This window comes from Neomonachus schauinslandi, chromosome 4 (assembly GCF_002201575.2).
Source record: "Neomonachus schauinslandi chromosome 4, ASM220157v2, whole genome shotgun sequence".
NCBI lineage: Eukaryota > Metazoa > Chordata > Mammalia > Carnivora > Phocidae > Neomonachus > Neomonachus schauinslandi.
The window spans coordinates 69,741,174-69,845,607 of record NC_058406.1 but is presented as its reverse complement, the minus strand read 5'-3'; the positions used below and the strand labels follow the sequence as shown (position 1 = coordinate 69,845,607).

Sequence of the window (104,434 nt, the reverse complement as noted above, 5' to 3'; positions counted from 1 at the left end):
TAGGGGCTGAGGACCCTAGGAGTCATTATGCCTTTTTTTTTTTTTTTTTTGCCTGCGTCAGTATGCCTGGGAGGAAGAGAGTGGCAGGGAAGGAAGGGTCCTTGCTTGAACCCTAAACTGCTGGGATTCGACATGTTCAAAAAGTGCTTGAGAAAACTATCACAACCTATTGCATGAGGAACTGAGGAGCACCCTAGTAGAATACTCAGCTTCCAAAATGAGAAAACAAAACAATCTGACCTGGAGACAAAGCTTTAGCTTTTGGAGGAGAGGACCAATTGTGGCAATTTTCAAAAAAATGAGCTAAAACTTCAATAAGAAATTGGAATATATGCAACCCTAAAATGAGGAGATAAGCATTTCTGATGACTTCTACACAGAATAGCTTGAGTCTAACGGGGACTGAAGAGGATTACCACCCCCTCCCCCCGCCACCGCCCCCATCAGAATTGCTGGTAGGCTCTGGGCAGCAGATATTCCTGGAAGAACCAATGCAGGAGCTGAGAAGGAAAATATGGGGCCATGTGGTAACAGAGTGGTCTTATTTGTAGGTATAGATGCGACTCCATTCTCTACACCCAGAAAGAGTTGGTGGTGGGGTAGTCTTTGGTGGTGATAGTCCTACAATATCAACGGGTATCAAGAGCCAGTGAAATATCAGCTCTAGATGTGTAATGATTATTATTATTAAGCACTTTAAACATTTTAAAAAGTAGAATCATTCAAATAATACTGTCTTTAAAGTTAGAAAATTATGTTGGAGACTAAATTTGGCACTTTCTGGATGAGTGACATCAGACAAGCTATTAAACTCTATATCTCAGTTGGTACCTCTGCAAAATCTGGCATGACAATGCTTTCTTCAGAGCCAAGCCAGATAAGGTTGAGAGCAACTACATTGCTGCCATAGTGGGGCATTTCTCAAGAGATGAAACTTCACAGTAGTGAATTAGAAATAGGTTGTCAGTTAGTTCAGCTTCCCACAAGGGACTTCTTCCCTACCAGGAGAGGGAGAAAATTGTTTCTTCCGTCCGCCAAGAAGACAGCTTTAGATTTGAAATAAAATCTGTGTGGAATGTTTTTGTCACTTGGTACAAATCACAAGGTTTGACCAAAAGGTAATATTCCCATCTCTGAGTTCAGCCGGTTTGAATGTTTAAAATTTGAACAGTATAATATGCTCTCCAGAAGTTGTTTAGCTTGGAAAATTGTGTTTAGTAAGTTATTTCTAATGTAAAGAAAAAGTATATATGTTTGTTAACAGAAATCAGTTTTTTCCTATTTCCATTAGATATACGGTGAATAAATTTTTAAAGAATATTATTAGTATGAAGGGATGCCTGTCCAGATTGCCCACAGATCTTAATCTGTCCCTTCCCTTTGTCACTGCCATAAAAAGGCCAGCATAGTGACTCAAATGTGGTGCATCCTCAATGAATAGTTGTTGAATCTGAATTAATCTTAAATTCCATTCAATTTATAGACATTGCCTCTGCCCTTTGGTGATGATTAAAGGTAGATTTGAATATTCAGTGATCTGCTAGACATTTCTACTTGAATGTCTAATACAGGGTTATCTAAAGTGTGGCCCCTCAGATTACAGCTGGCCAGGAAATACTTGTTGCTAGTCCACTAGTTCATGAAAAATTTTCACCAACAAAAATTTTCTGCAATAAAAGTACAGAAATTAAAAGCACTTAAAAACTTTAGAGCAATTTGATGGAGTAACTACTTATGTTACATACGAACAAAATTGAAGTTTATATTTTAAATGTCTTTATTTCATTTTCTAGCAACTTATTTGTGCTGTGTATTCTGGAAGTATCAGCCTGTGAGAGAAATGGAAACAAAAGCAAATTAAGTAGCCTCCAGCAGACTGAGAAGCACTGAGTAGATATCTCAAACACACATTCGAAACCAACTCCTGATTCCCCCCCCCCAACGTGCTGGTCCTGCAGTTGGCTTCCCCTCCACGGATGGCTGCTCAGGCCACCATCTGTGAATCATCCTTGACTCCTTTGCTTTCATCTTTCACCCTTTTAGGACATATTTTTAACACTGCAGCCAGAGGGATACACTTTTAAAACATAAGACAAATCATGCCAGTCCTCTGCTTAAAACCCTCCAGTGGCTCCCACTTCATGCTACGTGAAAGCCAAAGTCCTCACAATGGCCTACAAATGTGGTCCAGCATAACCTGGTCCCTATGGTTAACCTTGTTTCCTACTAGTCATCTCTGGGGCTCCCACTGCTGCAGACACACTGGCCTCCTTGGGGTTGCTCAAGCAGACTGGGCCCACTCCCACTGCTGGAATACTTAAAGCAGATAGCTTTCAAGTTTTTGCTAAAATGTTAACTTCTCAGTGAGGTCTATCTCCATGCTATTTAAAATGGCATCTTCTCAACATTCCTCATTCTCCTTTCTCTGATCTGTTTTTATTTTTATTTTTTTAAAGATTTTATTTATTTATTTGAGAGAGTGTGTGTGCAAGTGAGGGGAGGGGCAGAGGGAGAGGGAGAGAATCTCAAGCAGACTCCTGCACTGAGTGTGGAGACCATGGTGGGGGGTATGGGGGAGCTATATCTCATGGCCCTGAGATCAAGACCTAAGCTGAAACCAAGAGTCAAGGGCTTAACGGACGTGCTCCTGACTTATTTTTTTCCCCACAGCATTGATCACCTTCTAACATACTCTATAATTTACTTATTATGGTCATTGACTTTTTGTCCACTAAAATATAACTCTGCAAGGGCAGAAATTTTTGTCTTTTTTTTTACTGCTGCATCCCCAATGCCCAAATCTCTGCCTGGCATATAGATGATACACCCTATAATATTCAATAATGATTTGGAACAACCGCTTTGGACAGTAATTTGGAAGTACCTATTAAAACTGAAAATGTACATATCCTACAATCCAGCAATTCTACTCCTGGATATATACCTTAGAGGAACTCTTACATACGTGTATGAGGGAATGCTTCATAGCTGTTTACAGCAGAATTTCTTTGTAATGGCAAAAGATAGAAATAACCTAAATATCCCTCAGTAGGAAAATGGATAGTGTTTTGCTTTAGTCAATAAATTACCATAAAGCTTCCAAAATAAACAAACTTGTGTGGATATAGCTCAGAACCAAAACGGTGAGGTAAACAGAGCAATGCCATCATTGTGAACAAAAACATGCACAAATTATTTCTACTTATTATGGGTACATATGTGAGAAAATATCACAAATGAACTACTGCAATGATTTATACCAATTTATGACAGAAGGTTACTTTTGGGGATGGATGGTTAACTTTATAAAGTTTTATTTGTTTGTAAAATAAAAAGACTGGAAATAAATCAAATGATGTGTAAAATTTGTTGAATTTAGGGACCGTGAGTATTTTTGTGATTTTTTTGTGCTTTTTGGTATTTGAAATTTTCATAAAATTAAAAAAATTGTCTTCTAGACTATAAAACCTTTAAAAGCAAGAGCTATGTTTTATTCATATTTCTATCCATAGGACCTAATATTCTTACTAGAATATAGAAGATTGTTGAATATGTATGTGTTGATAAGTAAACATTTTGAAGATTCATTTATTTATTTTAGAGAGAGAGCGAGCATGAGCTGGAGGGGCAGAGAGAGGAACAGAGGGACAAGGAGAGAGAATCCCAAGCAGTCTCCATGCTGAGCACAGAGCCCAACATGGGGCTTGATCTCACAACCCTAAGATCATGACCTGAGCCGAAACCAGGAGTCAGATGCTCAACCAAATGTGCCACCCAGGTGCCCTATAAGTAAGCATTTTAATTTAAAGAAAGAGAGAGAAGGAATTAAGGGGGAAAGAAGATAAGTGGTATAGATATAAAGAGAAAGGTGAAAAATATTTGGGGTTGACATATGTGTGACTTAACACTCATGCTACCTGAGACTTTCAGCTTGGCTATGTTACTCTGAAACAGGATTTCTAAGAGAGTAAGAAGATAAAGATGAGAAAAAGTTCTCTTTTATCCATCAGATACAAAGAATGCTATTAGGATTCATTGGTTATTGTGGTAATGTTTCCCAATTCCCAACAGATATTAACCTTTGGGATTCAGGAGCAATGATTTCTGGAATTTTGATTGAGATTGGGTTGAAACTGTAAATGAATTTGGTGAGAATTGATATATTAACAATATTGAGTCTTATAATCTGTGAACATGGTTGCTCTTTTCATTAATTTAGATCTGCCAAAAATAAAAAATTTTTAAAAAGACCAATATTGGGGCGCCTGGGTGGCTCAGTTGGTTAAGCGACTGCCTTCGGCTCAGGTCATGATCCTGGAGTCCCGGGATCGAGTCCCACATCGGGCTCCCTGCTCAGCAGGGAGTCTGCTTCTCCCTCTGACCCTCCTCCCTCTCATGCTCTCTGTCTCTCATTCTCTCTGTCTCAAATAAATAAATAAAATCTTTAAAAAATAAATAAATAAAAAATAAAAATAAAAAGACCAATATTTACAAGCACATAAAGTATTCCAGGCACAGTATTGGGTGCTTTACATGTATACTATTAATTAAAATTTGTCATTCCTTTCATTAGACAGATTAAACACAGAAAGAAATAGGGAGGCGGAAAGGCTCAGTAATTCTGCAGTCAGTAAATGCAATTAAAGGGAATGTAGGCCCCATTTGTCAGACTCAATTTTGTATTCTTCAGTTTACTTAACTCGGTTCCAACGAGGGTTAAGTGTGGGCCATCAATTATGCCTGTGAACCTCTTCAAAGCTCAGATTGTTCCCCACAGTCAAGCATTTCAAACTCCCACTGTCGTGAGGACTTCACTGTTATGGTCAGGAAATAGTGTTAAATCATTGGCGGCATACAGGCATTAGAGATTAAATTATATTTTCCAAATTACACGAGAATCAAGTGTGCCAATTGCATGCTTTTTAATATCTACTATGTTCACAGCACCTGGGATTCATTTCTTGCCCCAATGCAAGAAAATATATTTCTATTTATAAATTATCCATGCAAACTGGTTTAGGCTTTTATCTCTTTTTTTTTTTTTAAAGATTTTTATTTCTTTATTTGACAGAGAGATAGCGAGAGCAGGAACACAAGCAGGGGGAGTGGGAGAGGGAGAAGCAGGCTTCCCGCCGAGCAGGGAGCCCGATGCGGGGCTCGATGCGGGGCTCGATCCCAGGACCCTGGGATCATGACCTGAGCCACCCAGGCGCCCCTGGTTTAGGATTTTAAAAAGTTTTTATAAAAGATCTGACAGCTCTGATGTAATTTGGGGGAATTACCTTTCATGGATATTTGGTGACCTTTACAAACATCCATGGCCCCCAAAATAATAAAAAAATCAATTAAAACAAACCCAAAGTGGTTGTAATTAAAATTAATCAAAGTTCCTGACCTATTCCTGATAAGAAGTAAGCTTAGGTTTAATTTTTAAAAAGAATTCATGAAGAGAAAGGTTATAATTGAAGAGCTACTCTTAAGGGAAAAAAAAGAGTGGATGACATGATTAAGATGGTAAGGCAGAAAAAAAAAAAAAAAGATGGTAAGGCAGAGTTTATTTAGGACAATCCAGATAGTTATAGGAACGCCTGCAATGGGATTTTACCGTGGGGGAGAGAGATGAGGCTCAACTCATAATACAGCATGGGCAAGTGGAAATAGATAGCCCAGGAGCAGTGTAGGGGTCAGTGAATGGAAAATTACTAAGAGCAAAGAACAAGGTTGTTTTGACTAAACCCACCTAACAGGATTCTTGCTGAAAAGAGCCCAGGGTGATCAGACTTCACCCCGGGGGTGGTGGAGGATAGGAACCTAAATACATATTGAAGATGATCAGATATTGAGGGGTGTATGGGGGGGAGTGTTTTGGTCAAACTGACTTAGGGTTCTTGCTAAAACTGGATTTTACAAGAAAATGCAGAGATGATCCTAGGAGGTTTAGCAGCATGGCTAATGTTTGGTCAAGCAAAGAATCTTTGTCACTACCTCAAGTATATCCAGTCACATTTCTCCTAAGAGCTTTCCAGGGCTTTCTGTCCCCAGCACCCGGTCTAGAGGAGTCTAGTTAACGGTCTACAGGCAATTCTGCAAAGCCTGAAGGCCTAGAGGAGGTACAAGGCTCGGGCCTGCAAAGTCTTACACTTGATGATTTCCCCTGTAGGCAGACATCAGAACGCACTGCCGCTGGAGAGGACTGAGCACCCCCCGCAGCCAGGCTCCTTCCAGGCTCCATCCTCGTGTCCACCCCCCACAAGCAAGGGAGAGGCCTGGGCCGCGAGGGTTGCCCCTTTGCGGTCGGAAGCGCACAGCCCACGCACTTGCACCGCACAGCGCGTCACCTCGGAGCACCGGAGAAACGCGAGTAGGGCTATGCGGGTTGTTTATGGGAACAGGGAGGGGCGTGAAGGGATGTCCAGAGACGCGGACAGCGCCGGGCTCAGTCGGAGGCCTCCTTTGCCCCACCTGGCCGGCTGAAAGACTACCCAGAAAGGGCGTGGAAAGGAGTGGGAGGAAAGGGGAAGCGGGTCACGGGTCAAAGCGGCCGAAGTGGGGAGGATGCCACCGGCGGCAACTCGCGGCCGCCGGGCTCCGGTTGGACGGGGTTGAGCGGAGTCTCAGGCTTCCTGAGCGGCGCGCTGACCTGCCGCGCCCCCTGCAGCTGCGAAGACCTGGCGCCCCCGCCCCGCTGACGCTGCCCCCGAGCCGCAGGTGAGTCGAGCCCGGCGCCGCCCCGAGCATCATGTGTCGTGGGAGCGGCGCCGGCGGCGTGCGGGGAGGGACGGCGATGGGGCGAGCCGTCGTTGACACAAGCGGGAGGATCAGGCCCCCGGACGTCGGCGCCATGGAAGGGACACAGGTGGGAGCCGGGTGCGAGCTGCAGCGGTTCGGCACGGCGCGCGCTCCGCCGCCCGCGCAAGGTCAGTGGCGGCTGGTGGCGGCCGGGGCTCGGGCGGGGGCCCCGCGGGGTGGGTGGGCGCTCGGGCTGGGGTAGCCCGCACCTCTGCCGCGCAACCCCGCCCGGACCGTCGCCCACCCGGAAGCCTGGGGCAGGGACCCCGAGAGCAGAGAGCCACCTGCGGCAGAGTCTCGCCCTGGAAGACCCGGGCGGGGGCTCAGAGACGGTCCTGAAGTTGCTCAGCCAGCCTCTCTGGACGCGAGTGGCCTTTATTAGAGGCGTGGTGGGGGGGGGGGCGATGGAAATGGGGGCCAAAGCCAGGGTCCCTGGACTGGGCGAAGGCGGCCTCCAGCCAGGCCCCGCGGTGGAAGTTGCCCGCGGCGCGGAGGCCGGGGAGGGGGCGCGCTGCGGCCGGCGGCGCTCTCGGGAGAGCTGCTGCACCTCCTCCCCGCCCCGGACCGCAGCGCTTCGCGCGGTCGGTCCCGACGCCGGTGAAACGAAGAGGGAGGGAGGGAAGGAAGGAAAGAAAGGAGTTTCGTGTCTGGTGAAGTGAGAAAGCGCTTCTGAAGAAATTAGGTTGTGTTACTTTATCAACTGTGAGGTTTTTCTAAATATACATATTCCCTGGTTTTCTCTAACTTTCTGCAGCTCAGTCCAATAAAGCCTCTCGTCGTCGTGAATAAATAACCTGTGTGTGTCAGTCTGTAGATTCTAAGAGCGCGCCTAGTCCCTCGGATGGACTCTCCTGACCCGCGTCTCCGCCTACCGTGCATCCCGCGCGCAGCTCCGGGGCTGTGTGAAGGGTGGTTGGCACTCCCTCAGCGGCTAGGGGTCCGGATACTTTGCTGTTTTTAAAGTGCACCCCCCGGACGCCTGGGTGGCTAGTCGGTTAAGCGTCTGCCTTCGGCTGAGGTCATGATCCCCGCGTCCTAAGATCGAGTCCCGCATCGGACTCCCTGCTCCGCGGGAAGCCTGCTTCTCCCTCTGCCTCTGCAGCTCCCCCTGCTCGTGCTCTCTCTCTCTCTCTCTCTGACAAATAAATAAATAAAATCTTTAAAAAAAAAATACGGTGCACCCCTCCAAGGGCCTCTGTGACTTGGTAAAGCTAAACGCTTGCAGCGTAGTGGTCAGTCCTTGTGAATGAAATGCCTTGCTTCGGGGACAACTTGATGCCATGTGCTGAATAAATTAATTGTGGTTGGCTCACTTTCTCTTTGTTCCTGTGGGTTACTGTTACACGGCGTGTGTTGTTTGTTTAAAGTTTACTTTTCCCTGTATCAAAATAGAAAGGGCTTAATGTGTCCTCAAATCTGTAATTCACCAACATGTTTTGTTATTACCAGCTTCATTACTGTTGTTGGTATTCATGTGCCAGTTTTGATTAACATAAAATCACCTTCATTTTACATCCCATAGATAATGTCTCTTTAAATGCTCGTTTTTGAAGAAGGAAATAAAATGTTCTTGAATGAAAATCCTAAGGGATTAATTTTTTTTCTCTCCCTTATGTCTTTACCTGAGAGTTTCTGTACTCATACTTTGACAGGGATTTTAAGACATAAGAACCATACCTGAATGAGTTCTATCATAATTATTTCACTTTGAAGATACTGCATATGCTATTTTTATGCCATTGCAAATATGTTTCATGCTTTACTGACTCAGCACTATCCTTGTTAATCTTTTCATTAATCAATATTGTAAAAACTTTCCCCATAGCTAGTTTTTATAGCCAATATCTATTACTTGGAGATGTCGGATTTGCTAAGAATGTTTGAATCAGAACCAAATGTGGGATTCTATACTTGAAAAGCAGGGTGATACCTAAACAGCGACTTGCTAGATGTTGTATTACTATAGTTTGATTCCCTCCTACCCCCACCTTGACTTCTGAGTAGAGAAGTCACTGTAAAAATATCACTACAGAGCCAGCCTTTCTAGCCAGCACTCTACTCTCCCATGTGGTTTGGGGTTTCCATAGCATTAATTAATCTGAGTGAAAATCCAAGAGAAGTCCCCACTTCTGGAGTGACATCTTAGTCAGTTTGGAAAAGCTGACTACAAAGACAATAAAACTAGCCCCATCCTTTTCAAAGAGACAAAAGAAATAATAGATCCGATGTACTTTGAAAAGCAAAATGTACTACATAAATATAAGGCCTCCAATAAAAATCAAATACAAGTGATGTGGCTGATTGGGATTTGGACTTAAATTGAGCTTCTGCGTTCCCCTTGGTAGAACAGTTAAGTTTCCTGAGCTGCCACTGCCCCTTAAGAATCTTGGTGCCTGTTTAGGAAGCTGCCCTGGCTGCTGGGGCTGCAGGGAGAGTGAAGCTGTTTGCTCAGTGTTGAACCCTATGCAAGGGCTTTATTTGCATTTTTATTTAATCAGAATCATATGAGGATCGGTATTGTTATTACCAATTTGTGGAAGAAAAAACTGAGGCTCAGAGAGGCTGAGTGACTTGCCTAGGGTTACAGAGGTGTCAAGTCATAGAACCAGGATTAGACACCAAACCCGGCCTTAGTTCTCTACATTACACCTTGATACCTTTAACTCAGTGGTTTTAAACTTATTTTGATAATCTGATAAAACTTTATCACTGCAGGGAAAGTGGCCATATTTTCATGTATATAAAATTTTGCTTCTAATTCCAGGGTCCACCTACCTTCTAAAACCCTTCCATAAGCTTTCAGGTCACCCTGCTCTAAGTATATCTGTTACTGAATGAGGCAGAGAGTGTATACATTACTGTCTATATGTGCATATAATCCTTACTAATAGAAGCAGCCCATGAATTCAGTAACTTTCAACTGGGTGAAAATTTACTTAGTAACTGAAACAAAAAGAAACATGACATGTTACATTCTAGTTGATTCTGTAAACACCTAAAGTGCAGTTTAGAACAATGGTGCTTACTTGAAACCAGAGCTTTTGTTTGGGCTTCTTCAACTATCCTACTCTCTCGAAGAATATGGATTTGTGCCTTTAGTTACAGAATGGAAACAGTCTTTTTTTCCCCTCTCCCCAGAGATGGCAAATCCTGTGGTTGTTATAAGTAGCTGCAGCTCTCAGGAAGAGGAAAATCGCGGCACTTTTAACCAGCATACCTCGCCCTCTGAGGAGCTTCTGTTAGAAGACCAGATGAGGCGAAAACTCAAATTTTTTTTCATGAATCCCTGTGAGAAGTTCTGGGCTCGAGGCAGAAAACCATGGAAGCTTGCCATACAAATTCTAAAAATTGCAATGGTGACTGTACAGGTAAGCATCTCAAATCATGAGTTTAATGAGGCCTCTTTTAGTAACAGGAGGAGTAAGGACAGTGGTTTTTTTCTAACTTTGAACTGTATGTATGATGGAGGACGATAAATAAGGAAACACACAATCTTAAACTCCTCTCTCTTCAATATTTGTGAAAGAAGACTTTGGGGTTTTTTTTTCCCCTTACTTTTTTCCCTTCTCATCTTTCATTAAATTACAATTTTAGTCACATAATGGAATCAGTTTTTAGGAAAAGAAAATTTTAATATTGGGTTTGTAATAGAGAAGCTGAAGGTTTCTAAATCAGCTGTGAAAACTAGCTGTTGCCCTACCAGAGGATTATTTTCCTTCCTAGTTTCCTAGGAATTTCTCTCTCTTCAGAAACTTCAAGGGTTTTCTGTTAAGGCAAGTGCTTGGATTCTCATAGCCCTGCAGTGGAAAAATGTGGAGGTAACTAAAAAGGAGTGGCATAGGTAGTGAAATACGGGACTTCATTTTAGGAGAGTTTGAATCTCATGTCCTTGACTTTGTTGACATTTCTTGGGGAAATCATATTTTGCAATTCTTTATATATAGTGATTATGATTTACTCTTGTGAAGATACATTTTGCTACTGGTGAGAGTAATTATCCCCATTTCATAGATGAGAATATTGAGGCTTAGTGAGGTAAAATAATCTGTCATAGTCAGGAAACTAGAAGAGTGGAGCTGAGATTCAACTCAGATTTTATTCTAAGACCTGTGTTCTTAATTACTCCTAAATGTTTTAGGGAGCTCATTTAACCATCCTCTGTTTCCTAGGGTGGTTAAGAGGAAAAGTGCCCAATGATTTAAGATGTTAAGCCTGTTAGTAATAAGCATATAAAAGGCATTCTTAAAAGGAACTGAGGGGTTGTTTTGTTTAAGATTTTATTTTTAAGTAATCTCTGTACTCAATGTGGGATGAGAACTCACAACCCTCAGCTCTTTGGCTGAGCCAGCCAGTCTCCATCTGAGGATTTTTCTTTTCTTCTTCTTCTTTTTTAGATTGATTGATTGATTGATTGATTGATTGATTTAAGAGAGATTGGGGTGGGGGGTGAAGAGGAGCAGAAAGAGAGAGAGAGAATCTTAAGCAGACTCACCGCCAAGCACAGAGCCCAACAGAGGGCTCGATCCCACGACCCTAAGATCATGACCTGAGCTGAAACCAAGAGTCTATCGCTCAACCAAGTGAGCCACCCAGGTCTCCCAGAGGGTTTTTCTTAATTGTGATGTTTCCTTAACCTGTATTAGAGCAACCAAGCAAATATTACATAAAGATTCTATAACCAAGCAAAACAGGGTGACTGGGTGACAGATGCCCTCTTCTCAGGGGAAAGAAGTTCATTTGGAGATTTTGTGTCTGCAGCAGCAAAAGAAAGACAGGTCTGATGATAGGCACCCTACTAAGTGTTCCCTTTCCCCAAGGCCTGGTACAGTCTCTGAGTTACAGGGATTTTCTCTCTGTCATGGGTACACCCTTGAGGGCAGGGACTGTTGTTTCTGCATTGCATCCTTGGGACCCAGCTCGGTGCTGGCATGTGGGGGGTACTCATTTGTAATTGGTCTTTAGGAATTCTCTGGAGGCTTTTCAGTCATCTGCTTCATTATATGTAAAATCCCTGGAATATCAAGCTGTCTTCTTCTTGGGATTTAAATAGGACACTTGGCTTAAAGAGGCTCTTTGGAAATAAAAGTCCAGTTAGATGGAGCGTACTGGCATGTATGGGGTGCAGGGCATACATCACAAGGAGAGGTGAGAAAAGAAAAGATTTGTATGCTCAATTTTTCCCCAGTAAGACCCTGTACTACTTTGTGTAGCTTGATAGGGTGGCTAGAGCTTGGATTATTTCTGTTAGACCTGGGTTCAGATTTTGACTATACACTTGGTAGTGATGTGTTGAAAAAATTATTTAACTTCTCTGGGCCTTTATGTACCCATCTCTAAAATGGGTATGTTAGGAACTGTACTGTGGGATTAGTATGCAGGAAGTTCCTGGTATGGCACATAGGTGCTCAGTGTTGTTTCCCTTTTCCATATAAAATACACCCTGTTTCACTCTGAGATCCAAGTCAGAGTGTATGTTCTAAACTTACAGTGTGTGTGTGCGTCTATGTGTGTGTGTGAGAGAGAGTGAGGGCAAGAGAGAAAGAGAGAGAGAAGGTGAGAGCAAGGGAGAAAGAGAAAGAGCAAGAGAGCAAGAGATTGAGATGGTTTCAGAGGGAAGAGAAGGTGAAAGAGACACCTGGAGTAAAGTTTCAGGTATGATTGAAAGAGCCTACGTTAAAATGACAGCAGTACAGTTAAACAACTTTTTGTGCGTGAATAACTGAGTTTCATGTAAAACTCTGGGGTCAGTCCTGCATGAATAGTAAGGATATATTATGTTAATATTCTTTAATTTAGAGATCAGTTGAAAGGATGTTTTTTATTTTTGGTCTTATTGTCACAGTTTTGATAATTAAACTGACAATTAACTATAGTCATTTGATTGGAGGCTTAGACTTATTTAAGGAACTTCTTATATTGCCTTGTACACCTGCTTCAAAGCCTTCTTGATGTCCTGCACAATTCATTTTAAAATCTACTTGCCATTTAAGCCCCTGCACCATCTGCCTCCAGTTTTTCTGCCGACTTTTTTTTCTTGCTGTTCCTTCAGTTGGATTGTGCTGGGATCCTCAGTGTCCCCCCCTCCCCCCACCAAGTACTAAGTTCCACTCTACCTTCTAAGCCTTTTTCCTGTGCTCCTCAAATGTCCCCACCCAAGTTATGCACATGCTTCTAGGGTTTTCTATCATTATTTCATTCTTAAGGAAACCTTCCCATTTCTTTAGCCAGCGTGACCTTGCTTCTCTAAACTCCTAAAGGAGGACTTCTCTGAAAGTGGTGGTGGGGGCAACGATGTAAGTAAGATCATACATGAAAATGTGCAAAGCCACTTTCTTTCATTTTAAAACTAGAAGCTCACTTTATCTTTAAGGCCAGATTAATTTACAGCTACCAAAAGTTTAATATATATTGAATATATTCAGGACAAATTAGACTTGAATAGATAAATTGATTGTTATATGGAGACCTTTTATTCCCTTGCTTTTTCAACCCCTTTTTTTTTTCTTCTTTTAAGCTGGTCTTTTTTGGGCTAAGTAACCAGATGGTTGTAGCTTTCAAGGAAGAGAACACTATAGCATTCAAACACCTCTTCTTAAAAGGATATATGGACCGAATGGATGACACATACGCAGTGTACACACAAAGTGATGTATACGATCAGATCACCTTTGCAGTGAACCAGGTAAATCCAAGTATGTGCGTTCTTACTTGGGAGAAAGAACAGACTGGGAAATTGTTAGCAATGTACATAATAGAAGCTGACATTCCACTGTAGAAGGGTGAACATTTTTGTGATATGTATAAATGATACGTATAAAACCATTTTAAAATTATTTTTTAAAAAAATCACCATCGAACTTCCATGAAACAAGAAATTGAGAAAAGCTTTGGTTTAGTAACAAAGAGACAGAAACTTTAAAGAATTAATTAAAAGAATCAGAGCTAGGGGTTGGCATGAGTACCTCAGAGATTTAAAATTATTAACCATGGCCCTGGTTGTAAGTAGTCATTAAGTCTTCAGAGTTTATACGTTCAGGGGCCCTTAACAAATAATGAGAATATTAACTTTGCAGAGCATATATAGCAACTAAGACCTGAAAGCTCATTTAAAAAATAAGTAAGGCCTTTATGTCATACATGACAATGCTTTTATTGTAACATTGATTAACTGCCCCCCGAAAGTAAAAATTACTATAGTGCAATTATGGTTCTTAATTATCTAGAGACAATCTATGTACAGTGAGATAGTAAAGTGCTAGGATGACATATGTGTTTATGGCATCAAGGCTTTCTGTTAACCCTTGGACTGTGTAAATTGGTCAGAAATCTACAGTGATGGAAGTAAGCTGCGTAAGTTACTAAACAGAATTATGGATCTGTGTGAAAAATTCCTCTGTCAAAGCAGAGCTGCAGAGGCAAGTGAGGACAGATGCCCAGTCTGATTAAAGCCCTCAGAGGCCACAGCCACTTGGGGGCCCCATCGGTCAGTCCCATAGGTCACCTGCCTTCCAGCCCTAGTCCCACACACCCCATTCCTGTCCTAGAGTCCTCTGACTCAAGCTCCAGGGCTTCCCTTAGTTGGACACAGTCCTACCACTTGCCCCTGACCATCTAGCTCTTGCACAGACCTCCACGACGAGTCTTATTAGGACAGCAAGGAAGTTTGGCCAGAGCCTATCTTATAATGTTAGCAGGTTACCTGCAGCCCTGCACCTAGGATCTTCTATGTTTCAAAATCTTACAGAGTTCAAGACACACAAGTTTCTGTGGTCAGGAGGCTCAGATCTTTAGGTAATTCCTGGGAGGATGGCTTCACAAATAGTGGGCGCTCAGAGGGCTACAGGACCCCATACTTGTATGACTCCAGCTCATGGCCCCTGCATGTCTTTCCAGCTCTACTTCCCATCACACACCATTGCAGGCACACTGGTCTGTTTGGGACCTCACCACACTCAAGATCTTTTACCTTTGTTTTCATTTAAGGGACTGTTTACCTCTTACACCCTCCCACCCCCAATATAAAACTACCAGTTTGGCTCAGAGTAGCTTTAGCAAGGCTTAATCCACTTATTTCCTTGAATAGAGAACAAAAACCTCAAAACCGAGTATCTCCACTGTTATACTATTTGCTCCCTACACGTAGGACATAATGCTACTTAACAACTTATGCGGCTTCTTTTTTTTTTTTTAAAGATTTTATTTATTTATTTGACAGAGAGAGACAGCAAGAGAGGGAACACAAGCAGGGGGAGTGGGAGAGGGAGAAGCAGGCTTCCCGCGGAGCAGGGAGCCCGATTCGGGGCTGGATCCCAGGACCCTGGGATCATGACCTGAGCCCAAGGCAGACGCTTAATGACCAGCCACCCAGGCGCCCCTGCAGCTTCTTTTTATTACCGTAGATTTCCAGCCCCTTTCCCCAGTCCCGGTGCTAACAGAGTTTAGTGCTGTAATTACATACCCTGTCCTAGCGGTTTACCATCTCACTGTGAATAGATCAGCTCTAGTAATGAAGAGCAACTATTGCATTTTAATAATTTTTTGACCTTATCATAAATTTGACAAATATCTGAGTACCTACTCTATGCCTACTACTGTTTTAAGTGCTGGGGTTAGAGCAGTGGCCTTGATAAATTCCTTGCCCTGTGGAATTTATATTCTAATGGAGGAGATGGATTTTAACAAGTTTAACCAGAATCATTTGGTTTCAGATAGTGATGAGTGCTAAGAAGTTAACACTTAAGTTAACATAAGAGCATTAACAGTTGCCTCAGGGTGGTCAAAAAAGGCCTCTCTGAGGACTTGCAGTCTAAGGAAGAATATTCCAGGCTGAAGGAGTAGCAACACAGCGAAGGCTCTCAAAGCCAGAAAACATTTAGTATATTTGAGGAATGAAGGAGGTGGGTATGGCTGGGCTAGGTCCGGTCTCTCAGGCCTTTATAGGCCCTGGAAAGAAGCTTTGAAACTTATTCTGAGAGAGACTGGAATCCATCGGAGGGCTTTCAGTAGGGGAGAGACTGTAATATACATTAGCAAAGGTTAATATTTATTCCCTCAAATATTTAGTATCTGTTGTGTATCAGATACTGTTTTTTTTTTAAAGATTTATTTATTTATTTGAGAGAGAGAGAGAGTGTGGGGGGGGGAGGGGCAGAGGGAGAGGTAGACACAGACTCCCCACTGAACAGGGAGCCCGACGCAGGGCTCAATCCCAGGACCCCTAGATCATGATCTGAGCCAAAATTAAGAGTCAGATACTCAACCAACTGAGTCACACAGGTACCCCTCAGATATTGTTTTTGGTGCTGGATACTACAGTGAACAAATAGACAAAGTCGAGGAAGTCATATTCTAAAAGGGAGAGATAAGCATTAAGTAAATAAATAAGGATATCATTTGTCAGTTGGTTATAAGTATACAAAAGTATACAAAACAACAACAACAACAACAGGCAGAGTGAATGAATGGAATGAATGGAGGTGGTCAGGAGAGGCCTCTCTGATAAATGACAGGTGGGCAGGGCAGACCAGAGTATGGGGAGGCAGTCTGTAGCTGGTTCAGGGAGGAGCCCTTCAGGGAGAAGGGAGGACATGAACAGAGCATAGAATAGATTTGTGTTTTGGGTATCACTGTCCTAAGGGCATTACATGCATTAATTCACTTATTCCTGTAACAGTCCCCTTAGTTCTATATGGGGACTGGGCTGTGGTGAGAGGCAGATGGCCAGCAGGAAGACCACTGAAGAGATTCAGTTTGGCAGGGGGAGAGATGAGGTGGTATGGACAAGGGTGAGAGCATTGAAGGCAATGAGAGGCAGCAGATTTGGGATATAATCTGATAGTAATGCATGGCTTTCTGAGGGACCAGAAGTGAAGTATGAGAGAAAGAGGCTAAAGGACCATTTCTAAGTTGTGGCTTCTACGCGAAGCTGAGTGGCTTATGGAGTCACTGATTGAGAAGGGCATTTTCATGGAAGGAGTTGGTTTTTCTATTTGCACATTTATGTTTGAGATACGTCTTAGACACCAGAGGTGTCATGCGGGCAGACTGCTACCCATGTATGGAATTCAGTGGAGAGGTCAGGAGATATAAATTTGGAAGTCATCAGCATATAGATAGTGTTTCAGCATGGGACTGGTTGAGATCACTTATGGAGAGAATGCAGCTGAAGAAATCAAGGACTGAATCCAAGGATACTCTGAGACGCAGAGGTTGGCAAGAGCAGAATTCAGCAAAGGAGACTCAGGTGGAGAGCCTGTGTCTCAGAAGTCAAGTGAAGGAAGTATTCTGTGAAAGGGAAAGCACTCAGCTGCATCAAACACCGTCGGCAGACTAAGTTAAATGAGAACTGAGCACCATGTATCAGATCTGGTAAAATGCTGCTCTTGGTGGCCTGGACGAGGCCCAGTTCAGCATTCATCCCATAGGCTCAGATTATAAATGATTTATTTCATTTAATTTAGGCATGTTTCACACGCACTGTTTAGTAGGATTATTTAGCTCTATGTCCATCCCCCTAAATTGTTAATTCCAGGGGACAGACACCATATCACTCTCTTTGTATCACTAATTGTGCCAAACAGCATTGTTCATAGTAAGCTCTGAAGCACATTTTTTTCTTCTACAGAAATCCATTCAGAGTTTATTTATTTATTTTTTTAAGATTTTATTTATTTGACAGAGAGAGACACAGCGAGAGAGGGAACACAGCAGGGGGAGTGGGAGAGGGAGAAGCCAGCTTCCTGCTGAGCAGGGAGCCCGATGCGGGGCTCGATCCCAGGACCCTGGGATCATGACCTGAGCCGAAGGCAGCGCTTAACGACTGAGCCACCCAGGCGCCCTCATTCAGAGTTTAAATTGATGATTATTCCAAAGTACCATGAGATCCTCATTTGTAAAATTACATTTTATTTTATTTTATTTATAGGACTCCCTAGGATGAGGGAATATTGCCGTGAAAGTGACTAACCTGTATTCTTGCAGTGATAAAGAGGCAACAGTTTTGTTTGTTTGTTTTTTGAAAAAGTTTTGCAAGTTAGCTTGGAACAATTGTATCCCCCTTCCTATATTACAACAGCAAAGCAGAACTCTGACCTTAATAAGAAATGGTTCAGAGATAAAGTTTGTATTCACACTGAATGCGAAAAATCAATTCCTGCGCTTAGTTCTTTAAAGAAGGAAGAATCACAGAGTTGATGTGCTGTAAGCCTTTAATTTTGTAGACAAGGAACCAGAGGCTCAGAAAATTTGTGACTTGCCCACACTCACAGAAATGAGACTGGAGCCCAGAACTCTAATTTGGGAGTGCTTTCTGAAGGCTACTGTCCTGGCGCACAGTAGCATGTCATGTGCTCTGCATATCGACGTGAACGTGAACGTCAGCGTCTCCACCCAGAAAGCAGGTTGGAACCTGCCCGTTTCATAGGCAGGGTGGGTAGGCAATCATATCTTCATTTTTGTCTGGCTGGTGTTCCCATTCTGTTTCTCTTTTCGGGTTGAAGTACTTGCAGCTCCGCAACACGTCGGTTGGGAATCATGCTTACGAGAACAAGGGCATGGAGCAGTCTGCTCTGGCCATCTGTCAGCACTTCTACAGGCAAGGAAACATCTGTCCTGGAAATGATACCTTTGACATTGATCCAGAAATCGAAACTGGTGAGGTCTTCAAGAAACTGGAGCTTCCATTTTTTTTTTAACTCCTTGATTTATCCTTAAAATCAGTAATTTCATCTCTGAAAATGTTCATTTGGTCTGTGCTATTAGGTCATAGTAAGAATATTTGTAGGAGTTATTATGTGTCAGGTACTGTCCCAAGCCCTTTACTGTAACTCATGATTTTTAAAAACAACAGCTAGAACAAACCAATAAGGCAAGATATATTATTTTTTTTTAAAGATTTTATTTATTTATTTGAGAGAGAGAGAATGAGAGACAGAGAGCATGAGAGGGAGGAGGGTCAGAGGGAGAAGCAGACTCCCTGCTGAGCAGGGAGCCCGATGCGGGACTCGATCCCGGGACTCCAGGATCATGACCTGAGCCGAAGGCAGTGGCTTAACCAACTGAGCCACCCAGGCGCCCCAAGGCAAGATATATTATTATCCTCAATTTAGAGAAGACTAAAGTATGGCTCAGAGAGTTCAGTGATATGGTCCAGATGGAGCTGGTAAGAGGTAGTGCTGAAATTTGATCCAGGCTATCTGTGCTCTGAGCCACTACATTCTTAGCCTCTATATTCCAATTCCTCTTGCACTGGATAAGCCAGTTATATAAACTTATACTATCCTTATAAAACATTGTACTTGCAAAGTCATCATGTATATAAAACTCCCTCCCCTCAACTGCACTTCTCTACTTAGTATCTTTGATGGTGGGTTTTAGGGAGGAACCAGAACCAGGAATTAGAATAGAATGGCTTATTATTATTATTATTTTATTTTTATTTATTTATTTTTTTAAGTAGGCTCCATGCCCAGAGTGGAGCCCAGTGCAGGGCTTGAACTCACAACCCTGGGATCAAGATCTGAGCTGAAATCAAGGGTTGGTCACTTAACCAACTAAACCACCCAGGTGCCCTTGAGTGGCTTATTCTTATTAGCAAAGTTCTATTTACAATGTGTACCTAAAATACTAACTTAAGTCTTTGAGTTAAAAATTAAGTATCCGGATACTTTTAACAATAGTCACTGGGACGGTTTTTGGAGAGGGATAGTCAAGGATTACAGTACAGATTAGTGAAATCTCCTAAAATGCTGTCTTCCTTTTTTTTTTTAATTTTAAAATAAAATAGTATTTTAAAAAATAGATCCTTTAAATTTAGAAAATTTTATCTTAGGTACTGTAAGTGCTTCACACTTATGCTTAGGATACAAAAAAGGGAGAAGGGATGCAAAGTTTAGGCTCACAAAGGCAGGAAGGAAGAGAGCATTCTATAGGAGACTAATGAGACAGAGTTCAGGTTCAGGTCTCCTACCCTTCACTCACTCCAGAAATGTAGCCACTTGCATCTTAAAAACAAATGACTCATTGTAACCAAGCAATATTGACCTTTAGCTTTTAAATCTTAATTCAGAAGAACGGTAGAATCTGAATATCTAGTCTTAAATATATTATCCTTCCAAGATGCAGTTCACTTATTTATTTTAGGCAATATACATAATGTTTTGTTCCTTTCTATGGCAGAATGTTTCTTTGTAGAGCCAGACGAACCTTTTCACATCGGAACAGTGGAAGGAAATAAACTCAACTTAACGCTGGACTTTCATAGGTGAGGGAAGCAGTTGGGAGTGTACCTTGTGTGTCTGGGTGTGTATGTTTTCACTGCACTAAAGCCTCCTCTGTTTCCTAGACTCCTAACTGTGGAGCTGCAGTTTAAACTGAAGGCCATTAATCTGCAGACCATTCGTCATCACGAGCTCCCTGACTGTTACGACTTTACTCTGACTGTAAGCGTGGGCTGGGCTGAATTTGGTCACTGGCTGAAGAAAAATTGTTTGATTTCGTTACATGTTTCATCTACCCCTATTAAAGCGTGGTCAGATATATAGGATGTTTCCACTTGAATGTGCCCAGGGGAAACATTGGTACAGCTGGCTCTGTTTTGTTACGGTAACTTGTTTACTTGTTAATTATCTATCCTCTGTACCTCAGTGGAAGTCCTGTGAGGGCGGGGACCTTGCCTCCAGTACTCGGACCAGTGCCTGGCACAGGGGAGGTGTTCAATACAAAAGTGGCAGAGAGCTTGTAGGTCCTCTGTAGTTGGCTCATACCAGTCTGTGGCTCTCTGCTTACAGTCATTGCCAGGGGTTCTGGCTGCTGAGGCTCCTCACTGTAGATGTGTGCAGCCTTTGGGTTATTGCTCACAGTGCCTTCCTTGGGCCACCTCCGGATGCTCTGGTTCCTCCCCCTTCAGCCCACCCTGCCACATCTCTGTTCTCTACATTCCAGTTGCAAAAGGAGCTATTAATGCTCTCTAGAGAGCACAAGGTGCCTCCCATGTGAGCTCATCAGCCCGTGAGGCTCAGGGTCAGTAATCCAATGCTGTGTGGGGCATACGTGGAACAGCATTTGATACAACTCGCCTTCACACAGTCCAGATTGCTGTTACTTCAGCAGCAGTTTGTACCAGAGCTCTGTCCTTGATATTCAACTAATTGGCTATGAGAAATCAAGTTTTCAGAGGTTGAGGTTAAAAAAATTTCCAAATATAGTGTAATTAAGAATTATGCATATTGGGCGCCTGGGTGGCTCAGTCGTTAAGCGTCTGCCTTCGGCTCAGGTCATGATCCCGGAGTCCCGGGATCGAGTCCCACATCGGGCTCCCTGCTCGGCAGGAAGCCTGCTTCTCCCTCTCCCACTCCCCCTGCTTGTGTTCCTGCTCTCGCTCTCTCTCTCTGTCAAATAAATAAAATGTTTAAAAAAATAATAAAAAAAAAAGAATTATGCATATTATTTAACAGGAAAAAGCACTAATACTGTAAGACTATTTTGTGTTAGGCTACAAATTTTGATCCTAATATTAACTGGGAAGTTACGAATTTTCAATATTACTTGACTTTTTTAAAAAAATTGAGCTATTAGGGGCACCTGGGTGACTCAGTCGTTAAGCGTCTGCCTTTGGCTCAGGTCATGATCCCAGGGTCCTGGGATCGAGCCCCGCATCGGGCTCCCTGCTCGGCGGGAAGCCTGCTTCTCTCTCTCCCACTCCCCCTGCTTGTGTTCCCTCTCTCACTGTGTCTCTCTCTGTCAAATAAATAATTAAAATCTTAAAAAAAAAATTAAAAATTGAGCTATTATCCAGTCTTGTCTCTTCTCCCTCCTCTCCCTTACCACCCCCTGCACCACTCTCGAACTGAGAAATGGCACTTTTCAGAAGTTTTATAATCCTCAAGGCTCAGCTCAACTGACACCGTCTTCCTGGACCCTCTTTGTGATGCTTCAGTTAGGAACGCATTCTGTGCTCTGAACTCCAGGGTTTTATTTTTGGTTTTGTTTTTATATTTTAATGGGCTTACCCACCTTCTCTTTTGTTTTAGGATTTTCTAGGCTTTTGTCATCAACTCTGCTAGACTGAAAGCTGCTTGAAGGCAGGGATCATTTTATTAATCTTTGCATCCCTCAAAGAACATAGTAGGTGACTCAAATATTTGTGGAATGAATAAATGAAACATTTGTAAACTGCAGACCCTTTCCCATGACTCAGTACAGTGGTGAGAGCAACCTGGCCCGTTAGCCACAGGTGGATGTTCTGTTTTTCCTGTTACTGCAGATTTGACCCAACTATGCCTGTGCCTTGTGGATTTAGCGGTGTGTCTCACAGAACTGTAGTGGAACTGATGCCCTACAGGGTAGTTTATTTTTTTATTTTTTATTTTTTTAAAATATTTTATTTATTTCTTTGACAGAGAGAGAGAGAGCCCAAGCAGAGGGAGTAACAGGCAGAGGGAAAGAGAGAAGCAGGCTCCCTGCAGAGCAGGGAGCCTAATGCAGGGCTCGATCCCAGGACCCTGGGATCATGACCTGAGCCGAAGGCAGACGCCCAACCAACTGAGCCACCCAGGTGCCCCAATAGGCTAGTTAAATAATAAACACAATTAGTGCAACTTTATGGTTATAAGTAAACATGAACTGGGGCCATATATGCCTGACTTAAAATGCAAGGGTTTTGGAATCAGGCAAGCCTAGATTTGAATTCCAGCTCACCAGTTAGTAGCTTGTAACTTTAGGTAAAATACTTAATTGGTTTGAATTCCAGTTTTCTCATTTATAAAACAGAATTAATGCCCATCTACCTAACAAAGTTGTTGTCAAGACATCTGTCTATCTAATATACTTCATGTATATGATATATATAGCAGATATTTGATTCATGCAACAACTGTTTATGAAACCTTCCTGTGTGTGCCTATCATTTGGATTTATAATGTAAAAGTAGTACATTAACATTCATCCATAGCAACTTAATATATTCTTGCATCATGTATTTTGAAGCTCTTTATTAAGTGTACAAACATCTAGGATTCTTGTGTTCACTTGAGGAACTGACTCTTACATCATTAAGAAATGGCACTTTTTACCCCAATATATATTCTTTGCTCTAAAATCTACTTTGTTTGATCTTAATATAACCACTCCAGCTTTATTTTATTTATTTATTTATTTTTAAGATTTTATTTATTTATTTGACACAGAGAGAGAGAGAGAGACAATGAGAGAGGGAACACACGCAGGGGGAGTGGGAGAGGGAGAAGATCCCAGGGACCCTGGGATCAGGACCTGAGCCGAAGTCAAATGCTTAACGACTGAGCCACCCAGGCGCCTCTCCAGCTTTCTTTTAATTAGTGTTAGTATGGTATATCTTTTTCCATCCTTTTGATATTAACCTATTTGTATCTCATGTTTAAAGTAGGTTTCTTATTAGGCAGCATAGAGTTAAGTCTTGTTTTTTTACCCAACCTCATAATCTGTACCTTTTAATTGGGGTGCTTAGACCATTTAAATGACATGTGATTATTAATATAGTTTCTCTCTTTTTCTGCCTGAATCGAGTATTTTTTGGATACTATTTTAGCTCATTTGTTAGCTTATTAGCTATAACTTTTTATTGTATTATTTTTAGGGTTTACAGTACACATATTTAAATTATTATCACCTGCCTTCAAGTGATATTACACCGCTGCATGTAGAGCACAGGAATCTGTAACAATCTATTTCTGTGTCTCCTATCTTGGCTTTTATGTTGTTGTTGTCACAGAGTTTACTTCCAGATGTGTTACAAACTATATAATGCACTGTTAGCAGTTTTTATTTAAACAATTATCTTTTAAAGCAATTTAAATAATAAGAAAAAAAGTATATTGGCCCATGAAGTGCTTTATCCAGCATGCTTCCTTCTTTAGTATAGCTCTAGGCTTTCATCTGGGATCATTTTCCTTTCGTCTGAAGGGCTTCCTTTAACATTTTTTATAGTGCGGGTCTGCTGAGAGACTTTTATATGCCTAAAAAAGTATTTATTCCTTCTTCATTTTTATTTTATTTTATTTTATTTTATTTTTAGATTTTTATTTATTTATTGAGAGAGAGAGTGATAGAGAGAGAGCATGAGAGGGGGAGAGTCAGAGGGAGAGGCAGACTCCCCGCTGAGCAGGGAGCCCGATGCGGGACTCGATCCCGGGACTCCAGGATCATGACCTGAGCCGAAGGCAGTGGCTTAACCAACTGAGCCACCCAGGCGCCCCTATTTTATTTTTTAAGTAAAGATTTTATTTATCCATTTGAGAGACAGAGCACAAGCAGGGGGAGTGGCAGGCAGAGGGAGAGGGAGAAGCAGGCTCCCCACGGAGCAAGGAGCCCGACGCAGTGCTCAATCCCAGGATCCTGGGATCATGACCCAAGCTGGAGGCAGATGCCCAACCGACTGAGCCACCCAGGCGCCCCTCCATCTTCATTTTTAAAGATGGTTTCACTGGGTATAGAGTTCTCGGTTGACTGTTTCTCCCCCAGGACTTTAAAGATGTTGTTGCTCTTCTAGCTTGCATTGCTCTGATGAGAAATGTGCTGTGGTCTTCATCTTTGTTCCTCTGCAGGGGATGTATTCCCTCCTCCCTCTTGCTGCTTTTCAATTGTTGTCTTTATCTCTTTGATTATGATATGCCTTAGTGTAATTTTCTTCAAGTTTCTTGTGTTTAAGGTTTATTAAGCATTGATTCTGTGGGTTTATAATTTCCATTATATTTGACATTTATTAAACGTCACTTCTTCAAATAGTTTTGTCTATTCTCCTTCCTCCCCCTTCAGGATTCTAATTCCATGTATATTTGGTCCCTTGAAGTTGTCTCATAGCTCGCTAATGTTTTGTGTTTTTGTTTCATTTTCCAATCTTTCTTCTCTGTGTTTCATTTTGGAAGTTTCTAGCTCTACCTTCAAATTCACTAATCTTTTTTCTGTGCTATCTAATCTGTTCTTAATCCTATCCATTATTTTTTCTTCTTTGTTTAAAGAATTCAACTTCTTCAAGCCCGACTGAGATGTGATTGACATTGAGCCAAAGTATATTTACTCAGCAGATATTTAGTGAGCACCTACTATTTATAAGGCCCGGACACTGTGTGGGAAAAGCATGGGTTCTCCTCGGCAAAGATTTCTGACTCATTCAAATAATATGAAGCATCTTTCCTTTGTGAGGCCATGGACTGGGTCCTCCAGTGGATGTGGAGATGTGCAGACACTGACAACACTTTTAGCTGCTTGTCAAGGAAAGAAGCTTACAGTCCAACATGAGGAGAAACAAAGTGACCAGACTCACTAAATTTCTTTGAAATCTTATATCTGCAGGGATGTCTAGTTACCCCTCATGAAGAAGCTTCAATAAAATTCATTTAAATGGCAGACTTTTTTTTCTTTTTGAGAGAGAGAGAGAGAGAAAGAGCACAAGCAGAGGGAGCAGCTGAGGGAGAGGGAGAAGCAGACTCCCTGCTGAGTGGGGAGCCCGATGTGAGTCTTGATCCCAGGACCCTAGGATCATGACCTGAGCTGAAGGCAGACACCTTGACTGATGGAGCCACCCAGGCACCCCTAAAGAGCAGACTTTTGAAAGAATGTTTTCTCTTTAAGACTTGAGCGAGGAGGCACTAAAAGCAAACCAAACAAAACCACGGCTGATTTCCGTGCTTTCCCCGTCCCTGCATGGGGCAAGTGGAGAGAGCTAGAAAGGGAAGACAGTAGGATTATGGAAGGTGTTCTGGTGTGGCTTTGTCCTGCTTGGTGCCTGGTGTCTGAAATGGTGATCCTTGAAGCAAAACATGGCTGTCGACTCCCTGTTACCACATCCTTTTTTATACATATGGTACTAGAGTGACTAAGAAATCTAGGCCCAGAATGAAAATCAGAAAAGCTCCACCTGAAGTGTTTCAAGCCTGAGATAATTAACCTCTGTGTTAGTAAGAACTGCTGCAGCATTAACAAACTATCCCCAGCTGAGTCCCGGGGAGGGGGGAAGGCACACTTGTACCAGCTCTTGTTCATATCAAGAGGGCATCTAGAGATACTTAGAGTGGGAAGGAGAGAGATCTCTTGTTTTATAAATTGTCCAGGGCTGGAATACTGTCCTAGAAATATAGGGTTTTAGAGACTAAAAGGTCTCGACAGAAGATCTTGTCCAACTTTCTCATTTCACATAGAAATAAAGGGCGCTTCCCAAAGTTAAACAGAGCTAGCATCAACTCGGGGAGGAGAGTCTAGAATGAGAATCTGGGTGGATATCCTGTTACCTTGGAAGATCTGTTTCCTAATTAATGCCTAGAGACATCTTGGCTTCAAGAACTATCAGTGTGTTTTGACCCTTTTCCTGTTCTTCACAGATAACACTTGACAATAAGGCCCATAGTGGAAGAATTAAGATAAGTTTAGATAATGACATTTCCATCAGAGAATGTAAAGACTGGCATGTATCTGGATCAAGTAAGTGGTGAATTTTACTAGTTTTCAAAATGGTTATTAAATAAAATAAAAGGGTTATTAAATTACTGGGATGTGTGGAGCATCAAATGAAAGAATCAGAGCATTCCCAAGTTCCTAATTCTCTGCAAATAGATCAACTCATTGTGGGTGTCTGATGTTCCAGGCAACGCATAAGTTATTAGTAATTGAAATGACTTTTGCTGACCTCTACATGTGCCCTCACTAGCCCAGTTCCTACCCAAAAATGCACATGATCCCCCAGGAAAAATAATCACATATGCCCAAACTAATATTTTTTGAGTGTTTACTGCATAAGGACTTCCACCTACAATTTAGTAGTTTTAAAATATCCTTGAGATAGGCAGCATCCCTATTTACATAAAGAAACTAAGGCTTGGAAGTGAATCTTGGTGCCTGTGATCATACAGCCATGGAGAGGTCAGGTAGGATTGGACCCTGAAGCATCCCGCATGTTATATTTATATTCAGGAATGAAGAAAGGGTACATTCTTAGAAATATGGACATAAATTCAGGTATAGACTAAGTATGATTGAGAATTTGGGGGCTGAACTAGAGAAAATTGACTGGAAAAGAATTGATCTTTCTCATTTTTTAGGCCCTTTGGTATGCTGTGCTGGATTAGGTCAGGGGTTCTTAGATTCTGGTGAGCCTAAGAATCACCCCAGGTCCCTGCTTAGATGCAGGTTCCCCAGCTCCCTGCAAGGCAGTCAGCAGGTCTGGGGTGAGGCCTAGGAACGTGCAGGTCATCCTTGTTCATGCCATACTTGGAAAATCATTGCTTTAGGGCTTCCTACTGGTTGATTCACACAGTTCAGAAGTGGTAATGAGATATTAAGGATAAATGAAATTTCTTCATTCTAGCATTCTTTTCATTATGAGGTAACTTCAAATATTTAAGGCTTGTGAATCACAAATTTTATTTGTCATCTGTAAACACTACTTCTCCACACACTTTGGAATAGAGAAAATGAGAGCATATGAAAGTACCTGGCACGCAGGCTTTCTCTCAAATGTTTATTTCTTAGTTTTTAGGTTTTTCTAAAGTAGATGCAGACATTTTGGTAACAATTAGATGTCCCTTGGCTAATATTAATAGGATGCTTCATTACAGAACTTTGAACTACAGAACTATAGTGTTAAGTGCTTGTCTTTTTATCAGTGGGGAGCAGTCTACCTTGTCAAATAAAGACAGGCTCTGTAGCACAGCATATGAGGGCTGAGACCTCTGCTCACCTCTCTTCACCTGACTCCACTCATGCTGGCTGACTCTGTGCTTGCAGTTCTCCAGAATCTCTGCGTGGGTGGCTCTGTCTTATCACCCAGGTCTCACCTGAGACCTGCTGCCCCTTACTGTGCCGCATAAACGAGCCTCTTCTCCCCATGCCCCCACACCAGTCTCTCTCATTTCGAACAGTGGTTCTCGAACTTCTCTGCCAGCTGAGAGAGCTTGTGAAAATGCCGTTTCTGATTCAGTGGGTCTAGGGTAGGGCTGGAAGGTGTGCATGTCCACCAGTTCCCAAGGGATGCCAAGAACCACTCATACGCAGTGACAGATGCCGGACACAGACTGCAAAGGTTTGAATCCTGACTCTGCCATGGACTGGCTATGTAGCCTTGGGCAAGTTTCTGTGACCTCCTTGTGCTGCATTTTCTCACCTGCCAAGTGGGGATAATCACAGCCCCCTGGTTGGGGTTGCTGTGAGGATCAAATGAGTTAATACGTATAAAGTGCTCAGGACTGTGTGTGGCATAGCAATACCTGTTAGCTATTATGCTCATTTTCTTCATATCACTTACTCCTGTCTGCAAGTATTTTGTTCATTTACTTGTTTACTTCCCTGTGTGTCACACTGAGTAGAATAGAAATTCCCCAAGTCGGGGGCCCATCTTGGTCACCACTTGTATGCTCAGCATCTAGAGAAACACCTGACACATAGTGGGTTCTTAACAAGTGTTGTACATCCAGATAGTATATTTTAATAGGATGTGCAGGAAGGCTAACTGTATTAAGAACAAAAGACCACAGGCTGATAATTAAAGATCTGTTATTGATGGCTGTAGTAATTTTTAAAAGAAGGACTTTTAACTTTTTTAAATACTCATGTGAAAGACACTTACCAGGGCCTTTTCTCTCTGTTGTCTTTGCAGAAAGAATGTCTGAATGCTCTAAATTATCCTAAAAAGCAGTGTAATGCGTTCAGATAAAATTTGAAAATGCTTCTGAAGGATGCAAAAAGACCTGAATCAGTGGAAAGGCACATCATATTCTTTTGGATTCTACATTACATATATTCCAATTCTCCCTAAATTAATTTATACATTTAATTTATAAATTTTAATTTAAATTATAACCCCCCCCCAAAATTACCAGTAGGATTTTTACTGGAATTTAACAGTCTGACTCTAAAGAATATATGGAAAAATAAACAAGCAAGAATAGCCAACAAAAGTTCCAAAAAAGAGTAATGAGAAGTGTTTGCCTTAGGCATTAAAATACACTCAAACATCAAAAGGGTAAGAGATGGTTCTTGAATCCATACAGTTAATTTGGCAACTGATAAAGATGGCATTTCAAATCACTGAGAATAAGATTTGCTCTTTTGATTGGCAAAAACAAAAGATTATTAATTTCCAATGGTGGACAAGATGTGGAGGTATGTGTAGGTATGTAAACTGGCGTGATCTTTTTGGAGGGCAATTTCTTAGGATTTCTTTTTAGAACTATGTATATACCTTACCCCAACAATTCCATCTCTAGATATTCATTTGCCTAAAGAATCACTTGCACCTGTGCACAGAGAGGACAGATTACAATCGGAGTGTCCTCATAAATCTTATACATCTATCCTGTGGTATGCAATGCAGCAGTTAAGCAGGTAACACTTTTTCCTTCCAGTTCAGAAGAACACTCACTACATGATGATCTTTGATGCCTTTGTTATTCTGACAAGCTTGGCCTCACTAATCCTGTGCCTTCGATCTGTGATTAGAGGACTTCAGCTTCAGCAGGTAGGGCTTGCTGCTTTCTAGAAATGCTACGGACACTGTGATCGACAGAGAAATTCATGGTGCCTCCCCTCTTTTCCCTAAAGGAATTTGTTGGTTTTTTCCTCCTCCATTATAAGAAGGAAGTTTCTGTTTCTGATCGAATGGAATTCGTCAACGGATGGTACATTATGATTATTATTAGTGACGTATTGACAGTTATTGGATCAATTCTGAAAATGGAAATTCAAGCGAAGGTAACTTTTTTCCTATTTATGCCATCATCAGTATCAGATTTGCACTAATATTTTTCCAGAATGTGAACATTGGCAGAGTAAACGATTTCTTTCAAACATTGTGTTGAGTAAACTTAAAATCAATAGCAGTAAGTTTCTTAAATCTCGTCAGGAAATCTCTCAGGCAGAGCTCTCCAAAGGTGATACACAAGCCTCTGTGTCAGAATCATTTGGGGATGTCATCTTGACCTATCAGCAGATTTTAACACTGCAAGCACTCCCTCTTTGTTGATGCACTTCTTCACTGGGCTATCACTTACCTGGTTTCCATCCTAAATCACAAGCTGGTCTTCTGACATCCTTTGCTGGATCCTTCTTATCTCTCTAACTGACTAAAGTGACAATGCCTGAAGGTGCAGTGCTTGGACATGTGCTCTTTTCTGCCATTGTCTTGGTGATCTCACCCTGTCCCGTGGCTTTAAATAGTAACTCTCTGCCAATGATTTCAAAGTCTGTATCTCCAGCTTGGAACTCTTCTCTGAACTCTAGTCTCAAATATCCAACTGTCGATTTCACATTTTCATTTGGATGTCTACTTGGTCTCTCAAACTTAACATACCTAAAACAGAACTCCCCAGTCCAAACCTGCTTCTCCTTTCTGACTTCAGTTAATGGCAACTCTTCTCAGTTGCTCAAGACGAAAGCCATAGATACATCCTTGACTCTTCTCTTTCACTAATCCTCTCTCCCCTCCATCTAATCCAAGAGGAAATGCTATCCGTCTACCTTCAAACACCACCTCATCGCCTCCACCATGACCAGCCTGGTCCCAGCCACCATCAGCTCTCACCTATATTATTGCAATAGACTTCTCACTCTTCTCACAGTCTGCTCTTAACCATAGCAACCCAAATGGGATCATATCACTCCTGTTCAGAGCTTTCCAATCTCCCCAGCCTATCAGACTAAAATGCAAAGTTGTTAAATTACCCACGAGGCCCTAAACTGCCTACTCCCTTACCTCTGTGACTCCATACTCTCCCCCATTGCTCACTCCCTCCGGCTTTACTCTCTATCTTGCCAGGCATCCTCCTGCTGTGGGGCCTTTGCACATGCTTGTCTCTGTGCCTGGAACACTCCTCTCCTAGATTTTTGCTTGGCTTGCTCCCTCACTGCCCTCAGGTCTTTGTTCAAATACCACCTTCTTAGTGAGACCTTCCTGATCACCCCACTTAAAATGTAACCCGGATAGCCATTCTTTCTCCCCTCCCCTGAATTTTCTCCTCAGCACTTACCATCAGTACTGAGGGTTTTGTTAATTTATTTCTGTTCTCTCTCCCCCATACACACTAGAAAGCAAGCTTCATGAGGGAAGGACATTTTGTCTCTTTGTTCATTTCTTTGTTCTTAGCACCTAGAATGGTGCCTGATTCATATCAACCCCCAAAATATTTTTTTGCCCAAATGGATTTCTGCTAAATAATCTGTTTTTTCCCCCCACACTGTTTTAGAGTCTAACAAGTTATGATGTCTGTAGCATACTTCTTGGGACTTCCACCATGCTTGTGTGGCTTGGAGTCATTCGGTACCTCGGCTTCTTTCAGAAGTACAATGTAAGGATTCCATGGATCTCCACGCTGCTGGTATTTCTATCTTTCTGAGTTAGTGCACTGCTTTGGCTGAGGGACGAGTGGATTCTAATGGCCTCTCTTCCTTTCCCAGCTCCTTATTCTGACCCTGCAGGCAGCGCTGCCCAATGTCATCAGGTTCTGTTGCTGTGCTGCTATGATTTACTTAGGCTATTGCTTCTGTGGATGGATCGTGCTGGGCCCGTACCATGATAAGGTACCAATAAACAACTCTTTCCTGTTACCGTTAAGCTCCTAAAATAGTGCCAGTGGCTCATTATCCTTTTAAAATGGGCTCCTTCCATTTTGTGACTCAGCCTGAAAACATTGAAGGTAGAATATATCTAGTATCATGTTTATAAACTGGCACGGTGTGACCAACTTGAGAGAATGATTGATTCACTCAACTACTTCACCTCCTTTTGTGGAATATATCAGATAATTACATCTTTTTTTTTTTTTAACCACCTATGAGGTCAAGATTAGTGGGTTTGACTCATCAGTATATATTAGAGTAAGCTATTTAGGCAAGACTTTTGGAAGTGTGACTTTATTAAAAAGATAGTATGGGGACAAACTTGAAGAAATATTTGAAAATTTTGTTACCAGAGTTATTGTCTTGATTATAATGCCATGACCCTAAGTGGAATGAGCTTTAAGATGAGAAGTATGAGCATGCACGGTTAGGACTTGGGTATCTCTACAGGAGTGTTTCTAGGATCTCTTTCTATGTAGGTAAAGGGGACGGTAAGACTTGACTCAGAAAAGCACTGAGAGTGCAGACCGGCCCCTTCTTCAGTTCAGGCTGTCCCATTAAGGGGAGCATCAAGAAGGAGCTGCTTATTCCCAGGCATTATACAGGTTGTGTATATCACACAGCAAATGCTTGTAGTTTTGTCAGATTAACTACATAGTTTGCAGGAGGAACTTGGGATATCTGGTCCCATTATTTTTAATATGCTGTCATGAACAAAATCTCCAGTGGGAAGGAACATGGAATAACGTGAACTTTTCTCTTTTCTTTTTCCTGTTCCGTTCTCTGAACGTGGTCTCTGAGTGCCTTTTCTCTCTGATAAATGGAGATGATATGTTTGCCACGTTTGCAAAAATGCAACGAAAAAGTTACTTGGTCTGGCTATTTAGCAGAATTTACCTCTACTCATTCATCAGCCTCTTTATATATATGATTTTAAGTCTTTTCATTGCACTGATCACTGATACATATGAAACAATTAAGGTAGGTTCATTAAGAGCCGTAGGTAGCAACATTTTTCCAGAACTTCTAGAATGGCAGTAAAATATGGTACCTAAGAGAGAAGAGAACTGATAGAATGTCAGTTTTTTCAGGGTAGAAAAGAAAGACTTCAATTTTAGATACTGAGACACAGAAATGAAGAATTAGAATTTGTAGAATGTTGAAAGTTTTATCTCTAAGTAAGCTTTTTCCAACAAGCTTTCTAAACTTTTATTAGAATTATAAAGATCCTGACTCAGTCAGGAAAGCATGTGACTCTTGATCTCAGGGTCATGAGTTCAAGCCCACATTGGGTATAGAGATTATTTAAATAAATTTAAAAAAAAAGACTTCTAAAAATCAGTAGGCTTTGATTGAGCAAAACATATGGCATTTCAAAATTTTATGGGGAATTTTTTTTTTTAAGATTTTTTTATTTATTTGTGAGAGAGAGAATGAGAGACAGAGAGCATGAGAGGGAGGAGGGTCAGAGGGAGAAGCAGACTCCCTGCTGAGCAGGGAGCCCGATGCGGGACTCGATCCCGGAACTCCAGGATCATGACCTGAGCCGAAGGCAGTCGCTTAACCAACTGAGCCACCCAGGCACCCCTATGGGGAATTTTTAAAATCCAATTTTCATAAAGAAAAACTGACCTCTTAGTTTGGAGTGTGCTGTGACTGAACCCATACTCTTTACAAGGCCCTGCCTGGGACCATCCCAGAGGCGTGGTCTCCAGAAGAATGAAGAGATTGATATATCAAATACTAGCCATGTATGCTTTATACATGTCAGAAATATGATTTGAAAAGCTGTTATTTATATTGTCACTCACATGGGATATTTTCAAAATCAGTCTGAGCCCTTTGAAATAATGGAAAGGCAGGGTAAGTATCCATATATATTTAAATTTCTAATAACTTTATACTATTAGGTATACCATTGACATAGACACTTCCACTTGGGGACTTTCTGGGTATGAAAGGGGTAATGAAACATGATGTCATACAAATATAGTCCCAGGGATTAAGCAAAGGTTAGCAGGAGTTAATGGGTTATGAGTTGACAATTATGAATAACTTGCTTATGAAGCCTGGGCCATGATTTCAGTTTTACTGAATCAGATTTCAAGAACTGACTATCCTCAATACTTGCTTGGCAGATGTGTGCTTAGAGTCACCAAGGCCGCTGGGAAAGAGTGTAGTTGTACTTATCCAAATCCCTCCCCACCGTGCTCTAAAAATTCACTGCCTTTAGCTTTGCATGCAGAGAACTATATGGTATTTAAGGGTGATATCCAAGGTCTCAAAGAGTAGTAATATGAGTTGACAACTCTTGATACAAGTCTGAGACTCACAGTTTAGATGTTTACCTCTTTCCATGAGCTCAGAGCACCTGTCAGGTAGGCAAGTGATGCCTGATCCTATCTGGTCAGGGCACGTTCTCGAGATCTTAGATCCAAAACTCATGTTAATACAAGGCCCTTAAATAAACCTGTCTGTCTGAAAGGGAGACTCCAAAAGGGTGTGCAGGCTGGACTGTCCCTGGAAAGACAGCTCAGACTCAGATTCAACATGCCCAATTTGGGTTGAACTAGACCCACAAAAGAGCCTATGAGGACACTGCAGAATTCTAGACTCGCTTTTCCTTAGCTAGACTTAAGAATGGCTCTAAAGGCTACATCTACCTGGAAATACTTGGAAGTGACTGAACTATCCCTCTAGAAAGATCCCCCTCCCTGGACAAATGATCCATTTTGAAATTGGAATAAAGCTGTTTTCAAGGTACTTATTCATGAGAGCTTTTTTTTTTTTTTATTCTTCTGTGTAGCATTACCAACAAGATGGCTTTCCAGAGACTGAACTTCGTACATTTATATCAGAATGCAAAGATTTACCCAGTTCTGGAAAATACAGATTAAAAGACGACTCGCCAGTATCGATATTCTGCTGTTGTAAAAAGTAGCTATCAGGCTAATCTGTGCCCTGGAGGGAAATATAATGTGTAGCTGAGTTGGGAAACTATATGGATATTTTAAGATCAGGTGTCGTATGTTTAAAGACTATTACTTTGAGCAAACTGATAGCTATAATTCATCAAGAACTATTTATATTTTTAAAAGCAGTATTTAATGTCTTTTGCAGCTTTATGTTGGGTTTATTTATTTTAAACTAACTTTGATGAGAGAAGCTATTGAATTCTTGTTATTTCTTGTTTATTTTGCCATAGCTTTAGAATGTGTTCTCCATCCCCCTCTTTAGCTCTTAGCTTCCAGCTCTTCTGACTGGGCTGACTGTATCATCAGTGGAGAATAATGCCTGGTCTGACTTAACACAACTCACTAACCCTGGTCTTAACCACTCTCTGGGGTACATCCCTGAGAGAGAGGGTTTGTGGTTGCTGTATATCAATAATCATTGCATTTTAAAATCTTCTCTTAAAGGGCAGAATAAGAAAGAGACAACTGTCACCAGCTAACAGTCTAAATTTTGGTTCTGAAGGACAACTGTTATATGATGCTGCTTTTAGTTCTGGAAAGAATCAGGTTTTTTTATTATTCATGTATAAGTTTTCTCTCCTTCAGTGTTAAAGTATGTAGTTGAAAGAGTATCCTATACATATATAGAAATTAAAGTGCAGGGCGCCTGGGTGGCTCAGTCGGTTAAGCGACTGCCTTCGGCTCAGGTCATGATCCTGGAGTCCCGGGATCGAGTCCCGCATCGGGCTCCCTGCTTGGCGGGGAGTCTGCTTCTCCCTCTGACCCTCCTCCCTCTCATGCTCTCTGTCTCTCATTCTCTCTCTCTCAAATAAATAAATAAAATCTTAAAAAAAAAAGAAATTAAAGTGCATACCAAATGCATATTCAATCCTGCAAGGATTAGTTTAGTGCTTGCATGGCCTTGCGCAAACTGTGTGATGTACTCTGCCCTTCACAGGCACATTCAGTCTCATGGAAGAGAGTGTTTGTTTTAGGGTCAAGAACTGTGGTTTCAGGTTTCAGGGGGAGAGGTTCTAAAACTCACATTAAACATATTTTGAAAAACAATTATGCTTAAAACGTAAAAGTAAGTGGGAAATGTATGCCTTAAATAGACACAGAAACAAAGTCTCCACTCCTTGGATACTGCTGATTGGAATTTCAGGGATTTTTACAATGTGTATCTTTGTTTTGAGTGTTATTTATTCAAGTAGAAATGAATTCAGTGGTGTGCAATAAAGGTTTTCTCAAAGCAGCTCTTTTTTTTTTTTTGTAAAGGAAACCTATTTGTTAATTTGTAATTTTGTTTTAAGGGTTAAATGAATATAGCCTTGAGACTCTGAAGTCTTACTATTTAACATACTGACAATCCCAATAACACTCCAGGTGTTGAAATGTGAGATTTTACAATGAGTATAAGCTATTCTTGCAGAACTTATGGCTTTTAAAAAATGGAAAATCTAAGTCTCTGGATCCCCTGGTGTTTCATTTGCGCACTGAAATTTGAGATACTTGGAGTTCCCCATTGCAACTATTTCTCCCTCTACAGTGTTTGATAAGAATTTACTTACTGTTTATTTTTAAAATAATACCTTTATAAAAATTAAACAATACCTTTTTACCTATCAATAATGTATGTATCACCAATTACAGCTATTTATGTACATATCTCTCTTCTCCACTTTGTGAAACTAAGGAAACTTCTCCAGATCAGGAAAGCAATTCAAGGGCAGTAACTGTTAATTATGTCTCTGTCAGTGTAGCAGTGTGGTGAGAATAAAGACCTGAATAGAAATCTTGGACCTACTACAAATTGTGTGGATGACCTCAGGGCAGTAACTTAAAGCTCTCTGAACCCATTTTCTTAATTTCAAAAGGAGATGACAGTACACAGAGTGCTGAGTGTTCAGTGAGATAACATGTAAATCAAGCTTCATACCTAGTGGGCACTCAGGGTTACTCCTGGCCCCTTGAAGCACACAGCCTTTGCAGATGGTAAATGTTCTTAATAAATGCACTGTTAACAAGGACTTTTCTTTTTAACTACCCATTCATAAGTTATTCAGTAGAATAACTCATGAGTTATTCAGTAAAAATACTGAAGTTTTAGAAAACACCCATAATGAGTAGTTGGCTGATACAAAAGGAAGTTATCCCAGTTTACAGTCCCCTTCTAAAGGGATTGTTGTCCCTAGTGGAGTCCTAGCATTTTGAGGTTAACAAGGTAGTTCTTCGTGGTGGTTTTTCTTTGAATTAAAGAGGCTTAAAAATTCCTTAGTGTAAAAACTGTGTGTATACATATACTATATATATGATATGTAATATATGTGTACATATTTACACAATATCTATAAGCATAATATGTCTTACTTTCTATATACTTCCCCCAACACTTTCCAGTCAAGCCACAGTCTGTCTTTTTCACGGAGTCCACATCCTCTCCACAAGAACACCACTGTACCCTTTCCTCTCCTCTTCTAAAAAGGAACCTAACCAAACCACCCTTGCACCCACCTGTGGGGACGGTACTACGCAAAAGGGATCTTCCAAGCCTGTCTGCACCCAGTGGGCACCTCTGATGAAAGGGACTCTAAAATAAGGCATTTTTGCCTTAAAAGTGACTTTCAAAAGAGGGTCAATTATGTGTATCTATTTACATCATTCTGTCCAATTACGTCTACCTGCAGACGCATATTAAAATAATTACCTGGCAGAATAGTCTTTGCCCTAGCTAACCCCAGAAACCTTTTAAACACTTGCTGATGCAGATCGCCTGGAACTCAGCACTTCGCTGCTGCCGCTACCACCGGGAAAGAAGGAATAGGGTTCCCTGGAAAAGAGGCTGTCGGCCGGGTCTAAACTGCCAAGTCAACATCACCCGCGGCTGAACATGACATTGGGGCATGTGCCCGAGACCCTCATCTCTAAGATTCATGCCTGGTTTCCAGCAGGCCGCTTGCCCTCCGTTTCGTGCTCTGGGAGGGAAGAGCCGCGGCAGCCCCAAGCGGGAGCGCGGGCTTACCCATCCCGCCGCTGGGGTCCTGCAAGTCTGCGCCAGCCCTCCGTCCCGCCCACCGTCACGCGGACACGCGCTCCCTGCGCAGGGGGTTTCTCCAGCTTGCCTACGCGAGCGCAAGGCGATTCGTGTCTCTTTTCCTTGTGCGCGCGTAGCTCTTAACATCTCCGAAACATGAGCCTTGTCACAGAGTTTTGTGATCGTACACTTCGGAATACATACGCGGTCCAATGAATGGACTTAATCCGAATGAACTTGCCAGTTTATGTAAAGCCCTAGAAGACAGGGCCATCTCTTTCTTATCCCGGTGTCCACAGTACCCAGCCCTCGGCTTGGCACTGAGTGTGTCCCGAACGCATCAAAATAGAAATGACTATTTCTACAGTCATGAATGGTGTAGAAACCCGGAGCAAAGGCAGGCAGGAGCCTCGAAGGGCAGGGAGTGCGCGCCCCCGCCACCGGGGGGCAGTGTGGAGGGCGCGCGGGCCGCAGCGGCGCTCCACCGCCCGGTTCCCGTTAGCATATGTGCTGCCGAAGCGAGCGCCCGCCCGGTTCCCTTTAGACGGCGCTTCTCCTCAGCCCGACCTCCGGGCAGACACCCAGGACGCCGAGCCGGCCGGCCGCAGCTCCCGACACCACCGGGGACCAGAGGGCAGGGGCCTCGGGCCGGCACCTCGGGGCCGAGACAGGTGCAGCCGTCCCACCCTCGGCCTCCTCCTCCTGACTCGCGGGGGCCGCACCATGCCTCCCGGCGTGGAGGCACTGGACCTGCCGGCGTGGAACGGAACCTCAGGCCGGTCCTGGGGGCCGCACGGCAGGTCAGTACCCCCGAGGCGCTCTGCTCCGCCCCGCTGGGCGCGCCCTGGCCGCCAGCCCCCCTGCATTCCACGGTCCCTCCCCGGGGACCCCACCGGTCCTCCCCGACCCCTCCCCGGGCTGCTTTCCTCCTGGGGTCTTCTGGCTCCCGCACCTCCGCGCCATCGCCCACCGCCCCCGCCGGCCTCCGCTTCGCTGCCTCCCGCCCCCGGGGCTCCGAGAGGCCCGCGGGCTTACACGTGGAAAAAGTGCCCCAGGGCCCAAGCTGAGAAGCTCTCCGCCAGCTCAGCCCTCTGCCCTGCCCCGGCGGGAGGCGACGCGGCGGAGGTGGTGGCTCGGGAGGCGGGAACGCCCGGCCACGCGCCCCTGGGCTCCCGGCGCGCACTTCAGCCCTGCGGTCCCGCCACCCCCCGCGCCCCGCCGTGCCCACCCCCGGGCCCGGGTCTGCGCGTCCCGGGCGGCTGCAGGAAGGGTAAGAGAAGGGAGCGTGCCTGGAAGGGCTCCGACTTTAGGGGAGGCATGCCCGGGAAGGCCGAGATGCGTGTGCGCTGAGCGGTTTTTCCTGCTCGGAAACTCGAACGAAAGCTGTGGAAAGTTTTGAAGGCGGAGGCATGGCCCCGCAGCCTTATCGGTTTGCCCAGGCCTGGAACCTGGAGAGAGGATCAGGGGTTTTCAGGCTAACCGTGAGGTGAGGCGCCTGAGCTGTCTCTTGGAGGATGTCAGATTCTGGAGGAATTCTCATCAAGCGGACGGCTTTACTGTTCTAGACTAGAGCTTCCTTGCTGCCTTGGGAGTGCTTATATTAACTGCTTGCAGTTGGTTAAATAAGGCTAGGCTTTGCCTTCCGGAACAAACAGGCCTTTTCCTCAGGTGGGAGGGTTACAGTGTGGTTCCTCTGCCTTGATGAAAAGGCGTACAGTTCAGCCGGTTGATGCTGCCAAGGGGCCCCACCTCCGTGGTCAGAGCTGCAACCACCCAGCTGCGCGGCTGACCCCGGAGCGGGGTGTGGGGGGGAGTACAAACAGGCCTTGGCTCCCCCTCCTCTGCTCACAAATATAGAGGTGGGGCGTTAAATTTTCTTAAAATAGTGTAGAGACTCTCCTGCTTTTCCTGCGTGGCATTCACAGGATCATAAACGAACTTAATGCTAGCAAGGAAAGCCAGAATTCAGAAGGAGAATTTACTTGATCTCTGGTGGCTGTCCAGATAAGTATTTAACTAATTCCAAGCAAGCGTGGCATATACTTTTTTAGACTTTTGAAAGGCCGGTTTTTGTTGTTTTGTTTTGTTTTGTTTTTTGGCCAGTTTTGAATTAGAAGACATAACTTTGGTACAACTTTTTTGACAACCGGATACTTGTGAATGTTACAACAAAATGACCATCTCTCTTAAGACTAGATGTCTAGGGCGCCTGGGTGGCTCAGCTGGTTAAGCGACTGCCTTCAGCTCAGGTCATGATCCTGGAGTCCCTGGATCGAGTCCCGCATCGGGCTCCCGGCTCGGCGGGGAGCCTGCTTCTCCCTCTGACCCTATCCCCTCTCATGCTGTTTCTCTCTCTCTCTCTCTCTCAAATAAATAAGTAAATAAAATTTTTATAAAAAAAAAAAGACTAGATGTCTATTTTTAATGGGGCAGATGGGCAGAAATTATACATTTCTGCCCATCTGCCTTAGCTCTAAAAGCCTGTCCGGAAAGGTGGAGAGAAAATTGACTCTGGCTTTATTTATTGTGTTCTGCTTGGACTGATAAACAGGCTTGTGCTTACGGTGGGTGTGGTCTATAATCTTTCTCTCTCTTTTAATCTTTATGCCAGTATTTTTCTTAGCCTATTTCCTTCAGGGCTTAACCATTTGTATCCTTTCCGTGAGTATCTCCAGAGGCTCCCATTCTTACAGTATGGGACACATACTCAGCGGTGAAGCTTTTGTGAGGATTCAGGTTTGACATATATATGTGTGTGGGTCTGGTTGTGCAGTGCCAGTGGGAAAGAGGATTGTATCATTGTGAACTGAGGATGGAAGAAGGGGTCATTGAGAGAGAGGTGGGAGAAGTTGTCTAGACATCAGGATAGGAATTCTGATGTTTTATGTGGAAGGGACCAGCTAGCTCGTTCTCCGCAGAGCTGGGATGTTGGCTTCACACTTTCAGGAACTGCTCACCACCTCTGTGATGTGCTGACCAAACCGCCCAAGTTTGGGGGAATCCAGTAGCTTCTTCCTTTTGAGTCAGCAGTCTCAAGATTTTAGCTCATCTTCCTCTTCATACTTTGAGTCAAACTCCCATTACCGTAAACTTGGCCTTCTCCTGTAGCAAACCTTCCCTAAACCAGGTTCTGTGGCCTGGACCCTTTAAAAAGCACACACGTCCCATGCTTCGCCTGACTGTTCTCATGCAGAGGTCAACCTAATGGTGCCAATTTTATTTAATTTCCTGCACTTAAAAATCAGTAAATCCTGATGAAGTGTTTGAGGAGGCCATGTTTTTTTCTCTCAAAAAAAACATATCAAAAGTGTTGTTTTTTAACAACAGGATAATAAATATAAAATCTCTTAATGAAGCAAGGAGGAAGAGTAGGGAGACAAATTTCGAACAGAATGACAGAGAATAGAGAACTGAAAGTCAGGAATGATCGTATTCACAAGCTGAGCTCTTCAGGCTCGGTCTCTATTAGTGAAGTGAAACCCAGGATAAGACAGTCTTCAAAACTTAGTGGGAAAACAGGTGGCTTCTTGTAGCTACAACTTTCAAAGTAAAATCAGTGGCCAAAAGAAACCCTTTTGGCCAGGAAAGTTAGAAGTGGGATTTTCCCTAAGGCTGCGCTTAGCAGAGGCCAGGAGTCTAGGTTCCATGTGTCAGTTCTGAAGAATGAGATCACCCTTCAGGGAGCTCTTACATCACCTCTTGTGAGCTTCACAGAGAAAAGAAATTTTATTTCCAGACTTCATTCTTTTTTACGCAGACTGCAATATTCTTTTCAGGGACAAATGTTTAAAGCCAGGTTTTAGTTGGTTTATTTGTTTGCTTTGGCAATCATCTGGGGGGTTTTCTTCTCATTTTCCTTAGCCTACCCCTAGCTGAGCTTTCTACTCTGTTTTGATCTTGGGTCTCTGCCTCCTTTCCCCCCCTTCCCAGCTCCCAAACCCCAGGTGACAAGACAGCTTTGAGGGGGAGGGGGTGTGCCAATATTTCTGTCCCCTCAGTTGGGAGATGGCTACCTTTCTTTTTCTTTGAACGTTGTCTTTTGTGATCTCCCCTTGAATACATCTGGTGTTTCAGCCTAAAACATCTGTCAGGCTGTAATTGGTGACTAGTGAAGCTAAAGGTTCTGAAATATTGTCCTTGCTATAATTCCAGGAGACCCATAATTTAAGCAGTGGGCTTAAAAAAATCATGTCACCTATGGCGACTAGAGGGACTTGTTAGAGATAGAGTGAATCTAGGGATTCCCCAACTGACACTGAGGTGAGCTTGTCTGAAAATAAGGTCAATTCATTCAGTGGTTTGAGGAGAAGAGGATTAATTATGGCTTTATGGCTTTTAATTTCACTTTTCCTTAGGGATAGGCATCAGCATGACCCTGTTAAATTGGGCACTTATTGATATGTTAGAGAAAGCAAAATGTAAGGAGTGTCATAATTCCAGTCATCTTCTCAAGCTTTTTTTTTTTTTGAGAGGGAGAGATTGAGAGAGAGGATGAGTGGAGGGAGAAGGAGAGAGAATCTTAAGCAGCCTCCATACTGAGCGCAGAGCCTGATGTGGGGCTTGATCTCACGACCCCGAGATCATGACCTGAGCCGAAATAAAGAGTCAGAGGCTTAACTGACTGAAACACCCAGGCACCCCATCTTCTCCAGCTTTAAGTGCTTTTGGAATCCTGTATTGCTGAGAGATGGAGTTTTGCTTTACTTATCTCTGACCTAGGAACCTGATTGGTCAGGATGTGCTTTCAAAGGGGGTGTGACTTTTTCAGAACAAGCACTTTTAAAATGTGCAGCCCTAGTTCTGCTTTTCTGTTGCCCAGAGGCAGCAAAGTGGTGATGGGAGATGATTTTATAGGAACTTGGTGGCATGGTTGGTCATCTCTAGGGAAATTCCTTAAAGTTGTAGCATGCACATTTTTTATGAGTGGCTCTAGTGGAAAATGAAAAGCCCTACAGTCTTTCTTCCCGGTGCTTCTCAGGATTAGAATGAGCACATCATTTATGTTCTGAGAGCTATGCTTAGAAGGTAACCAAGGTTTCTCTCTCTGACTTTCTTTTCTTTTCCCTTTTTTTTTTTTTTTGGCTCCTGACTTCCTTTAATTGGGGCCTAACTATCCCAGAACCTCAGCTGTCTGGATCTCTCTCTTTCTCTCTCTCTCCCTCTCTTTCTCCCTCCTCTTCCCTCCCTCTCCCTTTCTTCCTCCCCCTCCCTCCCTCTGTCTCTCTCTCAGCAACTCAGCAAATCACAACAAAATCAGTTCATTTTAGGAACTGGAGTAGAAGAAAAAACCCAGTGTGGGTTGTTGGGATTGTTCTAAAGTCTTCCATCTGCCAGATTGCCCTGTGACACCACCCCCCCCCAACACTGAAGTTCAGTCTCTGCATGACTTCCCCACTTTCTCCCTCCCATATAAATGTTGGGCAGGGAAATGCTGGATTACCTGGTATGTATTATTAGATCCTTTTCGACATACCTTATTTTAACTCATAATGATAACTCAAGAATCTGTATGTCAGTCACCAAAAATCAAGAAAATGTGGAATACTTAAGAAAATTAAGATTACATATAACATGACTTCAAGAGATTACTAGGATTTTTTTTTTCTGGTTTATGCACTTTCAGACTTTTAAGATGCCTACATACAGATATAAATGTCAACATTTCTTGGAAAGATGGAACCTCAATATATTTATTTTATAACTTAAAAAAAAATTAACAATATGCATAGACATCTTTAGGCCAATACAAAGTTGCCAGTAGGGTTACAATGAACATTTTTGTAGCCATTGTTCTGACTGGTGCTTGTTCTAAAAAACTCACACCCCCTTTGAAAACATACTTTGAGGTTCACAAAGTTTTAAACATTTGTGGCATAAATCCAAAGAAGGTTGATTCCTAAATCACAGTTACTCTCCTAGATACTGAGTCCAAGTGCCCTTCAAAAATTTACATTTCCATCAATAGAGTTTTGTTGTCATTATTGATAAATAAAACTTAAGATAGATTTTCATCAATCTTGCTGTTAGTACATTTTTATTGTTAAATGTTTGCTGTCCTGTTCAGATCCTCAAGCCTGTTATTACACTGGATTGTCTTTTTCTTACTAATAACTCAGAGCTCTCTACAGATAATAGGTCGTAAGCTTTTCTGCCTGTTTAAATATATTACAGACCTTTTCCCCATTCTGTCTTTCAACTCCTCAAAATTGTAGATATTTGTATTAAGATCTGTCAGTCTTTTTCATTGGCTTCTAAATTTTGTCATTCTTAGAAAGACATGTCAAATTTGGGGCCCCTGGGTGGCGCAGTCGTTAAGTGCCTGCCTTCAGCTCAGGTTATGACCCCGGGTCCTGGGATAGAGCCCCGCAGCATCGGGCTCCTTGCTCCACGGGGGGCCTGCTTCTCCCTCTCCCACTCCCCCTGCTTGTGTTCCCTCTCTTGCTGTGTCTCTCTCTGTCAAATAAATAAATAAAATCTTTAAAAAAAAAAGTTCTATTTTATGCTTCAACCAATTTTATTTTTTTAGATGTATCTAAGTTTTACTTTTGTGTTTGGTTTCAAGGAGGACACTCATTTTCTTTCTCCCCAGTGGATTGCAAATTTTCATGATAACAATTCATGGAATCATTCATTCTTTGGAAAGACTTTAGTAATATTAATTGAAACACAATAGGGTTTCTATCAGCAAACCAAGCAACTAAATTACCTAAAACTCTCTTATGTATCTTGACTAAGTGAGCCTTTTCAGTATATTTTTAATTCAAATTTTCCTACCTGTGTTTTAGACTTTGCATTCTTGTTGTTGTATTGTTTTTATTATATTTGTTGCTGTTGCTGGCATTATTATTAATTCACCTTATCAGGTACCGGCCAAGGAAATGTTCATGTTGTCAGGGTTATTGTCTCCTTCATTGACTCATTTCTTCCCACCAAATGTTCATTGAATACCTATTATGTATTAGGTGCTCTGCTGTATGCTGGGGGATATAGTGATGAGCAAGACCAGGCCTTCATGCAGTTCTCTTGTAGGGAAGACCAATAAAGAATGTGATCTCAGTTATAAAGGAAATTCAGTGATGGGAGAGGCAGTGGGGAAAGATGAGACGGAGCCAGACATGCAGAGAGCTGGGGGCAGAGCAGAAGGACAGGTGAAACAGCAAATGCAAATGTCCAGATCAGGGACTGTTCCAGGGCCAGAAAGGAGGCCGTGGGGTAGTGAGGAAGGGGAAGGGTGGGTATGGGAAGGAGCGGGTAGGAGACTTTTAGGCAATGATAGGGGGGTTGGATTTTAGTCTGAGAGCAGGGGAAAGCCACTGTGGAGTTTTAAGCAGGGAAATGATAACTGACTTGGGCATTTAACATTACCCCTCTGGCAACCATGTGGGAAAGTGGGAGGCTGTTGAAGTTGTCAGGCGAGAGGTGACAGGGCATGGACCAGGGCGCTGCAGTGGTTAGAGAGAGATGGGGACTAATCCATGACGTGCTTTGAAGGAAGACTTGATCAATTGGGTGTGAGGATTGAGGAAAAGGAGGAGTCAAAGTAGGGCTCTGGAGCACAAGTTCCTACACTGACCTGCCCATTAGAATCACCTGAAAAGCTTATCAAAAATCTTGACGCTCAGCTCATAACTGGGCCCCAGTTAAATCAGAATGTCTAGGGGCTGGAAGCCAGGCACTGAAACCTTTTAAAAGTCTCCAGATGCTTCTACTGTATAGCCAAGGGGGAGAACCACTGATAGGGGAAGTGATTTCAGCTGAAACATCTGGATAAATGTGTGTGATCACTGCATTGAGCAGATGGGTGGAGAAAGGGTTGGGGAGGTGGTTGAGAAATCTATTAGACACATGGGTGGAGTTTCAAGGAAGAGGTTGGATAAGGGAGCCTGTTCAAGAGAGAGATTCGCTGGAGTGACAAATGTGAAAAGTCCACATCATGTGGGTAGTATTTAAAGCCACAGGACTGGGCAAAGTCTTCTAGAAGGGAGGACGGAGGATGGAGTATGGAAGAGCCCTGGGCTATGTCCTGAGGCACTCTGGCAGCTGAACTCAGATGGAAGAGGAGCCAGCAAGGAGGCTGGGAAATGCCCAGTGAGGTAGGCAGAAAAAGCAGGGGAGTGGAGTGTCCTAGAAGCAGAAAGAAGAAGTTGTTCCAGGGATGTAGTGGTCAGCGGTGTCAAATGCTGCCAAGCCCCTAAGCTGCAAGCCTGAGTAGTGGCAACTGGAGTCCACAGCAGGAGAGGGTTCACCTTGAGCACATCCACTGGGGTACAACAAATGGAAACCAAGGGTTTGCTCTAGACAATCTGAAGCCCAGAGAGACCCTGAGCAAAGTAAATGTTGGATTTCTTCCATCAGATGGCTTTACCTGTTTTTTCCTTCTCATTTTGATAACATGACCTTTTAGGAGTCTCCTGAATTTATGGATTAGGATGCTATTGTCTGCTAAACACCACACATTTCTAAATAAGAGAAATTATATCTGAAATACTAGTTTATTTGAACATAACATTTTTTTTTCTTCATTCCTGACTATCTTACAGGCCATGACTCCTTAAGAAAAATTTAATTCCAGGATCAGGAAGGAATACTGGAGGGGGTCAGTAAATTGGACTCTTTGGGGGCAGGTTGCAACTTTAGGGGCCCTTAGTTGTTGCCTCACTCATAAAATAAGGAGATGGGAACAGATAATCTCTAAGGTAGAGGATTTCAAACTGGGTGCACAGTAGAATAACTTGGGGAGCTTTTTAAAAGCCCTGATGCCCAGGCTGCACCCACACCAATTATGCCAGAATCTCTGTGGTTGGAAGCCAGGCTTCAGTGGTTTTCAAGTGCCCCAGGTGACTCTGTGTGTGGCCGATTTGGCAAACAGTGGCTCTGTGTTTTTGTCTAACTCTTATATTGAATTACCCTATTCTTGGGTGTTAATATATTCCCTACCTTCAACAAAATCAGGAAGAAGGGAGGAATGGATACTGGGTAGGCAGTTAGCAGTGTCTATCAAGGGAGGTCTCAAAATTTACCTTCCAGGTTTCCTTTCACAGGAAGGGAATGAGGGATACTCTCCATAAAAATGAGGTAGCAAAGGAAGTCCAGGAAATGCGGAATCCAATTTGGGAAGAAAGTGGAGAGAATTCCCAAATTGTTGGCCCTGAATAGGGATTAGGAGCAACCAGTGTGTAGGCTGGAGCAGGAGGATGAAGCTCCAGGAATGATGAGAAGAAACAAACTGACAAGTTGCCCAACTTATTTGACTGTATTGAAAGGAGCTGGTAGATTGAGCCAGTTTGGTGATAGACTCCTTATTGGTATGTTGAAAACTAAGCAAATGGGGAAAAAGGCAATTAATGCCAGAGCCTTCTTTTTACAAGAAAGAATTAAAAACGGGATGGTTGGGGGGGGGGCGGTGCCTGGCTGGCTCAGTCCACAGAGCATGCCACTCTTAATCTCAGGGTTGTTAGTTTAAGCCCCATGTTGGGCATGGAGCCTATCTAAATATATATATATATACACACACACACATATATATAATCACAGTGTACTAGTAGCTCAACTATGAAAAGTATTTGCATATTCACTTTGTAAATCTTAAATATTTATCCAAAAGTTTTATTAAAATTTTATTGGGACAATGAGTGGGGGAGGTGAATGTATATATTTGCTGGTGGGGAGCAGATATAAGAGCTAAAATCATCTTTTCCATGGGAGGATATAAATTGATGATATCTAAAAGAGTAATAAATAGTGGGACAATATTGAGAAATATTAAAATAAATAACTGAAGAGAAACATGAAAGAAGTTGCCTCGGAAGGAGTGAAAATCGGGGGTGGGGTTTGTTACAGTTCCTTTGAAATTATGTACACTATTAAGTTTGAGGGGAAAAAAGATGACATTGCGGGGGGTAGGTGAGACCAGATGATGCAGAGCTACCCAGATGTAGGTTCCTGGAAGGCTGGTGGTACTTACTGTTCCCTGTGCTAAGGATACGGGAAGGATAGATTTGGGAAGTGGTTCCCTGCTTCTGCTGTGTCATCCTCTGGGACTAGTAAGAGAGTTGTGAATTAGGAAGACCACTCTGTTCTAACACCACTGCATCAATACAAGATACCTAAGGAGTGATGTCTGTCAGAAGCTGGGGGAACAAACACCAATTTCTCCCAAGCTAAGGAGTTTATAATAATATCAGCAGGGTAACAAAAGAACAACCACATCTAAGCTCTGAAACACTAGAGAAGTCATCCCAAATATTTTTGATAACTTACCCCATCAATTTAAAGAACGTTCACCCCCTCTGAATGTATATTTGTATATTGTATGTAGAATCATATATACTATAAAACAGGTAAAATGAACATTTTTGGAGGGGGGGAAGGGACAGAGGGAGAGGGAGAGAGAGAATCTTAAGCAGGCTCCATGCCCAGGGTGGAGCCTGATTCAGAGCTCGATCTCATAACCCTGAGATCATGACCTTAGCCAAAGGCAGACGCTTAACCAACAGAGCCACCCAGGCGCCCCTAAAGAGTTTTCTTGATAAATCTGTTTCTTTTTTCCAGATTCTTTTCAGATCAGATCTGCTTTTCATCTTTTTTTAAACTCATGGCAAAGTTTGCACGAGGAGAGTTTTCTTGTTAACTTAGGTCCTTATTAGTTTCCCAGTGAGTCTCGTTTTTTTGCCAGGATCTTTATGTCCCTTGCCCACCTTGTGAGGGTTGACTAAACTGGATAGTATACTCCAAAAGTGCTTAAATGGGCTCACATAAGCCTTTAGTATTAGGACTGTGCTGAAAATCAGTGAGGCCACCACCGCAAGCCCCTATTTTGGGAACTCGCTTTCTTTCCCCCAGGATGCGTTGCCCACCTATGTGAGGCACGGGCATCCTTCGGTCTGACCAAGTGAGGGCAGTTTTGATATGCCAGACAATGATCCCTGTATTGAACCTTCTGTCTTTGCTAGGTTGTCCAGTTAGAAGCCCTAACCCTTTCTTCCCACATAGCAGTGAATGGTCTTAATTCTCCCTTGTAGGCACACACCCCTCTTTGGAGGCCACTGTGGTAGAAAACAATATTTTCTACCTCTTTTTGAGTCATGCAAGCTGAAAAAGTAGCAGCCTGGGCTGGTTAGCTTATTTGCTGAGCTGATTGTACTAATAGGAACAAGGTACCATCATTGAAACTGGTGTGTGCGTTTTTCTGAGGTAACGGTCAAAAGCTTTCACTGGTTCTCATAGGGGGTTATGACCCATGTGAGATTAAGAATTGCTGTAACTTGTTTTCTTTTACGTTTTTTAAAACTTCAAGCTTCCATAGGCTTTCTTAGTCATTGATTTATTAAAGCTGGAATTGCCCTTGGTCACACGATAGCCTTAAAATTAGCTGACATTACACAGTCCTGATTATCTGAGGGAAGAGTAGGTTTTCTGAATAACAGACAGTAACTTTGATGTGCTTCCTCTCTGACTTCTCCCCATAGTACTAAGGCTTGGGCTTCTTTCTTTCCCAAGTCCTGTTTACTTTGCCATTCTAGCATCTCTCGCTTTTATTTAGCCCATCATGCGGGTGAATTTCCATTCTATTCCAGATCTTGTTTTTATGTTCACCAGTACTGTACTTTTTCCCTCTGATACTTTGGTCTTTAACAGTGCTCTTTATTAAGCTTATATAATCCAGATCCTATAGTTTAGTGAAACATAAATAATTCATGAGTCATGATTGTTCTTATTTCGTGCAATTTCAATTTCACGACTATGCTGCAGCTGATGCGTCAGATTTAGATCTTCATTGATTTCTCTTCCTTAACTGTTTTTATGGTGCAGTTTCTCTTCCCCCGAATTGTGTTACAAGTTCTCCGCTCTCTGTCCTTTTCTCAATCCGCTGGTGATTTTCATCATTTGTGATAAAACTTGCAGTGTTTCTCCCGCTGACTTAATTCTTGCTTATAAAGTTGTGATTGCAGCTTCAAGCCTCCTGTACCAAACACCCAGCCTGGTGCTCAGCACAGGAGGGTGTTGGATGAATATGTGTCAAATGCAGGGATGTTTTAGTCCTGTGATACTCTCTTGCCTCTTTTGTTTTTTTAGTTTTCCTTCTTTTTCACTTTGCCCCATTTGTTTGTTTGCACCATTATATTTTTGTTATAAGATGTCTAGTTGTATGTGAGTGTGTGTTTAATACCCTTCACTGACCAGGGAAATAGGGCAGATCTACAAATTGGGAAGATCAGGGCAAGAACGAGCCCTCAGAAAAGTAAAGGTTAGCAAGCTTAAGCATTTACGTTATCCTTGAGATTCCGAATTCTTGAACCAAAATATCATTACCTTTTCTTCCAAACTTAGGTGTTATTTTTTTTGGTAGAGATTTATTTATTTACTTTGGGGGGGAGGGGCAGAGGGAGAGGGAGAGAGAATCTCAAGCAGACTCCCCGCTGAGCACAGAGCCCACTCCGGGCTCCATCTCACAACCCTGAGATCATGACTGGAGCCAAAATTGAGTCTGAACGCTCAACCAACTGAGCTACCCGGGCGCCCCCAGATGTTATTTCTAAACTTAAGTTGGACTTACTAAAAACAGCCATCTCATAACTTTATTATTCATATTAATTTTTTTCTGTATTTCTATTGATTACATTTGACTAGTACTATATTTCACCAGGTGGTTCCTGTATGCTTGAGGGGAAAGTTTTTCATGCTGTCTTTTCCATTTTTCTTTTCATCCTTCACCGTGCTAGAATTATTACAGCTGCTCTGTAAGTGAAAAACTTCCGGATGGACAGAGCTCTGTAAATAATTTAACACCATAAATGCTGATGTTTGTTCTCTCTCACTTTGTGTATGTGTGTGTGTGTGTGTGAATTACCTTTTTTTTTTTTAAGATGTTATTTATTTATTTGACACACAGAGAGAGCACAAGCAGGGGGAACAGCAGGCAGGCAGAGGGAGAGGGAGAAGCAGCCTCTCTGCTGAGCAAGAAGCCTGATGCGGGGCTCAATTCCAGGACCCTAGGATCATGACCTGAGCCGAAGGCAGACGCTTAACGACTGAGCCACCCCGGCGTCCCTGTGGATTATCTTCTTAATAAGGTTTCTTAGGGTAATGTTAACTTCAGTTACCATTTTTTGAACATTTAGTGGCCAAGTAGTCAAAGAAACCAGCAGCTGAAAGAATTATTTGAAGCCACTTGAAGCAGCTGGGGCACTGTCTTCTCTGGGCCTGGGGTGCTCAATGCGTATTTCAGTTACAACACAGAACATGTTTTATTGTACTTTCACGTATTCATAGCTCTCCTTCCCATTGCACTGAGCTGGAAGACAGGAAGATGTCTCTGGTGGAGCTGGGCTCACAAGGCATTCACTAAGTATTTGACCTAGTGCTCTGTGTTTCACACCACTGTTTTTGAGAAAACCATCTCTTCTTTCTTCAGTATGGTGTTTCTCACATTAGAGACCAAGGCAGGAGTTTCCATGCCGTGTTCTGAGGGTTCTATCACAACTTTTCAGATGCCTTTTTCCTTTTATTAAATGGAAAAAATACCATGACTCATCAGGATGACTACATTAGCAACACAGATCCACTAAAGTGATGGTGGTGGTTAACTCTAAATTTAGTACTGCTCAAACATGCCCACGAAGATTTCTTCTGGCATGTTCTCAGGGGTCTGAAGGCTCATGTCGGAGGATGTTGCAGTCAGGCACAGTTAAGATACCACGTTGTTCTGGGAAATGCCTCCCTCCATACTCCTTGTCGGGGGCCGCCATGACACACACCCCCTGTGTGTTCTGATGGGATTTCCCCTCTGGCTCTGTGAACCCCTCTGTCAGAGTTAGGCCTGTTTCCACAGTGCTTTTCACACTAGTGTACAGCATTCACTGAGCTCTGTGGTAATTTGGGAATATGCATTCACGGGTCTCTGCTATCGGATGTCGAGCATCTGCAATCAGGGATGCTCTCCAGCGTTGAGTCCCAAGTACCCAGCTCAGTCTCAGTAAGGCGGTCCGATCCAATCCAAAGCTGACTAGAGTGGATGCAGACAAACACATTTTAAAGGTCTCCTCATTCTTTTGAGATTGAGACTCATGTGGTCATTGATTTTTCATTTCTACAAGTATTTTTTGTTTTTCCCAAATTGGTCTTATAGATATTTTTACCTGTTCTTGTCTTTCAATATGCCAAACATGATCATCTTCCAACCCGTGTCTGATTCTTATGGACTTGGCACTGTTTCTGCTCCCTGTTTCCAAGTAGACTCTTCATGTTGCTTGGTTATATCTTACAACCTGCCGATCAATGAGTTTTTCAAGTTATATGTCAGAGTGGCCAAGTCTTAGGATGAACCTCTGGAGAGGTCTGAGTTTGCTAGGAGACCGGGCAGTCTCAGTCTGGAGCCCCCTGAACCGAGCAAGCTCATGGTTTGATGTTCTCTGGCTCATCCAGGTATGAGGCTCAAAGGGCTGTGTTGTGGGCATCATTTCTCAGGATGAGCCTATTTTTTAAATTTCCTTTTTCTTTTCTTTGATTTGAAACTACTCTGGCCTTCTCCGTAGTCCTTTAACTTTGGGGACAGGCCATTGTGATGCTAGGTACTTTTCTGAGAGGGTGGCTCTTTCGGACCCCCGTCTAAATTTGAGGAGGATCTCCTGTCAGATCTTGGATGGGCTTTGGGCCTTGAGTCCTGGCTCCCTCATTCCCCTTTCCTGGGGCCGTGGACTGAAGCCTAAGTGGGCATGAATGGCAGTGGGCCCCCACTTCTCCAGGATCCCCCCAAGACTAGACTGGGAGTTCCTTGCTCTTAAATTTTTAAGTGTTCTTAGAAATACCTTTATTATTATTATTTTTAATTGAAATATATTTGATGTATAACATTGTACAAATTTAAGGTGTACAGCATTTTGATTTGATACATTTATATATTGTAATATGATGGCCACTGTAGCAATAGTTAGCTCCTCTGTCACCTCACAGAATTATCATTTCCTTTTTGCGGTGGGAATAATTAAGATCTAGTCTCTTGGCAAGTTTGATGTTTATAATACAACATTATTGTCTATATTCACTGTATTGTGCATTAGATCTCTAGGACTTATTGGTCTACGTTTAACTCCTCAGTCTTTTACAGGTACTTCCTCCACCTACCCCCCCAAAAGAAGTATGCATTTTATCCAGCATCTGTCTTTTCTCTTTTCTTTTTCTTTTCCTTTCTTCCCTTTCTAACCTCCCTCTTCCTCCCCTTTCCTTTCTCTTTCCTTTCCCTTTTCCCCTTCCTTCCTTCCTTCCTCCCTCCCTCCCTCCATCCCTCCCTTCTTCCCTCCCTCCCTCCTTCCCTTCCTTTCTTCTACCCAGCAGGAAAATTCTGAATAACCTAGCCTACTAATTCTGGAAATAGGAGATCTAAAAATCAATTTAAGGATAGAAAATTATTAACTGAGTGTAAGTCTTAAATAGTCTTAAAATAAGCCTTAAAATACTCTTTCCCTTTTAGTCTTCTTTTTGTTTGTTTGTTTGTTTGTTTGTTTGTTTATTTATATAGGCTCCACACCCAACATGGGGCTTGAACTCACACTCTGAGATCAAGTGTCACATGCTCTACTGATGAGCCAGCCAGGCACCCTCACTTTAGTCTTCTTTAAAACTTGTTAGTTGAGGTAGGTAATATAGATCTGAAGTCAGTATAAAAATAGGTCATTTAGATATTTCAGTTGAAGAGTTGTCCCCAAATGACCCCCAATTATAAAAACTTCCCTAGAAATGGGTACCTTGAATGATTGGCTGAACTTAGTAAAATTTAATCCTTAAATTTACCATCAAGACACTTCCTGTTGTATGAAGCACAAAACTAACTCAAACTACCATAAGCCCTAAAGAGTATTTATTAGCTTACATTGCAGGTCTTGGGATGAATGGCTTCAGGCACAGCTGGATCCAGGAACTCAAGTATTATCATTAGGCTTAGTGTCTATCTTTTGTCTGTTCTGTGCTAGCTCCACTCCCTGGCATGTTCTTTTATGATGGCAAGGTGACTTCCACAAACTCCAGACTCACAGCCTTTGCTTTAAGTCTATGATCTCCAAACTTTGTTGATTATGTATCCAGTGATAAAAGTTAAGCACATGTTCTCAATGTGTGTATATTTACTTATAAATTATATGTGATTATATACCACTGTTATTCTATATGTTACATTAGTTATTAGTAGAGTTCAGGTTTCTTTTGTTTTAAGATAAAGAAGAAAATAGGGGCACCTGGCTGGCTCAGTCAGTAAAGCTATGACCCTTGATCTCGGGGTGGTGAGTTCCAGCGCCTTGTTGGTCATAGAGTTTACTTAAAATAAAAAATTAAAGTATAGAATTAATTTCTAAAAAAGATAAAGAATAAAATAGAAGTACTAATACTTTCTGTACTGCCAGTGGATTGTTTTGCATACCCCAATTTGGAGACAGCTTAGTGGACATCTCTCCCATCAGATATAATCACAGTCTTGGGACCACAGCTCATTAGTTCTTTTTGGCCTAGCTTGAGTCACATGCCCATTCCTGAGTCCAGAGCTGTCAAAATAGTAAAAGCAAACTTTTCTAGTGTAAAGTGACACAAATATCTGAATAGGCATAATTAGATACTATTTTAACTTTTTAAAGGTATTTACATTTTTGAACCTTATTTCATTGCTATATTATCAAAAAAAAGGGCATAATCATTCAGTACGATGTTATAGAACAAAGATTCTCTATTTTCATAGCAATTTAATTCCATTAGTCAGTACTTAATTTCTGTGATGTCATACCCAGTGTATCATGAAAGTATCCAATCTAGTTTTTGTTAATATTCCAGTGACAGGTGAATGCTTCATGTTAAGATATAGGAATTGATGACTCTTGCAAATAAAATCCTGTTCTTATAAATTTTGACAATGGCCATTTTGCACAAGATGGATAACTGTGTGGAAAGGCAAGTGATAGAGGGTGCTGAATAATTTTCGGATTTCTAAAGAGAAGAGGAGGTCACTGGTTGAACAGAGAATTTTGCTTGTAAGAATGGGTAAAGAACATGAACAGAAAATATTATTCAGAAACTTTCTTTTTTAAAAAAATATTTGAGAGAGAGAACAAGTGTGTGGGGGGGAGGGGCATGGGGGGAGAGAGAGAATCTCAAGCAGACTACATGCTGAGCATGCAGCCCAACACAGGGCTTGATCTCATGATCCTAAGATCATGACCTGAACTAAAACCAAGAGTCAGACGCATAACTCATTGAGCCACCCACGTGCCCCTCAGAAACTTTCTGATGAACAAGATGTTCTCTTTTTTTAAAAATTGGTCTTCTGTGGCAGAAATGCAATGGCTCATCTTGATTCTGAGGTGAAAGAAGAATGTCTGAGGGAAGACCTGAAGTTTTACTTCATGAACCCTTGTGAAAAATACCGAGCCAGACACCAGATTCCATGGAAGTTGGGATTGCAGATTTTGAAGATAGTCATGGTCACCACACAGGTAATTCATATTATCAGTTTTTTTTTTTTTACCTTATCCCAAGATGAAATTGTTTTCATGTGTTCTGCCCTTGACTTTTTTGTTCTGAAAAGTCCACAGTCAAGTTCATAAAACTATAAAATTATGTTGACTCTGGAGGGCAGATGATAGGTTGAAGTTCAGTTTCGATGATGACCTTGTTTTAGTAAGGGCTTCTGAGGCCATCTTCCCACAGGTTCTGTAAATAGAGATGAATAGTAGGTCTATATAATAGCAGATCGATATGGGGTGGGGTGGGGTGGAGTTCTATATCTGAATGAAGCACACAGACTGGTGAAACCTGCTCAATCCCAAGTGAGGGTGTTCTTGAAATTTCTCATCTTCTTTCAAATACACTTTTGAAATCGCATTTTTTACTGTTTTGACTTGAGACTTGACAGAATTCTGTTTCCCTTCCCATCAGTAGCTAAGCTGGTAAGTAAATGCTTATGCTTGGGCCTGTCAGGAGCATAGGAGGGCTACATTGGGATCTTCTGTTGAATTTCATATCGTTGAGACTTTACTCTCAGGATCACACCAGCCATCAGAGTTGTCATCTAATTTTTGAAACTGTGGTTTGGAACCCGTTTCAGGGAGGCTCCTTTCTAGGTAACCACATTTAAAATGTGTGCCCTTCTAAAAACACTACCAATTTGGGGTGTTTGGCTCCTTTGGCAAATCATCATCCTGTTATCAATGTAAAGATGTTCTTTCTGGAACATAAAAATGAATACCTTTCTAAAAATACCTTCGTATAGTTTTAGAAATGAGAGGAGGTTCCTGTTGTAACTGAAGTTGCATCTTTATTCTGTGATCATAAAGAGGTCTTTTCATTGTATGTCATGCTTTCCACTCCACCAAGTTTTAGGGTAACCAAGTTGCTTTAAAAGAAACAACAAAGTTGAAAAAATCCAACAAAGTTGAGACACAGGGACCCCGTTAAATGTGAATGCTTGGCTTTTTCTGTTTAAAAATCTTTTCATTTTAATTCTTGGTTTTGAAGTTTTAATTTTGGCATCCTATGAAGTAGGTACATTACTGGTATTACTTGGAAGGAGGAGAAATAATGTCCCCTTTCTCATTTGGTTAATTTTAATTGTTTCCCAATTTCTTCTCTGGACAAACCAACTTTCAGTTCAGCTTCTTGATCTGTTAATGTTACTAAAACTCCACCTCATCTAGGTATAGAACATCCCGATCTTTGACTTAACTTCTTTGTCCTGACGTCTAGTAAATCTCATGGATTCTTCCTTAAAACTGTGTCTACTTATGCTTTGCCATACTCACTATCTTCTCTCTCTAGGACAGACTCTTATCTCATTAATTTAAGATATGTATGAAGCACCCCCCATGCTGTGTGTCTTGCTGGGAATACAGCTGGGAATAGGTCACTGCTGCTGAGAGGTAACCTAACACGTGGCATAGCATTCGCCATGTGCCAGGCACAGGTGCTCTCTGCATGTTCATTCATTTCATCCTCACGGCAACCCTGGGAAGCGGGGTCAGTTATTGCTCCCTTCTTGTGGATGAGGAAATGGAGTCAAAGAGAATAAGTAATTTGCTTATGGCCATTCAGTTGGTAAGTGGTAGAGTCGGATTGGAGCCCTGCGGTCTGGCTCTAGAGTCTGCACTCTTACCTTCAGATTGGTTTTATTCCAAACGTGGGTGCTGTCCTCAGTTTGCAGTCTAGGAATACAGACGAGTTGATGAGGCTGCTTCCAGACTTTGTCTTATGCCTACCTTCCTTATCCACACCCACACCAGTGCATTCAATGCTAATATCAAATGAATTTTTCTTAGAATGCCTTAATTGGGTCACTCTCCTGCTCAGAAACTTTTGTGGTCCCCATTTTCCCACAGAAGAAAATCTTGATTATGGAGCTTGAAATTCAGATTTCCACAGTCTCCTTCGACTTACCTTTCCAATGGGTTTTCATCTATTTCCTCCCCAATCCCAGCCAGCTGGATGCACCCGGGGATTCTCATCCCTGCCCTGTTTGCTCCACGAAGTCCAGAGTGATTCTTTTTCTCCATCATCTTGCAGGTGCCCTTGGAAGTCCCCTACCGGTCTTGCCTGACCACTCACCACATGGTTTTCCTGGGGACACTAGTACCTGTTGCTGTCTATCTCGCTGCTTTTGCTTTTAATAGACTACTTCTGGGAAAAGATAATTTACTTTTTGTGTGGGTATAACTTGTCTTCCCTAACAGTGTTGGGAGGGATTAAACTCTTGTCCTGCTGGAGGACCATTCTAATAAGTTTTGCTACAGGGGTGATATCTAATTGGCGCAGATTTCTCGAATACCTTTCCTTCTTTCAGATCCCACTTGTCCCTCCTCCTCTTTTTCTGTCTCTTAGCACTCCATCCTCGAGTCTATTGGGATGGGTGGCATTTTATCAGGGTTGATGGGGAGGAAACTTTTAAAAAAAAAAAGACATTCCTACTCTGCATTCTGCAGTAATTTATAATTTTGAGAGAGGTGTCCACATTTTTTTGCCAGTTCTACTTGTTCCTTCCCATTTTTTGGATATTATTAGAGCAGTATCTTGTTTTTATCTGGTACAGAATATTTTCTCCTACACTGATTTCATAATCAGTCTTACCTTCACAATCTTTGCCAGGCTGCACTTAATGTGTAACTATTTTTCTGTCTAATATCATAGTCTCGGCAAATCTTAAGATCCAGTTAGTGGGGCAAGAGTGCATTTTTCTGTCAACCATTTGACCAAATCCATCATCTTACTCTTGCTCCATAGGGAATATTTGGTTCTGCCATAGCAGGAAGGGGACTTATGATCTCCTCCTGAGGGTTTCTCTTCTCTACTAACAGATGCTTTGAAAATCCCAACCCTGACCTGATGCTGGGCCATATAAGTGGATCTTAGCTTATTCTAGGAATAATGGAATGGAGGACATTTCTTGTTCCTGATGCCAGATGGGGGTGGTTCTAAGCAGAGATTACACCTTCATGTTCTCTCATTCCCAAAGTTGGGTTGATGAGCTTTGAGTTTAAATAAGGTGGTAGCTTAAAATATCAGCAAATAGTATGCCACTTTTTTGGTCAAGTTATCCATTCCCCATTCAGATTTTTTTGGTGTGTTTTTTTGTTTTGTTTTGTTTCGTTTTTAGCTCAAGTCTGACTGTGGGAGGAATGGGTCAAATATCCCTGCTTGTAGAGTTAAGTTGGCAACATCTCTGTTTGAGAGGTAGTGTGGCCAGGCGGTCAAGAGAAGGGATATGTAAGCCTAACAGACCTCACTCTGACACTTTCTAGCTGTTCCAACCTGAATAAGTTCCCTGACTTCAGTTGCACGTGTATAAAATGGGATTCTATTCATCAACGGATTCAGTATTTGACCCTGGCATTGTGATGGGCACTATTCCAGTTCCTGAGCAGGGGGGAAAAGCCTGTCCTTGTGGAGCCCAGTGTAATATCGCCCTCATAGGGGTTTGGCGAATTAAATTTTTTAAAGATTGTAAATTTTAGGCATGGTCCCTGATACTCAGTAGATAAGAGCTGTTATTCAACACCATGCAACTTGATCTTGCCTACATCATATCCCAACTCAGGACAGAATAAGCACTCAGCAAACTTTGACTGAAAACTTAATTCATGTGCGTGTATACCAGTTGTTTTTTTTTTTTTTCATTTGTGTGTCAGTATTTAATAAAACCTTGAAACAATCATGTGTGTATTGGTTCCCTGGTTTACTTTTGGCTTTCAAAAAGCAACATGACCTTTTCTGGCATCTCCTACAGCTACCATTGACAGATGTTGTGTGCTTGGAAAAACCTTTAGCTTCCAGTTGCTTGATTTCTAGCACAGGTTGGAGGATGTGGGGTTTCTTATCTGATATTTTCCTTAGACTAGCTGGGTTTTAACAATTGCTCAATCCTTTGACTTGGTATTTGAGGAATGTGACCTGGTGAGGCTCAGATGCTAAAGAGTGTCAACTAAGTACTTCTCAAACAGTAGTGGCAATTCTCAAAAGCTAGCCCTTAAATTCTTTTCTATAAGAAGAGTCCCAAAGGCAGATTCTTCAACAGAGGTAAATTGTATAGCACAATAGAGTGACTTTGGAGTTAGACCTGACTTTCATTCTAGTTACAGGACTTAGGGCAATTTAATGGGGCTACATCTCAGTTTCCACGTGCTTTAACCATAGTGACGTCACCTTAGAGTTGTTGTGTTAGTAACGGAGATAGTGCTTGTAATGCAGTTCAGTAAGCACCTGGAGTATAATAGTTGCTGAAAATGGTAGCTAGTATTTTTAATTATTCAGCCTTTTCAAAAAGTCAGACAAAAACTTAAAAGCTAAAAAATAGTATATACATTTGCATATGCAAATTACCATGTGTTTATCTGAAAGTTTCATTAGTTGAGGTCTGGTTCAGTGCCATGCAGTCTCTCATATCCAACTGTGGAGTGACAGCACATAGCAGAAATGCCACCGTCATCTAGTCGGACTTGCTGATTTCACACATGAAGAAACAGAATCCCAAATTGCTTTGGAGACTTAGTGGGATGAAGATTTAGGGCACAATTTTTGGACTTTTATTGTCTTATGAAGCAGATGAGGAGATAAAATAGGTAGATGGGGAAGGGTGTGTGGGACAGAGCTTATAAAGGTCTGACTTGTCTTCTGCCATTGCGTGCGTGCGTGTGTGTGAGAGAGAGACAGAGAGAGAGAGAGAGATTGTTGGTGTGTGTATAATTTCCTGGGGTTTTTTGGTACACATTTAGTGCCTGCTAATTTTCCCCACTTATTGGATTCCAAGATGGGCAGGAAGAATACATTCCCTCCTGGTAAAAAGAGCTCTTGGTGCCTAAGCTTGGACTAGGATACAGTGTAAGGAAGAATAAGTAGGAGTTTTATTGCAAGAAAGTGGGTGCTTGCTGCCAGTGAATGGTTTGAACTCAGAGGGGTAAAGCAAGCCTTGTTCTTCTTTCTGGGGCTTTGATGCTATTGATCTTAGAGTGGGAACTCCTAGGTGTAAATCTTAGATAAGAGTTCTTGCAGAGCTGGAATCACTGAATTTCTTTGACAACTCTTACCTCTTAGCTGGAGTAAGTATCATATAATCCACTTTTCAAAAGCATTCTTAAAAGCTATATATAAAACATAGCTGTGATTTTTAAAAATAGTTACAATTTCTAAATGTTAAATCAACAAAAAATGACTTACTACTTTATTAAGTACATCAATTTTTAAAACAATTAATTTGAAATCCAACTATACAAAAAATGAATTCCGACTTCACTGATTTGGATTTCTCCTTTTTCTCCTTCATTAAAGACCAGGAAGGTTGGTAGTCACTGGGAGTGATAATTTCCCCTAATTTTATGCTATTTTGACTTGCTGATGTAGTTTGATGAGGCTATTCTTTTTTGGGACTTGTATTTTGACATTAGGTTAGTAAACACTTGCTGAAGTTTGTAGGCGGGGGTTGATGATAATAAGAATGCATTTGCCTGCCCTGGTAAATGGAAAATTCACATCTTCCTATTTGATTTTCTTTTCTAGCTTGTTCGTTTTGGTTTAAGTAACCAGATGGTGGTTGCTTTCAAAGAAGAGAACACTGTTGCTTTTAAGCATTTGTTTTTAAAAGGATATTCTGGCATGGATGAAGATGACTATAGTTGCAGTTTGTATACTCAGGAGGATGCCTATGAGAGCATCTTTTTTGCTATCAATCAGGCAAGTGTTTTGTTGTGAATGACCTACACTTGGAGAATATGTTGATACTTTGTTGTTTTAGCAAAAACAAAATTATACATGAATTAAAATATCTTAATTTAAATTTTGCATAGTGTGCCAAAAAATGTTCATTGCTATTTGTCTAGCTACATTTCCACATGATAGATTTTGCTTATTTAAGTTTTTTCTTAAAGATTTGTATTTTTTTATTTATCCCTTTACACCCACTACTTTTGGGAGATTACTTTACCCAAGTTCAAATTGCCAGGAATGGATTTATAATCTCAGAAGTTTTGGTAAATGAGATACCAAATCTAAGACTCAAGAGTCTCAACTTTGATGTCTTAGCATTAATAAGCCTAGCTGAATCTTGAGAATATAGAGTAGGATATGATATAGTTGTATCTAAGCAGGTATTGAGAAACCAGATTGATAGGCCTGAAGAAAGCATTTAGGGGGAGAGAAATCGTTATTCTTATTTTTTCTTTTCTCATTTATTCAATAAATATTTGGGTGCCTACAATATACGAGGTACTGTTCTAGACACTGAGAATGCATCATGAATAAAATGGACAAAAGCCCTGTCTTATAGAACTTCATTGTAGAGGAGAGAACCAGACAAATGAAAAGAGGTGAAATGTATAGCACTGAATGCTAGCTCCCTGAAAACACCACCAAGAAAACATGTTGATAAGCAAAACTGAGCTTATTGCTTACAGAGGTAAGGGAGATGCTCCCTTGATCATTCTCATTAGTGCCTTGGGTAAAGAGGGCAAAGTCCAAATTCAGATTTTGAAGACTGATGTAGGTGGGTCTTTCAGTGTGAGGGGAGCTCAGTTAGAATTGGGTAAAGATATGATGATGTAATAGTTTTGTATTGGTGGACACAAGAAGGTGAGGGTTTTTGGGGAGAGGGGCATGATTTCAAAGAGTCTTGGATTTATTAAACTAAATCTTCAAATTGATTATCTGTCTAAATGAGTTGTTTTAGATGTTCCTGAAATGAACAATAGAGTTATTTGTAACTTATGTTTCTGAGCAAAAGTTTTCTGCAATAGGGGAGTCTGCGTGGCTCAGTCGGTTAGGTGTCCAACTCTTGATTTCTGCTCAGGTCATGATCTCATCTTAGGGTCCTGAGATCCAGCCCCAGATGGGCCCTGCTTAAGATTCCACCCCCGCCAAAATAAGTTTCCTGGAATAATAAAGTCATGAAGGTGGGAGCTAGTAAAGCCCTCTTAACCCTCTCAGTGCAGATAGGCGAATGGTAAAGTCATGTGATGAGAGCTGCTTTAAGTTCATGTAAGCAAAGGCCAGTTGTGTTAATGTGAGCTGTGGGGTATGGATGGCTTGGGTCTTCAGTGGTGTGTCAGAAAGTGATAGATGCTGTGAAATAAAGCAGGGGAGGAGATTGCCAGTGCCTGGTGGAGCCTGTGTGCTGGGGATGGATGTTTGCAACTTGCACCGAATGGTAAGGGAAGGCCTCACTGAAGAGGTAATTTTTGACTCAAGATCTGAAGGAGTGAACCTAGCAGATAGATAACACGGGGTTCCAGGCAGGGGGAACAGCAAAGGCCCAGGCAGGAATGTGCCTGGCAAGCTCCAGGAACCGCCTGGAGGCCCGTGTGGCTTGGGAAGGTGGGGCTTGGAGCTAGGGGACAGTAGTCTGCTGTGAGGTCAGAGCACCTCGGCTTTGGCAGTCAGCGAGGTGGGAGCATCTGTCAGCAGGTTTACTTTAGCTCTGAGTTCTGTGAGGCTGTGTATTTCCTGCCCAACCATGAGAAAATTACCTTGTGGTATTTTACACAGGGGGGTTCTAGTGAGGGATCTCATATAAACAATTTAAAATAGCTAAAAGTGTATTCCATATGCTGTAACTTCTGATGAAACTCTTAAAAGCTAATATATTTTTTTAAACTATTTTTAACAGTATCATCATCTAAAGAACATATCCCTGGGGACCCTTGGTTATGGAGAAAATGAAGACAATACAATTGGCTTAAAAGTCTGTAAGCAGCATTACAAGAAAGGGACCATGTTTCCTTGTAATGAGACACTGAATATTGACAGTGATATTGAAATAGGTAATGCACTGATAATTTCATTATATGCCTTTATCATCTCCTGTGGTAAGAACAAACATCCCCTCATGTGCTGACAACCCAAATGGAACGATGTTGCTTTTGTGACAGCTAACTTAGTTGGAGGCTTGAACACACACCTGCAAAGGGCTTTGCCTCAGGGAACTGCGGGTCTACTGAGATAGGACTGGGGAGCATTTGTGGAACTTCTTGGTACAACTTAAGATTGTTGGGGGTTGAGGTAAATGGACAGGTGTTTCCTGTTTGTTGAGGTTTTTCCCTCCATGAGGAGGCAATTAGGCTTTTGAAGGAAAAAAAAGTATTTATAAATGAAATAATGTATGTTAAAATGCTGGGTACTCTTGCAATTATATGTTAACTACATTAATGCTCTTCAAAGATGAATTGTGGTTAGTGACTCATTTTCTCTTTGAGGAGATTGCTTAGCAAAAAGTTAACATCTAATCAAGTAGAATTATTTTGTGCCACTGTTAAGAATTTAAAAACACATTGTATGTAAGTGCAAAGTGGTTGACTTAAGGCTCCAGGGGTTTTGTCATTCATTCAACAAATCTCTGGTGTGGAACCTATCATGCCCAAGGCACTTCTTGTTTTATGTACTGGGGTTATGTACTACCAAGATTAATCAGTCATGACTCCTCAAGAAGCTAACAGTTTAGGAGTGGGGGTCCTAGGAGCAGTTTAAATGTGGAATGGTTTTATTAAGAAGAGAGCATCACAGAGTTCATTTGACCAAACTTCCTATAATCCCATCTTAAGACGCTTTGGTAAAATAATCAAAGACACGTCTATAAAATAGAGATTCTGAGTCTGTTTCCACAGGCTGCCTGTTGAGAATCTTTACATGAGTAAATGTGTCCCATGCTCCTGACTCTGAAAGATGCAGCCCATAAGCCAGCACCACCAGGGGCCTCAGGGTGCTTTCAGAAATCATCTAGGTTGTCAGCAGCTTGGTTCTGTGGCCAGCAGCCTTGAAGTGCCCCTTGTCCTCTTAAAAACGTGTGACTTAATTAGATGCATCTTACAACTATTTTCCAGTGATTCTTATGTTGCTTTCCTCAATTGATTTTTCTTGGAAAATTGATTAAAGAAATGTGGCCCAAGTCAGTGTCCGTGGCTAGGTAGGACAGACAGTGCCAGAGAGCAGGATTTATTACCTGACACCTGGGCAGTGGTGTCCTTGTTCATTTTCCTTCTATCAGAATATGGAATAGTTTTAGAGAAGTTGGTGATTAATTTGACTTTATTTTAAGAAAGACTGCTTTAGCAAGTTAATTGTATTTTTGACTTATGAAATGTAACTCGTCCAAGAGAACCCTTTGACATATCTATTCAAAAGATGTAAAGAATATTCTTAGAATGCTTGATACTGGATCTTAGCCTTTCTTTTCTCAGATATAGTGCAGGAAGCCTGCACATGATAGGAATAGGAATTGGTGAGGCATTATAGTTTATGTAGGTGAATTAGCAGAAGCTGTTCTAGATTACCTATTCATGAATTTTGCATCATCTTTATTATTAAGAGAGTCATCCTTTGGTGTGCTAAATGCAGAGGTCACCCTCCATGCCCACTTCCTCTGTGGGTCTCTGTTTAGTTGCACAGCTGGTTGTGTAGTTCAAGCTAAGGGTTTCCCTTAAATCAGGCTGTGGGCATATCATGCCTCTAGACCTATAGCTTTACAGTTTAGTCTCATTGGGGGGTCTGTTATAAATCCTGTTTTTAATAAATGTACAACATTTAGATGGCTATCATTCTAATACAGTAGTGCTTCATTTTCTAGAACAGATTTTGAATTCATGTTCTCCTTTCCACATATTCTCAGCATGAGATGTTACGAGCATTTCATCATTTTCCCTGTTGTTTTAAGAACATGTAAACTCTACCTTCCCTTTATCTTTAAGAGCTTTGTTATTTCATTCGCTGGAATATTCTGCCCTGTAGATGAGATTCTTTGAGGGACGAGGCTGCTCCTCTAATACCAGTTTGTTCTATCTGAAGTTTGATGTTTTACTTAAGGCTTTTGCCATCCTTAAAAAAACCCCAAAACTCAGTTCTTAGGTTTTATTGCCACCGGGTGCTTGGTGGCCTCATTAGCAGTGTCTGTAACCTAAGGTTGGCCAGACTTCAGAGAGTCCTGAATGTGTATTTAGAGAAAGTATAACTCCATACTTACAATTACAAAACTTGAGTAACCAAATAGGTTTTATAAGGCGAATTTTGTGTAAAGTATAAAATTAACAAATGCTATTATATTTCTCTGAATCTAAGATACCATCAATATTGTTTAAAACTCATCTTTTTTTTTTTAATAGTTTTGGGTTTTTTTAAGATTTTATTTATTTATTTATTTGAAAGAGAGAGAATGAGAGAGAGAGAGCACATGAGAGGGGGGAGGGTCAGAGGGAGAAGCAGACTCCCTGCTGAGCAGGGAGCCTGATGCAGGACTCGATCCCAGGACTCCAGGATCGTGACCTGAGCCGAAGGCAGTCACTTAACCAACTGAGCCACCCAGGTGCCCCTAAAACTCATCTGTTTTAGAGGTATTTAAAAGTGAAAAAAAAGAAATATCTTAGAATGAGTGAAATATAGAAGAAAGAGACCTGAGACAGTACATGGCACAGAGATTTTGAACATGTTCTTTCTCTTTTCAGAATCTAGCACTTACTCAAATCAATTTAAATGTTTTGTTTTCTTTTACTTTGCCTTCAAATGAGGATGTGACAGGTGGAAGGACCTTAAATATCATCAGTTTGGCTTTTACTTTACAGCTGAGGAAACTGGAGTTCAGTCAGGCTAGGTGGTTAAGCCAAGGTCATGGACTGTTTAGTGATGGGAGGTCATTGCTACACCTGGCCCAGTGGGAGAAGACGCTTAAAGAATCGGCCATCAAGTCTAGTAAGATTCTCGAGCACCTCCTGGGTATTAGGCACTGACATTTCCATTTCAAAGGCAGCATGAAGGGGCAACAACAGCCTGGGGTGACAGTCAGCCAGGCTGGCTTCCCCCCTGTTCCATGTCAGGGTTCTGTGACCTTGAAAGGCATTCACCATTTCTAGACCTCCTTGGTTTACTGCCAAGATGTTGAGCTACACAATGATGAGACTATTTTTATGTGAGCTCTTGGAATTATTCTTTTATAGTTTACAGCTCATAATTTGTTTCTACTTGAATAAAACCTAAGTTTCTTTTCTCTTTTTTTTTTTTTTGTTTTGAAAAAGCATCAGACTTAACAGAAAAGTTGCAAAATAGCACAAAGGTTTCCTTGTGTACTCTTCATCTAGATTTTCCCCAAAGGCTAATGTTTTACCACATTTGTTTTATCATTCTTCCAATGTATAAATATTTCTCCTGAAGTGTATGAGAATAAGGTGCAGACATGATGTCTCTTTATCTCTAAATACTTCAATGTGCATTTCCCCCAAACAAGAACATTCTCCTACATAACCACCATACAGTGCTCAAAAGCACAAAGGAACATGGATACAGTACTGTAATCTACAAACCCTATTCACATTTCACCCATTGTCCTGTTCTTTATAGAAAAAGAAAACTGCCTGACCATACTACCCCCTCCATGGGCCCCCTCCCCCATCCCCTGCCACCTCCCCGGTCCAGGATCACATAATGCATTTAGTTGTCAGGTCACTTTAATCTCCTTTAATCTGGAGCAAAATAAAATTCCTTAGCCTTTTTTTTTTCCCAATAACCTTGACATTTTAAGAGTAGAATGTTCCTCACTTGGGTTTTTCTGTTTCTTTATGACTTGATTGAGGTTATGCATTGGGGGCAGGAACACCACACAAATGGTACATTATTTCAGGAGGTTCATGATGTCTCTTTGTTCCATTACTGGTGATGTTAGCTGTGATTATGTGGTTAGGGTGGTATCTCCAGGTTCTTCCCTGTCAAGTTACAGGTCTCGTTACAATGAATACGGATTTTGTGGGAAGATATGTTGGAAATTTTAAGTGTCCTGCTTCTCAGCACACCTTGTCCCAGCATTTGATTATTGTCTGAAACAATCCTTCTTGTTGTTTCATTGCCCTAGATTGTGTTCACTTAGACCTCTCCAAGTCCCCTCAGGACTGGAAGAACTCGTCATTCTTCAAACTGGAATTTTATCGGTAAATAAGTTTCTAAGTCTCATTTCCCAGGAGACAGGGATGGGGAAAGCAGAGGAGGATAGTAAGACTATGACAGTTTATACCTTGTAATATTTTTTTATTCAGGCTCTTACAAGTTGAAATTTCCTTTCACCTCAAAGGCATTGACCTACAGACGATTCATTCCCGAGAGTTACCAGACTGTTACGTCTTTCAGAACACGGCAAGTGTCTTGTCACACTAAAGCTGGATTTTATTATTTTTCTCTACTCCTGTTGCAGATGCCAAGTGTAAAACTCATCAGCCTATATAGATGTGTCAGATGCAGTTGTGTTTAAAACAGCTTAATGACACTTTCTAGCCTTGTTGGTCCAGAGACCGTTACTTTGGGAAATGACACTTTCTAGCCTTATTGGTCCAGAGACCGTTACTTCGGAAAATGAAGCAAGCCCTTTCCAACTTTTTACAACTGGATTCCTGGGCTGGAAAGTGGAATTTTCAAAATTGGCTTTGACCTCTTACTCCCCTAATACATTAGAGAAGAAGTTGATGACAAGTGTCTTAAGTGTCTATGATGTTTTTCCTACTTTCAAAGGAAGGTCTTTGCAACTGTTGTAGCAAATGTTTTCAAACCTCCAGGCAGAAACTGCCCCCCCCCCCCCCATCTGAGGGCCAGTCTGCAAAGGATTAGGTGTTGCTTCTTTTATTTTGGGAGGAGGAACGTGCAGTAGAGGAGAATGTTCACTTCTGTGGGGAGAGTAACCCGCCTTCTTGTTCCATGGGCTTCTGTGCTTTCCCTCTCTCCCTCCCCCGTGTTTATGGAGGGGCAAAACCGAACGCTGAGCTGACAGTTGTGTGTGAGCGCCCTTTGAAACAACTCAGAGGAGTGCCTCTTCAACAACAGTCAATCGGTACGTAATGACACGGCCATACCGTCGGGGTGCGGCAGCCCTCAGGAAGCTTATAGCCCAGCAGACGAGCTCAGGTGGAAAACAAGTACACGAAGAAACAGAAGTAATTATAAATCTTGACATGTGGTGAGGAAGAATGTCTCTGGCACAGAAGAGCATGATTAACCTCCCTGGGGTGACCTACATGTTACAAAACACATTACGAAATCCCCCCAAATTCACAGGCAAAGAGCTTGCCAGCTGCATGTGTAGGTGATCTGTAATTAAATCCGTGAGTGCCCGAGCATCTCCTCACATGAGCCACACTCCATGTAATCCAAGAATATCCCTCTGACCAAACCAGAGGCTTGAGAATTAAACCTGTTGGCCTCGTTTCAGTGCCTATGAACTATGAGGACAACTCTGCTGACCCTGGCTTACTCACGGCCTCATTCTCTCCTAAGAAAGCCCCCCAAATACTTCTCTCAGGCCATAAGATACTCAGCTTATTTCACTTGGAAACAGCATGACTGAAACATAATGTGGAACGTCGAGGCTGTTTGGAAATCTTAAATTCAGCCTGAAGCCTGGGAGCAGTCTTTGTCACTTCTGAAAGCATTATATGTAGCATTTGAAGCAAACAAAAAGATAATTTCTAGCCTAGTAAAGACCTAGAATTTCGTACCTAAAGGACTAAGTTGAAGCAAATGCTTTTACATTCCATTCAGTATAATAAATGAGATCATTGTATTCTCTTGTCAAAGATTGGTGAATCTTGTTTTTGTTCCTGGGACCGGTTAGTTGTTATGCTCTAAGATTTCTCTGAACCCAAATGTGATTCATTAGAACTTCACATATTCACCCTTTGGATCATATTTTTTCATTAATAATAGAAACTGGTGAAGGAATCATGTGACGAGGACATTTTCATCAGTATAATTATTTTTGAATCAGCATGCTATTTGGATGCCAGTGATATTTGAAGCAGAGTTCATCTTGTGTGCCATACTTTCTGCTGGGCGGTAACCTTTCCATACATTTGTGTCTCCAGATTACCTTTGACAATAAAGCTCACAGTGGCAAGATCAAGATCTATTTTGACAGTGATGCTAAAATTGAAGAATGTAAAGACTTAAACATATCTGGATCTAGTAAGTATGTTACCTGCTTGCCCATTATGGATTTTGGATGGTTTTTAACACATTATTTTGGGATTTGGGGTGTTTAAATGGTGATGGGAAGAAAGAGCTCCAAAAAACTCTTGAGCATTCAACTCAGTACAGCATATCCTAAAGCTTTGCCTTTTTGTTCAATTTCGGCAGGTGTTGATTACATACCTCTTAGAAGAGGCAGTGTTCCCAGTCCTTAGGAGCACAGTTTCTGGAGCCAGACTGCCTGGGTTTGGGTCTTTGTTCTGTTCACTATGCCTGTGATCTTGGACAAATTACTTAACCTCTCTATTTCTCAGTACCTTTCTCTATAAAATGAGGGTGATAACAGTACCTACCTTTCAGGATGTCGAGTAGTAAATGAATTAGTGTGTCAAGGAAAGCACCAAAAACAAGAGTTGGCACACAGTAATTGCTAGGCACTACGGAAAAAGAAAGAAAATGCCGCAGTGAGAGAGATTGACGTGCTTGTGAAATCTAAGTGGTGGAGGTAGAAAGGGATGCGGATAAAGAAAGCAAATGTAACGTTGGGGTAGAGTGAGAAATAAAATCTAGCAGTAGTTTTTGGAGAATGTATGCTTTGAGCCGAGCCTTTGACAATGGACAGAGATCAAGGCCTCTGAGCTCAGAGAGCAGCCTGTACAAACATTGGGTCGTTTACTCAGTTGTTACTCAGAAAACACCTCTTCATCCAAAGTTTAAAATGGGTTATGCAGAACTTCTCAATGAGGGGGTCGTGATGGTGTTAATAATGGATTGTCAGTATTTTTTTAAATTTAAATCCAATTAATTAACATGTATTAATTTCAGAAGTCAGTGTTTTTTTTTAAGATTTATTTATTTATTTGAAAGAGAGGGAGAAAGCATGAGTGAGTGGGGGAAGGGGTAGAGGGCGAGGAAGAGAGAGAGTCTCAGGCAGACTTCCTGCTGACCACCAAGCTGGGCTCTATCCCATGACCCTGAGATCATGACCTGGGTGGAAATCAAGAGCCGGACACCGACCTGACTGAACCACACAGGCGTCCCGGATTGTCAGTATGTTTTAAATTAAAAAAAAAAAAAAAAATTTTTTTTAAATCAGAGAGAGAGAGAGTGAGCACAAGCAGGGGGAGCGGCAGGCAGACGGAGAAGTAGACTCTCCACTGAGCAGACAGCCCAATGTGGGACTTGATCCCGGGACCCCAGGATCATGACCCCAGAGCCGAAGGCAGACGCTTAATGGCTGAGCTATCCAGGTGTCCCTTGGCAATGTTTTTTAATTTACAGGTTTTGTTGAAGTGAATTTGCCTTTGACCAGATTATCAGAACCAAAAAAATGTAAAATACCTGTGGTTTTTAACTATTTTAGATTTGTTTTAATCTAGATTTGTGTGTGGCCTGTGGCTGTTCAGTTCTATAATATATCCTAATGATTCTGAAGGTTTGGTGTCAGTATTTCCATTAACCTACTCAAGGCTCTGATCAGCATACACAGTTTTAGTTTCTTTCTGTTTGAAAGTGGTTCCTATTTCCCAGCAGACACACCACCCTCCCACAGAAACACACAGATCACATGTGTATTTGCCAAGCCCGAGTATAGGTTCAGCCATTTAATGTGAGAAAAGCTAACCTTTGTCACAGATGAAATGTGGTTTGGAACAGTCATTCTGACCGAATGAGTTAGTGGGTCAAACATGTTGCCAAAACCTGGTTTCCTTTCTCCCCACAGGGCTGCTAGGATGTTTTCCTTGCCTGTTCTCAGGAGAGAAGAACTCTGGCTCCCTTCTGTGGCCAGTGAGGAGAAACACAAACCTCACAGACCGCTGAGTAGAAACACTAACATTTATGTTTCTCCCAGACCTGTGTCCTAAGAAACCAGATTCTGTTACTAGGAGAATATGAATTTTAAATGATGTGACGTGAAAACCTTAAAAAGCTGAAGTTTGGACACCAGCTTGGGAAGTGGATCTTTTTTTTTTTTTTTTTTTCTGTCTATGGAAGCTGTCTGGTTGATTGATTGCTCTGGCTTTGAGGGAAGCGGAAAAAAGGCAAGGGTGACCTCTGGTGGGGTCTTTGTGCTATTTCCAGAAAGTTCTGAGGCTCTTTCAAGTCCATACTCTTACCCTGAGGTTTTTCTCTTCCTCTTGTCATTACCTATGTTATCTCAGGAAGAATGATGAGGGATTGTCCATTTTCACATACAAACCTCATGTTGCCTTTTATGACTTCTCATACGTATTCCCCAAGTTTGCCACTAATCTTCACTTTAACTGGATTTTATAAACATAGCAAGTTGGACATGAGGGGCTGAAGGCGGTAGGGACTGGTGGGCAAGATCCCCCACTGATGGGTGATTTCCCAAGTGTCACAGGGAAAGGGGGTTTAGCAAGCAGGGGAAGCCCTGGGTTAGAGTCCCTCTGATGGGCAGTAACAGTGCATGTGAGACTCCTCAGGACCTCTGGGAGGAGGGATGATATGTAGGACTTCCCTAACCATGTTGACAGGGATCTCTCTGGATTAGTATTTTATAACCAAAGTTTAAGAACTGTTCCCCTGGAGGTAATATAGATTCAGTGGAGTAAGAAAGCAATTGCAACATTCATAAACTACTTTTTGTAGCACACCAGCTAGTCTTCTCAATAGATCAAATTAAAACAGAATATGAGAGAGAGAGAGACAAACCAGGAAATGGGCTCTTTTTTTTTTTTAAGATTTACTTATTTGAGAGAGAGTGTGGGGGGGAGGGGGCAGAGGAAGGAGAGAGAGTCCTAAGCAGACTCCACACTGAGCGTGGAGCCCAACACAGGGCTCGATCTCAAGACCCTGAGATCATGACCTGAGTTGAAATCAAAATTCGGACAAACCAAGAGTCAGACATTTAACCGACTGTGCCACCCAGGCACTCCAAGAAACAGACTCTTAACTATAGGTGATGGGGATTATGGAGTGCACTTGTCGTGAGGAGCACTGGGTGTTGTATAGAAGTGTTGAATCACTGTATCATACACCTGAAACTAATATTACACGGTATGTTAACTAGAATTAAAAGAAAAAAAATAATAAAAAGGTGTCTGAAGCTAATATGACGACAACAACACCACCACCAGAATATTATACTGGTTTCTCTGTTAGGAGGGATGGTTTATCCTTTTAGATATGGGCCTCTATTTCCCCATTTGTAAATAAGACCCAATACAAGTAATCATAGAGGTTTTGTTCTGTTTGTATGTCAGAAAGGAAAGCACTAGATGCTGTCCTTGCATTTCATAAGGTTTTCAGTTTCATCTTCCCAAGAACTGTACCTATTCCCTCTGTCCCATTCCATGGCTCCGATAGGTAGATAGATAGATAGAAAGAAAGGAAGGAAGGAAGAAAGAAAGAAAGAATGTCAGTCTTGGGTTCTGGTTAAGTTGTTTTCTTACCTACCCATCAGATGATATCTCAAGATAACTTAAACTTCATAATTGCAAAATGGCTATAAGTAAGTGTAAATGCTAGGTGCTAGGCGCTGTTCTAACAAGCATTTGACATGGATTATTTCACCAGATTTCCCGACAGCCCATGAATAGGCACAGTTGCTGCCCCTATTTTGTAGTGGAGGCATCTAAAGCTTCGCAAGACTAAATAATTGGCTCAGGGAATTACATCTACTAGCTGGCTATGCTCGTAACCCACAGGATGAGCTATTTCGCCCTCAGACCGACCGGCCACTGTTGCTCACGCCCTTACGTTACTGAGTCCATGGACACGTGGTCTTTTTGTTAAAGGCCTTTTTGGCAGAGGTATCGCTGTGGAGTGCTCCACTTTATAATCCCTCCTACGGGCCCTTCCTAGCCCTTGTTTCCCTCTGTGGTCTCTCTCAGTGGCCGTGTCCGCACCCATGGCTTTAACTGCCACTGAGTCGCCCTCTCTTGTCATGAATGTCCAGACTGAGCTCAGTTCACCCAAGATAGAAAACCAAGAGTCGTTCTTGGCTGGACCTTCACGGGTTCTAACTTTTGGGTTATTCAGGGGCCTTCTCATATTCTGAAGGCTCTGCATGCCTCTGTAAGCACACTGAAGCATTAGGAAAGCACAGACACTGTCGTGTTGAGCAAACACATACAGTCCCTGCTTCCTAGGGTCAGGCCTTTCGTGGGGAAGATAGACCTCACGTGATACCCAGTAGGAGGCACTGGAGATGCTGTTCCAGGGGCTTTCATATATGAACTTGTTTCATCCTCACAACAGCCCTATGATGAAGGGTTTTTTTTCCCCCACCTTTTTTTTTTTTTTTTTGGATGAGGAATCTGAGGCAACTTCCCCAAGGCTCCACAGCTCCTGAGTGCAGAACTGAGATTTAGACCCAGCTCCTTAGGCTCCTGAGACTGTGTCTTTCTTGTTCTGCCCTGTCTCTGTGCCCCTTGCTGTGCCATCTTAGAAGACACGATCACAGGGGCGGTGGCCGGCCATCAAACAGAGAGGGATAAACAGAGCGTTGGGTGTGTATACTTGTGGAGGGTGCTATGAAAGAGTATAAGAGGGGGCTGATACAGATGGGAATTTAGGGAATTCTCTTCAGAGGAGGAAAATATTTCATCTGAAACCCAAGGCTGCAAAAGAAGAATCTAACTTGCAGGGTAAGAAGGGCCCCCTGCTCCAGGCAGAGGGATCAGCACTTGCAAAGTCCTTGAGGCAAGAGAGCAAGCAAGCCTGGTAGGAGCAGGGATGGAGGAGGAACAGTGTGACCTAAAGGCAGAGAAGGTGGGGAGAGAGGAGTGGCAGGTGATGAAGCTGCAGGAATGGGCAGGGGGCCAGGCGTTGGGAATGCTACCATCAGGTCTCAGAGGCGCTGGGGTTCCAGGTGCATCTTCCTTCAGTACATTCCCCCATGCTACTGTGTATTCCACCACAAAAATTTGATTACTACTGTTCTTGCTTCCATTCCAAGAGGCTCTTTGCTCCATGTGCAGAAGCAGCTAATTGGATTGGCACTATTTGCTGGTCAAGTACACAGTAAGGTTGAGAAGCAGAAGTGGGGATTCTGAGGAGTGGTGTTTTATTTTTTATTTTTTTTATGATTTTATTTATTTATTTGACAAAGAGCGAGCACAAGCAGGGGGAGCGGCAGGCAGAGGGAGAGGGAGAAGCAGGCTCCCCCCTGAGCAAGGGAAGCCCGATGTGGGATTTGATCCCAGGACCCCCGGGACCATGACCCAAGCCGAAGGCAGTCACTTAACGACTGAGCCACCCAGGCACCCCTGGAGTGGCATTTTAAATTTTTCCTTTATTAATGGAGAACTTGGTGTTTGTGTTTTTATGAAAAAGAACTCAAGACTTTGTCAGTTTTGCCTCTTGAATAGAGCCCATATGGACCACCTTTTGTTGAGTTCTATTCAATAGAAAATATTTTTAGTACATTTAGCAGAGAGTTTATGTTTTTAAATGTACAACTCATAACATCAGAGAATGTTTTACCCTATTTAAAGACTTCTGAATGAATGCAGTGTGATTTGTTTCTGATGTTTAAGCATTTATCAATAGAACTTCTTCTCAGACTACCATTTTGCTTGGAAATTATTCCCAAGTAATATGAATTTAACATTTGAATTCTGTTTTTGTTCCTCAGTTCAGAAAAATACTCAGTATGTCCTGGTGTTTGATGCGTTTGTCATTGTGATTTGCTTGGCATCTCTTATTCTGTGCACAAGATCCATTGTTCTAGCTCTCAGGTTACGCAAGGTAAGTGTGTGTTCAAATATTCTCCCTCCCTTCTTGGCCTCTGCCCTCTTTGTCCAGACAGTGGACCCTTGATGTTGGGTCATCCTGCCCTTTCTGGAGCTCTCGACTAGATTAGATTCCTTTGAATGATTGTCTCCCTACAAGGCATTAATCAACCTGAGGTGTAGAGGGTGAGTAAAGGCTCCTGGCGTGTCAGGTGGGATCAGATAATTATCCTGCTTGAAACTGAGCTACTAGGCAGAAGTGCACAGTGGTGAACTCTCTAGCTTTTGAGTGTTTCCAGAATAAAGGAGACCCTTTTAAATTCAGGAGTGATCTTAAGAACAGAGTAATAGCATGTGTGGGTTACATCTTTTGTCTTCAAATCAGAGTTCATTTTGACAGGGAGTCGTAAATGGGTTATAATGCAGCATCAAATACTTTATTCTATTTTTAAAAATAGTTTAAAAATTCTCTCTTGAGTTTCATTTTACCTTTTTACCCTCAGAGTTCTTGTGAATACATACTTCAGCTTCCCACAAATCTTATTCTGGTTTGTAGCATGTGAGTAAATGCAGACTGGGGTCAGGGGAAATAGGAAGTCATCCGTTGTGGATATCATTTGTGGGGCAAGAAAATGGTCTACATTCTAGTTTTCTTATTCTTGACCTTTGTTGACTTATTTTGTAAATATCCACTTCTCTTACCTGTCCCCCAAGCCTCTTGATATTCTGAATCCAAGGTCAGGGTCTTGGGTCTGCCAGAATTAGGAGCCACCACTGGGAGCACACATTCGGAGCCAGGCTGCCGGGACCCAAATCATGGCCTAGGCTCTGTTTCTCAGTTCCCTTTTCTGGAGAAAGGCCTGATTCATGGGGTTATCGGATTGAATGAGTTGATGATAGGTAAAATATTGGGAATGTACTGCGTGTTAGCTATTATGACAAGAGTTTCTTGGTGTTAGAACATAAGCCTTTGATGTGTGAGTTAACTCAGCAGGTGCTGGAATGGCTTAACTTATAGCTGCAGTAGATTATGGGAGAAAGTGGGGGCCATAATCGCCATCCTTGGAGTGGATCTATCCAGTTGGGAAAGGTAATGCCATTTCACTTTACAGGCAAGAGCACTGTTTTGCACTTGTCTTCTCCTTCCAGAGGGCTGTGTGGTTTGTAAGAAATGCTTTTTAAAATGTTTGCCACAGAGATTTCTAAATTTCTTCCTTGAGAAGTACAAGCGACATGTGTGTAACGCCGACCAGTGGGAGTTCATCAATGGATGGTATGTCCTGGTGATTATCAGCGACCTAATGACAATAATTGGATCCATATTAAAAATGGAAATTAAAGCAAAGGTGAGGGACAACTCATTTTAATCTTCTGTTCTTCCCATTCTTCTGGGTGACCCCAGGCACTTTGAGATATAAAATCCTTATGGAGACTATCTTGAGTCTCATGTTTTCTCTTTTCTCACATCCATATAACTGAAGCTTCCTCTGACTTCATTCCTCATCAAGGGAACATAAGAAAGCCATTGTTCTGTGGCAGATGATATTCCTATGAGTATCCCCCAGGAGACTCAACAGCATCTCCAGAATAGGAACTGAAGTTTGAGAAGATTGGCTGTTTGGGTGGGCTTCATTTTTTTTTTTAAGTTGCAGAAGAAGAAGCTGACCCAAGAACCAATTATATCAAGAACCAGTAGTGACCCTCCAGTCACTTCCTTAGAATCTCGGAGGGGAGTGAGGGCAGGAGTATTGAGTGACCTCCAAGCACCTGATGCTCTCTTGTTGTTATTTGTTGATTTAATCTCATGACTACATCTTGCCTCCTCCTTCATCCGGCTGTTTTCCCCTCTGTGCTGTCAGCCAGCAGGTCTCACCACCTTTGCCTCCTGGCCGCATACCATGCCTCCCTCCTCTCTACACTGACTACTCTGCCTCCCTTCAGGCTATCTTGCTCTCTGGCCTGGATGCTATAACAGTCTCCCCATTGGCTTTCCTGCCTTCCACCTTATATGCCTCAGATCCATCTGTCGGACTCATTTTTCTCGAAGTATCAAAACGCTCTCTGCCTCACGGGGCCCCCATTGGGATGAAGTGGCTTCCCTTCACTGTGGCCTCTGGGGCTCTCATCCTCTTGCTCTGCTTCCCTCCCTGCCCTAGCTCTCCCGAACCCATCAGGACTCCTCTCTAGGACACCTTGCCTGCCCTTGGCCTTGGGCCTTTGTTCAGCCTTTGTCCGTCGACCGGCAGTGCCCCCTCCCACCCTGTCCTCCGGGCCCAGCTCCATTCTGGAGTCACACCGTGGAAAGCCCTATGTGACAAGCCAGGTGTCGTGGCTCTTGTTGAACTTAGCATACTAAGTTAGAGCTGCGTGTGTGTGTGTCTCCTCAGTGAGAACTGGAAGGCCTCAAGGGCGGGGACTGGGTGAGCAAATCACGTTGGAGCTTTCTTTCAAAAATAGCTGAGTGGTATTGTTTGGTATTTACCAAGCACCATTACTTTATATTCTTTAATGCCTAGGTCAGTAGTCAAGGCAATTTCTCTTCCAGGATATTGTTTGAACAGAAATTCAGTTCAACCAATTCAAATATGAAGAGGAAATGAGAAATGCATTTGGAATTGGGCTATTTTCTTCTTCAGTTTACAGTTCTTGGTGTCACCTAGAGAAAGGCAGGCAGTCCATTCTTTTGCAAGTCCCTTCTTTGCAATTTAAAGTGAGGTCAATAAGCTGAGTGGAGTGGAATGTTTTACTCACGTCTGTTTTTTCATTCCTTAGAATCTCACAAATTACGATCTGTGCAGCATTTTGCTTGGAACGTCTACGCTCTTTGTCTGGGTTGGCGTCATCAGATACCTGGGGTACTTCCAAGCATATAATGTAAGGATGTGGCACTGGGTAGGGCATGAGACTCATTTCTCCATGGGTCCTAGTAAGCCACTTTTTAATTTCTCTCATTCTGCTGATTTTTATTTCAGGTGCTCATTTTAACGATGCAAGCCTCACTGCCCAAAGTTCTTCGCTTCTGTGCTTGTGCTGGTATGATCTATCTGGGCTACATGTTCTGTGGCTGGATTGTCTTAGGACCATATCATGACAAGGTGTGTAGCACTAATTCTTCCTTCTGCACATTAGGCACTTGGGGCCCTTCCAAGAGGGGCCCCAAACTACCCTCTTCCCACTTTGCTCTAGCATGTACCATCGATGTCAGTAAGACATATCTTTGCATTGGTTTTCTTTGCCTTTTCAGGATATTGAAGTGACTTCAGGATATTGAAACAAGAACTATAGAACTGTAACTAGAAGATACATTTCCTAGTTGTCTGGGACCGGCTTCAGGGGGCACATACTAACCCAGCCGATCACCAGCTGAGAACTGTTCGGACACGAGATCGCTATATTAAAAATGAAAATTAAATGAGAATTATTCCAATATCCTTCTCACTAAAAGTATTAGGGTTTTCATCCACATTAATTGAGGAGAATGAAGATGGACAAAGACCGCCCAGAAGGACCATCTTAGGTCTATGATTACAATGATAACAGATGTTGTCTTTGCAGGTGGTTTTGATTACACTGTCATCTTAGTGCCTTATTAAAGATCAGTATCTGAATTCTAGACTATCACTGGGCTTTGGTCAGTAGCAGCATCTCAAGGACGTCAAAGTTACATTCAGATGTTCTTGTTTTAAAACGATAAATTTGATTGATAGATGCCTCAGGAAATGAAATTCTGTAGGCCTTGTTTTCAAACCAAAAAAGGTGAAAGGAATTATTGTATCTTATCGTTTTTCTTCCATGGGCCTCTGGCAGTTGGAATAACAGAAACAACACAATGAACAATAATAACAGCTATTACTCGATGCTTGTATGTTAGGTACTATGCTAAGCATGGCTGTCTTCTCTTATTTCATCTCTACAGCCCAGGGGACTGTTATCTTGGCTTAGATTCTCTGTAGAGAGAAAAGAGGTGAACATACAAAGGATGGTGTTGAAGCTTGTAGAACAGCTTAGCCTTAAGTTTTGACCTTGATAGTTGCATTAAACAAAACATGATCAAATCATAGAAAGTGGGCAGTCCACAAGGTTCCACCTTTCTGTGTTCTCATACTAAAATAAATCCTAGTAACTTGACACACAGGCAGGTTTTCTCCCCCGTAAGTGTTACATTTAACATGTCCAAAGAGAACTACTGTTTTCCTATTTGAGCAACTGTATAATTAACAAAGTGACAATCCCTGGGTTAATAGTAAATCTGGATAATATTATTGCTCTTCCAATTCCATGCCACTGCTTTAAAGCTGACTCATGAGTAAAAATTGTTCTTTGATATAATCTCTCTGATCTGGAGAACTTACTGTCTTGGTACCCAGGAAAATTTCCATTTTTCTTCCTTGCTTGCCTCCTGCTCTGACTGCTTCTCCACATTTTTGTCACTAGAGGGCAGTGTTGCACTGTGTGGAATAAATACTGAGCCTGACTTTTCTGCTTCAATTGACTGGCTCCAAGGGCTCAGGATGAGTGCTTCTATCTCCTTTGCCCTCCATCTCCCCTACCCCATCATTATTCTGGAAGGTGATCAGATAATGTTGCTTGAATTTTACTAAGAGAGCTACCATTCTCAAGCATTATCTGCTAATAGACATAGTGCCCAAGCTCTCTACCTCTTGCTATGTCAACCCTCCCAGCAACCCTGTGGGGAAATATTATATTTCTTTTACAGAAAATAGGGCTCTTAATATGTTAGATAGTTTTCCCAAGGTTACACAGCTAGAAAATCGCAGAGATAGGATTCACACCCAGGTTTGTCTGACCCCAATACACATGCTTTGGCCAATACCCTGCAGGGGTTTTCTTGGTATTATCTAAAACAGATTATTACAAAAGAGCATTTAGTTTGATCTATGAATAGATCAACTGTGAGAGGAGAGCTGTGTAATCAGTCTTATTTCCCTCAGTGAGTAGATCAACTGTGAGAGGAGAGCTGTGTAATCAGTCTTATTTCCCTCAGTGTGTCAACCTTGAAGAAAAGGATGTTATTTGTTTTGTGGGTCTGAGTGTGTTTTCATATGTTGGGTTCTGTCCTTTTAAGAATCCAGGAGAGATTGGGATGCTCTGGACAACACTGTCCAGTAAAAATATGAAAGCTACAAATGAGAGCCCCATGTGTCCTTTCACATTTTCTAGTAGCCACATTAAGAAAAGAAACAGATGAAGTGATTTAAATTATATAATTTATATAGATGTAAATTATATATTTGTTAAATCCAATATATCTAAAATATTAATATATTACTTTAGCATGTACTCAATATAAAACATTGAGATAGTCCACATCCCCCCCCCCTTTTTTTGGTACTTTGAAATCTGGTATTTTATCCTGATAATGCAGCTCAGTTTGGACTAACTGGTATATATCAGGTGCTCAGTAGTCACATGTAGCTAGTGGCTATCATATTGTACCTTGCACCTCTTGACTTGTAGCTCCCACTAAATGCCAGCCTTCCATTTCTCCCCCAGAGGACCAGAGGGATAAGGGCTGTCTCTAGGGTTGCATGGCAGATGTTTATGGCATCTATCTTTCATCTTTAGCCAGACTGATATATTGGGGAAATGCATAGTCGAATTAATAGTCCAGTGGATGCATTAGTCAATGGAGGGAGAAAACCTTCAATTTGGTTCTGGACTTCTGTGATTTTCTTCTGTATTTTGCTTTTTCTTCTTCTTTTTTGAATCTGACATTTAAAATGTTGACTGCCCCCTGTACCCCTTCCCCTGCAAATTAATCCAAACCGTCAGAATTTTTAGATTCTGTCAGCATCTGTTGCATCAGAAGATCTTTAGAATTACCTGAAGTCTTGAGAAGCTGGGCACCACGGCAAGCATTTTCTAGGATTTCTAAAGTACAGCAACCTTGGGTGTGGAAGCGAACTCTTCCTTTAAACAAACAAAACACTCCAAGAGGAGGTATTGGGAAAACTAGGTTCACACTGCAACTTGATCAGCAGCAGGACTGCCATATTTCAGCTTCCTGTTTTCCTGTCAGACATTGGATTTCAGTGGTTCAGCTGAAAGGGAGTAAAGGTACCAGTGTCCTGCCAACGTTGATCCCAACACTAATGGACTTTGGCGCAGCGCTCTTTCAAAATGTCTGGGCACAGAGGACTAGAGATTGGTGTTTAATAATTGAAGATGAGATTTGGAAGAACATTATTCTAATGTGGCTCTTCCATTTCCAGAGGACTTCTTCACTGTGAAGAATAAATCAACCTTACCTTGCCCTCATTTTACAAACGAGAAGTCCAAGCCGTTGAAAAACCGTTGGACTTTGCTGATGGCCCTGGGTAGAAGTTCAGCAGAACCCACATGACATCCTCATGCTTTTAGGATTTCTCTTTGTAGCCAAGCTCCTTTCTTATTCAAAACAATGGTTAGCCAGTTAAAATATTTCACCTGAATGTTGCATGAGGTTCTCAGTACCAGCTCTTGAAGCAAATTTTTATGTCATTCTCCCTAATAAGCCACTGTAGGTTATGTGTTCATCCAAATGAAAGTTCTTTGTGGCTCAATCACAAAGTGATTGTTTGTGGAACAAATACTCGAATTCTCACTCTGGTCCCATAGAACCTAGGGGGACTCTTTATGGAAGTAACCATTTAATGTTTACTAAGTGTACACCAAATCTTGTCGGGTTCTTCTGGATTGAGTTCTTCAAGGACAGTGACTATGGCTCCTTGCTCTTTGCATTCCCCATGTCCAGTATGGTGTGTAGAACGTGGTAGAGGCTCAGCAAGTTTTTTAATGAACAAAAAACAGAGAGACAGTAGCACCCACTTTTTAGGGGCTTACAACCTCATAAGAACCATAGCAATTCCCTATAAATGTAGTCCTTTTAGACCAGAAGCCCATGAGAATCTTCTTCCTCTTACCTTGGGTATTATTAAAGTTCACTTCTACTATGGATTTTGGCCACCAAAACTGATTGTGTGGTTCACAGCCACTTCTTGAGGTACAAAATGGCAGGCTGTGTACCACTTATTCTATTGGGTCTCTTTTAAATTTCTGGTGGGTTAAAATAAATCTCATGTGCATAGAGGAGAGGGAAGTATAATGGTTGTGAATAACATTAACATTGAGGCAGGTATTACATCTAGGATGATCCTAAGTAACTGCACAAGAGACTAAGGAATGAATTTGATATGTACTTACCAACTAGCTATTTGCACTTTTGGAACCCGAAGTACAGACTGTTATGGGTTCTTGAAACTCAAGAAAGGACTTGACCAGATTCCAAAAGAATTATTAATGGTGCTGGCAGAGTTTTAATTCATGTCCGTAGAAACCAGCTTTGATTTTATTGTCTTAAGGCTGATAGGGATGGAAAATATTTACTCTGAGAACTGCCTGTCTTACTGTTAAATAATCTGCATATTGTTAAGGGATTTGCTCAAATGGATATTCCCTCCAGATCTCTGTGGAGACCAACTTTAGAGTTTTTCAGAGTTGTTGCTGATGTGCTAAAGGCATATGGGCATGATCTCTGTTTGGGCTACATTTGTGTACTCTCCCTTGGTTACAGGCTTTACCCTGGGGATTCAGTCATGGAGCAAGGAGGACGTGGTGTGTGTGATCTAGTTGGGTTATGGAGAAGTATATATACCAACTAGAAGACAAACTAGTGGTTTCCTTGGTGGTTCTTACTGATGCAGAGAACAGGGAAGGGACTAGAGCCGCCAGGGCAGTCTGGCTTGAAGTAGATGTTGAAGTAGCCCTTCAACATTGGCTTAATGGGACACAGGGACGGGGAGGGAGAAGAGGAGGGGGAGGAGGACATCCCATCAGGTGAAGAGAACCCATCCATGAGGAAAAGTGAAAGAAGTGGGCCTGGTGTGTGGGCGCAGACAGGCCCAGGATGCTGATACTGACAATGAGGAGAGGGGAAGAAGCCAAGTGAGGAGGAACTTTATCCCAGCCTTCTTGGTTGGGATGTTCACTTTGCATCCTAACTTTGTACATCCTTAAGCAAGAGAAATGACCTGAAGGCTATATTCTATGAGGTTTAGATTTTCCTGAAGTGTGGACTGCAGGATGAAGAGGTTGGAGTAAAGACTCGCTTGGAGGTTTCCATAATAATCTGGGTGTAAGTGCTGACATCGGAGCGGTTCAGAAAAACATCCTAGGAGCCGACAGACCTTAGAAGATTGAAGACAGGGGAAGACTAATCAATTCGACACATAGTTTTAAGTACTTGATTATTTTGGTATATGTGCTGCCGAAGCGAGCACAGTACTTGATTATTTCGGAGTAAATGGGTTTTTTTTTGATAGGAGACTGAAGTCACTGACAGCAATAGGGAATTTGGAGGGAAAGGCCAGTTTCCGGGTCAGGGGGTGGGAGGTTTTGCCTTGTGACATGTGAAATAGTACCACGACCTCTGAGTGGAGGCACCCCATAGGCGTTCATCAGGGATGGGGCTATCCCCAGAGCCACATGGACTCCGTGGACATGTGCGCCTTGTGCTCGGGACAGAATTGGGTTCAAAACTCTACACTAATGTGGCCCATCTGTGTTTGAAAACTGCATTGTCTTTTGCCTCTTAGGTCATTATTGTTCCTTAGATAGAAGATTTTACATTCCACTAATGTTTAACCCTCTGGCCCTGGAGAAGTCCCTTTATTAAGCACCTGCTGTTTGTTGTTAGTTGCCGTGGCAATAGTTTGTCAACCACTTCAAGCCAGGACGGCTGCCTGTGGGGTTCCAGTGGGATCCCCACTGCGCACACTCAGCTCCTGAACCTCCCACTAACTGCCGCGCAGCAGCATTTCTCCTGGCACCTCAGACTTGCCTCACCGAAAACGGAGTCCCCTAGGTGTCTGTCCCTTCCCAGACTTATGTTCATCTCCACTTCCTCCTCCTCCTCCCAGTCTCTCCAGGATTCCTTGCAACCCCAGCCTCCTGCACTCCCTTCTCCCTGGCCTCCCTGCCCCTAGGCTTTGCTCATTCTAGATCTTCCGAGTGCCATGGTTCCCTTTAACATAAGACACAGATCAGATCCTGTCACTGCAGCATAAAGCATTTTCCCGGTTTCGAGTGATGGTCTGTATTAGTCTGAAGTGTGGAGAAGACCACAGGGGCCCTTCGGCACCTCATAGACGCGCCCCCTTCAGCATGGCATAGACACACCTTTGCAGCCACTGCTTCCCGGGCTGAGAGCCCTATTTCTCCTGTGTTCACCGAGTAAACCCCCCCTTTCTCCTCTCACTGGGGAACCACTCAGCCTTCGGGCCCCAGTTCTTTTTTTTTTTTTCTTTTTCTTTTTTAATTTAATTTTATTATGTTATGTTAGTCACCATACAATCCATCATTAGGTTTTTTTGTTTTTTTTTTTAAAGATTTTATTTATTTATTTGACAGAGAGAGACACAGCGAGAGAGGGAACACAAGCAGGGGGAGTGGGAGAGGGAGAAGCAGGCTCCCTGCAGAGCAGGGAACCTGATGCGGGACTCGATCCCAGGACCCTGGGATCGTGACCTGAGCTGAAGGCAGTCGCTTAACCAACTGAGCCACCCAGGCGCCCCATCATTAGTTTTTGATGTAGTGTTCCATGATTCATTGTTTGCGTATAACACCCAGTGCTCCATGCAGTACGTGCCCTCTTTAATACCCATCACCAGGCTAACACATCCCCCCACCCCCTCCCTTCTAAAACCCTCAGTTTGTTTCTCAGAGTCCATAGTCTCTCATGGTTTGTCTCCCCCTCCGCTTTCCCTTCCTTCATTTTTCCCTTCCTTCTCCTAATGTCCTCCATGCTATTCCGTATGTTCCACAAATAGTGAAACCATATGATAATTGACTTTCTCCGCTTGACTTATTTCACTTAGCATAATCTCCTCCAGTCCCATCCATGTTGGTGCGGAAGTTGGGTATTCATCCTTTCTGATGGCTGAGTAATGTTCCATTGTATATATGGACCACATCTTCTTTATCCATTCATCTGTTGAAGGGCATCTCGGCTCTTTCCACAGTTTGGCTATTGCGGACATTGCTGCTATGAGCATTGGGGTGCATATGGCCCTTCTTTTCACTACATCTGTGTCTTTGGGCCACTTTCCTTCCACAGCACACCCTAGCCCTCCCACAGGATGTTCTGTGTCTAGGTTATGGCCTGTCCACTGTCAGCACGGGAGCCCCTCGAAGGTACGAGCCATGATCCTTCATCTTTTGACACTTCCCCAGCCTTGGAAATCTTTAGTTTTTAATGTGCGGTTGGAGAGGCTAAGGTAAAACCCTCCATGTAGCAACACTTTCTTGAGCCTGGGCTATGTCTCAGCCATTTCCCTCTCTGCTGGTTGTAGAACACAGCAGCTGCTGTTCTTTCAGAAAGCGGTCTGGCAGATTAGACCCAGTAACAGGAAAAACACTGTGCTGAGAAATGTTTATTACATTGTCTTTTATTATTGCGAACATTATTGGGATTCTAGCGAAAGGGAAATAGTTAAATCTGACATCCAAGGAATGAGCTGTTAATTAAAAAAAAAAAAAAAAGGCTTTCTAAGTGTGAGTAACATAAGACAATGTTCAGTAGAAAAAAAAAATCAGGATCCAAAATTGTTAGATGATATGACCACAAATATACACAAAGTGTAAAGGAAAAAAACTGAGGAAAATATCGAGAGATTTTCTTTGTAAGCATGGAGGAGAGTGTTTTTTTTTTTTTAAGATTTATTTATTTATTAGAGAGAGTGTGCACAGGGGGAGGGGCAGAGGGAGAGGGAGATGAGCAAGCTCCCCACTGAGCACAGTGCCTGACAAGGGGCTTGATGCCAGGACCCAGCGATCAAGACCTGAGCCAAAATCAAGAGTCAGACACTTAACAGAATGAGCCACCCAGGTGCCCCGAGGAGAGTTTTGGATAATGTTTTCTTATTGTGATATATTCTAGATGTTTTATTTTTTTTTTTTAAGATTTTATTTATTTATTTGAGAGAAAGTGAGAGAGAGAACGGGTGGTGGGGGGGAGACAGAAGGAGAGGGAGAGGCAGACTCCCTGCTGAGCAGGGAACCTGATGTGGGGCTCTGGGGCTCGATCCCAGGACCCTGAGATCATGACCTGAGCCAAAGGCAGACGCTTAACCAACGGAGCCAGCCAGGCGCCCCGGTGGTGAGCATGGGGCTCACTGACCAGGAGGGGAGTCTACTTGTCCCTCTGCCCCTCCCCACCTGCTCATGCTCTCTCTCTCTCTCAAACAAATAAATAAAATCTTTAAGAAAAATAAAATGACTGTTATTTAATAATAGTGATGACGACAACAACAAAATACGTTAACTAGATACTTCTCTGCTTTTTTGGATCACACCTCTTAAAAACTAATTTTGGTTTCCCCCCTACAGTTTGAAGATCTGAACACAGTTGCTGAGTGTCTGTTTTCTCTAGTCAATGGCGATGACATGTTTGCAACCTTTGCTCACATCCAGCAGAAGAGCGTCTTGGTGTGGCTGTTCAGTCGTCTGTACTTATACTCCTTCATCAGTCTTTTCATATATATGATCCTCAGCCTGTTCATTGCCCTGATTACAGACTCCTATGACACCATTAAGGTAAGTCATATTTCCTGCCAAAGAGCGACCACCAATTCTGTATGGATTGGAACATAGGAAAATACTATGCCTTTTTACTTAAAGTAGTACAATTTTACTTTGATTTCAAGGTTTTTTTTTTTAGAAAAGAAACTTTGTAGGTGCTGCTGGTGAATTTTCTTTTTTTTTTTTTTAAAGATGTTATTTATTTATTTGACAGAGAGAGAGAGAGAGAGCGAGCGAGAGCAGGAACACAAGCAGGGGGAGTGGGAGAGGGAGAAGCAGGCTTGCCGCCGAGCAGAGAGCCCGATGCAGGGCTCGATCCCAGGACCCTGGGATCATGACCTGAGCTGAAGGCAGGTGCCCCAAAACTGAGCCACCCAGGCGCCCCGGTGGTGAATTTTAAATATGCATTCAGGGCATTGTCCCTGTCATCCAGACCGGGGTGGACTGGTCTGGAAGTGCGTTGGAAGAGAGAAAGGACGTGGGTCCGGATGGGCTGCGCATGGTCAGTCAGTCTGCACAGTGGCAGCTGTAACTGCCCGTCTTGGAACTTAAGCTGTGACTAGTAAGCTTCAGCGATAAGGGGTGTCTCTGCCACCTTGACAGCCTGACCAGGCATGGGCACACCTGTACACAACGACAGCCATTTGCGTGGTGCGGGTTTCTTCGAAATGGTGAAAGCTAAGATTTTGGTGGCTGCCTCGCTTCCTGCCTCCCTCAGCCACCCCATGGATCCTGGATCCTTTCAGGCTGGAGCTGTTGAACTGTGTGGTAGCTTGATGGAAGCTCCGTGCCGCCTCATGTGGTGGCATCTCTGCAGCAGGTGGCCGTGCATGGAAAACCCTGTTTCGGAGCCAGTGTCGGAACAGCCAGAGGTGTTATGTCAATGCCTTGGGCTTTTGTCTTCTTCATAAGCCCTTCTCAGACTAATTCAGAAGACCATCCATTGAGGGGCACCTGGGTGGCTCAGACGGTTAAGCATCTGCCTTCGGCCCAGGTCATGATCCCGGGGTCCTGGGATTGAGCCCCACATCGGGCTCCTTGCTCATCAGGGAGCCCGCTTCTCCCTCTCCCTCTGCCTGCCATTCCCCCTGCTTGTGTTCTCTCTTACTCTCTCTCTGACAATTAGTAAAATCTTAAAAAAAAAAAAAAAAGAAGAAGAAGAAGACTACCATCCATTGGAAATGCTCCTGAGTGCTTTGTTTGGCCATGGGGAGATGAGTGCTCACGTGGGGATGGGCGGTTGGCTCTAGTAGCAGGGCTGGGCATGGAGATAGGAGCCGCACACTCCTGCCCTGGGGGTTCCTCTCTTTGAGGAGGCAGTGGCCCTGGGAGTGGGCCAAGCCTCGGTGACCTCAGTAAACATGGGGTGAGCAGGGTCTCAGGGTCTTTGTGTCTATCGAGAAGAACTTGCTGCCTTCTGCCCCACTAAGTGACCAACTTCTATAAAAGTAGAGGAAATAGGGCTTACTGCCCTGTAGACTCTACATTGGCAGTGAGGGTAAGGGGAGATCTTATCTGGTCTTATTATTTTTTTTTTTAAAGATTTTATTTATTTATTTGAAGAGAGAGACACAGCGAGAGAGGGAACACAAGCAGGGGGAGTGGCAGAGGGAGAAGCAGGCTTCCCGCCGAGCAGGGAGCCCGATGCGGGGCTCGATCCCAGGACACTGGGATCATGACCTGAGCCGAAGGCAGACGTTTAACGACTGAGCCACCCAGGCGCCCCCTTATCTGGTCTTATAATTAGGATTAAAATTTTAGACTTTTGGGGCGCCTGGGTGGCTCAGTTGGTTAAGCGACTGCCTTCGGCTCAGGTCATGATCCTGGAGTCCCGGGATCGAGTCCCGCATCGGGCTCCCTGCTCGGCAGGGAGTCTGCTTCTCCCTCTCATGCTCTCTGTCTCTCATTCTCTCTGTCTCAAATAAATAAAATCTTAAAAAAAAAAAAATTTTAGACTTTTGACTATTTCCTTCACTCCCCTTATTAATACACCCCTCCCCTGCCCAGCCATGGCTTTCTTTCTGGGATTTTTGGATTGTTTTTGTTCTCATGGTGGCCCTGGCTTGGCTTTCTGGGACTGACAGATTGATGCATCACTGTTAATATCAGTTTTTGCATCTGACCTAGCAATGTGGGAGAGTTTTATTTTAGCAAAGGTGGGTGTGATGTGTTGACAAAGGGAGCAGTTTCTCATGTTCTATAAATAAGGTAACAACATTGTGTACTTTTTACAGAAATACCAACAGAATGGGTTTCCTGAAACGGATCTTCAGGAATTCCTGAAGGAATGTAGTAGCAAAGAGAAGTATCAGAAAGAGTCCTCAGCCTTCTTGTCGTGCGTCTGCTGCCTGAGGAGGTCAGTACTGTGTTTAAGCAGGTCTCCATGCTCCTAAGGTGAGCTTCTCCGTGGCCTTAACAAAGAATTCTTCCAAGGTTTACTCTACACTCAGAAATCAACTTGTTGTGGGAAATAATTTGTCTTTCATTTTCTTTCCTCCCACTGAAACTGGCTTCAGAAATGAATTGTTCCTTCTAAAACAGGGTAGAAAGCTACATGACATGGTTGAAATCTCTTGGGAATACATGAGTTATGTCCCTAAAGTCAAGAAGGTGAATTCTGAGGTGGCCAAGTAAGAGGTCAAAACACTTATTTTTAGAGGTGGACCTCTGGGAATGTCAAAGGCCTTTTCCCTTGCTGCAATATTTGGTACAAATAACCTTTCTTGAGCAGAGTAGGAAACCTCCTTGAGAGGAGGCTGTGCATAACTTTGGCTGGGAACACACATCAGAAGCTCTGCCTTGACCAACGGCACTTTGCTCATGTTCAGCCGGACACTTATGCAAATGGTCTGCACCTCAGCGGCAACACATCCACATGGTGTTTTGGGGACTAGAATGGAGGTCAGATGAGGATACTTTTCTTAATTGTACCCTTATTTGTTTTCATGTGAAGTCAGAGGTGGGGTGTTAACTAAAAATATCCCCTACCCATGTTTTTCGAGAAGAATTCTCTAAACCAAATTCCTGAAGGAAGATGGAAGAACGTAATTGCTACTTAAAACCACAGGATGTATTTTCTGTTCATCAATTCATACCACATCTTGGGATTTTGAAATGATATGATTGAGCATTTCCAAAGAATGTCTGGTAAATATGAAATGAGGTCTTCTGAGAAAAGTGAAGTTTCTAAAAATCACATTTCTTCCTCTTAGAGCATTAAATTATTGACATAGGAGCTGGGTTAAGGAGAAATTAATTTTCCTAATAGGCAGCTGCTTCCTAAGAGGCACCTTGTATAAGGAAAAGTCTCACAAAGTTGCTTTTTCTGATGTGTATTTAACTGTAAAGAAAAAATATTCATCAGAGGATATAATTGTGAATTCTGGAAAGTAACCAATCAGTCTTAGGTGTTTGGTTTTGGGAACTTGGTGTGTATCACAAAAAGCCACAGGAGGCGGTTAAATGTTTTCTAGAGCAGCCATATGGAACGAGTAGAAGGTTTAAGGGGTGGACGGGAAAAGTTCTTGATCAGATTGGGTCTGAGAGCTGAGAAGAAGTAGCAGTATCAGCAGACTGTCCACTGTATGGTGTGCTAGGGGCCGTCGAGAAGATGCTGGTTCAGGGGGAGCTCTGCTCGTCATGATGAATGAAAGAATTAAATGGAATGAGGGAGTCTATCAAGGAAGTCAACTGAAGAACTAAAATGTTGAAAGTTTTGAACAAAGGGATATCAAAAATAAAAACAGTAGTGTCTGTTCCCAAAGATGGTTATGGGTGAAATCAGCTGGACCAATTTGAGTTGAATCATCAGATCAAGGCCTGGATCCCGGGCAGATTTGGATGGATCCTGCCAAGAGTAAGTGAAGATCATGGGACTGATGCAGGAAATGGATTGTATTGAGAATAAATGATGGCTTTGACTCCATCAAAACCTCAGTACACCTGAATGTGTTTAAAGGCTACCAAGCTACGAATGGTTTAATTGAGGAAGGCCATAAATGGAGAGTAAATATTGGAGCAGGACCTCACTGAGGGAATCTGGGGAGGGAGGGCAGCACAAATGTTGGTGTCTGGGGCCCCTGGCTGGTGCCCGTGACTAACAGCCTCAACTATCACAGCTCTGTCTCCTGCAGAGCAAGATGAAGGTCACTCTTTTTTAATCAAGCAGTCCAGCAACCACCACAGACTGATTCTCCTTCAAATTATTGCCAGAGCCTCTAGCCTGATCATCAGAACACCTGGGTTTCTGTTTTGGACCCTACCGGTTACTGAGTGTGTTCCCTGACCTCTCCTTAACCTCTTGGTCTTTCCAGTGCCACCAGGCTGCAACATGACCTCTGAAACCTCTTCCAGTTCTAATGTGATGTGATTCTTTGGAAAAATCTACTGAGTTGGACAGATGCAGAGTTAACCTTTCCCCTTCTCCACTGCAGCGAAGGGGAAAATCTGTTGTAGCCATCGAGTGAGGCTTTGTCAATATAGGGAGATGCAGGGTCCCAGGACAGGGACAGCTCTTCAGAATTGCCAAAGGCATCTGCTCAAACCAAAAATAATGTGCACTGTCCTTCTTAACCTTTCTTCCTCTTACACGTGGCATTCAGCAGGTCTAGAACCTATACATGCCTAGAACATTAAGTATTCTTATTCCAGCCCCAAGATTTTGAAATCATTGTTTTCTCTTTCTCCCTCCCCCTTTCTGATACAGGAGGGGAAGTGATGACCACTTGATACTTGTCAACTAAAGTCCTTCTGCTAAAGATAATCAAGTTTCAGGCCTTTCTACCCAGTGACAGTGCAGAGGGACCCCGAACAGCTTGGAGCAGCACTTCCAAAAATACTGACTTATTACTGGTGGAGCAGGAAAGAGGACTGTCAGCTGGTTGAACACAACTGAAGTTCCAAAGTTCCTTTTATAAACTTGGATGGGATGAAGCATAGACTACAGTCAACTACTGGGCATGAGTGCAATAGAGCAGAGATAATGACATTCTGCACGGGACTTTAATTTATGACATCACAGTGTGGGGCTGGAAAAAAATATCACATTTCAGAGTGTGCAAAAACAATGGCACTTAAAGCCATGCATTGAAAGATGCGTGTTTATCATCCACTAGGTGTTTGTTTTAAAAGTGATTCTTGGGTTAGAAGACATTTGTTAATTCATGGTGTGCACAGCAATGAAGTTGGTTGTGATACTAAATTAAAAATTCCAAGTTGGAGAACCATTAAGCCTTTTAAAGAACACACCTTCATCAACAAAAAGACCTCTTGTAGTGGATATTTCTAGGCCTGTTTGTATGTGTGTGTGTGTTTCAGCATGATAGGAAGCAACTGTTGGCATTGTCAGTGGGATAAATTGGAAATAGAGTCATTTGGACACCTTGTCACTTGTGCTAATTGTTGATTGTACACATGACATGTGGAAGTGAACTGTAACAGTGCTCACTCATTTTAACAGTTGAACTCTACTATGGTGGTGATTTGCCCTTGTCAAGCAAGGAAAGATGGTATTTTTTTCCCAAATAAATTTATTTTATCACAACAAATGGAGCTATTGCTTTTTTTGTTTTTTTTTTAATGTGGTATTTCTTAATATCTACCTAGTGCAAAATTCAGATCACATCTCTTTTAACTATCTGGTCTCCAAAAAGGATTTCTCACTTTCTTAAAGGCAGTGAAGGAAGGGTTAGTATATAGAAGTTATTCAATAAATATTTATGATAATGACTTGAGATTAAGATCACTTCATGCATCGGTTTATCTCATACTTGTGCTATCTTTTAGGGCTCAACTATTTTAAATTTATTAGTGAAGAACAGAATTTGAATTAAGCAGGACCCTCATCCCAAGCCTCTCTCTTTTTTCCCTGCCCCTCCTGGCCAAGCTCCTATCAGATTTACTTTCTCGTACCCCTCCCTTTGCCCCCCCTTCACCAAATCTAGGCCAGGAAAATCATTCACTTAATATCATTAAAATTAATAAGTGAGTGACTCATGTCTACACACAGAATACTTTGCCAAAATGATCATTTTAGTTAAATTTTTTTTTAAAAAAGATTTATTTATTTGAGAGAGAGAGAGCATGAACGGGGTGGGGTAGGGGCAGAGGGAGGAGAAGAAGCAGACTCCACACTGAGCAGGGAGCCCAACTTGGGGCTCGATCCTAGGACCCCGAGACCACCACCTGAGCCGAAGGCAGATGCTTAAATAACTGAGCCACCCGGGCACCCCATTTTAGTTAACTTCTTACCAAAAAATGTCAAGGGTTACTTTCAACTTTTAAACTAATGACCATTTAACTGGTGGTTCTAGGTTCATTCCCAAGACTCCAGAATCAGGTATGCAGTTAGATCACTCGCTCACTTCTGAGTGCACCCCCAGTATTTAGCTTGTCTCTGAATAGAAGTGCTATTAAAGCCTTTCTGTAATCTGCAGCAATGACTGCCATTTGAATAGAAGATGAATGATGGTGTGTTTTTCTTTTATTGGCTTTCATGTTTCCTTTTATTTCTTTTCCCTCCAGCCGAACAAAACCCTTTCAGGAAGAAAAATCTTTTTCAAGGTGACCCTCTCTCCATGGAAGCCTTGTTTTCTCTCTTTTTAATAATTTTAAACAATTATCATTTTACCAAAGGTATTATCTGTTTGGATTTTATTGAACAATGTTGCTCACAGAGCTCTGCTAATAGACACATCTGGGACAAACCATTTTTTCTCCCACCTAGGCCTCCACTTGGAGAGTTCACCCTGGAAGGTGGGAGACGTGTTCTGTCTGGTTCTGCTGGTTTCATCCTGGGATCTCCATCTCTTGACGATGTACATTGTTGGCTTGCAGGGACTCCCTCACAGCTGGACGCAACCCCCTTGAGCTTGTTGACCTGGGGCAGGAGGAAAGGGCACAGGTGTGGGAGCCATCTGGACTGACTCGAGTGAAAGTCCAAGTCTCCCCTGGAGCTTTGTGGCCCTGGGCACATTACTCTCTGCTTCTAAATGATGATGATAAACCTCAACGGACTGTGGGACTCGCATGTGAGTCAGAGAACTCAGACAAACCCAGCATTGAAATCGAAACCTGAACCATTCTTTCCTTTTGATTTTTCTGCCATGTTTGTAAGTAGGTTCCATGGGACCAGGCAATAGTGAAGACATTAGATGTTTAGTCTGCATCCCTTCTTCCTACTGAGTCTCCTTGGACAGATCCCACAGGGCCTCAGTTTCCTCTTCTGTACAATGGGTACCGTGAGGATTAAATGAGTCAAACATGAAGTGCCTTGAACTGGGCATGACTCCTGAGTGCATGGTGAATGTTGTATCTTCGAGAAGATTTTCTTTCTTTCTTTTTTTTTTTTTTTTAAGATTTTATTTATTTATTTGACAGAGAGAGACACAGCGAGAGAGGGAACACAAGCAGGGGGAGTGGGAGAAGGAGAAGCAGGCCTCCCGCTGAGCAGGGTTCCCGATGCAGGGCTCGATCCCAGGACCCTGAGATCACGACCTGAGCCGAAGGCAGATGCTTAACGACGGAGCCACCCAGGCGCCCCGAAGATTTTCTGTCATAGTCTACAAATGTGCAGATCTATTCACCTCGGCTGGCCAGGAAGATCTTTATTTTGTTGTGAACTCACCACACACTTTTGGTGGACTATGTTTCAGTTAGGACTTTAAGTGTGTAAATACCCCACATCCAGTCCTGTGTAACAGTAGTGGGAGGGCAGCCTGGCTCAGGGGAGGCCTAGGCTCAGCATTTCAGGGTTAGGAAGAGCACAGCAGGCCAGCCTTTTACTCTAGGGACACACAGCCAGTCACCCTGCAATGCCCGAGGGCCCCCTGTAGAAGTGGCCCAGCGCTCTCACCGACGGGCAGGGGCCCTGGAGTCACTGGGGGAGTATGCTTGGTGAACTGCTGCTGTGGTCTTGACCATGGATTGCTCCTGCCACTACAAAGATCCATGCTGTGTAAAGATAATGAGTCCCGTCATCTGAAGGATTCCCCTGTAGCCGCCACTTCTTTCAGTAACTTTGGGTGACTAGATCGTGCTTTATTATTAACCATTTCCACGTAACTCGAGCAAATTTAATTTTGCTACTCCTCACTTCAAGTTTGAACATCTCAGCCATAACGTTAGCTGAGTCTCTCTACCAAATCCAGAAGTTCGCACTGCTTGTGAGACACACAGGAGCAGCTCTTGTGGGACCGAGGGACTGAGAACCCCCCAGATGAACCCCTGAGCATGGTGCTCAGATCTGAGGCACTCGAGGAGGGACAGGGAGCTCTGGGCACCGGAGAGGAAAGGTGCTGCGCCGAGCTGGAGCCAGTGCCGAACACCTCTGCTTTTTGGCCCCTTCCATTTGAGATGCTTGATATCGATGCTGTGCAGCTTTGTGGCCATGTGACCTGTGCGTTCCCAAAGGACCCCACACGGTGTTTCATGCTTTGCCCTCACAGCCTTGCAATTCTTAATATTTTTTGAACAAGAGGCCCCACAAGTCACGTAGCAAATTCTCGTGATAGGACAGTGTAACTCAGTGACGACCTCAGCGATTAAAGCATGGCCCTTTAGGAAAAAGCTAGGAACCCAGCATCGTACTTTATCTTTAAACCAACTGAAATTTAACGAAAGGAGAGTGAACCTGAGTGCATCGGCAGGTTGGATGCTGGGCGGCTCACCTTTCCCCCCATGCCTCATTTTCTTACTTTCTGTTCCATGCGTTTCCCTTGACAGAGAGGCAGCTGAGGGCAGTTCATCCTCTAAACTCTAGCATGTTCGCCGAGGTTACCATATGACCTCCGACCTGGCTCAGCAAAGGCTTGTGGGACCTGCTCCACCCGACGGTCAGATGCTCTCTCCAAGCTCTTTGCAGCCATCTCCTGTTAGAATGAAGGGCCTGTCTTGAATGGGGAGATGTAGGATTGTTAAATATGCCGTGTGTTGGAGAAAAGGACATATTAGCCCTGGGAAGACATCAAGATGAACCAAATCCCAAAATAGACATTCAAGTTGTTAGGGAAAACAATACAACTCATGGCCATCCTACCATGGGCTCATTTACAGCAAATGCTGTGGCAAACCAGTGGGTGGAAATGGTGACAAGTGTCTCTCCTGCCATCTGTCTTTGCCAGAGAAGCGGGGAGTGAATGAGAAGCTAAATGAGTCACATACAACATTTCCACACCGTCTTGTATAACAAGGACAGCAAAACTCTGACTTCTTAAAGACCCCTGGGAGCTATTGGTTGTGGTGAATGGGAGAGACAATTTATTAGGGTGATGTATGTTTCTTAGTTTCTAATGATACATAAATTATCCCATGAGCCATGATACATATGGTTTAAAGAGAATTTTAAATGAAAGCAATTTTTTTTTCTAGCAACACTAATTGCCTAGCAGCAGTAAATTACTCATCCCCCGCTGCTGTGGGCTGTGGTCATTATTCTCTCCTCGAGGTTGAGCAGATGTCCCCCAAGAGGAATGTTTGCTTTGACAAAGTGAATTGACATCCTCTCTTGTGAGCCTGCCATGCTGGGTCTACCAGAGGAGAGAGTATTAATAGCACCATTTGGACTGAGCACAGTGGTTGTGCCAGCCCGCATGCGTTATCCATGATAGCCAGACAATGAGTTGGTCTTAGCTCTTGGTTGCCTTTGGGGGGAAATCAGGGAGCTGTTAACAATATTTAATTTTCTCCAGCTGGGGGGTTTGAGAGGTAGACTTGGCTAATAAGCGTGAAAGTTTCCTAGATGACAAGTTAGGCAAGGGAAGTGATAAGCACCACTAATTTGGGGAAACACTAGGTAACAACATGACGTGTAGATGGAAAATGGAGATTCTATTAAACACCATTAATTCAATGCATATTTGTTGATTTCCAATACTGTGCTAGGTACTAAGGACGTAAGGAATGAATGCCATGACCTCTGGCCCCAAGAAGTTTGGAGTCTAGTGGGAAAGACAACAATGTACAAAGCAAGGATAAGACAGGGTCACCCCGAGTGCTATATGAGAGCAGAATGGCCATAGCTCCTGCCTGTCTGAAGTATAAATTAAGGCCTCTTAAGGAGAACTAGACAATGTTAGAACTGAGACTTGAATAATACATTGTGCTTGACCAGATGGCCATGGTGTGGGGTCAGCATAGAGCTTTCTGAAGAAAAGCAATGGTAGGCCAAAGGCATGGACATCTGAGAGAGAACCCAGCCAGTTACAAAAGCTGTTTTGGGGTGGTTAGAATGTAGGTTATGTATTGAGGAAAGTCACGGAAGACAAGACCAGAGAAGTGACAGGCAAGGCCACAGGGACTGTGAACACCAGGGGAGCTACACGACCCTAAAAGGCAGAACCATGAAGGACGGATTGGGGTTGGGTGAGATGAGCAGGGGAATTAGTTACAAAGCTGCTGCTATCATCCCAATTAAAACAACAAAACAGTGATGCTATTTCCCTGTAATTACACCCAATAACAAACACAAGGAGAAATTTGCCTGAAAACTGTCTCTAGGGAATATACTAGATCTCATGTATATGTTTTATCTATCTGTATACATATTTTTTCTTTCTCAAAAGGCTTTTCTGCTAAATACTCTGTCATTTTCTTGGGAGTTCATGCTTTTGGACTATGCATTTAGAGAAGAGGGCCTGTTTTCATAACTCCTGTTATGGAGAAATACACTTATTAGGATTAATGGCTTGAATGCATGTTTCTATCACATGGGCATTTCTCCTTCCCACATATTTAGAAGAAGCTTATCCAAGACTTTCTGTTTCTGCATCGTCTGGCCCCTCCTACCCCCTTCTCCCTCGCACACGCACATGCGCACACACGTGCATGCACTCTGAAGTACTGGGACCTTAAGGCCAGCCACAGTTTGTGTCTATAAAGGCAGCAATACGTGTGGGTGTAACTGCCAACAAAGCCAGCCTGCTATCTATATTCTGAAGCTTACAGATTGCACAGAGACTCTATGAAGAGTCCATCCTCCTTACCCCCCGCCCCCCATGACCGCCATGAAGATTTGGGTGTGGAATCACAAAGGTTCAGAACTAAGTGGGGCTCCCTGAGAAAGGGGGGTGTTCCAGGTAAGTACTAGGAGGTGCTTTGCCTTTATGCCTCCCTTAGGCAGGGGCAGCGTGTGGGGAGGTTGAGGATTAGGAGTTGGGGAGACGAACTGACTGAGGGACTCAGAGAGAGGATTGTGGGGCGCCTGGGTGGCTCAGTTGGTTAAGTGACTGCCTTCGGCTCAGGTCATGATCCTGGAGTCCCTGGATCGAGTCCCGCATCGGGCTCCCTGCTTGGCAGGGAGTCTGCTTTGCCCTCTGACCCTATCCCCTCTCATGTGTTCTCTCTCATTCTCTCTCTCTCAAATAAATAAATAAAATCTTTAAAAAAAAATAAAAAAATAAAAAAAATAAGAGAGAGGATTGTGTTGTGCTCACCCCCACTGCCTCGATTTGGGGGGTGGTAGTGAATGAGGTCATGTTAGAGGAGTATTCCTGCACCTGGTGGCCGGGGGGAGGGGGCAGGGCAAAGAGGGTGGCGTGGCCCCCACCTCACAAATGAAGAAAACATGGAGTTGTCCAAATGCCTGAGTACACGTGGAGCTGATCTGCCTATTTCCTTCCAGAGCCTTGCGGAGAAGGGCAGCGGTTTGTGCCAAGACCAACCCCAGTGATACCTCTTTGCACGCTCTACCTGACTCCAGTAAAACAACTCCGTGAGTATTGTGGGTAGTAAACTCTTAACACTCCCTTAACATGTGGAATGTGTGGGGCGGCAGGGTAGTAGGAAACCCCAGTAGGAGCTTCTGCACCTCCCAAAGCAGGAGGTCAGAGGAGCCCGGTTGGGCTTCGGTGGCGAGGGAGAACTCTCGAAGCTCTGCGGGCTGACCATGGAGCAGGGAGCCAATATGTGCCCCAAGGGGCGCCGTGGGCAGTTGGCACGGGCTGCATGCTCAGAGGACCAAACCATGGCCTTAAGGGGATCCACACCAGCACTGTGACCCTGGCCGAGCAGCGAGACAGTCTGTGGGGAAACTGCCATGTCCATACTCATTCTTGGACAGTGAGGCCACCCAGCCCAAGTCTGATCTCTGGAGAAGGTGCATTTGAACTGCCAGCCAGACTAACATGGAGATTGCTTCCCATATCCTTTCTTGAGTAGGTCATGTTCCTGGAACAGCTTTTAAAGAACCAAAGTAACAGACTGAGAAAGGGGTATGATTCTACTAGAATTTTCTTTCGCTGGCATAAATGATTCCATAGTCCATCTGGAAAAGAGGACCATAAGATGACAGGCAGATGAGAGAAGATTTAGTGTGAGTGTCTGTGGCTCATATGGTGATGACATGACTTAACCTCTCTTACATGTTTCTCTGGGCTTAGTGTGCCTCTGACCTTTAACCCTTGTACAAAATATTCCATTTAAGTTTCCACATTTATATGATTGAGACAAAAGAACTGACATTTATTGTTCTGCCTTAAAAAGGAAGCAACTAAATGGGATAAAACCCATTGATATACATTTTTCTCCTTTGGCCTTTTCAATGAGTGGCAATTCACATTCACGGCAGGTGGCTCAGAGGGGAAGTTATTGAGCCAGAACTGGGTACACGTCATATGAGTTACCAGTATCATCAACCAGTGTTATCAGGAATGTGTCTTAAAGAGATGACTCTTCAGCACCTTACCACCATGTAGCCAAACAAATTCCAAGTGGATTAAAGATTTAAATGTGAAGAACAGTCCGTAACAGAACTAGAAACAAATACAGATGAACATTGATCTGATACAAGAAGTAGAGAAGGGCTTTCTGGGTTTAAGGCTATCAGGAAACCATAAAAGAAAAATTGTTTAGATTTACTCCACAAAAATGAAAAACGTCAGAGAATTAAGAATGTAAACAAAAGGGGAGCCTGGGTGGCTCAGTCAGTTGAGAGTCTGACTCTTGGTTTTGGCTCAGGGCTCAGGTCATGTCAGGGTTTCGAGGTCGAGATCCCCCTCAGGGAGTCTGCTTGAGCTTTCACTTCCTCTGCCCCTCCCCTACCCCTCTCTAAAATACATAAATAAATCTTAAAAAAAGAATGTAAACAAAATTTAAAAAGCATACCCGGAAGAAAATTACAGCGTATACAACTGGCTTACTATCCTTGCTAGATGAGGAAGTGTTACAAATTCCTGGAGGGTGAGCCCCTGACAGCAGGGACTACATTTTCTGTGTCTCCATGTTTCCTGTGCATATCAGGGTCCCTGGCAAGCAGCAAGAGCTCAAAAATTAGTATATATTTAAAAAGCTCTTTTGGTTGAATGCCTACTATGTGCATGTAGTATTGCTACTCAACCCAACATCCGAATTTCCATTTTACCAAAGAGAAAACTGAGTACAGAGTAGGTGGCAGTAGCCTGGCTCAAATCCGAAGCTTCTGGCCCCAGAAACCTCTCCCATCTCCCCCTGCTGCCTGCCTTCTAAATATTGCATGCTGAATAGAATTGAATGGTAGAAAATTGTCACCTGCTTAATGAGAAATGTGACTTTTATTTTTGAACAACACCTTGTCAAGGAAACATTCCTTGAACTCACACAATGCTGGTGCTAATGGAAAACAAATCTGTATCTTTGTAGGGGCGTTGAAAGCTCCATAGAAGTTCCCAGCTCTAACAGGGAATTGCCAAGTGATTTAGATAACTTGCTGAGCTTCTCCAAGCCTCAGAGTCCTTATCTGTAATGCAGGGATAATAAAATCGAGAATACCAGGAGGTAAAGTAACTTGTCCAACGTCACACGACAGTAAACACTGGAGCTGGGACACAGATCGAGGGAGCACATCTTTAGAGCTGGATTGTTTACAAGGTAGATGTCTTGTCTAGGAGATAATGGACATAAGGAGCTTTAAAAAGGATAAACTGGACGCAATGGTGAGTGGAGGTAAAACTTAAGGTTATAAGCCTGTGTGTGTGTGTGTGTTTAAGAATTATGAAAATCAAAGCTTGGTAGGGACATTGCAAATGTCTGGGTATGTCCTTCTTGACCTACTATCTGTCTTCCATTTTTTTTAAAAAAGATTTTATTTATTTATTTGACAGAGAGTGAGAGAGGAGAGAGTGAGCATGAGCAGGGGGACCAGCAGAGGGAGAGGGAGAAGCAGACTCCCAGCTGAGCAGGGAGCCCAATGCAGGGCTCGATCCCAGGACCCTGGGATCATGACCTGAGCCGAAGGCAGACGCTTAACTGAGCCACCCAGGTGCCCCACTATCTGTCTTTCAATTGACATAGCTGAAAACGTATGCTGGTGGGCTGGGCGTCCCCTCCCTCACACCCCCTTTACATAAACCAGTGTGGTAATACTGACTAATGGATCAAAGTCAATATGCCCACATTTAGAATCTTATCTGACAGACTCCTTTTTTTTTTGAGATTTTATTTATTTGAGGGAGAGAGCATAAGTGGGGAGGAGAGGGAGAAGCAGGTTCCCTGCTGAGCAGGGAGCCCAATGTGGGTCTCAATCCCAGAACTCATGACCTGAGCCGAAGGCAGATGCTTAACCAACTGAGCCACCTGGGCGCCCCTAACACCCGGCTCCTTTAAAAAAAAAAAAGAAAGAAAGAAAATGAAAATAAAACAGATAATCGCAGACAGTGGGGTGGAGTTTCTGGCAAGTGCAATAATGATTCACCACATAGTTGTGATTGAATAATGAAAGCCACCCCATAAAACTTTGACTCAGCATGTCTTTCATTTCACTGGCCAGAAGCCAGGAGAGCGGGTATTAATACCGTGTTTTAATATCACTCATGTACTTTTCATGTCTCGGTGCAGTATTTGACCATTGATGAAGTCAGCAGTCGTACGTGTGACTCAGTCTGTGTACCTTTCAGAAATGTCCTTCATATTCTCTGTATCTCTAATTTATAGAACTTATTTTTCTGCACCATTTGAGAAAAGGTTGCGTATATTATGTTTCCTTATACCTTAATACATTAGTATGTATTTCCTATCAAGAACAGCCTCTTATAAAATCACAGTACAATGATCAAACTCAGGAAATTTAACATTGATACAATGATTTTATTAAATCTTGCAGCACATAATCCAATTGCATCAATTGTCCCAATAGTCTTCTTGCTGCCCCTCTTTCCCCTCAGGTACAGGATCCAATCCAGGGTCACTACTGAGTTTAGCTCTCATACCGCCTTAGTTTCCTTTCATCTGGAAAAGCTCCTCAGCCTTTCTTTGTCTTCCATGGCACTGAGATTTTTGAGAACTACTGGTCGTTATTTGCATGTAGCCCCTTAATGTGGATTTGTTGCTGCTTCCTCGTGATTAGATTCAGGCTATGCATGTTTGGTGGACATATCACAGAAGCATTGCTGTGTCCTCCTCCAGGTATCATGTCCAGAGGCACATGATACCAGTCTGCCCCTCGTGGGTGATATTCATTTTGATCGCCCAGTGAGGTGTTCTCAGGCCCTCCATCCTTGTGGTGGCCACAAACATGCGAGGCCTGGCTCTCCTGCTGTGAGGAGCCTCCTGGAGGCTGCCTCTGCTGCTGGGCTCTGCTCAGAATCTGTCTGCACCTGCCTGGACATGAGCTTTCCATGGATGGCTTGGCCAGTGAGGGGATGCAACAGTGGTCCTAAAGCAGGCTCATTTCTGCTACACAGGGGACCCTCTGGTGGACTCCCCATCAGCTCGGCTGAATCCCTCCCAGAACTGGGCTGCATCTAAGACTCTCCTCCCTGGCCCTCCCCCTTTTCCTCTCTCTGTCACGGGGTCAGACCTGCACTGCAGCCTCTCAGCCCTCCTGGCCGCGACTGGCCCACTCCCCTTTTTCCCTTATAGGAGCTGTCCCACAAATTCTCTTGCATTTCTAGTCCTGTCTTGGCAATCTGCCTCTTGGAGGGTCTGAAGTAACACATGGTACTGAAAACCATGGTTGAATGCCGTGGTAAGATGGAGATTTGGGCCTAATTTACTCATCCCTAGTGGGTGAAGAGGATACTGTCTTGAGCAGTAGGTGGGGCACAGAGAGTCCCTGATACAAGGCAGTGGCCCAGTTGCCGAGGCTTTCCCTGGGGGTGACCTGGGAAAGTGTCGTGGTGGTGGGGACTGCTGTCACAGCTGCGATGATTCGGGATGATTCCGGCATTTAGAAGACATGGCGAAAGGGATGCTTACAAAGACAGTAGAGTTGTCTCATCACTGCTAAGTTGATTGACACTCTGCAGATGGATGAGAAACTGGGGGCTGCGATCAAGTAGTTAAGGCCAAGTGGGAGAGCGGAGGTCTTGGTGGAAGCCTACATAGAGGCCCTGATCCCCCGCGGTGTAAGAGCACACAGGCTGGGCAGCAGACCGAGCACCCTGTTTAGGAGACTTCCTCAGCCCTACCCTGTATGTCGGCAGGCTTCCTCAGCCCTACCCTGTATGTCGGCAGGCTTCCTCAGCCCTACTCTGTATGTCGGCAGGCTTCCTCACCCCTACTCTGTATGTCGGCAGGCTTCCTCACCCCTACTCTGTATGTCGGTAGGCTTCTTCACCCCTACTTTATATGTCGGTAGATTTCCTCACCCCTACATTATATATCGGTAGACTTCCTTGTCCCTATTTTAAAATGGAGGCTTGAAGAGATGATGTAACTCACCTTTCTTCACCCAGATTTCTGACAGGTCGGCCTGCCTCCACAGCACTTAACTCTTTCTGCAGATGCCTCTGTACAGATCCACAGATTCTACGGAAGGAGAAGAAGGCCATGGCCTTCGGAGGGAACACTGCTATCTCATATCTACTGTCTATTCTGCCTCATCCCCTCTTCACTACAATTTGACTGAAATTTTTTTTCTTACCAGACTCACATTATTTACCTCAAGAATTCAGTGTTACCTACATAAGAGTAGTGAATCAAATCATAAGAAGGCATAGCAAGATAGTCTAGCCCTGCTTACAAGAGCTTCAGAACCCGTTATTAAGAAAAAACATTTCTTCACACTAAATACTGAAGCAAGGTTTCCTTGTCTTCGGGTGTCCATGTAGCTGTGTGGGGTGTGTGTGCAGCAAGAGAAAGGTGAGCGGCTGTTTTACTGGGCCATGGTTTGCTAATATTTGTGTAAATATATAAATGGGAGTAGCTTTACTCTTCAAGATTAGACAAAACCCAATAACAGAAAATTGAGATTTTTTTACAGGAATGTTCAAGAAAGCGTAGGTAAGGCATTTTAATACTTGCACTCCACCCCAGGACCATGGATTCATAATGATCTCTTACATTACATAATGCTGAAAGGTTTGCAGAGGGCTTTCCCATGTATTATTTAGTTTCATCTTCACAGTAACACTGTACCAGGTAAAGCAAGTTTTATTATCCCTAGTTTGTGTATGGGGAAATTGTATTCTTTCACAAACAGAAAAACTGAATGAAGAAAATTAATTGAAATGCCCATGCATTACAGGAAATGTATCTGAAACCTGGCATAAGAGGAACTCCGTTTTTGAAATTACCCACTGTTTTGCCTAGAAACTTTCATTTCTTTTATAATATTTAATGTAATTGCTAATACACTGGAGTCAGTGTTTCCAACCTGCAGGGAACCCTCACGTAGATCTATAATTCTTTTTGCTGCTCTTTGCAATAAGGATTTAATAAAGTAATAGGAGCGCTCAACATGAATCCTTTTCCTTTGACATTGCTGAAAAATTTAAGTGACTTTAAACCTTTTAGATTGCCATGGGGTTAATTAAAAAGAAGAGAGAAAAGAACCAAACTCAGTCATTTAGATCTGATTTATTTGGGAAGTTAGATAGGAAGGTGTTACTATTTTTTCCCGGTAGGAATACTTCTATAAAAGTTGCAATGGAAATGGTGAGAACACAGTTTTATGGAGAAAACTTTGCTTTTTAGCAAAGTAGCTCCTTGGAGAATTATTACTTTTATATAGGTGGTGATTCTCTTTATCCCAAATAACACTTTTTGCCTTAAGGTTTCTTTTGTTTGATATTAATAGTTACACAGGCTTTCTTTTGGTTAGTATTTCCTAACTCTTTATTTCCTGTCCTTACCAATTAAATAGATCTCATTCACACACCATGTAGCTGGATTTATTGGTTCCATTACAATCTCTCTATATCAATTAAGTTGTTTGTTTTGCTTACATTGTTATGATAATGGATATATTTGGACTTATTTCTATAATCCTAATTTGTGTTTTCCATAAATTATACTCTTTTCTTTCTTGTTTCTCCCCTTCACCGCCCTCCCCCCCATCTTTCCTTCTGTTGGATTAATGGAGCTTTCCTTGATTTAGCTCCACTTCTTTTCTTTTAGTATGTACTCTTAACTTGTCACCTTCTTAACTGACTTAGAAAACTCGAAAGCTAATC

At 42.7% G+C, this 104,434-nt stretch overlaps 2 protein-coding genes across 3 annotated transcripts; both read left to right on the top strand.

The window, feature by feature from the left end:
• The first annotated feature begins 9,929 nt into the window (after positions 1-9,929).
• MCOLN3 (mucolipin TRP cation channel 3) lies at positions 9,930-34,394 on the top strand. 2 transcript variants are annotated; one of them, XM_044914058.1, is made up of 12 exons: positions 9,930-10,157; positions 13,304-13,471; positions 18,288-18,441; positions 19,966-20,050; positions 20,132-20,228; positions 26,142-26,241; positions 29,160-29,272; positions 29,356-29,505; positions 30,996-31,097; positions 31,207-31,328; positions 32,142-32,349; positions 34,175-34,394. In XM_044914058.1, exons 1-12 carry the CDS (start codon positions 9,930-9,932, stop codon positions 34,307-34,309), a joined length of 1,662 nt encoding a protein of 553 aa, XP_044769993.1. In that variant the 3' UTR covers positions 34,310-34,394. The 2 variants fall into 2 exon arrangements, with proteins under 2 accessions (XP_044769993.1, XP_044769994.1); XM_044914059.1 differs by lacking the exon at positions 13,304-13,471.
• A 4,371-nt stretch (positions 34,395-38,765) lies between these two features.
• MCOLN2 (mucolipin TRP cation channel 2) lies at positions 38,766-91,615 on the top strand. Its single transcript, XM_021690103.1, has 14 exons — positions 38,766-38,842; positions 54,671-54,830; positions 60,376-60,549; positions 62,477-62,630; positions 66,698-66,773; positions 66,879-66,975; positions 68,694-68,793; positions 74,399-74,511; positions 75,692-75,841; positions 77,268-77,369; positions 77,468-77,590; positions 85,881-86,087; positions 88,307-88,428; positions 90,778-91,615. Exons 1-14 carry the CDS (start codon positions 38,766-38,768, stop codon positions 90,812-90,814), a joined length of 1,692 nt encoding a protein of 563 aa, XP_021545778.1. The 3' UTR covers positions 90,815-91,615.
• Positions 91,616-104,434: the final 12,819 nt, after the last annotated feature.

Excerpts from the sequence above, each read along its gene's own strand:
- MCOLN3 (XM_044914058.1), top strand. The coding sequence starts at position 9,930 with ATGGCAAATCCTGTGGTTGTTATAAGTAGCTGCAGCTCTCAGGAAGAG. Across the intron at positions 29,273-29,355 it reads GAGGACTTCAGCTTCAGCAG|GAATTTGTTGGTTTTTTCCT; the intron begins GTAGGGCTTGCT and ends TTTTCCCTAAAG. Across the intron at positions 29,506-30,995 it reads AAATGGAAATTCAAGCGAAG|AGTCTAACAAGTTATGATGT; the intron begins GTAACTTTTTTC and ends ACACTGTTTTAG.
- MCOLN2 (XM_021690103.1), top strand. The coding sequence starts at position 38,766 with ATGGCCCCGCAGCCTTATCGGTTTGCCCAGGCCTGGAACCTGGAGAGA. Across the intron at positions 68,794-74,398 it reads CTTAAACATATCTGGATCTA|TTCAGAAAAATACTCAGTAT; the intron begins GTAAGTATGTTA and ends TTTGTTCCTCAG. Across the intron at positions 88,429-90,777 it reads TGCGTCTGCTGCCTGAGGAG|GAGGGGAAGTGATGACCACT; the intron begins GTCAGTACTGTG and ends TTTCTGATACAG.